This window comes from Sceloporus undulatus, chromosome 6 (genome assembly GCF_019175285.1).
Source record: "Sceloporus undulatus isolate JIND9_A2432 ecotype Alabama chromosome 6, SceUnd_v1.1, whole genome shotgun sequence".
Taxonomy (NCBI): Eukaryota; Metazoa; Chordata; class Lepidosauria; order Squamata; family Phrynosomatidae; genus Sceloporus; species Sceloporus undulatus.
The window spans coordinates 10,222,861-10,367,039 of NC_056527.1; the positions used below are offsets into that span (position 1 = coordinate 10,222,861).

Consider the following 144,179-nt stretch of genomic DNA (forward strand, 5'->3'; position numbering starts at 1 on the left):
TGAAGGAACTTGCCAAGAAACCCCCATGATCAAGTCACCTTAGGGATGCCATAAATTATTATTATTATTATTATTAAACTTTATTTCTATAGTGCTGTAATTAAATTGGCAATGACTTGAGGCACACAACAACAATTATATCCTATCCTATCCTATACTATACTATACTATTCTATACTATACTATACTATACTATACAACATTAGCTTGAATACCACCAAGGCCAGAGCCTGAGGACTGATTCACATCATGCACAAGCACTTATCCTCCAGCTGTCCGAATTCGACAGAGACAATCCTGACTAATTCTCAGTCATCCCACTTTTCCTGCTGCTTTTAAAATGTCCCGATTTCTCTCTCCTCCTCCCTCTTTCTTCACTTACAATAAACTGAGTTCAAAGTGCAAAAGTAGTTTGCACTCAACTGAGAAAATGCCCTTCCTAGTAGGTTCAGGCAAAAGCCAACTGCTGCAGCATCTCTTAGCTTGTGTCTTCTTCCTCATTAAAAGCTTTTGCCATCTTAACCACACTTTGATGTCGCTTGGCCACATGTGTCCCAGGCTGGAGCCACACTACAGAATTAATCCAATTTGGCATGCTCCATCCTGTGGAACCCTGGGATTTGTCGTTTGTTGTGGCACCAGAGCACTCTGAAAGAGAAGGCTAAACATCTCACAAAACTACAAATCCTAGAATTCCAGAGCATTAAGCCATGGCAATTAAAGCAGTGTCAAACTGCCTTATTTCTGAGGGATAGATGCAGCCCCAGTTTTCATCTGTTAAATGTTGGAGAGTATGTCTCCCATTTCAATGACTCTCTAGAAAAGTATTTTGTTTCGAAGAGTAATTTGACCACTTTAACTGCCATGGTTGCATCCTACATAATCCTGGAATGTGTAGTTTTGTGAGGACCAGAACAATTTGGCAGAGAAGGCTAAAGGCCTTGCAAAACTACAAATCCCAGGATTTCATAGGATGGTGCTACGGCACTTAAAATGGTGTGAAATTGCATTATTTCTACAGTGTGGATGCACCACAATTCTACAAAATCTGGTGCTACAGCTTCTTTCACACAGTTAAGTCTCAGGCTGCATTGCAGAAATAATGCAGTCTGACACCACTGTAACCCCCATGGCTCAGTGATATGGAATTCTGGGATCTGTAGTTTTGTGAGACATTTAGCCTTCTCTGTCAGAGAGCTCTGGTGCCACAACAAACTACAAACCCCCAAATCCGATAGCATTGAGTCATGACAGTGTGGCCCTTGCGGTCTCTTCCAACTCTATGATTCTATGATTCTATGATTCAGTTCAAGTAGTGTCACGTTGGGTTATTTCTGCAGTGTGGATGCAGCCTTAGCTCCATATTTAACTTTTCACTGATTTTCGTTTCATTTGTTTGAAAGGAAAGAACAATTGGTGTTGTTGTTTTTAACCAAAACCTTTTAAAAAAGACCAATCTGGATGAATCCCCAGTGTCTGTTTAGGAAGAAATGCAATACTCTCCTACAGGAGGCCTAGCTATTAATGTGGTAGCAAAACTGTACTGGGAACGGAAGTACTGGTTGAAACTGCAGATAGGGAAGGCACAAGATTAAATGTGCCTCCATAGGCACCATTACTGTCATCATCATCATTATCATCATCATCATCAAAATGTATCCTTGACTACTGAAAATTAACACACTCAGGAGACAGCTAAGTTAGAACTCCCAGATCTGCTGGTTTTCTGGATGAGGATCTGGTTGTTCCTGTTTATTTTGCAGAAAACTACAGAGTCATGTATGTATAGTCGCAGCTGTGCACCAAGCCAGACACAGGCTTCCTATCCAGAACAAAAACTAGGCTTCTGTTGCCTGTAGCCTAATATTACATTGTATTAGTTGACAATGGAGGCTAGTAAGAGTTGCCTTGCAGTCCAGTCCTGGGAAAAAGGTGTATAGAAATAAGGCTGAGAGGGTGTGACTTTGCCCAAGGTCACCCAGTGAAATTAAAAATAAAATACGTTTGTGAAATTCTGCCACCTCAGTTATTGCTTTGAGTTTTACAGTTGCCGGGTTCAGACTCCCAGATGATTCTTGCATGGGTGAGCTGGGAATGGAACCCTGGTCTCCAGAGGCATAGGCCCAAAACACACTGCAGAAATAATCCAGTTTGAGACTGCTTTAACTGCCCTGGCTCAGTACTAGGGAATCTTGGAAATTGCAGTTTACTGTGGCACCAGAGCTCTTTGACAAAGAAAGCTAAATGTCTCACAAAACTACAGTTCCCAGAATTCCCTAGCATTGTCCCGGTGCAGTTAACGTGTTTTCAGACTGGATTATTTCTGCAGTGTGTTTTAGATCATAGTCCAACACTCAAACCACTATGCCACACTGGCCCTATACATGCTGTCTCTCTAGCAGCCACAGTGGTAACAGTCCCAGTTTGCTGTGTGTGTGTGTGTGTGTGTGTGTTATATGCCTTGAAGTCCTTTCTGATTTATGGTGACCCTAAGATGATTCTATCATGGAGTTTTCTTGGTAAGATTTGTTCAGAGGAGGTTTGCCATTGCCTTCCCCTAAGGATGAGGGAGTCCCCAGCAATGTCCTGATGCATTGCCAGGTGTGATACTTTAATCATCAGGTAGTGGCAGCAAGTTCTTTAGATAAAAGGGAGTCTCAACGGGTCCCATCCAGCTCCAGGAGAGGAGGGGGAGCCACAGAGAACCCTCACAATCACCCAGTGGGTTTCACGGCCAAGCTGGGAATTGAACCCTGGTCTCCAGAGTCGTAATCCAACACTCTAACCACTATGCTCAGACATGAATTTTAATACACAGTGATCAGTGTATCTTCACATCTAAGCAACAGATAGCTGTCCATGTGTCCACAGAGCCTTCCAGGTGTGTCTGCAGCCACATCAAGTCTTCACTCAAGCTCTTTTCCTTCTCTTCAAGATGCTGAATGCTATCTCTGTTGAGCTGCTCCTTTATTTGAAAATTTCCTCTGGTTAGCCCAGGCTTAGGCAATTTATGTATATATGTTCTCAATGTACATTTCAATGTAATTAGTAAAGGTTTTTTTTAGCTAAGTAATTTGCATACTGACTGCTTGCTTTATTTTGCTGAAGCTAGTTCTGAAGAGACCCAAGAGATTTAGTGCTTTTGCTTGCATCCTTTGCTGTTGTTGCTGTCGTGTGCCTTCCAGTCATTTCCTATTTATGGTGACTCTAATGCATACTTATTATGGGTTTTTCTTGGCAAGTTTCTTCAGAGGGGGTTTGCCACTGCCATCCTCTGAGGCTGAGTGTGACTTGCCTTAGGTTTCATGACTGAGCCATGATTTGAACCCTGGTCTCCAGCATTGTAGTCCAATGCTCAAACCACTACACCATGAAGGAGACTGATTCTTAATTGGAACAGGCATCATCCTTCCTAGACAAAGGGCTAACACTCCAGGAATCTACCTGTAATCCAACAGCAGTGGTTTGTATGATAACCCAGTGGCAGTGTAACATCTTGGACAAAAGTTTCTTCTTCCATCTTTAAAAGTAAAGAGGTAAGTAACTGAACCTAGGGCCAACACATCTATCCCAGTTAAGTACACACTGAGCATGGACAGAGAAGCAATCCATTTCTAGCTACTTTATCCAGCTCTCGCACATCTGCATTAGGCATAAGTCTTCCGGATGTGAAAAATGCCCTTCTTAGAACTATTTAGGCACTTCTCTGTTTTTTTGCCACAAACAATCCACCGCGCAACCTCTCTGGCTGACAATTCCCCATTGCTACATATAATGCCATGTGAACAGGGAAAAACAATTTGAGACTGGCACCCTGCTTTGCTTACAGCCTCCCGACTTATCAGCGGATCCGACAGAGGTTTTCTTCTGAATGGTGCTCATGGTTTTGGCAACACATGCGCCCTCACAATGGGAACCATCATTTCCTCCGAAGCTGTTTTTGTCACTGCTTCATCTCATTCCAAGCTCAATAGCCATTTCCTTCACAGAGGCGATTTTGTTTGTCTGGATCAAGGCCATTCAATCAAGTGGGAAGGGCGGCCTGAGAGAAAGAGAGAAAGACTGCAAGCACTGTTCCCACGTATCGCCCAAGGCTGATCTTTACGCAGCTGTGGCTCTGAGGGACACCTCTGGAAATAAAGGGCAGCTTATTATTACCCATCTTCTCTAACTCCTGTCAGGGAACGAAAGATCCTGAAATCAGGAATAGCTGTTGCACAATGTTCCTTTATAGCTCTCAGTGGGCCTTCTTTCCTGGCTCCAGCTGCCTCTACATGCTGTTTTTCCTCCGTTCTTTTCTTCAATATTTTTTCCAGTTGACTTAATTATTACAGTGCATGGACCAGACTGAGGAAAATACACCGATAGTTGGAGTTGGCATTGCACGGCGAGTGGCCATTGCCATGTAATGACATCATTTGGGAGGCGATTGGTTGCGCTCCTGCTTGAAGGGCGTCTCTGGCCGGAGGCCTTTAGGCTTGCTTTGACTTCCCCGATACAGAACAGAGACAGAGCCTGTCTTTTGCCAACCGGCTTTGCTGCCAGTGCCCTGGCAAAGCCTGAGAGACGTTTACAAGAAGAGTACAGTACACAGGTTTGTGCCGAGAGGGGAGGTTACAGGGGTGTGCGTGCCTACGGGGACAGGAATACAAAGTCACTTCACAGCTCCGGCTTGGACCCAAAGTGGGGACAAGCGCACAGAAAGCACCCAACGAATGGCACCCAGGCAAGAAAATTGGCTTTTCTCCTCCCTAGAAGTACTAACACTGACTGAGAGGGCCTGCATTTGGTCTCTTGGGTTGGAGCACGGAGCATGCCAGAAAGGAAATTTAATTTAGTGGTGCACAAATACAGAGTGTCGCGCTGAGCTGTTTGGGGAGCTGTGATGAGCAGTCTCTCTGGAAGGGATTCAGCTGGATCTGTGAGGAGCACAGTTACGGGAAAGAGTTCAACTCATCTAGGAATCTACCAGGTGGCCTTAGGCAAGCAACTGTCTCAGAGTCAGCTTGGCGCAGTGGTTTGAGCATTGGATGATGACTCTGCAGACCAGGGTTAAGTGTTGATAGAGAGCCTGGTCATGTTTACCACAGTGAGCCCACTGAACAACACATCCACTGGTACATATAGGGATCACTTTGAGGCCCAAGTACCTGATCCAGAGAGGGATCTTGAGGGGAAAGTGGGCAAGGTGAGTGACAGGGGTCCAAGGGTTTGGAACATTGAAGTCAGCCTGGAGAGGGGAATCTATCTCACGTATATTTGGATCTCTCACATATAGAATCATGGAGGTGAAAGAGACCCCAAGGGCCATCCATTCCAACCCCATTCTGCCATGCTGGAAGACACAAACAAAGCACTTCCTACAGATAGCCATCCAGCCTCTGTTTAGCCTCCAAAAACAAGGAGACTCCACTACCTTCTGAAGCAGCGTATTCCATTGTTGAACAGCTCTTACTGTCAGGAAGTACCTCCTAATGTTTAGATGAAATTTCTTTCTTTCTTTCTTTCTTTCTTTTTTTTTTTTGTTTCTTTAGTCCCCACCTATTTATACCTACCAACCTACCTACCAACCTACCTACCTTCATTTATTTATTTCTCTCTCTCTCTCTCTCTCTCTCTGTTGGCAGGACTTGGAACACTGATTGCTCAAGGAGAATGGGCCTTGCAAAATGTGTTAGATTTTCTATTTGCTGTTTTCTTTTTAATAGTTTGATTACACTTTTTAAATGCTTGTGTGTTCATTTTTAGCTATGCTTGCTTTAACTGTTTTAAGCTGCCTCAAGGGAAAATAATAATAATAATAATACCCTGGATGATGTGTAGGTCACAGCATCTATGAGGGACATGACTGCAGCTTTTGAGAACTTGGTCTCTAACTTCATATCACTAATCTCTTCTGCACAGAATCACCATATGCTCACAAGCAAGAGATACATTCATTGACAGCTGCTAATCCACAGCGATTTTAACTTGTCCAGTGAAAGTTATGCTTAAGATGGTAAGTAATTCACTGATTACCCAGGAATCCAGAGATAGTTGCAAATCCAGAAACATCTGATAGCACTGGCTTTTCAAACATCTAAGGTCTTCAGAAAATTAGGGTCTTTTTCTGTGATTATAGCTGTCAAAGAAAACCAGTATATTTGTGGCACAGCACAAGTGTAAAGCAAGTTGTTAAAATCATGACTAGTGTGATAAAGTCTGAAAGCTATAATCTAATTTTCAATTTCTAGGGATCATTTTTTTACATTAAATTTCAAAGACACTGGTGTACTCTTGTCAATCATGCCTCGATCCAAATAGATATAAAGAAATAATGTAAGATTATACTATATGTAGTTATTTCCGAGCTTGTCACTTGTGATGAGGGGTACAACATATGCTTTGCATTCGAAAAGACCCAGATGCAATGCCTGGCATCTCCAGGTATCACAAAGAAAGATTCCAGGAGAGACAGAGTCAGTAGAAACAAGATAGTCCTGTTTAAATATTTGAAGGGATGCCATATTGAAGAAGGAGCAAGCTTGTTTTATCCTGCTCCAGAGAACAGGACATGGAGTAATGGATTCAAACTACAGGAAAAAAGATTCCACTCAACATTAGGAAGAACTTCCTGACAGTAAGAGCAGTAAGTGGAGGAGTCTCCTTCTTTGAAGGTTTTTAAAGAGAGGCTGGATGGCCATATGTCGGGGTGCTTTGATTCTGTGTTCCTGCATAGCAGGGGGTTGGACTGGGTGGCCCTTGAGGGTCTCTTCCCAACTCCATGATTCTAAAAATCCTGATTAAGCAACCATGTTACTCATTATAAAGCAATTGACTATGTTCCAATCTAGTGTACAGATCATGTGAACGTCACCACTATAATGTTAGGTACAATTTCTCAGGAACTGAAAGCATGATCTAGTTTTTGGTAGGGTGGGCTTTTTCCCATAAGGTGGTTAGTGCGAGATATCTGGGTGAGGGCCAGGGGAAAATAATATACTGGGGGAAAACAAAAACAAATGGAGATGAGATGCAAAAAAAAAGAAAAAAAAAAGAAAAAAGACTTTAAAAAATAAAGCAGGAACTTGGTTGTGTGCGTAGTAGGATGTAGGGCTTCATTTGACAGTGTGGAGACGTTGGCTTCAATCCATTCAGTCCACCATAAGTGAGTTTATTAATTGCACTCTTAATGAATACAACTTAATATCTGAGTCCTTTTTTTTAAAAAAAAGGCATAGTTACAATCCCCAAGCATGCAGTGAATATATTTTATGGAGTGGTCAATAAAAGTTAACATTTCTTGCTAGCACCTGGGAGCCAGGTAAGCAAATACGTTCCCAGGCCAAAACCAATGACTGAAGGTACTTCTTCCAAAAACCAGTAAAACAAGATGATACAGTCTTTCAGCATGGGTCTCTGGAGTCAGGAAAAAGCAAAACCTTAAGAGGTCAGGGCGCTGCTTTTTCTTGTGGCTACCACAGCCTCTCCTTTGGTGGTTAGTGTATTTTTTTTTCAACAAACATATCTTTTTACTGACTCTACAGCAGTGACTCCCAAAGTGGGTGGTATGCCTCCCATGGGGCCAGTGGAAGGATCTAGGGGGGTGGTGAGGTGGAAAGGGGGCAATGAGGGAAAACGGGGACAGCAGGGGGACTTCAGTCAAAGTATTGGTGTGCAAGAAAAACAAGGGGAACTAATGGCCTTTAGGATCATGGTGAGGATAAAACTTATTTTCAGGGTCCCCAAAAAACCACCACACAGCCTCACTAATCATTTTTTACGGTGGCGTCTCCTACTCTTTGCTGCTCATGTGAACTCACTCCCTTACTGGAGTCTTTCGCTATATGTGGCAATTGGGAAATCCATGAGAGACTTGGGCACAGGGCATCACTTTTGTGGCTTGAAGCGACACCATTTTGGGACAGACTGGAGCAAAGAGTTAGAGCACATGGTGGCAGGGGAGAAATGGTGGCAAAAAGCAGCTTTCAAATTTGGGAGCCTGCTTGAGCTTTGTGAGCTTTGCTGGGATTTCGCTGGCAGGTTGGAATTGTGCTGCTGCTCCTGCTTTCTTTCATCACACAGGCAGAGAAAAGAGGTAGCAGAAGCAACAATTTTTTGTGGGAGCTGTATGGGGAAGACATGTCTTTGGGGAAAGAATATCTGTGCTCGATTCTTGGAAAGAGTCCTTTGTCTTGGAGCAGCTTCTGCAGTTAAAATCTCTCCCTTTTCTGACCCACACCAGTCTCCAGTCCAGAGCATGTGGCCTCTGTAAACTCCCTACATACACACCAGCTATGCCTTTTCTTCCTCAATGAAGGACTGAGAGTCCCCTTTCTCTGGGGAGAAGCTTCTTCCTTGCACCTGGTCAGCTTGGGAACAGCAACTGAGCAGCTGGCTGAGCAGCAACCAAGAGGCCTCTTGTCTGCACTGGCCTTTGCTGCAAGGCTGTCATGGGCGAGAGGCTTCTTGGTCGCTGCTCCCAGGATGACAGGGTGCAAAGGGAGCCGTGACTGAGCAGTCAGTCGATCAGCAACTAAGGAGCCTCTCACCTGCGCCTGCCTAAGCTGCAAGGCTGGCACAAGCAAGAGCCCCTAGACTCCAGCCCAAACAACAACAGCCCAACGTCAGGCTAGAATCAGACATATTGGAGCCAAAGCAGACACCTGATAGCCAGCTGAGTCTTCCTTCAGGTCCATAGGATTCACAGTGGGAAGAGCAGTTGAATGAAAAATCTCCAAGCCCACAGGAAAGGTGAAGGCTTTGGAATTGGGCACAAAACCTCCCTCACATAGGTGGGTTACACACCGCCATTAAAGTACGCGCGGAGCTCCGCGCATAAAAAATGACAGCGCGTAAAAAATGACGGCGGACGTTCCAGACGGCCGCCGCCATGAGGACATCACGGCCGCACCGCCTCTATATGGGGCGGCACAGACGTGACGTCCTCGCTCCGCGCCAGGGTGCCTAGTGCGCTTTTAGCATGGACCAGGAAGGAGCTCCATTTTGGAGCTCCTTCCTGGTTTGCGGCGCCGCTTTGCGTCGCTGGGCGCAGCCTTCAGACAGCTGCGCCCAGCGAAGCAAGGGAGAAAGGGGCCAAGCGGCCCCTTTCTCCTCCTCCCTGCCGCCGCGGGGTGTCCTTGGGGCTTGAAGCCCCAAGGACACCCCTTTTCAGGCTGCTGGGAAGCGGCGTTTTGCCGCTTCCCCACAGCCTGAAAAGCGGCGGATCGGGGCCTCAGCGGCTGCCGTTTTGGCAGCTGAAGCCCCGATACACCGGGGAAAGGGGCGGGTACAGCCCGCCCCAAATGGGCGGTCTGTAACCCGCCATACAAAGCAAAAAGCTACATCCACACAGCTGTGAAGCATGCACTTGAAATGATGCCTAAGAGATAGGCATGGCTGAGCTGGCTGGCTTTATAAGATGGGAGCTTATTCAGTTAAATTACTGGAAGCAAACTTTCAGTTCACCTCTCAAGCTGGCTCTACTGTGAAGATTTATGACCCTTGGTCTTTTTACTGACTCTGTTCTATTCAAGGCTTGTGGCCCTGGACTGTTTGATAATAGATACTTCTTATTGCTATGACCGAAGCTAATTTTATACACAGTATTTTTAAATAATTTTGTGCATGAAACAAAGTTTGTGTACACTGAACCATCAAAAAACAAAGGTGTCATTATCTCAATTTTGAAGTATTTCGGATTTCGGAATTCCGGATAAGGGATACTCACTCAGCCTGTATAAGCAGGTAATGGAGAGAATCGAGGGTGTAATATTTCCCTAGGTTTATCACAATCTTGAATAAAGAATCAAGAATTAAATGGTTTTATTATTGTGTGGATCACTCTTAGTTTTTAACCCCTTATAGAAATCTAATGGGAAAAGTATATGAATTCTTGTTCAAGGTCTCTCTAGTAAATGACCTTATTTTGATCAAACCATGCCTTGCTGCAACAGGCAAAGATGCTGACAATAAAAACTAAATCAGAAAACTAAAGCTTCATCTTCCCATCAAAGTCATTATAGTCTTTTTGAATACTCTGTAGAGAAGGTAATTTAAATTCAAGGTTACAGTACATGCAATTCACTACACTTTTGAAAGCAATGGAATTAGCAATCAAATGCCATCATGTGGAAGACCATGGGGAAACCTTGAACTGCAAAAGGGTCCTATAGAAATGCGGAAAAAATGTATTTCAAAAGAAATATGTAAGTGAAGTGATAGTGGAGACCAGCTTTGTACACTTATTTACATATCTTGCAGTTAGATCTAATGCACTGGTAAGCAAAGAGCACACAAAAATGTAAGAGGACAAAAGGAAGAGCTAATGAGATTGAAAGCTTGTTCTGGACCGTGAATGAGCTATACAGCTTTTGTATTCTAGCCAGTTACTCATACATACAAGTAAAAGCAAGAGAATAGCACCAATACTAATCCTCCCACTTAATGGTTCACGTGCACACTTTAAGAAATGAATCCTGTTGACCCCTTGATCTTTCAGTGCTGTTGGATACCATTGACCCTGGATCCTTCCAGGATATCTTGTCTGAACTGTAAGCAAGTGGACTGTGTTGCAGCAGTTTCACTCCTATATGAATGGCCAGCTTCATAAGGTAGTACTTGGGAATAAAGCCTAGTACCATGAATTCTCCAGCATGGGATTATATAGGGACCTGCTTTGTCCCCCAAGCTATTTCACACCTCTACTGAAAATGTTGTGTAGTGTCATTCCAAGCTGTGGAATATGTAATCTTCAATATGCTAAGGACACATAGGTCAGTTTCTTCTTGATATCAAGTGAATCTGTGTATGTGCTACTTCCTGACTGCAACAATGGACTGAATAAAGGCTGATAATTGCAGCTCAAACCAAACAGAACCAAGATACTGTTAATGGGTGATTATTCTGTCTAGATTAATGATGTTCATCCAGTTATGGCTGGTGTTGCACTCCCTGTGAAGGAGCAGGTTTTTAGCTTGAGGGCTCTCTTGGATTCATTACTATTACTTTAGGTTCAAGTGGCCTCAGTGGCATGGTGCACCTTCTATTCACTTCATTTGACAGCCCCGCTGTGTCCCAATCTGGACAAGGATTCTGGCGTTAGCAATGTATTTTTCACATGTGCATTTCAAAGGACCCTATTAATTCAATGGGATTTATATCAGCATTGATTTGTTATTTAGCAAATTTTTTTTTTAGGTTTATCCTAGAATCAGTTTGATTAGCAGTTCAATTTGGGCCATAAAATATAGTTGTGGAAACTCACCCTCATGGAAATAATTTCACAGCTGGACAATATATTATGCACTGTTATCACCAGAATGGTTGCTAAGTTTTCCCAAGAGAGCATTTTATCTGCTGATGCTGTACGTACTACAAAACCACGCTGGGGTGTAGTTCCCCTAGAGGAGTCATGTTCTAGTGAAAAATTGTATTTCAATCTTGTTCCAGTTATTCAATTGGGTTCTGATACTTACCCAGGGGTAGGCAACCTGCGGCCCGCGGGCCGGATGCGGCCCGGCGAGGCCTTGGGACCGGCCCCAGCCCGGTCCTGCCGCCAATTGCCGCCGGGGCCTTTGGCATCTCGCGCGAGGGGCATGGTGGGGCAATTGTCTATAGAAGCCTCAGAAACATGCATTTATCTTAACATTTTTTAAAAAATCAGCATTTTTCGCGTGTCCTCCATTTTTTATTTAAAAAAGTGTCCTCCATTTGAAATTTTTGTCCTACATTTGTCCCGGTTTATTTATTTATTTATTTATTAAAACTATTTAATTATTTATTTTTTGGCTTCGGCCCCCCAGTTGTCTGAGGGACAGCAACCCGGCCCCCGGCTCAAAAGGGTTGCCTACCCCTGTACTTACCTATGCTTAGAACAGATCAGCTGATATCACCCTCCTGCCCCTCTTCATTCTTGGACAAGCCCAGAGGGAACTGAAACATCTAAACGTCTTCTGGTAACAGCCATCAGAATATCTCTTGGTTTGCTCACATGCACTTTCTACTATACTTAAAACCCCACATCAAACCATTGTGACCATGACTAAATTTAGTCTCTAAATCTCTAAAGAATTTGGTTACCCTAATATCTCTTGAACAGCTAACCTCTCATGTCAACTAAAGGAGAAATTCAGACATGACAAAATCACGTCCTGTTCAGCCAGAATTGCAAACAGGGGATTTTGGCCCTTCCACTTGCAATATGGGATAACAGTATTAAGTATTCTTAAGAGGTTGCTGTAATGACTGTAACAAGATAGGCAGCACATTCAAGCCATTTCCACCTGAAATTCCTATCTAAGTAGTAAGTATTGGCTGGAATTCAGCATTGTAGTAGTGGATGCATAATCTTGTGTTATGCATCTGTAACTGATCCATATTCATGAAAACTATGTAGTCGTGATCGTGTCATTATTGCCATGATGGTGAATGCCCTCCCACATTTACTTTACCGCACAGTTGCTGGATCAGGCGAAGGAGGTCTATCTAAGCTGGTGATCAGGGCAGAGGAGAATGACATTTCCAACACCTTCACACCAGGCAACGAGGACATGACAGGGATTCTGCTTCTGATCATCACAGCCTTGTTGGCTGGCAAAAGGCAACTGGAAACATTATCTTCTAGCATCTCAACTGCCAGCTGAATGGATCTCCTTCACCTGATTTGGCAGCTGTCTGGTAAGGCAGGTTTATGAGGGGCCAAGAGACACTATTTAGTTACACGTATGTAACTAAGGAGGCAATGTAGAATTCCCACCATTATCCCCAATTTATCTGGACTATAAACTTTTTTAAAAGAAGCTTATATTTTTAAAGACATGTGTCTTTAATTTGTACATAACTCAAGCACTTATTCCCCCCACCCCCCCCCCCCAAATCAATCAGCATTTGCTTTATAGAGTCAATATGGTCTCTTTCTGCCAGAGCGATTTCTCAATTGTTCAAATTGGTTTGAGTCCCCTTTGGGTCTATTTATTTATTTATGGGATCTATATCCCACCTTCCTCCCAAAACAGGATTCAAGGCAGCTTATGATAATTTAAAAAGATAAAACCATAACATTAATTACAAAAGTTAAAAAATAATTAAATAATACTTAAATAATTTAGGAGAGAAAAAGTGTGCATAAATAAATAAATATTCTGGAATTCTGACATGTTGCATGTAAATTCTTCACAAACTTGGACTATTTAGAGATCACACAAGTTGCTCTTCTCACAAGAATTTTATTTGTTTTGTTCTTGCACGGCTTTCGATATTTAGAACTCCAACAAAAACCAAAGACTAGTCTAGAGAGTGAACTCCAGTGTAACCCTAGGACTATCCCAGATGACAGTGAAATCTTACAAACTTATATACAGAAGGAACACCCATTGAATTCAAAAAGGTAAATTGATACTGGGCTGGAACCTGAGAAGGTAGACTGAAAAGAAGCTATTTAAAAGAATAGGGAGAATACAGTGCACTTTTTTCCTGCCATGTTCAAGTGTTTGTTGTGCCTAGCACCACCTAAATGTGCTAACATAATCTTATACAACAGACGGACTCAAACCTAATTGTACAGTATTCAGTCATTAAACAGCTTCTACTGCTGTAAGATGGGTATTAAAAGCAAATAATTTTTATTAGATTTGATGGCTAGCTGATTTTTCCCCATTAAGCTTCAACACTTCACTACTGTCAATTTGAATTTTTGCACAAGCAAAAAAAAGATAATCTTGTGGCTTTTAAAATAACATTTGTACCAAAATGTAAAAGTTATATACATATATATTTAAAAACAGCATATAATGTTTAAACTTGTTTGACTGCAGTGTCAACACTGTCCCCTTTAAAAATAGTCCACTGTTAAAACTGTATTCCACCTTCCATAATGCTAAACGAGCGTTTTATCACGGTGTTATTTCGTATGTGACAAGAAGTAATAGAAAATCCTTTGGTGTTGCCTGGATGGCTCTGTCTGGAAAAAAAGATTCGATGGGTTATCAGCTGTTGCCATGACTTACAGAGGTAAGGCCGATAGTCCACATCTCCATCACCGTGGTGTTTTCCACAGCTTTCACCAGCATTCAATGATTTCTGCATGATTGTCTGAGTTGTTGCAAACAAAACTAAATGGTGCTCCCTGACAAGCTTCTCAAGGAACTGAGCACATCTCCTTAAGTTTGCTTCCTGTAGGCTAAGATTCTCTCCTCCATTGACTCTATCAATCCAATAAAAAGCTGATATACTGTCAATAACCAGAAGGCAGAGGGAAGGGTGAGAGCAAAACATGTTTTCCAGAGAATAAAGGGTAAGAAGCAGCTGAGAGCTGCTGTTGCAATTAACAAGAAAAAGCCTCCCCAGACACTGCTTTATCATCTCTTCTGTGCCTTGGGATGATCTGTGTTCCAGGATAGTCACTAAACGCAGCATGTCAAAATGAAAGTCAGTATCAATAAACAGCAAACCAACTTCCAAACCGCCTCCTGATTTTGGAAGAATGCAATGGGCAATAAGATGATAGAGCATTTCTGTTTTTCCTGTTCCCTCTGGGCCATGGAACTCAACAACATCTCCTGTTCAACAATGAAGAAACAAGTGTTCAAGCTATAAAGGCATCTGCTACTCAAGAACCAGACAGAACTATTTACAGTAAATTTACAGCGCTTTATAAATAAAGGTTAATAATAATAATAATAATAATAATAATAATAATAATAATAATAATAATAATAATAATAATTTATCCTTCAGCCTAAACACATCACACATACCACGGTCTAAAGTAAAAGTCATTTTGTACATATTTAACTACTCCAACCAAGAAGCAGATTAACATTAACCATTTCCTGAATATTCATGCACTAACAGGGAAGAAATGACACTACAGACAAGGAGAAAAGAGCTTGGGGAGGGGGGGGATGTCATTGGTACCTTTCTGAGCAAAGGTTTCTCAAATCATTACCCAGTTCAAGATGTTACAGTTCAGGAGTAAACTGGACTACAGAAGGAAAAGAGGACTACTGTTAAATCCAAGGAACAGAACAATACAGCATTCTGAAAGTCAATGGAAGTCTCCCTTAGGAGTATAAAGTGGTCCCTCCACATTCACTGGGGCACAGGACCCCCCATGAATTTGGAAAAAATGCAAATAAAAAACAGTATTCTTTTTACTCGAGAGAACACCTCTCTAAGAATTTCCAGATCCTCCAGTGAAACTCTATGGTCAACATCTGACAGATGTTGATAATAGAATCATGTTGGAGGACTTACAAATGCCTAGAGAAATGTTTTTTCTAGGAACATCTAGGCCAGAGGTAGGCAACCTTTTTGAGCCGGGGGCCGGGTTGCTGTCCCTCAGACAACTGGGGGGCCGAAGCTGGGGGGTGGAGCTTCCACCCTCCAGGGGCGGGGCTGCATGCTCCGCCCCCGGAGTAGTAGTAGTAGTAATAATAATAATAATAATAATAATAATAATAATAATAATAGTTCCAAGCATGGAAACTACTACAAAGCAATTTAAAAAAAAAGGAAGAAAGCATGCACACTGTCTCAACCCAGAAAGGCACAAGGTCTGAGAGGGAATTGGCACAAAGAACACCAAGGGCAAGTAAATAATATAATAATAATAAATAATAATAATAATATAATAGTTACAAGCATGGAAACTACTAAAATGAAATTCAAAATACTGTACTGTAAAAGGCAGAAAGCATGCACACTGTCTCAACCCAGAAAGGCACAAGGTGCTGAGAGGGGATTTTGCATAGAGAACACCAAGGGCTCCTTCCCGGCTTCTGAGGGGCCTCAAGGCCCTCAGAGGCCGGGAAGGAGGAGGGGGACACCCGCGCGGGCGGCTCCGCCGGCTCCTTCCCGGCCTCTGAGGGAGCCTCAGAAGGAGAGGCCTGGGGCCGTGGTGGCCCTGGGAGGAGCCCGCAGAGGCCCAGGAGGCGGCGGTGGCGGCCCGCGGGCCAGGGGTTACCAACCCCTGATCTAGGCACTCCAACACAAATCCATGGCCAACTTCTGGCAGAGTTGCACTGGAGGACCTACAGATTCCTAGAGAGAACATATTAATCAAAACTGTAAATAATCAAAACCACAGAAGTCAAAGCTGCAAATGTGGAGGGCCAACTGTACTAAGGAAAGAAGAATTATCATTTCATTTTGATGTTTGAAAATGAAAGTTGTAATTGTTTAAAGGAATTCCTCACCAAAATGCAGTCAGAATTATCATTGTTATTTACAGGTCAAATGCATTAATCGTTCATTATTCATTTAAGGCTTCCTTAAAGTGTCCTACTAGGAGATACATTCATTAGTGTAGAACAAAATAAGGCTTCCTTAAAGTGTCACACTGGGCCAGGTGTCTCTGAATGTTTACAGCTGGGAGATGGGGATGAGAAAGACTTGCTATACATAAAATACGTACATTTGCACTTAGTTTTTATGGAACAGCCAGTGTTGTGTAGTGCTTTAAGCACTGGACTATGCCTCCAGAGAACAGGGTTCAAACCTCTGCTTGGACAAGGAAACCTACTGGGAGATCTTGGTCTCTTACCCTCAGAGGAAGGCAAAGGGTGTGAACAAATATTGCCAAGAAAATGCTGTGATATTTTTGCCTTAGGATAGCTATGATAGAAAATGACTTGATGGCATGCCGCCGCCACCACCATGTGGAAAGTTGTTGTGTGCCTTGAAGTCATTTATGACATATGGAGACCCCAAGGAAAACTTACTGCAGGGTTTTCTTGGCAAGATTTGTTCAGATGGTTGCCTTTGCTTTCCTCTGAGGCTGAGAGAGGGTGAATTGCCTAAGGTCACCCAGTGGCTTTCCATGGCCAAACCAAGACTTGAATCCTGGTCTCCAGAGTCATTGTTCAGTACTCAAACCACTACACCACACTGGCTCTCTCATGGCGAATACTCACATTTGAAAGTGTCAATATTGTTAGGTTTTGGGGACTGGGTTTTTTTTTGTCTTTACCATGAATGGGATATCCTTCTTCAGCAAACAGACAAGGTTCAAGATCTTTCAGTGAATCTCTGCCTTCAAGTCGTGCAAGAAGCTTTGAAGGAAAAAGAAAGGCATCTTGTTATTTAAAATTATTGCATCTACAACTAAAATGTACACAAGACTGAGTATAAATTCAGTGACTTACCAGAAGTTGATTTTAGATGCTTTGTTGAGCTACAAATACAGAATCTCATTTATTTTTAAAATTCTAGATACGGACCCATACTGTTGACTGAAGGAAACAATATTTTTATGAAGTTTATTTGTCTTGTTTATTTCTATGGTGTTTAAGCACAATTGCTAAGAAAAAGTGCCATATTCTGATGTAGTGCATCAGCTCCTCCTAGAGTATCTGGTAAGTTGACAGAATGCTGAGAAACCCACATAAGCCAAATCATACCTCTTTATTACCCACAACACATCCTGAAGTTAAGATCTTTTTGCACAATGTCATGTCCAAGTGTATTTTGTCAGCTCTTTTATAATAGAAGCATAGAGTAATTAAGATGGCAGATCTACACACTAAGTCGTTTTTAAATTTGCTGACTGTAACAGGGACATTAAAAAAATGGAAGGTGTCATACTTTTGAACACAATAATCAGACTCTGCTAAAAGGCTGGCTTCCATTCACATCAGATTTCCATTTGCCTATCTGTAACCTTTAACTTTTCTTTAATCTTCCTAATATCTCATCAGGAGGTCCAATGTGTTCTCTTTCATACCATGCTGTCCGCAATGAACATTGAAAATGCTCTAAAACCTGAGATCTTACACAAGAAGATGAGAGAATTACCTAAGTATATTAGCTTTACAAATTTTATTTTAAATTGTATGTGAGAGTGAATGTGCGTGTATATGAGAGAGGTAGGGAAGAGAGTGCAAGAGAGGGAAGAGATTTTTGGGTTCCCTTGTTCCTCCTATTTTCCTCTCAAATAAACGTTTCTTCCATATGAGAATCATAGAATCATAGAACCATAGAGCTGGAATAGACCACAAGGACTATCAAGTCCAACCCCCTTCTGCCACGAAGGTAGACAAAGTCAAGTATTCCCTGTGACAGATGGCCACCAGCCTCTCTTTAAAGACCTCTAAGGAAGGAGACTCCACTATACTCTGAGGAAGGAGTGTGTTCCACTGTCAAACAGCCCTTACTGTCAGGAAGTTCCTCCTAATGTCAAGGTGGAATCTCTTTTTCTGTACATTTGATTGTACAGTTTTCAAAAAGGAACTTCTTATAATAGTCTTCTTCATGTGAAGGACTGTGTGGTTGCTCAGCTACCCTTTAAGTTCTTTGTATTTTCAGGTTTTTTGGAGGGGAGGTAGTTCAACTTTTTTAAGATTGGGGCAGGAAAATCCAAACTCTAGTTATTCTTTCCATAAGAGTGGGCTGAAGAGAGGAGTCCTTGGAAATAGGACTCAGAAACTGTCCAAAACAGCTGGACAACCTAAGGTTTCAACTTGACTGGTAGCAGCCTATCATAATTCCTTCTGAGGGAACCTAAATAAAAGGTCCACTAATATGAAAAGTTATTTTCCCACCCAAACTTGAATTGGGGTGCACACACTCCCTTGCAATACTTTTGTTGTTATTCACCATCAAGTCGACTTTATAACAACCCTATGAATGAGAGACCTACGGAATCCCTGATCAATGACTGCCCTGCTCAGGTCTTCCAAATTCAAGGTGCTGGCTTCCTTGATCATGTCTATATTTTCTGCTGCCATCCATTTTGTAAAGCATCTTTTCCAGAGTTTCTAGAACTGTAGCACTTGGGCCACTACTAGAAGAAAAATGTGCATTTCTAATGAGATTAGTGCGAAGTATAGCAAGGTTGCTCCTGATCATAATAGATGGAAAAGTGATGGTTGGTGGCAGGGCAAATAAAGATATGCTGGGCCTCTAAATTACATATGTCACAGGCAACATGACCCCAAACCATCATTTAGCCATTATAATGCAAGATTTCTCCTTCCTCCTCCTCCTGAGATTGGCTGATTCTGCACCAACTGTAGCCTTCCAATAATTGGGAACACCCACACAAAGAATATTAGAGCGGTTGACCTTCAAAGTTACAGAGATATGCATGATGGTTGTTAGATTCCTCCTAGACTATAATATTTTGGGTTTTGAATTAAACAAAATTGTTAAGGCCCACTGCCTCTGCTTTATGTTAAGGGGAATACTAGGCTGAAGAGTACACCTATGAATTTAGATTCATAGTGGGCATCTTTGCTTTCCTTTAATACCCAGAATTCCTAAACAACTTCTTTCTAGCTTGTCTGGAGTTTAGTTGCAGCTTCTTAGCTTTCATCTGTTTAGACTGACAGAAAATAAAATCATTCTCAATGGTCCTCATCGTGCTAAATTTTGAGATTATCACTTCCAACATGAGAGCATTGTTAAACAAAAAGTAAGCTACAACAATCCATATTGGAGTTTGCAACAGAACTTCCTCCATTGCCACTCCTTGTTGGCCACCTACAGCAAACACTGACAACCCCTACATGGTCCCACCATATCTGACTGTGCCTTCTGTTAAAAATTTGCTGAAAGGAATAGAAGAACTAAGAGAATGGTACTGCCCCAGGACCTTTCTAGAAGATAAACATCCACAGAGAAGCTAAAGCGATCTTGTTTTCAGATGCAGGCTGGATTGAAACACAGCCATATAGGCCATGAAGAAAAGGTCAAACTATCTTTCTTCTTTATTTGCCCATTTATTTTATGTTGCAGCTTTCTAGATAGAATGGGCCATTTATTTTGGCCCCTCAGCTTCATGACATTTACCAAGAAATTCCTGGACAGTACAGTGAGAGAGCCTAATGCAATATGGATTTTTGTGTTAGATGGACAAGTCTCTCAATTTAATGGGGTGTTTTGTTTTAATACCCTAAATGTCCTGAGGTACCAGAAGACAGACACAAAACACTTTCAGATGACTCAGCATTGCAGTCTGTGTGATATTTTTGCATTTAAAAAGTTTATGTTGAGATTGTTTTCCCTAATTGTTATTAGTTGAAGTAACTGCCTTTAAAAACAAAGGACAGACCATCATCACACTTCTGACTCTCATGCTTTCTTCTAAACAAGAGTTGGTAGTGACAATCTTTTGGGTCCAGGTTATCTAAAGGACCATATTCTTCCATACAAGCTTGCTGGGCTTTCAGACTTTTGAAGAAAACACTGACAACTCCTACATGGTCCCACCATATATCTGCTTGTGTCATGTGTTAAAAATTTGCTGATATGTATAGAAAGTCTGATACCACCCCAGGACTTTTCTGGAAGATGAACATCCCCAGGGAAGGTAAAGCAATCTCGCTTCCAAATGTAGGATGGATTGAAACACAGCCAAATAAGCAAGGAAGAAAAGGCCAAATTATCCATCTCGCCACCTTATCCATTATTCACCCTCGCTGCCTTAAGAAGCATTATGATGGGAATATAGGAGAGGACATATTTAATGGCTCCTTCTAGGTTCTAAAACTCCCATCCTAGGAAGACAATGCTGGCTCCCTCCTTCTTGTTGTTCTGTTCTTCATATTAATTGACTTTTAGGGAGTGCTTATAAAGAAAAGGTTTTTAATATTAGGCTGTATTGCTTGTATTTCTTGCTTCTTTATTGATTTTAATGTTTAAAAAACCCCTGTAGTTTAATTACATTCTAACAATAGCTTTTTGCATGTTTTTACCTATACTGTATACATTTTTATACTTGTATCTGTGGAGCCCTTGGTTTCCTGAAAAGTAGTTACCTTACAATAAATTCCCACTTTCATTTTCTAGTAGAAAGAATCTAGCTCAACAGAAATGATACAGAACCTTGATCTGAAGACAAAGCGCACAAACAAAAATGTAGTAAATGCATTCTGCACAAAATATTTCTGGGAGACCAGCACTGCTTGTGGAAAGGAAATAGCTCAGTGGGAACACATACATTTTCCATCCAGAAGGTCCCTGACATTTCTTGTCAAAAATCTTTCAGGTAGCAAATGATCTGAAACACATCCTAAGCCTGAGGTGCCGGGAGAGATGCTGCCAAAGCAGAAAATACTCAGCTACTTGGATGAAGAGTCTGTCTTGGCAGAAGGCAGTTTCCTCCATCAAGTGCATCATCACACTGTAGCTGCTCTTCTAGCATTTTCCTCTCTCCTAGTGGCTCCCAAGAAGTACCACACTCATTTATTATAGGGAAAATATTAGTGTAATGGTTCAGGTGTTTATCTCACATAACAGCAGGAGCCTAACTGCATATGCAAATTATTATAATTTAAGTACTAATACACCTGTGTTCCATGTGTGTGTTTACTCTCTAGTTTTTTTAAAAGCAAAATAAGTACAGTCATTTAGCAACATGCTGTGTGTGATGGGCAACTTTACAGAGGAGCTAATGCACAGTTTTCTGGAAGAAAGAAAGAAGAAAAACTCCACAAAGACCAGGATTTATGTTAACAGCCTTAGGCCAAACTGTCACAATATTAAATACCAATAATTATAAAATGACTTTCAGGGGCAGCCCTGTTGAGCATAGAGCAAATCAAAAACCCACCAAACAATGATACCTTTTGTACTGCAAATGGATGTTTGAGAATCTCCCAGTGGACTACATGGCCAGAAAGAGGAGGTTCCAGCCTCCAAATATCCTTCCATACCATCTGAACTGAGAACAAAAAACAGCAATATGCAGGCCCATGACTAACACCTTCAATTTTTTCCCTCCTGTATGGTTTTTAACACCTTGCCTGATGAAGAAGCCAGTGGAGCTTCAAAAGCTTGCAACATGTAATTGTGCTTTTCAGTTGGCCCAATAAAGGTGTCATTGTGAAGTCAAAGGCTTTCATGGCTGGCATCCATAGTTTTTTATGGGTTTTTCAGGCTATGTGGCCATTTCTAGAAGAGTTTATTCCTGACATTTCGCCAGCATCTGTGGCTGGCATCTTCAGAGAATATTGATGTGTCATTGTTTGGTGGATATAAAATGACTATTCCAATCCAAAACAGTTCCATTCCAAACAATTTTTTCAAATTTTACTGACTTAAACCCAGTAGGGGAACACCTCCAGCAGCATTTATTTATTATACTTTAATCTCACTCTTATAGCAAGGTAATGTGCTCTTTTTCCTGCCCACCAATTTTTAGTTTTCTGCGGGTTTTTTGGGCTGTGTGGTTGCGTTCTGGAAGAATTTATTCCTGACGTTTTGCCTGCAAATATGGCTGGCATCTTCAGAGGGTCCACCATTAACTCCGTCTGTCAGGATCAGTGGACTCAGTTCCCAATAACCAAGAGAACATGTTAGTGTGATTTAAACAAAAGATGTTATTCTATGAATTGAGACAGAAGTTCCTCTGTCCAGGGTTTGTGTTGGAACTGAAAAGTTTTCCCCCTGGATCATACTTAAGAGTTCCCATCATCCAGCCGCCCTCTCTGGCTACGATCCCAAGCCTTTGACCCAGATCAAAGTGACTTTTCATGTTTCCCCTTTCCTTTCTTGAATTATCATTCAATCGCACTTAAGGAAATCCCTGGTTTACATCCCTGATCTGCTTGCATGAACAATGGGGTCATAAAGCCACAAATTTCTCTCCATTTGCCATTTGCACCCTCCTGTTGTTTCCCAAGCAGTGGTTAAATGCCTGTACTGCAGCCATTCACTCAAGACCACAAGGTTGCGAGTTCAAGACCAGCAAAAGGGCCCAAGCTCGACTCAGGCTTGCATCCTTCCAAGGAGGGAGCTAAAATGAGTACCCAGACTGTTGGGGGCAAATTAGCTTACTTGCTAATTAGCTTACTTGCTGTCCACCGCTATGATCTTTGGAATAGCAGTATATAAATAAAACAAATTATTATTATTATTATTCCACAGGATTCCTATTTCCCTCTCAATAAATCACCATCTACCATAACGCTATATCACCATGCCATCTTACCATCATATCATCTTGACAGAACCATGCATATGGTTCTGACAACCATGAACATGTAAAAAACACACTTCCTCCCAAACAAGGGTCCTGCAGGTATATGTACTCCACACACTTCCATGCCACCACCCTCTGAAGATGCCAGCCACAGTTGCAGGTGAAACGTCAGGAATAAAGTCTTCCAGAATACAGCCCCATAGCCTGAAAAACCCACAGAAAACCATTGATGATGGCCGTGAAAGCCTTCGATTTCAATCCCCCCCCATTTGTTTTCACAACTATCCAATGAGAAAGGTTAATCAAATGATAAAAAAATGCTTCAAGGTAATGTTCCTGCCCCAACATTAACCAACATACTATAATGGCACAAATGCATGACCAAAATGAAATTCTGTCATGATGTAAACAATAGTAACTAATAGTTACTAATTCTTAGCCAATAAATAACATAAGAATAGCTGTGCTGGATCAGGCCAAAGGCTCCTCTAGACCAGCATTATGTCCTGGTAGCCCAGAGGTAGGGCAGGGGTGCCAAAACATCCTCCTGTTGAAGCTTCATAGCAAACTGCAATGTACAGTACTACTACTCATACTTATGCCCCCTAAACTATTCATAGTCTCGTCTTCTTGTAAATCCATCCAAATTGAGGACCAATACGTGTTTTGATGGAAAACTACAGTTTCCCAACTCATGTGCTGCATGAAAAATTATTTCGTTTATCCATTCTGAACCTTCCATCACTCAATTTCAACGGACGGCCCTGAGTTTTAATATTATGAGATAATATTATATCAATTTCTTCCATACCATGCATAATTTTACACACCGCTGGCATGACTAGACTCATGGTCTCTCCATGAGTCTAAGGCTGCTGCCACATTGCAGACATAAAGCAGTTTGACACCACTTTAACTGCCATGACTCAATGTAGTTTGGTGGGGCATCAAAATTCTCTGACAGGGAAGGCTAAATAACTCACAAAACTGCATAACCCAAAATTCTACAGCACTGAGTCATGGCAGCAAAAGTGGTGTCAAAACGGCTTTTTTTCTGCAGTGTGGCAGCAGCCAAAGATGCTTCAAAGGTCACAAAACAATGGAGCAATGGATGCAAGCTACAGCAAAAGAGATGCCACCTCAACATTAGGAGGGAATTCCTGACAGTGAGAGCTGTTCAACAGTGGAACAAACTCCTTCCTCGGAGTGTAGTGGAGTCTCCTTCCTTAGAGGTCTTTAAAGAGAAGTTGGATGGTCATCTGTCGGGGATGCTATGATTGAGAGTTCCTGCATGGCAGAATGGGGTTGGACTGGATGGCCCTTGCGGTCTCTTCCAACTCTAGCTGATGTTCATTTTAGCTGACCCTTCCTACAATTACAGTGGTCCCGCCACATTCGCTGTGGTTAGGGTTAAAGGACTCCCATGAATGTGGAAAAACTGCAAATAACAATAACAACAATAATACCCTATTTCAACACTTTTGCCTGGTGAAGCAGCCGGCGGAGGAGCTTCGAAGGCTTGCACACTTGTTATTTTGTACAATTTTGGTTGGCCCCATAAAGGCATGCATATCACTGCTGTGTGTACTTTGTGTTATTGTACAACTGCCAGGGAGGATTAAATTCAAAGATATAGCTGTGTTAAGTCTGTAGAATCAGTATAGAACTTTTTGGGATCCAGTGAAAGAAACTGGCTTTTCCTAGACTTCAGTCTACTTCCTCAGGTGCTTTTTTTTAAAACCAGAGGTGGATTAAACTTCGTGTTTTGGGGCTGTTATGTATCAATACATAATATATATTATATATACTGTGTATCTATATATTATATTATATGTGTATGAGAACAATATATATATATATATATATATACACATACATACATACATACACACACACACACACACACACACATATATATCGCGCTGGGAAGGAGGGCACAAAATGGCCTCATGTGGGCTTCCCTCAGGCGCCCAACTGGTTTCGAATCAACGCTTTCGACGCATGAGGGGCAAATATAAGAACCAGCCCTCCCCCTCCCCAGAGGGGCGTGGCCTGGTGCTGTCAGTCACTGTCTCACCTGCGCACCCGATTCCGCCTTCCCAAACCTGTCAGTCATCGTCGCTTCAGCCACGAGCGCGCAGGGGGAGGGGGAGGGGCCGGGAGTGATGGCGAGGATGGAAACCCCCGCAGCTTAAAGCCTTAAAGGGCCATCGGGCACGTTCGGGCTCCAGCGCGCACGCGCCCTCAAACTCTTGCGCAGGCGCACTTGGGGCGAACCAACGGTCCAAAAGAAATAAGTTTCCGCGCCCTTTCTGCTCTGCGCATGCGCAATGGCCTTTTTAAAACTACTTATGGCCCTCTCTCGCTTGCCTCTGATTATGGGCTTTCCTCATACAATAATAATAATAACAACAATAAGAATAATAAAATATTAATATAATACATTATTATTATTATTACAGTATAATAATATATTTTAGAGGAACAACATAACATTAATATTAATATAATAATAAATTGTTATAGTATAATCATAGGTTTTTGTAAGAACCATATAATATTAATATAATAATATATTATTGTAGTATAATAATAGATTTTTATAAGAATACAGTATAATGTAATATAAATATAATAATAATATATTATTATAGTATAATATTTTATAGGAACAATATAATATAATAATAATATGGTATAATGTTTTATAGCATAATACATTATTATAGTACAATATTAGATTTTTATATGAATATAAGTATAATAATATAGTATATTTTATAGCAACAATATAATATAATAATATAGTATATTTTATAAGAACATAATATATATTAATAGAAATATAGTATAATATATATTGCATAATGGTATAATAATACTGTACTATAATTTTATGATATAGTATAAATATAATAATATAGTATAGTATAATATATATTTTTATAAAAATATGATATAATATTGATGTAATAATATATTAAAGTATAATTTTATTTTATAAGAATATTATAATATAATAATATTATAATTTATTATTATTATTATTATATAACGTTTAATAATGATGATAATATTTCCCACAGCACATTAAAATACGAACCAAAACCCACAAACTGTTAAATACAAACCCACAATTTTTAAAACACAAATCACAATAACAATAATAATAATAAATTATTTATTTATAGCCCACCCAATCACAAGGAATCCGGGGGGGTTACATGAATAAAAATATATACAAAATACAATTCAAAATTGAAAATTAGCCCCTTTCCTATCCCCAATCCCCCTCACTCCCTCCAGGATGGAAGATGGCGGTTGTTGCCATGGAATGAGGGCTCAGTTAATTAACACAGTTAATCCACATGTGTACAAAACTACAGTTCCCAGAATTCCCTAGCACTGAGCCATTGCAGTTAAAGTGATGTCAGATCAGATTATGTCTGTAGTGCGGATGCAGGCTGCTGTTGTCTATTCTTCCTCATCAATGACTTTTGCCTTCTTTAGTACATTCTGATGTTGCTTGATCTCAACTGTTCCAGTTTTCATCTGTAAAATATTGGTGGCAATGCACTTCTGGGGGCTAATGAGGACAGGCCATTCACCCCTTTTTTTTAGCCATAGGCAGTCAGGAGCGAGGTGAGGTGAGGGCCCTAAAAACAGCCTTGGTGAGTGGTATAAGTCCCAGAGCCTCACTTTACCTACCTAGAGTGATAGGCTTTCATTTGTAGATTGCAATGATCTATTTTCTGTCCTGGTGCATTTGTGGTGCTTTCTGTGGTGGAATACTTGAGCACTTTGCAAATGCAAGTAAATTAATCCTTTCAGTATCCCCTGGAGAAGGTGTACATGAAATTACAAAATAATTGTGGAAAGATACAATTACTTTTGTGGAACAGAGGAATTGCATGATCCAAAACAATCTTCTGATGCAGTGCTTCTTAAAATATCAGACTGGCATTTTTAAAATCCCAATTTGCCTGGTAGCAGTACCACATTTTTGCACATTGGCTACAATTATTTATTTCATGTATGATATTACCATCTGTATGATATTACATATCAACTAAGAATGTTACAGCATAGTTTTTTGTGGGTTTTTTGGGCTATATGGCCATGTTGTAGAAGAGTTTATTCCTAACGTTTCGCCAGCATCTGTGGCTGGCATTCTCTGAAGATGCCAAAGCCACAGATGCTGTTGAAACGCCAGGAATAAACTCTTCTAGAACATGGCCATAAAGCCCAAAAAACCCACAAAAAACTACAGAAGCCTTCGACTTCATAATGTTACAGCAGTTTTATGTGCTGGGAGGGAATTTATATGGAATAGCAAGTCAGTGTTAATTTCTAAACCCAGGAAGGTGAGGTAGTTACTTCTTGGCATCTGAGAAGCTTAGAGGATGTCCCTGGAGCTGGCAGCCCTGCCGGTGTTCTTATTCAGAATTATTATTCATTTAATCACCCAGTTAGTGTTCTACCATGACCTATAGGTTGCATTCACTGCAGCAAAATCCTTTCAGAAAGTACACATCCATTGCCTTTTGCGTTTGCTAGGTGTTCACATCTCCCCCCCCCCCCCCCCTCTTTTGGGAAAAAAAACCCCCAACATACAAGACAATGATTAGTACAGTATGTTTAATAGTTGAACTTAGCACCCTGCAGGCCAGCTTATGCTGCATAAGGAAGGAGCTTATATAGATCAGATTGTACTCAAGAAGGGAATGTGTACAGTTGAATTGTAGCTGGAGGGCAGAAAGAGCTGCTTGTCTGTTTCTTCTCATTTTCTAACTTGAGATTTATATGTCATTTTGCCGCAAGCTGAGCCTAAGAAGACTGGCTGTTTCCATGAGTCACACACAGCAAAATGTGGGTCATGTGCAATGAGAATGGTGGTGAAAGTGAAGCTTTGCACATCAGTGAGCAAGGATGTTTTAACACTTGTGTGTAAGAGTGCTTTCTGCATCAGGAGATAACAGAATCATAGAATGATAGAATTGGAAGACATCGCAAGGGCCATCCAGTCCAACCCCCTTCTGCCATGCAGGAAATTACAATCAAAGCATCCCCGACAGATGGTCATCCAGCCTCTGTTTAAAGACCTCTAAAGAACTGTGTGGCATGCATTGTACCTGTTTCCTAAATACTGTACATGTTGCCCAGTTCCACTTCATGTATCTCTTTTCAAAAGTGTGCATCTATGATACTTTAAGTACAGGATGAATATGAGAAATACATGTTTGCAGCTAAGTATTCGCTGTCTAGCTGTGATTGGCAGTCCTTGGAAGACTGTATACCTGCCTATGAAATTATTTTTCTTCTTTATCATGAGTGAAATGCCACCTGTTTACATGCCATAAATGAAGATTCTACTTAATTCTGGAATGTGCTAGCTAATTAATAGATCAGTTTTGTGAAGAACTGTTAACAGGAGAATGGTGGTCATGATGTAGTAGTTACAAAATGATAGAAAGTTCAGTGTGCATTATGTATATTATTTCCATCTTTTCTATAATTGCTCTAGGGCAGTATTGCTACTGTACATTGCAGACAGAAAGTATGGTCTTTCAGTTACCTAACTGAACGTGGGGTATATTTCCAAATGTGTAGATACAGCAATCCTATGTCTACTCATTTGGAAATATACCCCACTGATCTCAAGGGACTGACTTATGTGCAGGTATGCATGCTGCTGTGCTGTTCATCTAGATTTTTCCTGTTTCACAAGTAGTATTCTACCAGATAGAACAGTAGCTTTTCAGCACCTTCAATACTGTTTTTTATTCCAGGGCAAATCAGAAGATGGAGCCAGCTGACCATATCTACATTGGAGTGTTGTAGTTGGTTGAAATACTTCTACATAAACCAATGTATGGATCATACTGTTGGACTAGTTGAAAGGGATTGTTTACCACCATGGTATGAAATCCCTGATGAATAATCCAGTCCTCACTCAAATCCAGTTAGTTTTTACTGGAAGTCACTGTTTTTGGTATGGCTTTAGTCCAAAAAGCTGTGTATAGCATTTCAGCCACCATATAAAACTTGTATGCCTGTTTGCCACTACCAAACTGAGGAAAGATTTCACATGCCTTGTGAATAAATACTGTTTTTATCATAGAAGACGCAGGAGTATCCTCCTGTAAGTTTTCATTTGGTTCTAGCGGGCATTCACATATTCTTCAAGAAGTTACATTGGGATGGCATAATTCTCAAAACACTTGCATAGCCTCTTGTTTCTGAGTGGTTTAAGGATATTCAAAAGCCTTGCTCATTAGTGAGAAAATGATTTCATTTACCTTTGGAAAGCACTCATTTGTATGCCAAGATGGTAGAATATTCAGCCCCATAAGGGTGCTTATTGGTTAATTATGTATACCTATGGTCAGTTTTTATTATAAAATTGAGCATTATAGCACCTTTGCCTGAACTGAGAATGCCCTCATTAAACCTCTACATTGCCTGTAAGGATACTGTGGTCTTAAATGTTGTTTTTCAAAGATGTCCATATTTGTGTTTATATGAGAGCTAGGGTAGTTTGGTTTCTTATATTTCCTTATATGCTTAAATGATTCTCATGTCTTTGCTTTTTAAAATGCTTTCTTTATAAAGCTTCTTCTACTAGAAGTAGCTGTATAAAGAGAGCATTTTAAAAAGCATTCTTTTACTATTTTAGTAGAAGTAAGTACAGTACACCTACTTCCACATAATCTGGTTATTATTTTGAGTGGCCTAATTCTAAATCTAGCACCTTGCTCTTTGGTTATTCTAAATCTAATACCTTGCTCTTTGGTTATTCCTTCCAAATGTTGAATATTGTTCTGAGATTTCCCTCTTTGTTTTAAGGAAGGCCCAAAGATATCCTGAGCTTTTCTCTGGGTCAGACTGAGTTGGGCAAGAGGTTGTGGCAGTTTTATTTTGCAGGAGTATTGTTCTTAAATTGGCTAAAGTTGAATGGTAGATGTCTTGCACAGCTGACATTTGCTTTTCTTAAAAATGTAGCGAAAGTATGCACAGAGAAATCTGCCTGCTGTCTTTGCCTTACTAGTTGTGATATATTTTCAAGACTTCTCAGTAGGCAGAGAAATCCTTCTTTCCACTACAAAAGTTCATCTTTGCTTTCTGTACTTTGGGGAATGACCAAGCTTGTTATTTCAGGAGATGAGACAGCAGTTTGATTTTATTTTTAGACTTCTGTCATGTAAGTTATACTGAAATGGAATTCCTTCCCATGAGACACTAGGCTGGCCCTCTCTCTGATCTCTTTCTGCTGGGAGGCAAGGACTCTTGCTCAGACTGCCCTTTAGCTATTAACTGGCTGCAGTAGAAAGGCCTTTTAATGATGTGTGCTGTACTCTGCCTTTAGGCTTTTAAAACTGTTTTGAGTTTGATTATTTCTTTGGTTTTTTAAACTTTTGTACTTATACATTGTATTAGCTGTATTTTGTTTTAAGCAGTACTGCACTCTGCTTTGGGTCTTATACTGGGAGAAAGGGATACGGGTTAGATATATAAACACTATAATATACAAACACTGCAACTGACTTTGGAGTTTATCACACTGGAGTTTATCACACTAGGGGAAAAGATGGGAATCTGTCAATAAAAAGTGGTGCTATAATTCCTCCTCATTCACGGAATAATTGCGGAATAATTACGACTTTGTCATGTGATAATCTTTGCCAAAGCGCACAATATCGATGGGAGCATGCTCCTTTTTTTTCACATTGTGAAAAACATTCCAAATCTATTCCAAATCTCCAGTTGGTTTATAGGTGGTCCATCTGTTGAAATCATGTCCATAGTGTAGAAGAAAAGTGGTGACCAGATTTCTACAATGCCATCTTCCTTTATCTCCCCCTGTCCCAGCAAATTGTAGATGGGAAGTTAATTTTTCAGATAGGCCAGACACTGTTAAGCATACTTATCACATTTGCAGATGACACCAAATTAGGAGGAATAGCTAATACTCCAGAGGACAGGATCAACATTCAAAATGATCTGAATAGACTAGAAAGCTGGGCCAAAGCTAACAAAATGAAATTCAACACAGAGAAATGTAAGGTACTGCACTTAGGGCAGAAAAATGAAATGCACAGATATAGGATGGGAGAAACATTGCTGAATGAAAGTACATGTGAAAGGGATCTGGGAGTCCAAGTAGACCACAAGTTGATGAATCAACAGTGCGATGCGGCAGCTAAAAAGGCCAATGCAATTTTAGGCTGCATCAATAAAAGTATAGTGTCTAGATCAAGAGAAGTAATAGTGCCACTGTATTCTGCTCTGGTCAGGCTCCACCTAGAATATTGTGTCCAGTTTTGGGCACCACAATTCAGAAAGGACATTGAGAAACTGGAGCGTGTCCAGAGGAGGGCGACTAAAATGGTGAAAGGTCTGGAAACCTTGCCCTATGAGGAACGACTCAGGGAGCTGGGGATGTTTAGCCTGGAGAAGAGAAGGTTAAGAGGTGATATGATAGCCCTGTTTAAATATTTGAAAGGATGTCATGTTGAAGAGGGAGCAAGCTTGTTTTCTGCTGCTCCAGAGAACAGGACCCGGAACAATGGATGCAAGCTCCAGGAAAAGAGATTCCACCTCAACATTAGGAGGAACTTCCTGACAGAAAGGGCTGTTCGACAGTGGAACACATTCCTTCCTTGGAGTGTAGTGGAGTCTCCCTCCTTGGAGGTCTTCAAGCAGAGGCTGGATGACCATCTGTCGGGGTTGCTTTGATTTGGATTTCCTGCATGGCAGGGGGTTGGACTGGATGGCCCTAGTGGTCTCTTCCAACTCTACGATTCTATGATCCTTTTAATGAGAATATTTTCATGGTTTTCCAGGATTTTGTAATTTTGTAAGTTCTTCCCATGTACAAAGTATGCAATGTGTGAAGTGTCCTGGAGCGGGAAGCCTGGTCTTCCTTGAATAGAGGTTTATGTAATCCCAGAAGAATCTACAGTATTTCCCTATTTTTATTCTTAGCAGATCTGACATATTTTTCTCTCCACTTACTTATGATTTATACTTTCTAGTCTAACATATGGTGACATTTCATTTCCCAATATTCAATTGACATTTTTTGATGTTTCTTTTGGACTGCTGTCTAAGTACATTTGCAAATAGTTTAGTGCTTGTTTTAAAATGAATCCACTCCCAGAATTCCTTTTACAATCTATTATTTATGACTTACAAATGTGGAGATCAAAAAGAAAGGAATCAGATGTATATTACATTGTGACATGTGGCCCACTGGGATTACAAAACTCCAGAAACTTTAATGCTAAATTTGTGTAAAAGGAAGATTTCTTCTTCCTTCTGCAAATCCCATAGTTTGTTGCATTTCTTTGAAAGATGCTTAATCAGTTTTTCTTGTTTTATTGACAGGTTAAAAAAATGTACACTTGACTTCTATATTTTCTTTATATACTAGAAAAACAATTAGGACAAATGCTATCCTTCTATACAGTGGGATCTTGTTATCCACTGGGGTTTGGTTCCAGGATCCCCTGTGGATATCAAAATCCATGGATACCCAACTCCTATTCAATATAATGGCAGAGCAAAATGGCATCCCTTATTTAAATAGAAAATCAAGGTTCACTACTTGCAGTTTATACTTTTAAAAAAAAAAATATTTTCAAGCCGTGGATGCTTGAACTTGTGGATAAAAAAATCCTTGGATAAGGAGGGTTGACTACTGCTGTGTACTTATATAAATTTGGATGTGAAACTTTGCAGGAGAAGTACGAAAATAATCTTACATTATATATAAATAAAATTAGAAACACATTGCTTGGATTAGTTTACATGGATTCCCCTCATCTAGAAAGGTAGCTCCAGATGTAGGACTGATATAGGTATGTCCTGACCTATATTGTAATGCTAATCTATTTCTTCACTGAATTTGCTGGATGAGTTTGATGTATATCCTTCTGGCTGGGCTTCTTCTTTCTCACCTCCATCCTTTAATTTCTGTCCAGCATTTAGCTGCACACATTATTACATCCACCCACTGCTCCAACCATATCTCTCCTTTGTTGTCATCCCTTCACTGGCTCCCCTTCTCCTTCCGTATTCAGTATAAGCTCCTGTTATTGACTTTTAAAGCCCACCATGGGGTGGCCCCTCCTTATTTATCAGACCTTCTTTCTCCTCACCTTCCCGCTAGGGCCCTCATTCTGGTAGTCAAGGCCTGGAGAAGAGAAGGTTAAGAGGTGATAGCCCTGTTTAAATATTTGAAGGGATGTCATATTGAGGAGGGAGCAAGTTTGTTTTCTGCTGCTCCAGAGACTAGGACCCATTGGAGCAATGGATGCAAACTAGAGGAAAAGAGATTCCATCTCAACATTAGGAAGAACTTCCTGACAATAAAGGCTGTTCGACAGTGGAACACACTTCTTCCTCGGAGTGTAGTGGAGTCTCCTTCCTTGAAGGTCTTTAAACAGAGGCTGGATGGCCCTCTGTCGGGGATGCTTTGATTGAGAGTTCCTGCATGGCAGAATGGGGATGGACTGGATGGCCCTTGGGGTCATCCAGTCCAACTCTATGATTCTATGAGTCTCTTCTAACTCTGTGATTCTATGATTCTATGCTATCTCAGCTCAGGATTTTCTCTGCCCCGTCCCGGATTCATTCCTTTTCCCTTGCTGCCCCTCACTCCTGAAACCTCCTTCCCCCACGAGCCGCAAGGGTCATCACTTCTTTAACTAGTTTCAAAACTGAGTTGAAGACCATCCTGTTCAGAGAAGCATTCCCAGGCATTGCATGACTATTATTTGCTATTTGACATTTTTAATTTGAACCCTTTCCTGTATTGTTATGTATTATTTATATGTATTATGCTACTACTTCTTAGATTGTACGCCATGGGCAGGTTTACTCGTATCTATTTTATTGTTTGTATGTACAGCGCTATGCAGATCTACAGTGCTATATAAATAAAGCATAATAATAATAATAATAATAATAATAATAATAATAATAATAATAATGAGGATGCACATTCCCATTCAGGAACACAAATTATACGAATTATGATCAGGAGAGTTGGAGTCTGTTCTTTGTATTTTGGAGGCAGGCTGGAGAAATGGGATTAATAGGTGAAAAATCCTAACCAATTTAAGGTGCCAGTTCTCCTTCCTCAGACATATTTGCATCTTTTCATTAAACTGTCAGCAAAAAGGGACAGCATTAAGGGAAGGGAAAAAAACCTGTCTGTCCCCTCCATTCCACTGTGTTGGTGAAAAGAATGCTGGGGTGTGACAGATAATGGGAGATGTACTTTCCCTGGCCCAAGGGATCCTGCCACTGTATGAAAAAGATGGAGAAAAGAGCAAAAATGATCAGGAAGATCCTCGGTGTGGAAAAGTTGCGACGTTTAGTGCTGTTTAGCTTAAAGGTGACAAAGGAACGCAGAGAGATCTTGTAGCCCCTTTGAGACTAACTGAAAGAAATTGGCAGCATGAGCTGTCATAGGCTTCAGCCTACTTCCTCAGATGCATCTGGTGGTGACTAAGAACGTGCATGTTAGAGGTATATAAAATTAAGTGTGACTGAGGATAAATTGGAAAGGCCACTGTGCTGAAGCTTATTTTAGGGCCCAAACAGACAGGCCAAAATAAAGCTGCTTCGGGTCACTTTGGAGGTATGCTGTTTAAATGATACTCTCATCTTAAAGAGGTCAGAAGTTGCACCAAAGCTGTGCTCCAGTCCTTATGACTGGAGCAGGGCTTCGGCGTGGTTTTCGGACTCTTAGGACTCATGCGTCATTTAAACAGTATACCTCCAAAGTGACCTGAAACAGCTTTATTTTGGCCTGTCTGTACAGTATATATAACATGGTGTCAAACACTGAAGTAGAACGGTTGGAAATTCAGGACAGATGAACGGAAGTATTTCTTTGTGTAACACATAGCTCTACTGTGGGATTTTTAAGCTTAAAATCCACTCTTGCTGAACAAACATATGTGCAGCTATCATCATTCCTTTTATTTCTGATGTTCCTGCAACATGTTGTTTATGTAGCCAAAACAGTACCACCTCCACACAAGAGGCAAATACTATAAACAGGTGTGGGATCTCTGCAGAAATCCCCTTAAAGGGGAGGAGAAAAGGACAGTGAAAAACCCCAAAACAAGCCATTGAATATAGAGCATATGAGATTAGAGCAGGAATGGAATGGAGTATTGAGCTGCACGCTTTCAGCCTCAGTGGCAATGGCAAACCTCCTCTGAGCCAATCTTGCCAAGAAAACCCCACAATAGGGTCGCCTTAAGTTGGAAATGACTTGAAGACACACACTGAAGCTCTGTCCTATGGCATCCTGGGATGTGTAGTTTCACATGGGTCTTTAGCCTTCCCTGCCAAAGAGTTCTGAAGCATGGAAACATGGCAGTCAAAGTGGTGTCAAACCACATTATTTCTACAGTTGTTGTGCACCTTCAAGTTGTTTCTCACATATGGTTACTCTAAGGGTAACCTATCATGGGTTTCTCTTGGCCAGGTTTTTTCAGAGGAGGTTTGTCATGACAATGTAGATCAGTGGCTTCCAAACTCTGGTCCTCTAGGTTCTTAGACTGCAACTCCCAGAAGCCCCAGCCAAATTAGGCAAGTGCCAGGAGTTCTGGGAGCTGCAGTCTCAAACATCTGGAGGATCAAAATCTGGCTCTCGAATAGCAGTGATTCCCCAACTTTTCTCCTCCAAGTACTTAGACTTCAACTCCCAGAAGCCTCAGCTAGACTGGCCAAATGCCAGGATTTCTTGAAGCTGAAGTCCCAAAATCTGGCTCTCTAGTAGCAGTGATTCCCAAACTTTGCTCCTCCAGGATCTTAAGACTCCAACTCCCAGAGGCCCCATCCAGGTTGGCCGTGTCAGGAATTCTGGGAACTGAAGTCCCAACAATCTGCAGGAGGAGGACCAAAATTTGTCTCTAGTAGCAGCGACTCCCACACTTTTCCTCCTCCAGGTTCTTAAGACTTCAATTCCCAGAAACCCCAGCCAAGCAGGTTTTGGCCAAGTGTCGGGAATTCTGGGAGCTGTGGTCCAAAACAGTGCTTTGGGAGAGGCCTCGGGCCTAACTCCGCCCGTTGCTAGGCAACCGTGGGCGCTAAGTTGAAAAGGCTGAGCGACCCAAAATGGCCGCCGGGGGCGGGGCGTGGAGACCCGGCTGCTTGTTTTACAGTCACGTGGTGCCTGCGGGGAGGGGGAGGAGAGAGGCGTGGGTTTGGCGCAGGCGCGTTGCGGTCCTGAGTCGACTGACTTAGGCTTCTCTGGTCAGTTGGGCGGGAGGGAGGCAAAGGGACGGCAGGGCCTCGCTTCGTCTCCTCGCGTTTTCTAGGGTTCTGCAAATGGCGGCCCGCATGCCCCCCTGCGTGGTCGACGGCGGCACCGGGTGAGTGATTGACCAGTCCCTTCTCCAGGGAAAGCGCCGCCTCCTTGTTTATGGACTTACTTTATTTATATACCGCCTTTCTCCCAGGCTGGGATCCAAGGCGGCTTCCATCACTCATTGAAAGGGTTGCAATAAAAATAAAAACCGAGACAGACGTCAAAAACAAAACAAAACCCTATAAAAAGGTATAAAAACCGATTTTTAAAAAACACATACAAAAGTTAACAGTATAGAAGGCTATAAGACTGATTATTATAACACTCTGAAATAGCATTAAACGATTAAAACGCTTTCTTTGTATACCGCCTTTCTCCCAAGCCAGGACCCAAGGCAGCTCCCATCATTCATTGAAATGTGTACAATAAATAAATAAACAATCAAGACAGATGTAAAAAAAATAATCAAATGGTATAAAAATTGATTTAAAAACATACAGAAGTTAACGGTATAAAACACTATAATGCTGCTTAAAACACTATAAAACACTTTGAAAACACTATAAAACATTATAAAACTGATTAAAACACTATAAAATAGTTTAAAAATGGATTAAAAGCATACAGAAGTTAACACTATAAAATGTTATAAAACTTAAAACACTAAAATACTATAAAACTGATTTAAGAACATAGAAAAGTTTAAAAAAGCAGATAAAACACATACATTTACATTAAATGGTACTATTTTGTGTGGAAGCATTAAAAAGCTTGCTTAAATCAGAATGTTTTTGTTTGCTGAGGAGAAGAACCTAAATCCTTGAATCGTCATCATCATAAACTTTTACGAAACAAATGTCTTGATTCCTTCCAGAGCTTGGGTGCATTGCTTTTGGGGACCAGAGTTCCCAGCATCCCCAGCCCACCCAGAATATCCCTTCTCAGCTCAATGAGATGTGAGCTGGCGTGGGGCAGTTGTTTGAGCCTTGGGCTGCAACTCTTGAGACCAGGGTTCGAATCCCCGCTCAGCCATGGAAACCTATTGGGTGACCTTGGGCAGGCCACACTCTCTCAGCCTCAGGGGAAGGCCATGGCCAAACTCCTCTGCATAATTCTTGCAAAGAAACTCCCATGATCGGTTCACCTTTGGGTGACCATGAGTCAGGAACAACTTGAAGGCACACAACTCACACACGCACAAAGTGCTGCTGTTGCCCACATGCACCCATTTGTTCAGCACATTGAGTCGTCTGATATGATTCCCTCATGGTTTATTTTCAGTTACTTGGGGCCCGAATGGACAGGCCAAAATAAAGCTGCTTTGGGTCACTTTGGAGGTATGCTGTTAAATGACACACGCATCTTAAGAGGCCAGAAGCTGTGCCAAAGCTGCACTCCAATGCTTAGGACTGAATCATGACTTTGGTGCAGCTTCCGGCCTCTTAGGAAACTTGTCATTTAAACAGCATACCTCCAAAGTGACCTGAAGCAGCTTTATTTTGGCCTGTCTGTTTGGGCCCTAAGTATTATTTTTGGAGCTGTGCCCTCATAAAGTGAAGTATTAAAGGAACAAAGCAAGGTACAAGCAAACTTTGGAGCAAAATGGATTCGGATTTTGGATTTTTTTGTTTTGTTTTGGATTTTGGAATACCTGTATTTGCATATATCTACATCTTGGAGATGAGACCCAAGAATAAAATCAAAATTCACTTATGTTTCATATATAATAATAATAATAATAATAATAATAATAATAATTTGTTTTATTTATATACCGCTATTCCAAAGATCATAGCGGTGAACAGCAAGTAAGCTAATTAGCAAGTAAGCTAATTTGCCCCCAACAGTCTGGGTACTCATTTTAGCTCCCTCCTTGGAAGGATGCAAGCCTGAGTCGAGCTTGGGCCCTTTTGCTGGTCTTGAACTCGCAACCTTGTGGTTTTGAGTGAATGGCTGCAGTACAGGCATTTAACCACTGCACCACCAGGGCTCCTATATATATACACCTAAAGGTAATTTTATACAATATTTTAACAGTGTTGTGCATGAAACAAAGTTGGTATACAATGAAACATCAGAAAGCAAAGGTATTACTATCTCTGCCAGCCATGGATTTTTCTTTCTTTTTTGCTTTTTGGAGTAGTTCTGATTTTATTCCGGATAAGGGATGCTCAGCCTGTATTTAACCTTCTTCCCTGTCTGACAGAGAGAAGGACTGTACACATTTCTGTCACTCTTCTTCTACATATACTTTGCAATCAACCAGTTTAGAGTTTAGGAAATGTGTGATGGAATGAGCCGCTCAATCAGTTCTGAGTGTCTTCCTCCCTGAAGTGCTTAATGGCAAGTGCCTGCCCCACTTTATGTATTATCTCTGCTGCCTTCAGAAGCAATCCTTGTTTTCTCCTATCTTGAGAAGAAGGGGCAGAGTCTGAAATTCTCTTAACTTGGAGTGGCAACAGCTACTTAATTTTCCTTTCTTTCCATACGACTCCTTTGGGACTCATCTTTCCTCTGTAATTTCAGGGCAGACAAACTTTCATCTGAGTTGACATGAGTCAACAGTGTGATGCTGCAGCTAATGCAGCCAATGCAATTCCAGACTGCATCATTAGAAGTATAGTGTCTAGATCAAGGGAAGTAATAGTGCCACTCTATTCTGCTTTGGTCAGGCCTCACCTGACCAAAATTCAAAAAGGATGTTGACAAATTGGAGTGTGTCCAGAGGAGAGCAACCAAAATGGTGAAGGGTCTGGAAACCATGTCCTATGAGGAACGACTTAGGGAGCTGGGAATGTTTAGCCTGGAGAAGAAACGGTTAAGACAAGGTATGATAGCCCTGTTTAAATATTTGAAAAGATGTCATGTTGAGAATGGAGTAAGCTTGTTTTCTGCAGCTCCAAAGAATAGGACCCGGAACAACGGATGAAACTACAGGAAGAGAGATTCTACCTCAACATTAGGAGGAACTTCCTGACAATAAGAGCTGTTTGACAGTGTTTTGCTGTAATGTGGCTTCATGGTATTTATCTGGATTTACTTTCTCCCAGTTTTACATGCCTTCCTTTGCCTGCTATTCCCATTGTGTCACCTCTTTAAAATTATCCTCTTGATAAGCTATCAACATGGGTCTTCCCTTTTGGTCTCCTGTCATCAGTTGCCTCAAAGAGTATCCTGCATTTCTTTCTCACGGTTACCATATTTTGCTAGCCTTCCTACTAATTAATTTTTTTCCAGCCTAATGTTTCACATACTGTATTATGAAGGGACAGCATGCATAGTCAGAAAATAGGATTTGAGAGCATGGTGTTTCTGATAGTTTGTTGAAGCCGCTCCTCTTTACCCTTTGTCAGCTTTTGGGGATTTGTTCTTTTTGCCATCTGTGTATCAGGTTTGTAATAATCAAATGGAGATCATTCATTGTAAAAAGTAGGAACCGTTTTTATAACAGTTTAGTTGATGCTGTTATTTTTTCAGTGCTTGGGAAAATGAATGGGTTGATGCACAATTTCCTCTTAAAATCCATTTCTTAACCCAGAATAGAAGCCTTCTCTTAGATCTCTTCTCCACTGCCACCCACATTGTTTTGGTTATGGAGGTTAAGGAAGCTTTTGGTCATGCACATTGAAGTTCACACCAGCAACTCACTTAAAAATGTCTAGGGAAATAAGTTGGGTAGAAATGACAACAGCAAGAAAAAGTAAACAGAAAGAAGCTTATTTATAACACGTTTATTTATAGCCTGTATTTTTCTCCAAAAGCAGGACTCAGATTAAGACAAACACAATACAGTTAAAACATACAAAAGTGAATATGACAATGGAGTTAAACTATTACTTGCACTAAAACAGTTTAAGCATACAATTTAAAATAATCAAAAGCAGTTTAAAAACAGTACAATTGAAACAGTACAACACTTTAAAAATGGCTTTGTTTTAAACATTCACTTCTCAAAAATGTGTCAGAATCAGAAAATCTTTGCTTGCCAATGGAAAGACAGCACTGAAAGATTTGCCTCCAGAAATTCTGTGTTGTGCACAATTATGAAAGCTGTCTTTTCATACATGATCAACAAACAGATAGTTTACAGTCCAGGTCTTCTTGCTCCTAAGACTTCCTAAGTTATAATGTATGTTGTTGTTATTGTTGTTGTGTGCCTTCAAGTTGTTTTTGATTTTGTTATCCTATTTATTCCTAAAGTGTTCTCTCTCACATTTGTGCAATGACCATACACCATTCGTACATCTCCAAATTGCATTGGCGTGTGGCTTCTGGCCGAGACATTTAGGTAACTTCAGCTCGAGTCTTAGATGAACAAGCAGAACTGGTTCCTGGGATCATTAGTTTTATCTGCAGTCAGAAGAATGGTATTGTGAACCCTCAAAATGTTTGACCTTGACAGAGACCTCAGTATTATGGTTTCTATAAAGTGGTATCTCTTCCTCCAGCATCTTATTGACATCAGTTTATGTTTAAAATTTTCACTTTTAATGAAAAATGACCAATAAATGATTTTAAATAGTCAGTAGAAACAAAATCAAACTAAAGTTAGTGATGCAGTTCTTGAAATCCAGTCCTTTTTGTTAACTGGATATTAAGTGTAATTTATATAATCTGATTTCAGATGTTGGAATTGGTGCTTGTACATTTCTCCTTCCCCTGTAATTCAGATTTCCATAGTGCCTGATCACCCAGTTTTGTTCTTTATGTACCATGTGAAATGTGTATATACACATTTCTCATCCCAAATAAACAATTTGAATTCTTGGAGTACAGATGAGGCACAGGTCTCTTAGCTATTTCTAAGTCTACAGAAAAAGATATGCCTAAAATATTTGGTGGGTGTCAGGAGATAGGACTTAGGGGCTTCATTATGCAATCTGAAGAGAAATCTCTGCATTTTTGCATAGAGCTTTATGGGACAAAATTGATTGATTGATTGATTGAAATTTTATTTCTATACTGCCGTTCCTACGATCACGGCGATTTACAGACAATACAAATATAATACAATACAGATTAAAAGAAACAAACATCCCAATAAAACACCCCGATTAAAACCAGCATAACTATTAAAATCCATATAGAATCAATCAGAATTACTAGAGAGTTAAAAATCCAATGCAATACAAAACAACAATACTACACACAGTACACATAGGGGAAACAGTCAGGACATGTGGGAGAAAGCTTGACGGAATAAATGAGTCTTCAGGTTCTTCTGGAACGACTCCAGGGAGGGGGCTGAGCGGAGCTCTTCAGGGAGGGCGTTCCAAGATTGCGGGGCTGTCACAGAAAATGCCCTTTGCGCCGTTGATACATATTTTGTCTTGGGAACACTCAAAAGTTTTTTCACCCTGACCTGAGTGTGCGGGGCGGATTGTATGGGGAGACGCGGTCCTCCAAGTACTCTGGGCTCAAGCCATTTAGGGCTTTATAGGTAATGACCAACACCTTGTATTGGGCCCGGAAGCAGATTGGCAGCCAATGCAGGTCTTTCAGTATCGGTGTTATGTGGCTGGCCCTGGAGCTACCAGTGACCAGCCTAGCAGCCATATTTTGAACCAACTGCAGCTTCCGAGCTTGGTACAAGGGTTGCCCCATGTAGAGCGCGTTACAGAAATCAAGTCGAGAGGTTACCAGTGCATGCACCACTGTTTCAAGGTCCCCCCCGGTCGAGGTAGGGACACAGCTGGCGTATCAGCCGAAGCTGATAACAGGTGCTCCTGTCTCATCCACCTGAGCAGTCAGGTGAAGCGAGGAGTCAAGAAGCATCCCCAAGCTGCGAACTGAGTCCTTTACGGGGAGCGTGACCCCGTTCAGGACTGGTGGACAAACCTCCTTCCCAGGACCAGGAGAACCTATCACAAGTACTTCCGTTTTCTCTGGATTCAGGCTGAGTCTGTTTTCCCTCATCCAGCCCATTACCGACTCCAGACAGGCATTGAGCGGAGAGATGCCATCCCTAGTCACTGCATCAGTCGGAGACACAGAGAAGACTATTTGGGTGTCATCAGCATACTGATAACACCGCGCCCCGTGTCTCCGGATGATCTCTCCCAGCGGCTTCATGTAAATGTTAAATAGCATAGGGGACAAAATCGCTCCCTGAGGGACCCCAGATGTAAGGGCCCTCTTATCGGAGCTTACACTAAAAAAAGTTAAATTTCTAAATAACTAGGCAGCCATATGCCTAGGATTTTCCTAGTTCTGAAAATGAGTCTAGCATGTAAGGTTTGTACTTAATGTAATTGCATAGATTTGTTAACATTTGTTAGTTTCTTGAAAGGCTGAAGTAGAAAGGAAATATTTATGTCTTATTACACTATATGTAATAACCACTTGTCCATCTTACAGTGATAGCAAAAGTCTCAGGCAAGTGATAAACACTCCCAATATGTAAGCTATATTAGTTGCAGTCAGGGTCTATGTTAATAAGACATGCATGAATTTCACGAGTGAATCTAAAATAGATTTGGCAAGTGCTTCATTATGTCATTAATATTTATTTATCCTGCATCTAATTTATAGGGCACAATTAAAACATTTTTACCACAATTGCTAATATCTGCATGACCACAGTAAGCAGCCTGATTGTTTCAGCTCCATTTATGGTTGTGTAAATCTCCTCTTACAAGTTTTCCTAGTGATCACTTTACATGCTGATCCTGATTCCACGTAGGACAGAGAGATCTATTTTAAAACTGAGATGATATGCCTCTCTGATTTGAACTCTCTGAACTGTCTTATGTAGTGTTTCATATTAAATTTAATTAATTAATAATAATAAATAAATAAATAATAAAATTTTTATTTATATTTCCCCGCCTCTCCCAGGTGGAACGAGACAGTATTACAACCTAGTATAAGTATACAGTTACAGACTTTGACAATAAAATATAAAAACATATAACAATCGAACAGTTTAACAATTAAAAACACATTATCAAAAGCGACAGTGGCCTGATATTCTGAGAGTGTGGGGTGGATTATGTAGGGAGAGGCGTTCCTGTAAGTAACTCGGGCCCAAGCCATGTAGGACTTTAAAAGTAATAACCAACACCTTGTATTGCGCCAGGAAGAAAATAAGCTAATAAATTTATTTATAATAAGTTAAATAAACTGCTTAATTCAGCAAAGAGAGGTATCCTTGAGACTGTTTTGACTTCTTTTATTGTTGATGCTGTGCTGCCTTGGTGATTTGAGAGCATACATAAATTGAGAGCATATATAATTAAGCATACATAATTGGGAACAAGTTCCCTTGAATCCTGTAAGGCTTACCTTTGGCCAAATATGCCTAGGGTTGTGCTGTCAATACAATTTCTTGGAGTAAAGGTGGCATACAAGAGCCAGAGACTAGGACTCTGAAGACAAAGGTTCAAATTTCCATTCAACCACAGAACAGAAACCCACTGGGTAACCTTGGACAAGTCACACAATCTCAGTTTCGGAGGAAGAGAAGAGCAAACCTCCTTTGAATAAATCTTTCCAAAAGCCCATGGTTTGCCTTAGGGTTGCCAGAACTCAGAAATGACTTAAGGACACATAACAACAAAAGTTGAGATGTAAAACCAAAGCCCTGAACACCATAGACAGCTGATGGTATTAACTCCAGTAGCAACTCTTAAAAGAAAGAGGAAGGGATTGTTAGCATATTGTGTTAAATTAATCTAATTTAATCAAAGTCTTTAACTTACTCCTCAACTGTCCAGTTTGGCAGGTACAATCCCAGTTAATAATCTGCTGTCCTACTTTTTCGGCTGCTTTAAAAATCTAAAAATGTTTTAAAATTCAAATTTTTAAAATGTTCCAGTTTAAAAATGTTCCAGTTTCTCTCTCTTCATCCCATTTTCTCTCTTTGTCATCAGATTTAGTTACTGCAAACTGAGTACAACGTGCGACAGTACAAAGTTGAAGAGAGGAAGGGATTGTATCATGTCCTTCCCATTAGACTTGGGTAAAAGCAAACTGCTGCAGCTTTTAACCTTTGTGTTATTCCACATTAATAACATTTGTCATGTTGACCACACTGATCATAGAATCATAAAGTTGAAAGAGACCACAAGGGCCATCCAGTCTAACCCCCTGCCATGCAGGAACTCACAATCAAAGCACCCCTGACAGATGGCCATCCAGCCTCCGTTTAAAGACTCCCAAGGAGGGAGACTCCACCACTCTCCGAAGAAGTGTCTTCCACTGTCGAACAGCCATTACTGTCAGGAAGTTCCTGCTAATGTTGAAGTGAATCTCTTTTCCTGTAGCTTGCATCCATTGTTCCAGGTCCTATTCTCTGGAGCTGCAGAAAACAAGCTTGCTCCATTCTCAATATGACATCCTTTCAAATATGATATACCTTTATGATGTTGCTTGGCCATGTGTGTCTCAGTTTTTATTTGTGAAATGTTGGCCTGATACAGACAGGCCAAAATAAATCTGCTTCGAGTCACTTTGGAAGTATGCTATTTAAATGATGCATGCATCCTAAGAGTCCAGAAGCCGCACCAAAGCCATGCTCTAGTCCTAAGGACTGGAGTGCAGCTTTGGTGCAGCTTCCAGACTCTTAAGACTCATGCATCATTGAAACACCATACCTCCAAAGTGACTTGAATCAGATTTATTTTGGCCTGTCTGTATAGGGCTATTAGTGGGTGTGCTTTAAGCCTTGCATACAATATTTGCCATATGCAAATATTCTTAATAGAATTTGAAGAGAGATTCATGTTTGATGTATACATGACCGAACAATTTAAGAAAACTTCAACTTAAGTCTTGATGTGTGAAAATGCTGTATGGCTTGTTTAGGATATTTATAAAGTCTAGAGGTCTTGACAGTGTATTGAGACAGGCATTGTGGTTCCCAGGCCCTCTTCAAGAAGCAGAATGTTAGCTGCAGTGTTATGAAGTTTTGCTGTATTGAAAGCTGGTGATGCAACATTGTCTGAAGCAAAAATAAACAAACAGGGAGTGTGCTGTATTTTCAGAACAATAAATCCTGTGCTTTAAGTATTGTGGCAACAAGAAATGAGTCATCTCTCATGCACCTGATATGTCAGACTGTGCACAAGTGAAATACTACCATAAATTAATTGTAGAGAACGTGCTTTGCAATCCCTGCCGTCTCTGGTTGGAAATGTGTCTGAAAAGTCTGGTACAGATAATCATCCTGACCTTGGAGACTTGTTTCCTACCAATATAGAGAGCACTGAGCTTACAGGGGCCAGTGACTGTGTCATAGTTGTGTATGTTGTTGTGTGCCTTCAGATAGTTTCCAACTTACGACGACCCTAATACAGTGTTTCCTTGGCAAGTTTCTTCATAGGGGGTTTGCCATTGCCATCGTCTGAAGCTGAAAGAGTGTGACTTGCCCAAGGTCATCCAGTGGGTTTACATGGCTGAGCCAGGATTCAAACCCCGATCTCCAGAGTCATAGTCCAGTGCTCAAACCACTACATCACACTGGCTGTTAATATATTTCAGCATTTAAACTAGCCCTGTATATTGATTGATTTATTTAAAATCTTTATAGATAGACTTTAGAGTCAAACTCTGGGGGCAATTTTCTTCGTCCAAATCTCTTGCATGTTGTTAAATCAGTTAGAATCAATACACTAGGACAGGGGTAGGCAACCTTTTTGAGCCGGGGGCCGGGTTGCTGTCCCTCAGACAACTGGGGGGCCGAAGCCCAAAAATAAATAATTAAATATTTTCTTTAAAATAAATAAATAAATAAATAAGCCGGGACAAATGTAGGACAAAATTTTCAAATGGAGGACACACTAAAATTTGCTGATTTTTAAAAAAATGTTAATATAAATGCATGTGTCGGAGGCTTCTATAGACAATTGTCCCCCTTGCCCGCCACTTGCCCCCCCTTGCCCGCCTTCTCCTGATAGGCCAAAGGCCCCACACCCTTACGCGAGAGGCCAAAGGCTCCGGCGGCAATCGGCGGCAGGACTGGGCTGGGGCCGGTCCCAAGGCCTTGCCGGGCCGCATTCGGCCCGCAGGCCGCAGGTTGCCTACCCCTGCACTAGGAGTTGGGTTTAGATGGATTTGGTAATGCTGTAGTCCTATCCTAGGTCCAAAACGCACTGCAGAAATAGTCCAGTTTGAGACTACTTCAACTGCCCAGGCTCAGTGCTAGGGAATCTTGGGAATGGTATTTTATTGAGGCACTAGAGCTCTCTGACAGAGAAAGCTAAATGTCTCACAAAATGACAGTTCCCAGAATTCCCTAGCATTCAGCCAGGGTAGTTAAAAAGGATTACTGTACTTCTGCAGTGTGTTTTGGACCCTAGTTTCTGGAACTTTAAAAGGAAAAAGTGAACTATGCCAGAGAGTGCCAGATAAAGTAAGTCGCAAAAACTCAAATTGTTCAGATTGATACATGGTAAATCAAGAGCAATCAAGCATGTTATGCTAAAGGCAATCGGTTTAAATTAAGCTAGCCCAAGTCAAAGCAAACTAGTCTTGTGTTGTAGGTGTGCCTCCAAGTAATTTTTGACTTATGGCATCCCTAAGTGAAACCTATCATAGGGTTTTCGTGACAGGTTTCCTCAGAAGGGGTTTGCCATTGCCATCTTCAGAGGCTGAGAGATGTGACCTGCCCAAGGTCACTGGGTTTTTGTGCTCGAGCAGGGATTTGAACCTTGGTTTCCAGAGTTTGTAGTCCAACGCTCAAATCACTGTACCATGGTGCTCTCGCACTAGTCTGCTGGGAGTTCAGTTTTTGGTGATTCAGTTGAGAAAGATCAGGACTGTGGATAGCTCCTTGTGTGTTTGATTAGCTAAACTGGAGAAAAGTATTCTTTTGGCAGAGGGCTAGCTAGGTCAGTTTGTTGTTAGGCACCTTCATAATAATAATAATAATAATAATAATAATAATAATAATGGATCGATGCGGGATCACAACAAGGTTAAAATTACTGTACCATTAAAACCACAGTGAAAAAAAAATAAAAACATAAAAACATTAGAATCTAAAAACAGTAACATCAATCAATCAAGGGGTCAGCTGGTCTCATTCCATACTAGTGATCTAGTATGTTGACCTTAACGTATTGGTGACCTTATTGTATTGTTTTCTTGCAAGAATTATTCAGAAATAAAACATATTTGTTTAATATCTGTTTGCCATTTGTATTCTGGCCAGTTCTTTTTATTATCCCCAGCTTCTCAAAATGCCAGGAAGCTGACATGATTTTTTGACATTGGCTGCATAAATAATCCGGTTTGACAACACTTTTAACTGCCACAGCTCAATGCTATGGGAACTGTAGTTCTGTGAAACATTTAGCCTTCTCTATCAGAGAGCTCTGGTGCCACAGCAAACTACATTTCCCAGAATTCCATAGCATTGAGCTATGACAATTAAAGGGGTGTCAAACCAGATTATTTCTGCATTGCGGTTGCAGGCTTTGTTATGTACATTGGAAGTGATGGTACAGGTAGAATACATAGCCATATTAGTCTGGAAAGTCAGTGTGCAAAGGGATCATGTAGCACCTTTGAGTCTAACTGAAAGAAAGAAATTGGTAGGATGAGCTTCATAGACTGAATTTGTAGGTTGAAAAATATCCTACAAGTCATTTTTTTAAAATGGCCTTCCTCACTGGCCCAGCATGGATATGCAATCTGCTAGCCTCCTAAAAGCCTAGTATGAAATCAGAAGTAAAAATTGTGTTCTATCAAACATAATATGGACATGAACTTTCCCTCTCCTGCCAGTGCGCCGAGGTTTTGCATAGAGTTTCCTTCCTTTGTCGCTACTACAGAAAGGAAGCAGTCTTGCAGGCAGTGATTTTGGTCATTTCAAAACTACTCACTGATGACCATGGAAGTCACCATCAGGGAATTCTTGATAATCTGTGGTTACCAGATGAGTTGGTAAATATAAAGCTGATCTGAAAAATGTATTCAGTGAGCCTTGTTTAACATGTTATATCAGAGCGATCCTCTCTCTTTGATGCTCTAGATGTTTTTCCTTTGTCTTCCAGAGTCCCTTGGCCATACCAAGTCCAAAACATCTACAGTTGGCATTCGATATCTGTGGATTTGCCATCCACTGATTCAAGCACCTGCAAATGGCAAGCCCACATTGTCCTCAAGGGTGGCACATGCATATGGCCGTGCTGCCATTAGGGACAGCCTCCATTTTCCCCAGTGACAGCATATGCACATGGTTGTGCTGCCATTAGATACAATGAGTCCCATTGTCCCTAATGGTGCCGTCGCATGCCCATGCCGCTACTGGGGACCATGGAGGCTGTCCCTGATGGCAGCCCAACCATGTGCATGTGCTGCCATTGAAATCCTGTTGTCCCTAATGGCAGCATGGCCATGTGCATGCACCACCATTGGGAACAATGGAACTCAAGCATCTGCAGATACTGACTGTACAATGTCAATGTAGCTTTTTTCTTTTTTAAAAATGTAGCTTTGTTTTTTTTCTCTTCCTATGAAATGCATTAAATTTTTATTTTCTTGTTTTAGGTACACAAAACTGGGTTATGCAGGGAATACAGAACCACAGTTCATTATCCCATCATGTAAGTAGGTTTTGCTCTCCCTTCTAAAATTTTGTGCTCACTGATAACACTCAATGGCAAGTTTGTTTCTCAGCCATCTAGTTCTGCTTTCTTTGGAAGGAGTATGCATCTTCTTTTACTTCTGGGAACTGGTATCAACTACACTAGTGTTGCTGAAGAGAAAAGCTTGCTTCTTGCCAGGACCAACCTCCATTAAACCAGTTTCTGGTTGCCATGACAAGTTCTGTTTCCTTCCTATCTCTATTGTGTTGTTGCCAGAGATCTGCCATAGTAAACAAGTGACTTCCTTTTTATCTGACTCCATGGAGACAACTTGAATAATCTTGTGGGAGTCTTCTGGTCAATTTAAACATTGAACTGCTATTCTCACCTGGCTGTGTAAAACTGGCTAGCATTTTAGAGTTTTAAAAGAGTGCACATGTTAAGCAAGGTTGTTCCCTTTACCTTTTATTCTTTTTTCCATGTAGGTATTGCAGTAAGAGAATCAGCAAAAATAGGTGACCAAGCACAGAGGAGGCTGACACAAGGAGTTGATGATTTAGATTTTTTTATTGGTGATGAAGCCCTAGAAAAACCAACCTATTCCACAAAGGTAAGCAAAAAACGGAAGCAATCAAAGAACCTATTGCCAAGCTGACTTTTGTTTTTGCATAACAGGATGACAGCATTAGATGGATTTCAAGATGTCTTAAAAATTTTTGACTCCAAAGGATATGCCTTCAAGTGACTTGTCAACGTATGGTGACACCATGAATTTGATAGAGTTTTCTTAGGCAAGGAATACTCAAAGGTGATTTGGCATTAGCATCCTCTGAAACATAGCCCACAGCACCTGGTACTCATTGGTGGTTCCCCATCCAAGTACAAACCAGGGCTAACTACTTGGCTTCCAATGCCAGATGGGATCTGGTGCCTTTAGGGTGTTAGGCCTGTGTTCTTATGATTAGAAAGTAATTAATAGAGTGGAACACAGCCAATGCAGTCAGAGTTCCACTTGGTCACCTTCTGCTACTCAAAAAATCTTGTATCATTTCTGCTCTTCCTCCCGCGCTGATCCTTATCCTTGAACTGTTTCCTGGTCTGTGGGAACTTCTCTCTCTCTTCAAGTCTTTCCTCAATCACGTTCATATAACCCTACTCCTTAACTGACTGAAGTGGAGTCAAAGTATGTGTAAATAGTATGTTTCTTCCTTGTTAACCTTGACTTTCTTTTTACGTACTTGGTCTTGACTTTCCCATTGCTGTAATGTAGACTGCAGAATGCTTGGGGAAGGGAAACAGTGTATTTTGTTTAAGTGACTCTGTGAAGCATCATGTGCAAAGCTGTCTGCTTTCTATGTTCAAATTTAGGTAGGATGCCTCCTTGTTTCAAGGACATTCAGTGTCAGGTTCGCTTTTTCATGGGCCCTCTACAGTCTCCTGTCCCATGCCTCTTGCTACTCTTCCTTTCCAGCATGCTGACCCCTGAAGGGCTTCACATGCATATGCCTCATACATTGCGTGGAAGGGAGAGAATCAAAAGGCACCCTTTTTATCCAAAAATGTATCTGCTGAATATGGATATAGACAACCTAGAACAAAAACAAAGGAAACTTTTATTGTATACTGTATGACCACAGCTGCTAGAATACATTATGCATCAAAATGGAAAGAGAAGGAATGTCCGAATGTAAAAGATTGGATCCTGAAGTTATGTGATTATATGGAGATAGATAAATTGATGCATTTGTTAAAAAAGAAATCACTTGATAGTTTCAAGAAAGATTGGTAAATGGGTTCAAATTTTGATTTTTGGGTTGAAATGAGATGTGTGTGTGTATGATGGCAGGGGGTTGGACTGGATGGCCCTTGGGGTCTCTTCCAACTCTATGATTCTGTGATTCTATGAATGAGTGATAAATATAGTTTGTTAAAAATATAAATTTTGCGATAAAGAAACTAAAAGAAGGTAGATAAATACAGAGTCAAAATAAAAAGCAAAAATTGAAGTTTATTTAAAATAGACAAAGCAACAGTGTTTAGGAAGGAAAATGTGTGTAGATGTCTAGAAATGGTTGTGTAATATATGATAGGATAGAGATAGTGTTAATGTTAAATGCAATGTACTGTATTTCATTGTTGTCTAATTGTTGTTTAGTTGCTTGTTCTTGTTTTTTAATTTTTATCTTAAAATAAAAAAGGAATCCTCTTGATTAATTGCCAAATGGGCAATTAAGTGAATGGAAGTGTGTTCAGACGAGTATTATGAACTTTTTTTTTGGGGGGGGGGAAGACTTTTTAGTAACTTGTAGCACTTGTGTATGTATGTTGCACGTGTGTTGAATGTTGGAAGGAAAATGGAGACAGTGAAAGCAAAGGGTAGTGGCATACAGAAACTGGGGGAAAAACACTGCCTCAAAATCGCCATGCTATGTTGTTGCATGAGCATCCTGGCAGCATTTGCAATTAGAGTAGGGAAAGGGTGGGATGTTGTGGGGGGAGGCAATGGAAAACGAGGTGTGTGCGGCCCTAAGACCTCTTAGGTCTGTCACTAGCCCTTTTTTCAAAACCAGAAGTGACCAGAAATGGAACAGGCTCAGCTCATGATGTGCATCTTGTGCACAGTGTTGTCTCCTTGAATGCGCTGTTGTTTGTTGTACTGTGAGAAACAGAATACACAACTGCTGATATTATGTGACTTGTTTGTTTGGTACAGGGGTACCCCGGGTTACGAAATTAATTCGTTCCGCCGCCGCTTTCGTAACCTGGAATACTTCGTAAGGCGAAAAAGCCATAGGCGCTAATGGGGAAAAGCCGCGATTTCGTGTGAAATAGCGCCGAAAAGCACCAAAATTTTTTTCGTAACCCGAAACAACCTTTGTAACCCGGAACAGTTTTTTTGAATGGATTTTTTTCGTAACCCGGAAATTTCGTAAGGCGGCGCATTCGTATCCCGGGGTACCAGTGTAGAGTGACACGTTGCTTCCATTAATCTTTGCTTCAGTGGCCTATACGACATGGTATTATAGAAGACTGGGATCTTATGGAAAAGTTCATGGAGCAAGTTATTTTTAAATATCTTCGGGCTGAACCAGAGGACCACTACTTCTTAATGGTAAGGTAAACAGGCAGAAGGTATTCCATTCTTAACTTGGTTTCTCAACTGGGATAGAGGACTGGCTTGGTTCTGTAGGCTGGATTGTTCTCTGTGACCACTCTAATAGGCAGAATGATGCCAGGGAGCTGGCAGTGGCAGCTCATGCCCCCTGGTGCTAGTGAGGCAGTGTAGGCCAGCTATATTGAAAGCTATAGAACCAGTCTGCTATCCAGTCTCCTTTCCCTAAATACACTGGTCCTTCTGCGTTTGTGGACTTGCCTTGCACGGGTTTGATCTTTCGTGGACGGTAAACCAGGAGGGAGAAAACGGCACACATGCCCCAGTCACACAACATTATAATTATGCAGACTTGAATATTGGAGATAGCCTCCTCCTGTCTCGCCAAGGGCAGGAGTTATTCTCCCTTATTTTATAGTCTCATTTTAAGCCACAGTGCTGAACAAATCTGGGGCTGCTACAGAATTGACTAATCCAAGCTTCCTGACGTACTTGCCTAATTCATGTGACATTTTGATGCATACACTTAAAATACCTTAGTTTTCTTCTTACAAAAACCCCCAGAAGGCTTTAAATTTAAAATTTAAAGGTGTTACATTTTCATTCATTTTTATTACCAGAGGAACAATTTATAAAATCACTAAAAAACTGTATTCCAGTAAATTTCTTTAGCAGGCTGCCTGGCTTGAGAGCTTTTTAATAATAATAATACTAATAAAAAGCTTTGGGTAGCTTGATTAGATTACAGATGCTGCTTGAAATAATTGGCTGATTTTTACTTAGACAAAAGACAGCATTACAGCCTAATGGGGCAAAATGTCACTTAGCAGTATGCTGTTTTATCAGCAGTGTGCACAATTATGTGTTTCCTTCTGTGGAAGCTTTTCATTGGAGATAACATTAAATTAGTGTAATGGAAGATATTTTCTGAAGCTGCAATCAGTGATTTTTAAAATGTTTATGCAAGGAAATACTGTATAGAATATACAGTCAACTTTGTTTTGTAGTACTTATTTAGTTTTTTTTAATGTGTGTAAGTAACCAAGGCCCTAAATTAGCTCTGCTTTCACAGTTTGATAACTGGTATAATTTCATTCTGCTGCCTCCCACCCAATTTTTCATTCTTCTCTAAGTATTCCACCGTACTCTTTCCAAGGAACTAGTTTACCACATAAGTAACAGGGAGTCCAGCTGTAGATTGTCCTAAATGTTTAAGCTCTACATTTAACCACTGCGCCCTGGTGGCGCAGTGGTTAAATGCCTGTACTGCAGCCATTCACTCAAAACCACAAGGTTGCGAGTTTAAGACCAGCAAAAGGGCCCAAGCTCGACTCGGGCTTGCATCCTTCCGAGGTCGCTAAAATGAGTACCCAGACTGTTGGGGGCAAATTAGCTTACTTGCTAACTAGCTTACTTGCTGTTCACCGCTATGATCTTTGGAATAGCAGTATATAAATAAAACAAATTATTATAATTATTTACTTCACTGTAACTAGTAATAGTGATCAGGCAACAGGCATGAGTATAATTAATAACAAATATAATTTTACTGAATACAGTTTTTGATTTTAGGTATTACTCACTCTCTGCCATCTTCTAGGTCTAGGACATGAGTTTGAATGGTTACAGTTATCCGTTCCGGATCCCCCCCGCATAAAAGAATTTCCACATATGCTTGAGCCCCATTAGAAGTAATGGGGCTCATGCTCACAGCAGTGTGACAGCGCACACACGCCATAGGCGCACGTGCCATTACTCCTCCTGGCGCACGGCACCGCTTCTTCAGTTGCTTCTTTCAGCGTATGCTGAAAGTAGCATATAATGTACCCGTGTATGATGCGGGCGTACTGTATATTAATTTAGAATATCAATCTTGGTTATAAGTTTGTTGTTAACTGCTGTCAAGTCAACTTGTGGTGGCCGTATGAATGAGAGACTTCCCAGTCACTTTGTCCTCAACAGCCCTGCTCAGGTCATGCTTCCTTGACTGGGTCTATCCATCTGGAATGGGGTCTTCTTCTTTTCCTTCTGCCTTCTACCTTACCAAGCATTTTTGTCTTTTCTAGTGAGTCATGTCTTCTCATGATATAGCCAACGTATGACAGTTTCAGTTTAGTCATCTGAGCTTCTGGGTAAGGTTCAGGCTTGATTTGTTCTAGGACCCGTTTATTTTTCTGTTTAGCAGTCCACAGTATTCGTAAAACTCTTTTCCAGGACCACATTTCAAATGAGTTGATTTTCTTAACAGTTTTCTTCACTCTCCAGGTTGTAACTATATACATAACAACCCCTGTCTCTTTCTCTCCTTCCTTGTGTCAATGCCACCCATTCTCAAAAACAACAACAACAAACAAACCCCCATTCCCTATCTTTCCTCTTTCAAACCCCATTCCTAACTAGCTCTCAACCTCATTCTCAACATAACACCTCAGGTTAACGCCATCTTCTTTTCACTTCTCCAAGCAATCACTATTCAGTGTGCAGACTGAGTTGCCACCAGCCATTCAGTTTTCATACAAACTCCTAGTGTTGCTTACTATTTTACATTACAGGGACACAAACTATAATACAATAAGGTCAGAATGGATAACTATTTTTTTTTGAAGACCACAATCCCTCTGGGATTACTGGTAAAGGAATCATTTTGGTAGGGGGTGGGGCTGAAAAGATGACCCTGTTATGGCTAGGTGGATCTCCCTGGCCAGAATGTTTTGTAAGAGGAGCCAAAACTTGAATATGCCTTCCACTTCTCAACTAATTTCGTAGGTCTAATCTGCACTGCAGAAATAATGCACTTTGATACTGCTTTATCTGCCATGGCTCACTGCTTGTAGTTTGTTGTGGGACCAGAGCTCTGTGACAGAAGGCAAAATATTTTACAAAACTACAAATTCTAGAATCCCATAGTCTGGAGCCATGGCAGATAAAGCAGTGTCAAACTGCAATATTTCTGCATCGGAGATTAGACCTTGTCCTTTCTTGGGCTGGAATAGACAGGCTTTTTGTTTTTTAAAAAGAAGGTAACAGGCCAAGTCCTGAATACTGTATTGTCTTTCCATAGGAGTGAAAAGATCAGAACTTGTGGGGAAGGGGATGGTGTTCATGGGTCTTAGTACAGAAAAGTATTTTAGTGTAGAAAGGTACCATATGTTGCTTGCAAAAGACACTGTTTTGATATACCATATTTTCCGGCGTATAAGACGACTGGGTGTATAAGACGACCCCCCCAACTTTTCCAGTTAAAATATAGAGTTTGGGTTATACTCGCCATATAAGACTACCCCTCTTCCAATGCACACCAAATATAAATTAAAAAAACATCAGATTTGATTTCAATATGGTAATTTAAATTCAAATGTTTATGACATACAGGTACTTAGCAAGAAAACTTGTTGTATACAAAGCTAGCTTGGATTGGTCAGCTCTCCCTGCCTGCCCAACCCTCCCTGTCTCCAAGATTTTCTTCTACCGTACTTGTACAGTGGTGCCCTTGCTGCTTTCATATGGTTGTCACATATGGAGGGGATGTGGCCGTGGCCGTTTTTGAGCTCCCCCCACCATATGTGGCGACCGCAGATTCTCCAGTCCGGCTTGGAGGTTTCAGCACCCGCCCTATAAGTCAATACCCGGCATATAAGACGACCTCCGACTTTTGAGAAAATTTTCCTGGGTTAAAAAGTAGTATTATATGCCAGAAAATACAGTAACTGTGGTACATGTGCTGGTAACCTCACGACTTGACTTTTGCAATGCTTACTACATGGGGCTACCCTTGAGCTTAGTTCGGAAACTTCAATTAGTTCAGAACATGGCAGCCAGGGTGGTTACTGGTAAAACCAGAAGCGATTATATAACACCTATCTTAAAATCGCTGCACTGGCTGCCCATTGGTTTCCAGGCTCAGTACAAGGTGTTGGCCATCACCTTGAAAGCCCTAAATAGCTTGGGTCCAACCTATCTTCAGGACCCCCTCCTTCCATACAATCCACCTTGCACACTCAGGTCCTATGGGAGAAATTTATTGTAGCTTATAAAAACTATGGTAGGCTGACTACAACCACTGAAAGGACCTTTTCGTCAACCGCTCCCAGATTATGGAACGGCTTGCCAGAAGAGGTCTGTCATATTACCATCTTAGACAGCTTCAAAAAGACTGTCAAGACAGATCTCTTCTAGCAGGCCTTTTCTGAATAGAAAACCCGGCCACCAATCTTATCATCCCTTGAATTTGCTGTAGTCTATTTGCTTGATTTGTTATTTTAATGCATGATTTTAAATTATTAATTGCTTAATTGATGTTTTAGGGGAGGGTGGGATATTGGGACATGGCATTATATGTAATTTTTAACTTGTAAGCTGCCTCAATTGTCATTGATAGAGAGGCAGGATATAAATAAAGTTTTATTTTTTATTTTTATTATAAAAATATATGCAGCACAAGTAAAATTCTAGCAAAAATGTCCTAATACGTAAGAAATATTGCATCATAACACATATGTTCTTATTTTTTTTAAAAAACAACAACAGACAGAACCACCATTGAACACTCCTGAAAACAGAGAATATCTTGCAGAGATCATGTTTGAATCTTTTAACATACCGGGACTTTACATTGCTGTTCAGGTACATAGTGAATGTGTCATTTTTGGAACATTTTGGAGCAGTGTATCAGAGGGAATGATGGGGTTGTGCATATTTGTGCTTCATAAAAAAGATGTGAAATGGCTGTGCATCCAGGAAATATGACAGTGTATTTAACAATGTCTGTTGTTGCTGTTGTTTTCTATTTGTTTCTTGGATGCCTTTTCCCAAAGAAGAATTAGGTGTCTTAAAAAGTTTCAAACAATAAAAGCAATACATAATTTTCTATCCCTAAGGCCAATATTTAAGAATCAGCCAATCCTATCAGATTCCTGGGAGCAGAGGAATGACTGGTGCTGAAAAGATGTTCATGTTGTGGCTAGGTGGACCTCCCTGGGCAGAATGTGAAGTGTAAGTGAAAAGATAGCCACTATTTATCTCATAGACCCCCTCCTTCCATAAGTGTACTTCATTGTGTCCTTTATTGCACACAGTATTTGTTCATTTACTTAATCATTTTCTGGATTTACCCGCTCTAAAAGAAGAGAATAAGTGAAAACTGAGAGTTATACTTGGTTTATCAGTGGTCAGTAGGAAAGAAGATGGTCTCCAACTGCAGAATTATAATTTTGAAGACATAAAATGGATGGATGATGAGAAACAAAATTAGAACATGAAAGAATAGTATTTTATAGCAACAGTAGGAAATTGAGCTCCAGTATGCAATGGCCATTCCACCACTTGTGATGACCTCCCTGGACAGGCTACCTGCTGCTCCAAGAATGACTGGAAATGACGTTGCTTTATTTCTAGTATTCTGTAGCTCCCAAAGTACAATTGAATATAGATATTGGCAGAAAAAGTATTTGGGGCCAAATGCAACTCATCTTGAAAGCATGCTTACAGTTGTATGTAGCAGCTGTTCCTGTTTCACACCTATTTCACTTTGGGGGTGGGTGATCTGTATGATACACTGTAGTTATAAAAAATTAAAGCAGTTAAATTTGTTTTTAGGGAGGCCTTTATGCTAATTATGGCCACATTATATTGACTAAAAAGACCAGAAAGTCCCAGATTTTGTTCTTGTTAATTCTGATTTTATTTTGGAGATGAGTAAAATCATTTTTTATCCCAGAATATTTTCTGTTGGTTCCTAATATGACCAGAGACTTTTAATATCAATTTCCCAAGTAGGTTTACTTTAACCCAGTATAAAATCAGAAAGAACAAGAATAAATCTAGGACTTGGTGCCTTTCAGTAAAGTAAATCTAATGACACTGGGAAGTTATTCTCAGAAGTGACAACACAAGATCTTTTCAGGGCAGCCCATTAAGTGACCATTCTGCTTCACTTTACATAGCAGATGGAAGCTGTAATAGTAATATTAACAACAGCACTTTTTTTGAAATTGTTCAAATGCTTAACATATGTTCTCTCAGCCATCTTTTGAGCAATCCTTTCCAATAGGCTGGTAGTATTATTCACATAGTGCAGATAAGAGGGGACTGAGACTGAGAAGTAGTATCTTGCCTAACATCCAAACCAGAAAGCATTTAATGAATGCAGTTTGTGGACACAGTTTTGTTATGTTAATATGTTATATTATATTCCCCTACATGATGGGGACAAAATTAGCCTCTCTAACACTGCTGCTTGTGTGTCAAATGAAGCTTTGTTGCTACTATAAGATTTTTTAAAGAAATTCAAACACTAGTTTGGCTGATTAGTCATCTTCTTGGCTGACATTTATATAATAAAACATGTGTGTTAATCAAGACTGGTTTAGTTCTGAAGCTGTCTGATCTGGTTTTGAACTGAAGCCTTCCCATTTCACCATTGAAACTTAGCCACTATGTTACATAGGTCCACAGACCTTCGATCTTTGATTCTTCCTACTCTTGGAAATATGGCTGATGCTTATGGATATGCTATTTTTGTGGTTGATTTCTTTGATTTTGTCCAGGCAGTGTTAGCTTTAGCTGCATCTTGGACTTCCCGACAAGTTGGGGACCGTACCTTAACAGGAACGGTTATTGACAGTGGTGATGGAGTGACCCATGTAATTCCAGTGGTGAGTACTACATATGTTCTACCTTATTTGTATTACATGTTTTGGACTTTCCTTCCAGAAGCACAGTTTCATTATTTATAAAAGAGTAAGTGAGCTCAAAGGTATGAAGTGAATACGTTTTAACTGTAATTTCCAACTAAAGTACATCTGCTAAATTAATTCGACCTTGGTAAGTCAAATGTTTATGTAAGTTCCATTGGTTCAATAGGTCTGTTCAAAAATAAGAGTGCTAAATTACTTTGAAGAAAATAACTGAGTTGTTCAGGACCCAGGATCTGTGCATCACATCTGTGTACTCAGTAGAAACTGGAATTCTAGTTTCTTTCTGAACAGGAGTCTCCCATTTCTAGTTAGCCACATTTGTAAGTCTGTTCATTTAAAAGAAGTAGTCTATTATTTATTTATTATATTTGAAATATTTATACTCCACCTTTTAGCCCTTACAAGGGCTCCCAAGATGGCTTTTACTGAAAATTAAAAATTAACTACCAATATAATACAATGAAATTTAAGATCATAAAAAGACCAATGAATCCATTAAAACAAGGAATGAGGATACTAAACCAAAAAGGAACACAACACAGGGCTCTTTTTCAATAGCATAAACCAAATGTCTGGGCATACAAGTATCTTAAAATGCCATCCAGATATAATGAGAACTGGGGAGTAGGGCAGCTGAGCCCCTATTCCATTGTCTGTGTGCTACAGTGGAAAGCACCCTTCTTCCATCTCCACTACCAGCTCCTCCTAAGATGGCGGTACATGGTTTAGGGTCACAAATGTTGAATCCAGTGGATAGTAGCTCCATATAGAAGGGAGCAGTACTTTCAATATTGTATTTCCAAAACCATTTTGGAACTCTGTAGATGATAACCCATACTTGGAATTATGTCTGGAAATGGATAAGCAAGTGCAGAATCGTTCTACAAAGCATCTCAGGGGGTTACTCTGGCTATTGCATTTTACAGTAGCCATAGTTTCCAAAAGCTTTTCAGAGGCAGAGTGCATTGCACTAATTTGTGGTGCAGCATGGAGAGGGGGCCCTTTGATGAAAGAAAAGGCCAAAAATCCCACTGGGCTTTGCAAGCCTCTGAGTACATGAAAAGTAGATTTTTGGAACCCAGCCCGAACTGATTAAAATAGCTATTTCTCCTTTAAGGCATGTTTTCAACTCTGTTTCTGTTGCTAGTTTAATCCATTAGGGACCTTGAAGAAGCTGAAATTCTATTTGCAGGATGAAAATAGAAGTGATTTGCCCAGCTGTTTGTACTGTTGCATCTGGTCAGTCTGTCCTCCCCTCCCTCCCTCCCTCCCTCCCAGATTATACTATGCATTTGATAAAGCTTGATAGATCTATCCTGATCATTTCTCATGAGTGCAAGACAGATTTTAACACACCTGTCAATGCCCATCTAATATGCAATGGGTGACTGCAAATGTCAGAATGTGGTTTCTGGTCATGACTTGGTATCTCGGAGACAAATATGCTGTAGGCACAAAGCCAATCAGGCCAGAGGAGAAAAATCAGCCTGCAAGAGGGTTTGTATGAATTGGCCTTCACACAGCTTGTACATCTTACAGGTCATTAACAAATAATTATTTTGCGTGGGTAGCTGTAGCTGAGAGTAAATTCTCTTGATATACATGGCACTTAATTCTGACTACACATGTATGGCGTTATGATTCCTAGGGAGGCTAGTTCTTTTTTCTTTTTACTATGCTATTGACATTTTAATCGTATTGAATGTTGTCTCCTAATTTTAACATCATTCCCTATTTTTCATATTGATATTATGGAGCTGAAGGATTGTTGTTTGAGAGACTCTTTTTTGATTTGTTCAATTTATATTTTTCATCAAGACTTATCAGATAGAGGAGGAACTCATAACTGTATTAAATATATAGTAGATAAATATTAAGTTGTAGAAATGGCTTAGTTACAAATACTAAATTTGTTTTAACTGATCTGTTTTAAGCTGGTCTAAGTAAATATTTCCCCCTCTCTTCTAGGCAGAAGGCTATGTAATTGGCAGCTGCATCAAACATATTCCCATTGCAGGTAGAGATATAACATATTTCATTCAACAACTCCTAAGGGAGAGAGAGGTGGGAATTCCTCCTGAACAATCATTGGAGACAGCTAAGGCCATAAAGGTAAACATATCTGTGAAACTAACCAGGCTTTAAGAGATAGTCAGTGAATTACTGAAATAGAACTTTCTGGAAAGAATGCTTTCCCTGTTGAGTTCTGTATCCCTCCTCCAAACTCTACTCCATTTTTTCTAACAGTTTCGCAAGAGTAGCTACCTTTTGCCATTTCTGTTGACCAGCTGCAATTGGGATACAAACATAATTGGGAATGTATAGCCCTGCAGCTGATATTGGACTTCAAGGTCCATCATCCCTCACCACTGGCTACACTAGAAAGGGCTGGAGAGAATGGCAATCTGACAACAGCTGAATGGCTGATCCCTGCCACACACCAGGATAACGGAGTGCACACTTACTTTGTGTGTAGTCTTCTGGTTCCTTTTGTCCCACCAGTGGTGTGATTGATTGTAGCAATGTGCTGTGGAAGTAGACTATATTAGGTGTTTCCCTAGAAAGCAAAAAGAAGTGGAACCCACCCTGGTACTAGGTGAACAATATTATTGTATCAGTTCAGTGGCCCAAAAGCATTGCTGGCAACTTCCCATCAATCCTAGCATCCACAGGTATACAACTCTAGCTATTCAAGCAAGTGAGGGATCATATGAATTGCCCTTTGGCAACATCTGGAAGGCTGCAAGTTGCCCACACCTGCTTTAGATGTAGAGAGTGACTTACTGAATCTGGGTTCTTTTTTAGCGATAGAATGCATCTGATTAAGTTGGCTGCTTATTGTCCAACACAATGCTAGTTCACCTGGTTAGTTTTTAAGATGTCATAGAACTCTTGTTTCTTGCAGCAATAGAGTAATAGAATCCAGGATTTTGCAAGAAAGCCTTACTCTGTGCTGAATTTGAGCACCAGAAGTTTTCAGATGACTACCTCTGGCACTGGAGTTTTCCATGTCATTGTGCTGGATAGGGCTATCTCTTCTTTTTCATTCATCTGGAAGACCAGTTGAAGAAGAGAATTCTTTTCAGCTTGAGCCATGTGCCTGGGATTATATTTATGTGGAGTGGGTGTCAAAATAAAGGCATTGCCTCCTTTAGAGTTTTGCCCCCCTTCATGAAATTTTCCTTCACTGCCCAACCTTCTAGCATTGCAGTAACTTAAAAAACTTCTTTTAAGGTTATAGAAACACAGTTTAGGCATCCAGAGAATGGGGGCAGCCAAGGGAATGCAAACACAACAAATATAATAATTCTAGGAATGAATGAATTTCAGTGTCTCATTCTGCAGTGATAAAAATGTGGAGACTAAAGAGCAATTTTAGTTGGTGGTAGAATTGTTACTGGGGAGGCAATGCACTTTTCCTCTCTGCCCTTGACTGTGCTTTTGCTCAAAAGAAGCATATTTTAAAGAAGATGAGAGGCTGCTTCAAACTCTGTTGCTTCTCTTTTATTCAGTTGCATTCATATTTCTTCCTCCAAGTAAACTGGCACAGAACTGGCACTAACTGAATGTAAACTCAGTTTGCAGTTCCCCAACTATGTTGCACTATCAACTTGGGGCTGATTATTCATTTTGGCATGTTTTGTCAGTCCAACAAAATAAATATATTTCATTATATTTCTTCACAGGAAAAGTACTGTTACATTTGCCCTGACATAGTAAAAGAATTTGCCAAATATGATGTAGATCCACGAAAGTGGATAAAGCAATACACAGGCATCAATGCAATCAACAGCAATAAGTTTATTATAGACGTTGGTTATGAAAGGTTTCTTGGGCCAGAAATCTTCTTTCATCCAGAGGTAAGACACAAGGCTACTGCCTCAACTTTAATAATAACAGTAATAGTAAAAGTAGGAAGAAGAAATAAAGCAGCACTTCTTGTGATGGAGCACCACCTAGTGACCAAATCATAGCAAGATGCAATGGAAAATGTACTTCCTCAAAGTCACTTTAGTTATAACTAAACCCTACAGTTCTAACTAAAGTGATTTTGAGGAAGAACATTTTCTATTGCATCTTGCTTTGATTTGATTACTTGATGATACTCTGTCATGAAAAGTGTGGTGTAGTGGTTTGAGTGTTGGACTGTGACTCTGGAGACCAGGGTTTGAATCCTCACATGGCCATGGAAACTCACTGGGTGAACTTTGGCAAGTCACACACTCTCAGCCTCATAAAACCTCATGATAGGTTTGCCTTAAGGTCATAAATCAGAAATGACTTGACCACACAGAATAACTACAGTTCTGTTGATAAGTTCTGTGGTGCTTAAAACTAATGGTTTTGCTTGACAAGAGCTAGTTTAGGCCTGCTGATTATCTGAAGGGCAGTACTCTTAGTATAATAACAGCTTTATTGCTAATTAGATCTGTGCATTTTGAACAGAGATGGGGATCAGATAGTCTTCCAGATGTAAATGGATGTCCATTCCCAACAATCTTCCCACTGGATATGCTGGCTAGGGCTAATGTCTTACTACATCTGGAGGGCCATCTCTGGTTTTGGGGTGTGCAACTCTGGCGCTCTGGATATTGTTGACTGCAATTTCCCGTCAACCCTAGCATAATGTGGGATAATGTGAGTTGCCCTGTGGCACTATCTGGGAGGTCACAGGTTGCCCATATCTGATTTGGACATAAAACGTGATTATTACTAGAGTCAGTGAGTTCTTTTGGGGATGGAATATATCTGATGAAACTGGCTCTTAACTGTCAAAGCCGATGACAGTGCATTTTGTTAGTTTTTAAGATGCCATAGAAATCTGATAAGTTCATAAGAATGGCAGGGACGGTGTTTGGATAGAGTACTTGCCTGCTGGGAAGAAGCACAGGGAGTTCTGGCTCAACATTTTAGTTCCTGTGTTAGATATGGAGAACAGAGCTTCTCTTTTCTGCCACACCTTCTGGGTTTCTATGCCAGTCCTTCAGTCTGGTCTCTCATGCAGTTCTATTCAACTGCATCTATTAGGTGAATGCTTAATATATAAGGCAGATCTAACCTTTTCACTGCAGTGGGCCCTTAGTACCCATTGGGGTTTGATTCCAGGACACTCACAGACACACAGCCATGGATACCAAAATGTGTAGATTCTCAAGTCCCATTATATACCGTAAATAGTCGTCTATACATCTAAAAATTTATGCCCAAAAATTGACCCCAAAATCCCAGGTCGACTTATTTACAAGTAGGTATGGTAATGTGATATCAGCTTTTTCAGATTTCCTCATGTGGTCGGGAGAGAGTTTCTTTTTGTCTTGGTACCTTGGGGTAGTAAAACAGAGTCACTTATATAAAATAGCAAAAATCAAGGTTTGCTTTTTGGAATTTAAAAATATATATATTTTCAAGCTGTAGATGGTTGAATCTGTGGATACAGATGCCATCTTTCTGGGTACAATAAACTCATCATCCCTGTTTCTACCCCTCCCTCATATATATGTATGTATGTATTTTTAGTTTTCCAATCCAGACTTTATGGAATCGATTTCTGATATTGTTGATGAAGTTATACAGAACTGCCCTATTGATGTAAGGCGTCCTTTATATAAGGTATGATTTTGGAATGGTATTTATTTGTGTGATGGGGAGTTGCTAAAGTATATTTAATTGAACTGAAGACCCACACTCGAGTTACATAGATTTCTTAAATTATTCCCACCAATTTGACAAATCTATTTTAGATATAATGGAAAATTGTCCTGATTTTGAAGGCATTCGTTCTGGTGGAGTTCCATTAATTTCTGTTTTGGTTCATCATATGAATGTTTCTGAGCATTGTTGGATCTCTAATGTGGTATTAGAATTCATTATAGCACATCACACATTGCTGTGGGGAAAAATTCTTGACTTAATTTATATTTCCTGGTATACAAAAACATACACTGTTGCTTACCAAAAATTAAATGCTGTCTAGAATAAAAATATGCTCACTAGAATAAAAAAAATAATTATTGGTGGACAACACCAGTGGTAGTGGCCTGGTAGATTTCTCTTGGGAATGGGAATATAGGTGGCACCACAGAGATGACCCTAGCATACATGACAGTACACAACAGGAACAGGGTGTCATTTGAAACTTTCAAAAGGGCAAGAGAGAATAAATGGAATACTTATGAACACAGGATACTGTCTGGTACATAATAAGATCATTGTACAATCTTGAAAACATTGCCTACTCTGTCTGATTTGATATTTTTTCTGCAAGCTATTTTTATTGATTTTGTAATTTATGGGTTTCCAGCCCGCAAGTTGATATGCATGCATTATCCTGAAAGGTTTTTTTTCATAATATGTCCTATTTTGCAACATGTATTATTATTATTATTAACCTTATTATTATTATTAACCTTTATTTATAAAGCACTGTAAATTTACACAGCGCTATACATACAATCTTTTAGTCAGACGGTTCCCTGCCCTCAGGCTTACAATCTAAAAAAATCTTATGGAGATGTGTATCTTCTTCATTGACCTGAATGCCTTTTGTTTAACTCAGAACCAGTGTAGAGACTACTGACTTCCCAACATATCATTACTTTTGTCTTGCTCATTTTAAAGTGACTTGTTTGACTTTAACCGCTTTGACTGTCATGGCCCAGAGGTGTGAAATCTGGGATTTGTAGTTTTATGAGATATTTAACCTTCTTTGTCAGAGACCTGTGGTGCCACAGCAAACTACAAATCCCAGGATTCCATAGGATGGACCCATGACAGTTAAAGTGATGTCAAATTGCATTATTTCTGCAGTGCACATTAGACCTTAGTAAATAAAATATTCAAACACACACTGTCTGCATATATAAACAGTTCTGTTTAGTTACCATGGCTGATAATAGCTATTGATAGCTTTCTTTCTCTCTGCCCTCCCATCTGCCATAAATTTGTCTAATATTAATGACCCCCCCCCAAAGCTAGTAGCTAGTGTATGACAGTGAATTCTGTAAGTTAATTGTTTATTGTATGTGAGGAAGTGACCCTTAGACTTTCCTGGCCATGGATGGGTTTAAGATGTACATCTCTGGCCACTGTTTTATGTGTGTCTTAAGAAATGGAGTAAAATGGAAAGGTAGCTTGGAGGGAAAAGAACAGAAGAAAGATTGAGAGCCACCTCTTTATGTGGACTGTCTTTGAAGAAACTGATTGCTAGCATTTTAGTAATAACAAAGCTTACTGCTCCTTCCCTGCTGGTTCCTTCCTTTTTGTGTTTTAACTATTGCTTGAGTATGTTAGTCATTTAAATACTAAATGCTCTATTTGAGAGTCCCATTGCATTCTCCATAGCAGGAGGCCTATCCCAGACTGCTTTTATTAATTTCAGCCTTTCCTTTTGGTTCCATTTTTAAAATCTCTTCCACCTGGGATTAAATTACTTAGGTCTTCCCTGGTGTGCTCTGTATTCTCTCCTTATGCTGCTTTCTGAACAGCAGTCAGTGTTCTCTTATTGTGTTCAGCTGGCAAATTGTGCTCTTTTCAGCAAGGTTGGCCATGTGAGGAAGCAATCAGAGATGATAAACTGAGTTCCATATCTCAGAGTGATCCAACTCCCCCTGCCCATTTGCAGTCTGAAGGAGCTCTGATCACCTTCCTTTTAGTCACTGTCCATTTTTAAAAAAAGTAATATTTTAAATTCATCCCTAAATTCATTAGGGAGATGCTATTGTTGACTAGTCATGAATTTGTATCTGAAATTGGGGGGGAGGGATCAACCTTGGCACATGGTTGGAGGTGAAAAACAATATAAGAAGGGATGATGAGTATCAAATTTATGTATCAAAATCAAGGGCATTCATTTAAATTCTTAATTTGCTATCACCCTAACAGAGAAAACAGTGGGAAAGTCCAGAGAAGGCTGGAGAATGAAGTGCTTAAGAATAGACATTTATTCCCTGTTATCACAGCTTTCAGGCAAATCATGTTGTGAATTTTTTCTGAATGTTCAGTGTTGAGGAAGCTGTAGGCTCACAGTTAATCATCTATATGTGATGATTATGCTATTCATCTTAAAATTGTAGTAGGTTGGTTCCTTACTCCAACGTTTCACAGAGCAAAACTGGGACATATGTGGCCCAGCAGCAGTACAGTACGGTCAAAATGGCAAATGTTATTAATGAAAAACACCGACTAGGCTGCAGTTGTTTGTTTTTGCTTGCACCTATTGGGAAGGGCAAGATTCTGCCTCTTCCTTTCCTCTTACATCTACTTAGTTGAATACAAACTACTTTGACACTTTGAATGCAGTTTTCAGCAACTAGAGGAAGCTAGTTGCTTCCGCTTTGATCATCGCGGAAAAGCAGGATAAAAATAAAATTTATTATGATGATTATTATTATTATTATTATTATTATTATTATTATTATTAAGAACAATGGAGAAAAGTGGTAGTAGAAAAGAGAAACTGGGTAATTTTAAAAGCAACTGAAAAAGTGGGTTGACAGAATTAATTGGGACTGTCCCTACTGAATCAAGAAATATTTTGTATGTAGTTTTGCTCTAGTTTTGTGCCAACAAGAATAAGTAAATCTATCAAAAAGGATAATTGTCTAAGCCTTAATGCTTACTTTATTGTTTATTACTTTATGGTCATGCAACTGATTTTCTTTCAGTGCATACTCACTTTGCTGCTGCTTTCTTTTAATTTCCTGCATTGGTGTTTTATTTTTAAATTGCTTTCAGATTAATATAATTTTTGAAGGTTTTCTTGGCCGGAAAGCTGGGAAAATATGTTGATTTTCTCCCTTGTTTCCAATATGTATGTCCTGAGCCATACTCACTGGATTTAGTCTCACTAAGATTTGCAGCCATCAAATTCAGAATTATTCAGAATTATTTCAAAGGGTTCGATGAACATAAAGTAGTGCTTGCTGTTGCAGCAAATATATATGAAACATAAAAATCCAAGTCCTAAGTAGTGAAGATTGGTGATGGCAAGAAAAGTTTCCAAAATTAATTGAGTCTGCTTGAAGGGACAGTTTAAAAACCAAGCTTGATAGATAGGTGGCACTGTCTGATCATCATCATGACATACATACCTGGTTGGAATGTAATGATTTAATATTGCAATTCTTCTGGCTTCAGCTGGTAGCTTATTCGAAATACTTTCCTCACCGCTGGCCCTTGTTTGCAGTGGTACTACACCAATACTAGATAAGGAGATTGTGGAAATCTTGTGCAGCACAGAGCAAACCACAGCAATATATTGACTGCATGCTATGAATGCTAGAATGAAGATAGGATTTTCAACGAATTCTTTTGAAAATGGGCTAGCATGGGGAGGATTATAAACTGGGGCCCCATTCATACTAAACTTTTTGCGCTGGAGGGAACTGGGAAGATCCCCCCCCCCCCCCGAATCCCTCCGGAAGCAAGTGCTCACTACCTCAATCAGGGCATTTTAACCCTGAATGTCCTGCGGAGAAATCGGTTTAAAATGAAGGCACCTTTGCTGACAATCAAATGTAGTTCCACGTTAGTCATAGGTAACGTTTCCTGCACCCATTGGGCAATCGGAAGTGTGTTCCCCCCCCCCTTTTTTTTTAAAAAAAAAACCAGGTGCCAGTATGCACATATTTTGCCAAATTTAAAACCTCCTCTGTGTGTGTGTGTGTGTTGTGGGTATTTGGGTCACTACAGGTTATGGATCTTCCCTTGGCCCCGTTTTCAACCCCAAAATGCAATCTAATGCCATCTCTGCATCCTCCCTCCTTGCCACCCCAAAGTGCCTCATACACAGGTAATAATAATAATAATACAGTGGTACCCCGGGATACGAATGCGCCGCCTTACGAAATTTCCGGGTTACGAAAAAAATCCATTGAAAAAAACTGTTCCGGGTTACGAAGGTTATTTCGGGTTACGAAAAATTTTTTGGTGCTTTTCGGCGCTTTTTCGCACGAAATCGCGGCTTTCTCTATTAGCACCTATGGCTTTTTCGGCTTACGAAGATTTTCGGGTTACGAATGCGGTGGCGGAACGAATTAAATTCGTAACCCGGGGTACCACTGTAAATTCCTCACCTCGAAATGCCATTCTTTGCTTTCCCTCAGCTACTCCTGAATTCCTTAGAGACAGTAGCAAAAGCATTCTGTATCAATTTGCCAAATTGGAAACAGAAATGTTTGTAACATTTGCATTGTAGCATTCCATAGAAAAAAAGCCTTTTGCAAAGTGCCTTGCTGCTGGAAGCGAAGCAAGGAAATGAAAGGGAAAGTGAACAGGCAGGCAGGCACATTCTATATCTATCTGCCTGTAGCAAAAAACATGCGCATAGTCTGTCAAAAATAATTTTAAAAAAATAAAAAGAGGGAAAGCTGCCTGGTGCGAGAGGGAAGTTTGTTCCGTTCTGTGCTTTCCCTCTGACCTAATTCCCTCCCCTGAATTTGACCCTTCGTTCTGCTCCTTCCTTCTCCTCCTCCTGCTCTGTTACCCAGATTGCCCTCCATGGCCCCAATCTTCCCCCAAGCTCCTTCATCCTCCTCCTGCTCCTCCTCCTCCTCTGTCCCCAATTCTCTTGGCACTCTTTGGCTCCTTCCTTCTCCTCCTGCTCCGTTAACCCAATTGCCCTCCATGCCCCCCTTCTTCCCCCCCGGCTTCTCCATCCTCCTCCTCCTCCGTCACTCTTGGCACCCTTTCTACAGTTATGCCCTCTGCCCTCCCTCTGACCTAAATCCCTCCCCTGAACTTGCCCTGATCATGATCGGGGGCAAGTTCATATTTGCCGAACCCAGGTTTTTTCAAAAGATACAGCTTTTACCCTGATTCCAAATGACCTGCACTAAGGGGCATTTGCCCCGAAATGGTTGTCCAAACCTCGGATTCGCTTGTGGGAGATGTGGGGCGAATATGAACTTCACGTGCATAATTCGGTTCCTGATCCGGGGTAAAAGGTAGTCTGAATGGCCCCTGGATGAAGTTAGACTGTTATTATTGGATCACTTTGCAACTACGCTGGAGCATTAGGGAGAAATTCTGAAGCTTGTTAGATCAGAGCTTGGAGATTTTTTGGAGGTTCCCAGGACCTGTCCTGCCTGCATGGCTGTTGGGGACCATGTTGGCTGTGGGGAATCCTGAGAACTGTATTTAAAACAAAAAGTCGTATTTCCAACCTGTGCCATAAACCATTCTGTGCTTTATAGAGCACTCTGTTAAAATATTCTTTTTGCATAGTAATCAAATTTGGGGTCTTCTCTAAGAAGATACAGGCTGTTGCTATGGGAGACATAGATCCTTTTTCAACATTCTTCCTTCATGTTTTTTAAAAAAGATTTATCATTTTTTTTAAAAAAAAAGGCTGAAATAAAATACAAGAACTGAAACAATAAACATCTCTGCATATATAACAGAATGGGTCATTGGCAGGGCTGCTTGGCCACATGGCCAGGTTTAACATGCCTGATCACACTTGTGTCTTGCTCCTTCCCCAGTGTATGTGGAGTGTACACATTGATTTCATTAGTCCTGTTCTTCGTTTGGCCACATAGCCAAAGAAATAAGCTTTTCTTTATCCTATAGAATGTGGTTCTTTCGGGAGGCTCCACGATGTTCAGGGATTTTGGACGTCGGTTACAGAGAGACTTGAAAAGAGTAGTTGATGCTCGACTGAGAATCAGTGAAGAGCTCAGTGGTGGCCGGATAAAGGTAGGTTTTACCATCTATTAAAGGTTCGAGTGAGCAAAACAAGTGCACATACTTAATAACTATGCCTGAAAATCAAATAATGCTTTAACAAGTATACTACAAGCATCCATGCAAGGAAAAAAACCTAGTTCTGAGACACCGTGGTAACGACAAAATGATTTATATTTCCTCTACAGACACACATGAGGAGATGATGAGATGATCAGTGCATTTGACTGCCTTTTGATTTTTCCCAATTCGAAGGGATTCCAGCACTCAGAGCTGATTGTGGCATGTTGTGACAAAAACATTCATGATGTTTTTGCCATGATAGCACCCTCCCCAGAAGCCATGATGCTTATTGACAGTTGGAGATGCTTTTTAGAAAAGAGTGTCACTATTGCCAGTCTGAAAATGATATCAACAAAGATAATTCTGGTTTTCCTACTTATTTCTCTGGACTGTAGAGGGCAATGCTGTGATTCTAGCTGACAGACCTTGGAAAAGTTCTTTTTTCACTGCAGTTCCCTTGAATCCCTTGACTGTAACAGCTGGGAAGATTCTGAGATGATGCTCCTATAAAATAATATTTCCAAGCTCTCTTGTAGCAACAGATTTTGTTTTAGATGCTTGAATTTGAGATGTGTTATTATACTCCTTTCTTGCAATAGGGTGTGTGTGGGTTTGTAACAGATTCTGGGACTCAGGGGAACCAAGATCTTGGAGGTGGGCAAAGAAACTGTGAAATCTGAACAGGAAAACTGTACCAACTTGGTTACAATTGGATATTCACATGCCTTCTTTGCTAGCAGTGGCTTCAAATGTACAGTGCTGTTACATTGGCTCTTCTGACTAGCAAGCAGGTCAGGACAGTCAAGGCTTGCGCTGTGTTTGATAATATGGTGAACTGAAAGTTGTGTTTTGCTCTGCAGCCCAAACCTGTTGAAGTTCAAGTGATCAGTCATCCCATGCAGCGCTATGCAGTCTGGTTTGGAGGTTCTATGCTCGCGTCAACAGTATGTTTCTTTATAAAATCACTTTGCTACAGAATAGTTGTGCTGGAAGATACTTGGGGATCATCTTCTGCTCTGACATTTTGTCAAGAGACAGGTGTCTCCCCAGAAGATTGGCTTTAGCTGAGCATTCTTTCTATTGTTGAGCATGCTTTTAGTTTTGCATGAACAGCTTAGTGTTCATGCATGCAGAAGCACCTACTGTATTATGCATGCACAGGTTCCAACTGTATCTTGCTTTTAAAACTTGTCTCTTACATTTGAACAAGCCTTAGAACAAACTGATGAAGTGCCTTGATCTTAGGCCCCCTTCACACAACACAATTATAGCACTTTGACTCTGATTTAACTACCATACTTGCATCCGATGGAATGCTGGGATTTGTAGTTTGACAATGCATTAGAGCTCCTTGGCACAGAATACCTCATAAAACAAACTATGAATTTCACGATTCCATAGGCTGGAACCATGGCAGTTAAAATGGAATCAAAGTGCTTATAACTGTGTAGTGTGAAAGGGCCCTTTGATCTTTCAAGAAGAAAAATAACACTTTGTAATGCTAAGTTCCTGTGTGTACATTATGACTGTTCCTGCTGAAGTTTCCAAAAGGGTTGATGTGGAAATGTGATGCTAGAGCAATCTATCTTGTTCCGCTAGTGCATGTTGCTTTCTAATTTCTTTGCACTATGTGTTATGGAAATTATTGTGTTACCTGAATTCTAAAACAAAGTAGTTTTGCCTTGTAAAAGTAGGGAGCTCTGGTGGTGCAGTGGTTAAATGCCAGTACTGCAGCCACAAGGTTGGGAGTTTGATGCCACGGCTTCACAGTTGACCCAGCCTTCCATCCTTTCACAGGTCGGTAAAATGAGTACCCAGCTTGTTGGGGGCAGTTGGCTTAAATATTGTACGCTGATAAGCAGTATAGAAATGTAAATGCTATTGCTATTGCTATTTTGCCCTTATCTTGACTTGTGTACTTTTTCAAATGCTGCTTCTTCTTTTTCTTTTTTTCTTCAGCCAGAATTCTTTGAAGTATGCAACACCAAGAAAGATTATGAGGAATATGGTCCTAATATTTGTCGCCATAATCCTGTTTTTGGAATTATGTCTTAATCCTCATTGCATGGTGATATCTGCTGTTGTGTTTGGTGGAGATCCTTGTGGTTACGAGGAGAAGGGAGTTCTTGAAGTTGTAACTACCGAAACATGGTGTGTTGTGGAGATCCAGTGGACTCCAGGAAGAATACTACAGTCCCACCGAATGTACTGAAATCAGGCATAGCAGTGCATTGAGCAACCCAGAACCATTTCTTGACTGCTTCTTAACTGGTTCTCTCCCTTCCTCTGGTTGTGAGCAGAAGTCCGGATTTGCAGAGACCCTGGAAACAGGGATTTCAGGTCTAAACAGAGGCCAAAAGAATTAAATGAGCCAAAATATTGTCACTGTCAAGCTTTTCTGGAACAGGGAAGAGCATTCATTGGTTTCCTGTATTGTTCTCTGGCCTGTAATCCAGTCTGCAAGGACGAGACTTCTTTTGCAAATCAGTGCATTAGTCTTCGTGGAATTTCTTGCCTCGAGAGTCTTCCTTGAACAGATTAGATTTCAGAAACAGGAGCTTTAGTTTATAGAAAATTGAAGTACTGTAATCTTGCAATACAAATATTTTATGCTGATAATTTTGTACTTCATGACCCTTTGTTGAGGCAGGCTGCCTGAATTGAGCCCAAGCTGCTAGTGGACATCATGGAGGTTGGTGGAAGAGGTCTGAATTTCCCCTTGAGGCATGTGTTGGTTAAACATAAGACGAATGAAGGGTTTTCTTGGATTATGTATGTGCTTTTTTAAAAAAATGTACTGATTTTATTTTAATGATGTTTATAAGGCTATGGGAAAATAGAACATGAGATTTATTGTTTACTTATTTATTTTTTATTTTTTAAAAGAAATGGGAATGGATGACTAGTAAATGAAAAGCCATTGATTACTGGTGAAATAAAACTTGTTAACATGTTCACACAGGTTAATCTCCAGTGTTGCAGTCTGTTCTGTATTGTGGAAGATATTCTTTTATTTAAAATTCCACATTTGAGTCTCAGTATTTGTTTTTAAAAGGGCAAGTCCATTGGTTGCAGAAATGGCCTCTGATGATAGCTGCAAAATTAAGTGAAGATATGTGACAGACAAGCAGATGCGAACCAATCCTGACTGTCAGGAAAAAGATTAATTGGTTGGCACTGCTATCTTGATAATCAGTCTGCATAAACTCATTATGGTACTTTGACCTGTCAAATGGTGTTGGTTTTAATTGGATTGTACTGAATTTATTTTAAAAAACACCACATTGCATTGTATGAGTTGTGGGATATTTTAAAACCCCATTTAGTATTCCAGTACGTTACTGGTTAGGATTAAGACTGGAGCAAAACACACAGTTCTTGCATTAAGGTGTGTTTCTTTCCTCCAATAAGAATTCCACTTTCTCCTCAGTTTGATGCCTTTCCAAATGAGGCCAGCCAATTTGACAACCACATTACATCATTTTTGCTTCGCTTTATCATGATTTGCCAAACCCTAGCCTGGATTATTTTAAAAATCCCAACATGTTTACGTAGCTGAGACAAAAAGTACCTCAATGGTAAAAAATCAATTAAAAATATTTTTGTACTAGGAGGGTGTTTTATTTGTCACAATAACAATGTAAATGGTAAGTAGCTAAAATGTGGGGATTTCCCCCCAGCTGTTCAGTCTCAATGCAGCAGAACATCTGCATTATATAGGTATAACTCTTTGCTATAAAACATATTAGGAATTGTAACGTCCCTACAGGGATTGCTGTAGATATAGCATATCTTGATTTTAGTAAGGCCTTTGACAAGGTCCCCCACAATATTCTTGCAAACAACCTAGTAAAATGTGGGCTAGACAATGCAACTGTTAAATGGATTTGTAATTGGTTGATTGGCTGGACCTAAAGGGTGCTCAGCAATGGCTCCTCTTCATCCTGGAGGGAAGTAACCAATGGGGTGCCACAGAGTTCTGTCTTGGGCCCAGTTCTATTCAACATCTTTATCTATGACTTGGATGAAAGAATAGATGGCATGCTTATCAAATTTGCAGATGACACCAAATTAGGAGGAGTAGCTAATACCCCAGAGGACAGGATCAAAGTTCAAAAATACTTTTAATTGATTAGAAATTTGGGCCAGAACTAACAAAATGAACTTCAACAGGGAAATATGTAAGGTACTGCACTTAGGCAGAAAAAATGAAATGCCTAGATAATAGGATGGGGGACATGTGGCTTAACAAGACAACGTGAAAGTGATCTAGGAGTCCTAGTAGACCATATGTAGAATATGAGTCAACAATGTGAAGAGGCAGCTAAAAAGGCCAATGCGATTCAAGGATGTATCAATAGAAGTATAGCTCAAGGGAAGTAATAGTGCCATTGAATTCTACTTTGGTCAGGCCTCACTTGGAATACTGTGTTTATTTCTGGGCACCAAAATTCAAAAAGGATATTGAGAAGCTGGAGCTCATCTAGATGAGGGTGACCAAAATGGTGAAGGTTCTGGAAACCATGCCTTATGAGGAGAGACCTAAGGAGCTGGGTATGTTTAGATTGGAGATGGTTAAGAGGTGATATAATAGCACTGTTTAAGTATTGGAACAGGTGTCATATTGAGGATGGAGTAAGCTTGTTTTCTGCTGCTCCAGAGAACATGATCTGGAACAATGGATGCAAGCTAGAGGGAAAGAGATTCCACCTAAACATTAGAAGGAACTTCCTGTTCAAAAGTGGAACACATTCCTTCGAAGTGTGGCGGAGTCTTCTCCTTTGGAGGTTTTTAAACAGGCTGGAATGCCATGGCAGGGGGTTGGACTGGATGACCCTTGGTGTTTCTTCCAAATCTATGATTCTGTGATTCCTTGTGCATGAGGGATAACACTTACTCTACTCACCCCCATTGCCTTTGCTTGTCTGTTATGAATTTCAGAAACAAGTGTGAGGCAATATACTTTTAGAACTCCACTGCAGTTCTTTCCATGTCATATGGGGGTAGCAGGAAAATACGACTTACACAATTCCTTCAACATGATTCCTTTATTAAACATTAATGATTAATATGTTAGAACAGACAGCATACATTTGCTTATCCATTGTGAGCTGGATTAATGTATCCAACAACATATACATAGTAGGTGGAATCCAGATTAAATTGCTTTTAGTTAATCATGTTGATTGGTGAAATCAGTATGTTAAGTCAGTCATGACCTAAACCCTAGAGATTTTAATGGGAATCCATTGCAATGTATTTAATTGGGACCTACTCAATTGTGTCTAATGCACAATCCTGAAAGAATGTATGCTTTGAACCATCAGATAGTTAATAGAATATTTTTATGTCTCTTTAGTTTCACTCTACAAATTTATCTGAATATTGGTTCCAGTACTACAGTACATGAAAAAAGTTCTTGGATATTGGGCAAATATAAGTTTGAGTAATACCTCACAGAAAAGTGAGTTGCAGTAATACATTTAGTATTGCTTACCCTCCGGTCACTTCTTATTCCGCCACTAAAGCTTTTTGAACATAGATTCAAAGTCTAGACGCTGCTACTACCCACTGTCAGACTTCGACATAAGATGGACTAGAAATCCATAGTTATGGTGCTCAGATCTTTTGTCATCCAATGGCAGAGGTTTTCTGAACGGCTTGTTAGATATAGGTTATTTTGGCCTATAACCTTGAAGCTATAGATTAAGAAGAAAGTCAACTAAAGGAAGCTTTCTCTAATTTTATCTTGAGTTAAATTTTTAAAAACTATTCTGAGGTCCCTTGCTTTCCATCCCATAACCGTATTTTAAACATTTTAACAACAATTTGGTTTCCATATTATAAATCTGAAGAACTCTGTGCATATGTCTCACTGCGGAACATTCAATTAAATATAATTAGCAAAGCCTTGACATGATTTGAAGTGCTGATCTTCCTGTAAATAATTCATTCTTTATGATCATGCTGTTTTCTCTCATCTGGAAAAATAACACAGTTGTGCCAAATTAGTTGTCTGAAGATGCCAGAGTGAAAAGCTTGCTCAAAACCACCAGGGAAAGAGAGAAACAGGAATATATAATCTCCTGCTTAATTGAAAAGTATTACATAACATCAGAGTTGCTGTGAAAAGAAGCTATGAAGTAACAATAACCTGAAAGAACATAAACTGCAAACCACCATATACCGTAGTTAATGAAATGTCTTGTGAGTTAAAATTTATTAATGGCGTTTCCCTAGTTGTGCTCTGTGAAACAGTTATGGTTTTTTCTCTTGAACAGAATTTGTTTAAATCCTTTTTTATTAAAACTGTGTGAAAGAACAAGAAAACACAAGATTTGCAGGAGTCAGATTGCAAACATTTTAGAAGAAAGGCTAAAATTCAAAATGTTCCTCAACAGAACAGCTAAGAGCAAAAAGAAGGATAAGCAGCACACATGGAGAAGTGTTTCTTATAGCAAAGAGGAACCAAACAGGCAAAAACAAGGTGTGGAAAAATAGGCTAAAATTAACATACACGCAGCTTACTACCCTAACCACTTATAGGGATCTTTTAACTGTACAATGCTGCAAGTCACTTGAAAATGTGCACCAGGGTGGTAGAATGTTGGGAAGGATATATGAAAGCTTCAAAGGCATGTGTCCTTTACTTTAAAAAAGGAGTTTATTTTCAAAGTGTTAAAAGAAGAAATAGCACTTGAAGGTTTAACAATAGCTTAAGACTACCATAGATGTTGGAGATTCTAGCAATGGCAGGAACATAGACTGGAACAGAAAGGGGAAAAATATGAGGGTAAAGTGAAAGGAATTTGTGAATGGAGGAAGGAAGATGTGCAACAGAAAAGCAGGAAACAGGAGACAAAAGACTTTCTAGGCATATCCTATTCATACATGCTTCATATATTTCTGTGAGCTTCACACTCTCAAGATATCAAGATGAGAGGTGTCACACTATTTCAAAAGGGTGGAAGAGAAGGTGCTTCCTCAAGCAGCAGAAAAGAATGTGTTGAAAAAATGCTCAAGAATATATATGTCCTACTAATGCCTCCCTAGGGTCAATGAAACCTGGTAAGAAAGATAAAAGGTTTTAGTAGTTGAAGTGATCAGCTATGGAGAAGAGTTGCAAAAGGTTTAAGAGGAATTTTTCTTTGTCTGCAGAGCTGGGGTTCCATGCATGGGAGCTAGCCATGGATGCCTGAACTTGGCAGGCAGGGGTGCTTCAAGCCCTCCAAGACTTGCCTGGAGGGACTGAGCCACCTTCCCCAAAATGATAATGACTCTTAGGTAATTAGCCTCCTCAGGAATTATCAATCAGAAGAGTACTAAATGATCGAGCACACACAGTCTCTCCTCCCTATATAAAAGAACAGTACTGTATTGTTGAATCTTCTCAAGTCTTATAAGGGCTGCCTGCAACCCACTCTGGGCACACCTACTTGGGAGTAAGCTGTGCTGAAAACACAGAAGGTGCTTCTAAGTACACAATGTGCTTGCTAACAGTCTTCATGTTTAAGGAGATTAAGGATGGGAAAAATGATTTGCCCTCCCTCGGCTTCTAAATAGGCAAAATTAATGTCGAGCACCCTGGTCTTTAAAACAGTTCTTGGATTCCTGGAGCTAATGGGGCTTTCCAGGAGGAAAAGAATGAAGCTAGAACAGGTGTTCCTTTCTGAGACTCTTTCAGAGGGAAACATTTGCTAGAGATTTATGGATAAAGCTCCCAAATATAAAAGCTGGCTCTAGTATACTGGTCACATATTTTTTTAATCCTAGTCATCACCTGTCTTCAATTCTTGCAGGGAATACAGGAGAGCAGACCAGCTAGATCAAGGTGCTTAGTTCAGTCCAATCCAGCACCCTGTATCCAGCTGTGAGGATCAGGGAGCCTATAAGAAACATAAAAAATCAATAGTGTCCCTCGGTTCTATGTCCCTAGATCTAGTATTCAGTCTATTTAGAGTAGGAGTTATGTGGCTCTCTCAATATTGTTGGACTGTATGCTTGTGATCTCTCTTCCCATTTCTCTCTTCCCTTCCTCCCCTCTATTTTTCTGCCATCCATTGATATTGGTTGCATTCAGTGGTGTGAATGCACTGAATTGGTGCCAGTGGAAAGTGCAAGGCCAAAGCTGTATTTTCAGGATGGAGAAAAACTTTCTGGAACCATATAAAATATATTACAGTAGGACAATAATGAAAACTGTATGCCTTGCTAGGCAGTCCTAATAACAATAACAATAACTATTTATATCCCACCCCATCTGCACTCAGGCAATCGAGGCAGCTTACAGCATTAAAAATTTACATATATTCCCCAACCCTCCCTCCCTTAAAATAGAATTAAACACTTTACAATTAAAACATGTTTAAAAAGATCAATAACAATTTAAACAATAAATAAAAACAAACAACAATGGACAGGCAAACAGCAGCAGGATCGGTCCATTACTTTCTCTCTTTGGTGGCCAGGCATCTATTCAGGAAGGGCCTGCCGGAAGAGATCCATCTTAATGGATGCTTTCCTCCCAATGCAAATAGCATCTACAGAGGAGCAATGTTAAACTGGGACAGGAGCAAGGAGGAAAGGGTTGCATTCACCTCCTTATCTTCTGTGATACTGATTGTCATTCCATCCCCACCTCTGCAGCTGATATTAACTGTTTAATTTCATGTCTACATTGACCCCCTTTCTCTCTCTTTCTTTTTTCCCAACAGGCAAGTAATTCAGCTTTGCTGCCTGTACTGTTTAATGCCTTGGGGTCTGCTAAATTTTCCCTTTCCCTACATTTATCCTATGGTATCGTCTATAATACATCAAATGCTAGTGGCAATTAAAGGATTAGGGACAGGCTATAATTACAACCCTGTGGAATAAAGTTCTTAAATGAGTCTGCAGCTGCCTATACTGTAATTATTCTGCCTATGCCCTGATGTGTTCGGATTAATTGTGGGGGATTACAAACACTTTGTGCTGCACACACACTTCACAGCTACACAGTTGGTGGTTTTGGTGGCATTAAAGAAGCACCCTATGCTGTTTTTGGAGAAAGGTGTCTTTTAATCACAAGGATGCTGTGTTGAAACCAGTGCTGACAGTGCTTTGCTAAGCTGTCTCTAATCTATATCAGCATAGCAAAGGTTCGTGCCAAAATACACGATGGAAATAATGTCATTAAAGCTTGTTAAAAAAACTTTTTAATGCTTTGATCTCTTAAAGACTTCTTGAGGATGCATCAACACTGTTACTACACATCCTCTGTGTTAATCATTACAATATTTTGACAGTTCTGTTCCAGTCCTTTGCTGTGCAGATCAAATACATGAAGCTGTTGTGCTGGCGTCAAATCAGTGGTCTATTTAGAGGAGAGGGAACCAGCATTATTTGTTTATTTATTTGTTTACGGTATTTATTCCCCGCCCTTCAGCCCTAAAGGCTCCCAGAGCGGCTAGTACTGGGGTGGGGGCCAATGGTTGCTTCTAGACACCTGTTTGGTTGGCTGCAAAGGTGCATTTGGGGTCTTCAGTTCACTTTTACCATTTTTCCAGTGAGTTTTCTTTAGTAGAAGGGATGTAAAATGACACATTTAGGCCCATTTTGTGATTTATTTTATTTTACAATTTTCAGGTTAAAAAAGAACACCTGAAATTTATTTTCATTTTTCTTGTTTTGGGGGCTTTGTGAGTGATCTCAGGGTTGGAGAAACTGAAAAAGGGGTGTCTCCCTTTTGGTCTAGAACAGTCTGATGGGCTATTCTGAATGATTGTCGGTCTCCAAAGTTGTGCCACTGACAAGGAGGCCTCTGACCATCTCAGTGAGATCATGGCTGCAGTTGGTTATTGATATGAAAGAGACACGTTACCTATGCCCATAGACATAATCTTTAATATATCATCTGTAGCCTACATGTGCCCTGCCATGAGGCAGTTGGCTTGTAAAATCCTTTTCATGGCCAAATGCTAGAAGTAGTCCAGTGACAGAAAAAGATTTAATTTTTATTTAGCAGATTGATGTTTAGCTTGACAGTTCAAGGTTAGGAAAAAGTCAGTTACTCTCCAACTGTCCTGAATTGGCAGGGACAGTCCTGATTAATCCTCTGTCATCTCACTTTCACAGTTGTTTCTCAAATGTACCAGTTTCTCTCTCTGCTTCCCACTTTCTCCGTTTGTTCTCAGCTTTCTTCAGTTGTTGCAAACTGATTTCAAACTCTAAAAATAGTTTGCACTCAGTTAACTCAATAGTGGAAAGTGTGAAAGCTTGCCCTTCCCAGTAGGCTCAGGTGAAAGCAACCCATTGCAGTCTTCCATAGTATGGTTGTTTTCCTCATTTATAACTTTAGCCATCTTGACCACACTCTGATTTTGCTTGCCTACATGTGCCCCAGTTTTCATTTGTGAAACAATGGAGGAAATGAGATCAGCACTGGGAACAGATTGGGGGAACAAACCTTCCAGTTACCAACTTACTTACAATGTTCTCATTGCTATTTGGAGAGCTTCTAGGAAGATGAGTCACACCTGTGCACTTTGATTTACTGCCAATAAGGCTTATTTTTATGTTGTGGTGTGTGTTGAGTTTTGATACCAAACAGCATCTTGGGGAGGCCTGGAACTACAATCCCTGCTCAAAACATATACAGTACAAGCCTTACTATTGAAATATGCTTCTGGTTTGGAGCTCTAGGTCAAATGTAAGTCCCAGAGTCTGGTATGACTGATGTTTGAATTGCCACAAACTGGCAGAAAGGTGATATTCCAAATATTTGAAAATTTGGATTTTTTTTTAAAAAAAAGTTTCTTAGATTTTTGTTTTCAGTGTAATAAGATCTAATGCAGAAGAACAACTACTTAATTAAGTCTCAAACACAATATTAAAAGTCAGAATCATATTTCAGCAATGGGAAACTAGGCTGAATGTATGTAAAAGTACTGCATGGATGGTTAAAAAGTAGGGCTGTAGCTTTCCCTATAGGAGGTCTTATTAACCCAGTTTCTGTTAGCTGAGGCCAGTTCTGTTGTGCTTGCCTGTCCTTGTACAAAATTATTTATGTACACCTTTGGAGATAGAACACACTGAACTCAATGCCCTCTTCAAATCCCTATTGTCTCTTAGTTCATGATGTATCACTTAAGATCAAGCTCATTTATTCATACTAATAATTGCCCAGTGAACCTTTTCAAACATCTTTGAGGACATGGAAGCTTTCTCATCTAGCAGAATGATTCTTTCAATAAAGTTCAGGCTAGATATGATGCATTTAGCATATGTTGTTTTATTTCTAAATAACACCCAACCCGGGGGGAGGGGAGTTTAATCAGCTGGGGTCTTGGAGTTTGATAATAGAGATTCCAAGGAAATATGGGTCCCAATAATCCCCTGTTGTAGTCCCAACAAAAATCTCCCCCACACCTACTAGTTTTCTACAGTTGGCTCTCCACATTTGCGGTGTTGACTTTTGTGGATTTGATTATTCATGGATTTGATTGATACGTTATGTCTAGGAATCTCTCGGTCCTCCACCGTGACTCTGTTGTTAATTTCTGCCAACAGTCATGCTGGAGGACATCCTAGAGATTCCAAGAGAGAACACTTCTCCAGGCATTTGTAGGTCCTCCAGGGCAGTTTTATGGCCAAACTCTGGCGGATCTTGACCATAGAATTGCCCCAGAGGAACTCCTAGAAGGTGTTCTTTCAGATTTTTAAAATGAAGTGGGTTTTTTTATTTGCAGGGTTTTTTCCCCACTTTCAAGGGGTCCTGTGCCTCCAGCCCCAGCGAATGTGGAAGGTCCACTGTAATTGCTAGTCTCAGTAAGAGGTCACTCATTAAAGCAATTGCTGAATGGTAAGTCAATTTTTATGTTTTTATTCAGGCAGGCTTTATAACATAATAATAATAACAGAGTGGTTTTTATATGGGATGTATATTTTAGTTATGTTTTAACTTTTTGTATGTTTTTATCTTATTTTTATACTGTTTTAATTAGATTATTTAAACTGTTTTTAAAATCCTTACCATAAAAATTTTAAAATCTTTTTGTCTTGTGAGCCGCCTTGGGTCTCCTTCTAGGCGAAAGGTGGCATAAAAATGAAATAAATTAAATAAATAAATATGGAAATCCTGTACATTTAATGCTTCTACTCTGATTCAAATTAGCAGTTGGAGTTAGGCTATTTGCTCCAAAGGCCAGTCTTTTGTAACATAAGACATTCATATTAAAAAAAAAATAATAATCAAAGAGCAGCAAAGAAAAGTGCTTCTATGGAAGATTATGAGCCTTGGTTCATGCTTGTACAGCTTTCACTTAATGGTGGTAGCAACAAATTTGTTGTTATGGGCCTTCAAGTTGAGTTTGACTTATGGTGACTCCATCTATAGGGTTTTCATGGCAAGATTTAGTCAGAGGAAGTCTGCCATTGTCTTCCTCTTAGACTTAGCATGACTTGCCCAAAGTTACCCAGTAGATTTTAATGGCCAAGCAAGGCATTTGAACCTTGGCTTCCCAAAATCCTAGTGTGGAATGTAGCTATGAGGATATTGCCCCTAAATCAGAATTCTGCTACCCAAGTGAATTTTTTTCAGTCCCTACATTTCTAGCATTGCAATAACTTTAAACTTTAGCTGAGTATTTAGAAATAAAGTCTATACATCCAGAGGAAAGGACAGGCAAAAATACCAAGGGTAAGATGGCACATATAATAGTTCTAGGTGTAGATGATTTCCATTGTCTCATTCTCTACAGTGCTAGAAATTTGGATGTTAAATGAAAGTACCATTTACAGGGGCAGAATTCTTATTTCACCCAGTTTGCCTCATCCCATGCAACACATCTGATCCCTATTCCAATACTCATACCAAACAGTATGTTGGCTCTTGTAGAAACAAAAATCCACCAGTGATACTTTTACTGCCCAGTTGAAATGCACAATATACTTGTTGCAAGCTTTTGAAGCTCCATGGGCTTCTTCATCAGGCAAGCTGTTAAAAACCAAACGGGAGGAAAAAACAATCAGAGATGTTAGATGCCTGCATGTTGTTTCAGTCCTTAGTAAAGATGTTATGATGGCAAGGGTATCTTTTGCAGGCAGGCTCCTCCTCCTCCTGGCCATGTGGCAATAGGTAGATTTGTGAAATATTTCACAGAACCACAATGAATCTGCTGGTTTTTCATGCAAGGATAGTAAATAAAATGGATCAGAATGATTAGAAAGAGAAATCCATTTCCATAATGGCCCTGTTGAGATTTTTTAAAAGTTAGATAAAGCTATTGGGATCTTACTTATACTGTTTGTGTACATCCTAAGCCACAGGAAGCCAATTAGCTTTCTTATTGCATTCATTCATTACCTCCTATAGAGGGCAAAAGTGATAGAAGATGATTCTCTATATCAATGGCTGCCTTTTGGCCGTAATAGAAAACCAGTTCGTGACAGTTGATGAGACTATGATGAAGTCCATAGGATACCAAAACTTTTATCTTCACAAGCAAGAAGTGGATGCTAGACCATAATGGTTTCTAAAACACTTTTGCACTCTGCACATAATTCCTTTGCAAGCCTTAGATCCTGATAAGAATGCACACTAATTAAAATGTAGATAAATGAAATGTCTTTGCAATTAATCTGTAAAATCCAACTGCAGCATGAGGCACACATTTTTCAAGGCTCTCTTTTGATATCACTAAGTACTTCAGTAGGATTTAGTATTTACAACTTTGTGTGAATTTATGCTTCATAGATGTGCTCTTTAGCTGTGTTCACATGGACAAAACTAGAGTATCATTCAGTGTTTGGGTAGAGTTGGGGAGGTCAACTTTGCTGGGTCTGGGACCCACTTTCACCCCTCCCATAGAGCTGGAGTTGCCATTTTTCACTTCCTCAAATCAAGGCACTCTAATTATGCAAATTACTCTAATATGCATCCTGATTGTGCAAATTCAGCACATTAATTGTTCCATTTTTCTTCCATTTTGTTTCAACTTTCATTCATATATATATATATATATGAAAGTTGAAACATAATGGAAGAGAAATATATATTACAGTCACAACTTGTCTGAGAACACTAGTAGAGACCCCCCCACCCCGATTTTGTAATGACTTGCTCCATAAAGCCATGAGATTTGTCCATGCATTTTCAGTTAATGTTTCATCGAAGTTCTCCCTCTGTCACTTTCTGTGATGCACTGTACGGTCATGCAAAATAATGCATGGTGCCAGTTGGACTGTGGAGGAAGTGGGTCCCAGACCCAGCAAAGCTGACCTCCCCAACTCTACCCAAACATTGAATAATACTCTAGTTTTGTCCATGTGAACACAGCTAAAGAGCACATCCATGAAGCATAAATATGAATATAAATCAACAAATATTGAATGCTAAAGAGCAATCTATCCCAGAATACAGTGGGCTCAAGGTGTCCACTTGGATTTGGTTCCAGGACTCCCAAAATCCATGGATGCTCAAGTCTCACTAAACATGCCCCTTATATAAAATGGCAAAAAAAAAAAAAAAAAAAGGTTTGCCTTTGGGATTTATATTATTTTTGAATATTTTCAAAGTGGTGGATGATTGAATCCAGGGATAAAAGATTGGTGGATAAAGAGGGCTGACTGTACTCTGGATTCCATGAAGAATAGCTCATAACTATTGTAGGGAAATTCATTCATTTCCTCTCAGAACAAGAAGAGGTGTGTTAATATGTGTGTAAATTAAAATGAAAAGAAATATGAGAAGGCAAAAGGAGTAGTAGACAAAAGGAGCTAGCATGAATCAAAACGTATCTGCAACTTTTTGTGGGTCTTTAATCTACAGTATTTAAGTTTATTTTTCCCCATGTAGGGCTAACACCTCTGGCAAAAGGTGATGACAGGAGATAACATTGCATATATATTGACAGCTGGTCTCAAGGGCTGCTTAGAAAATAGGCTCTGGGATGTAATTTTAATGAGTAATATCACAGACTTATTCACGTTCAAAACCATTATTCCTTGGTGGTTTTTCAGAATGTCTATCTTTTCCTTTTTGACAAGACATTTAGAGAAGGCTAGAGGGAGCTCTTTCATTGTGTAAAGGGCCAAAGCAGCATCTGTTAACACTACTAGTCATAGATATACTTGGAGTGCAGTCTTCTGAAATGTATTTACTCAGTAATACCCCACATTTTGATCAATTGAACTTATTACCAATTTAAATATACATAAGACTTCAACCTGAGTGCATTAAAATCACTCTGTAGGTTGCTGCTCCATCTTGGCAAATTTTAAATTGCTTTTAGGTTGTAGCAGAGCTTGGAGAAGTTGGCTTTTGGACTCAGTACTGGCCATGCTAGCTAAGGGATCCTGGGAGCTGTAGTCCAGAAAGTACTATTTCCAATTTCTGGTTAATTGTAAAGGGAAAAAAGAGACAATTTCTGAATTTCTTACTCAACCACATCTGTGGCTTAAAATTAACACTAGATTCAGGGAATCCCCAGTTTTTAAGCAGCAGTTCAATCAAAGCACAGGAAGGATTAATACTGTCCCCCAAAACTGCACTCTTAGTGACGATCCCCTTCCCAGTCCAAACAATAAGCCAATAAAGATTCCATTGGCACTGGGTTAAAATTCAGTTTTCTTTCAGTACATGGACAGGGGATATTTAATACCTTTTTCCTAAACTGCAATCATGGGATAAAAATTGGCATGCTTTCACCTAATATTACATTAAATAGCAAGATATAGTTGTCAGCAATGCAACTATAGGTCCAAAACACACTGCAGAAATAAATCAGTTTGGGACCGCTTAAACTTCCCTGGCTCAGTGCTAAGGAATTCCGGGAACTGTAGTTTTGTGAGATATTTAGCCTTCGCTGTCAGAGAGCTCTGGTGCTACAGTAAACTACAATGCTTTGATTTATGATTTTTTAAAAAAAGGAAATAATAAACATTGATCATTGTAATTTTAAAAAGCAACTTCTTACTATTAGTAGATGTGGGCTGAGATCTTGCATAACGTTTGTAGTTACACAACATAGCTACGAATGACCTAAGGAAGCAATTCCCCCAAACTCACCTTAAACTCCAGGGGTCCCTTCCACGCAAAGGAGATCTGTGGCTTTGCTGACTGGAGCATGTCAGGATGACTATAACTCCAATGCAGAATGCCCTGATTTTTTTTAAAAAAATGTGATTTTTGAAAAAAATAACCTGTTTTATTTTATTTATTTATTACTTTTCATTATTTTAAAAAATCGCCTAAAATTTAAAGCTCCCTCCAAAAACACATCCTTAAAATGTCTCCATAGCAATCTGAATTAATCTTCTCTCTAATTTTCCCTCTGCTCTGATCTCTTGCACTACTAATGTAAGGTCCCATCCTTCTATCTCAATCCTATTTATCATACCTTTATTTTGTTAGCTCTTGTATGAGTGTGCGGGTGTGTGCCTTTGTGTGAATATTGCAACCCCCTTGCTCTCCCAGTAAAACTACATTTGGACCTTTGCATTCTGGAGTTGTAGTTTTTTGGAAGTGGTATACAAAGGCAAAAGATCCCTGCTTTTTAACGTTACTGAAAAACTTCTCACTGCTCCCTTGTGCTAATCAATTAATTCCTCTATCAAAGTAAATATGGAGCACTTTAGGTAACAACGGGACTTGAGCATCCATGGATTTTGGTATCTATACAGGTTCCTGGAACCCAACCCCAGCAGATACAAAGGGATCACTGTATAAAGGTCTGTTCCTAGGCACTTCACTCCATGCATCTGATGAAGTAGATGTAGTCTATGAAAGTTTGTGCTACCAACTTCTTTCTCTCAGTCTTAAAGATACTATAAGATCCCTTTACCTACTGAAAGCCAGTGGAATGTTTTAATCCTAGAAAACAATCCCACATATCCAGTTCCGGTTAATAACTGATACTAGATGAAATTCCCACACAGATCACAGGGCAATATCTGACCTGGATGTTAATATAGCATACCCTTCAATTGTCCTGGTTTGTCAAGGAAAGTCCTGATCAATTACCTGTCATCTCACTTTTCCACCTGTTATTAAAATGTTCCAATTTCTCTCTCCTTCAATTTCCCCACTTTGTCCTTCAATTGCTGCAGACTGAGGGGCTGTGCAGGCTGCCCCTTTTACAGCCAGACTAGGGCTGCAGCAACTACACGCCATGGCCCCGATCTGGCTTTTGCAGGGTGTGATAGCCACGGCTTTACAGTGCTCCTTTGGTGCTGCATCATGCAGACACAGCACCAGAGGAGCACTGTGATGCCGTGCACCATGTGGTGCAGCATGTGGCATCATGCCACCCTGGGGCGAAGCCGGGGTGTGCTTCATATGGACGCCATGCTTCGACTCTGTCCCCAACCCGGCCTGTCCTGCCGGTGTGCACAGGCCCTGAGTTGAAATTGCAAAAGTCATATGAACTCAATGGGGGTCGAGGAGAAGTTGGGTGGAATCTTACTCTTCTCAGGAAGGTAAGGGAAAAACAAACTGCTGCAGCCTCTCCTAGCTTGTGTGTTATTCCTCATTAATAACCTTGACCTACTTGACCACACTCTGATGTTACTGGCCATGTTTGTCTTGGTTTTGATCAATGAAATGTTGGAGGGTATGCTATTAGGACTAGCTGCAGGTTTGCGGGATGTCCTCTAGAGACCTTCCCCAGCAACACTCTGGTGATAATCTGCAAATTTATTAGGAGACACCAGAGGGGTAGAGGTGGATAGTTACAGTATTTCTTGTTTTTCTGTGCTTCCAAGTCATTTCTGACTCATGGCGATCCTAAGACGACACTATTATATGGGTTTTTCTTGGCCAGCTTTGTTCAGAGGAGGTTTGCCATTATCTTCCACTGAGGCTGCATCCGCACTGCAGAAATAATCCACTTTGACAGCACTTTAACTGCCAGCAGAGCTCTGGTGCCACAACAAACTATGGGGGTGTTCCCACTTGGCAGATAAAACGGATTATTATGATTCCCAGAATTCATAGCATTGAGCCTTGGCAGTGAAAGTGGTGTCAAACTGCATTATCTCTGCAGTCCAGATGCAGCCTCAGAGAATGTGACTTGTCCAAGATCACCTGATGTGTTTCCATGGCTAAGCAATGATTTGAACCTAGTCCTAGTCCAACACTCACACTATACATCATACTGACTCTTATAGGTATGGTTAGTGGTCCTTAACTGTGTACTGTCAAGAGAAACACTTAAGGCAAGTAGATGGAGCAGTCTCTATCACCTTCATTTTGCCAGAATCATTTGAGGATGTGCTGTGTTGAGGCATTCTGGGGAAAGAAAATGGTGGTGTCTGCTTGGATCACTTCCTTTGGTGATTCTTTTCACAGTGCTAAGTCCTGCTGCCTAAAAATGTTTTTAAAGCATATTTTAATTTGATGGAGGGGGAATCTCAACAAGTTCACTTGGCCATGTGAGTTGTGTAGACCACAGTATTCATTCCACCATGGCAATATGCTGAGACCAGGCCTAATGTACCAAAGCTAAAGGGATTCAGTCTTGAAGCAAGAACCTTTAGCCTTACAAGCAAGTTTAATGGACCAATACATGTGTGCATGTGAGAGAGACAGTCCTATTTGCGCTACTTCTTAATCTGGGTCAGACAAGCAAATCTGAACTGAATTTTAGAAGATAATTTTTTTCGGCCTAAATTGGAATCTTGCTACTTCATGAATCTTAATCATGGCCTGTGTTGCATGACAAAGTCTCTGATATGTAAGGATAAGTCTTCAAAGTCCTCATACAAAATGCTCCGACATTTTATTATTATTTTTTCCCCTAGAGAAGACATGGAAAAATGAAAACCTCAGATATATTTTGACACGAAAGTCATTTTCAGCTTTGTAATCTGCTGACATAGCATGTTTGGTTAGAGTAATTGTGGTAAAGATCAGGCAATATATTTTGGTGTCTGGGTTATCTCTGACAAGATTGAACACATTCCTGCCAGCTAGGATTTTCCAATAAAGATTTCATTGTCTCTTCCCTATGTGGGAAGTGATAAGTGACCCTGATATTTCTCCACTCAGTTTTTTTATCAATAAAAATAGTTCCAGATGGATTATTCCTGGTTGATTCTTAATGAAGTGCCATTTTATGGGTTGTCAGTAAGTCTTGAAATTGAGAGGTGCTATATATTAAGCAGAAGGCAATTCTGACACACTGCAATGGGATTCACAGTATAAGGGACTGAATCCACTTCCTTTTCTCAAGTACATAAATCACTCTCCTTACAAATAAATACATGGAGAAAAGAACATTGATTGTCTCTTGCCCCAAATACATGGCTTAACTCAGATTTGTGCTTGTTGAACCGAGTGTGTTGCTTAATGAATCCATCATAGACTTTTCCTGGTGAAAGTGATTGGATACCATGGACTTCCATTCACCTAGACCTGGATTCTCATCTTTTATTTATGTATCACACTTGTATTCCAATTTCTTCCAAGGAACTCAGGGCAACTTAAGTAGGATCGTCTCCATGATTTTAGTTTATGAAGCAGGCATTGCAATTCTCGCAATAGGTAAATTCCAGAATCCATATGAAAATCTCTGCAACAGTAAAAGTGAATCTTATAGCACTTATATTGGGCATACTTTTTTGTAGAAATTCAACATGGAGAAATGTAAGGTACTGCACTTAGGGCAGAAAAATGAAATGCACAGATATCGGATGAGGAACACCTGGCTGAATGAGACTACGTGTGAAAGGGATCTAGGAGTCCAAGTAGACCACAAGTTGAACATGAGTCACCAGTGCAATGTGGCAGCTAACAAGGCCAATGTGATTTTAGGCTACATCAATAAAAGTATAGTGTCTAGATCAAGGGAAGTAATAGTGCCACTCGATTCTGCTTTGGTCAGGCCCCACCTGGAATACTGTGTCCAGTTTTGGGCACCACAATTGAAAAAGGATGTTGAGAAACTGGAGCGTGTCCAAAGGAGGGAGACTAAAATGGTGAAGGGCCTAGAAAACATGTCCTATGAGGAATGACTCAGGGAGCTGGGGATGTTTAGCCTGGGGAAGAGAAGGTTAAGAGGTGATATGATAGCCCTGTTTAAATACTTGAAGCGATGTCGTATTGAGGAGGGAACAAGATTGTTTTCTGCTGCTCCAGAGACTGGAACGCGGAACAATGGATGCAAACTACAGGAAAAGAGATCCCACCTCAACATTAGGAGGAACTTCTTGACAGTAAGGGCTGTTTGACAGTGGAACAAACTCCCTTGGAGTGTTAGTGGAGTCTCCTTCCTTAGAGACCTTTAAACAGAAGCTGGATAGCCATCTGTTGGGGTTGCTTTGATTCAGACTTCCTGCATGGCAGGGGGTTGGACTGGATGGCCCTTGTGGTCTCTTACAGCTCTTTGATTCTATGAGTCTATGATTCTATGTAGAGGAAAAACTAGCTCCAGATGGGGCAAATGTGTGCAGGAATTGTGCTATTTGTTGCTGTCGTAATTAGATTTTTAAAAATATCCAAACAACAGTTCTGTTGTTTTCAAGCCATTTCCCTCCACTGTCCTCCAGATACAAATGGCTGGAGGTAGAGGTCTGGAACTGCTATGCTATACTGAGCCATGCAGGATTGCAGCTCCTGTCTAAATGTCCCTGAGTGCTGTGTAGAGGGAAAAACAGCTGTACATCTTAGAGTGCTGCCAGATAAGTGTGAGCTGGGTCTAACATGCTGGTTAGGAAAAATGAAAGAAATTCTCCTGATCCCCAGAAGTGGCCACTTTGTTACTTTTGAATGCTGGTCCCAGCATGCTAAACTGATTTCATGATATATCATCTATGAGGAAATCCAACACTTAGAATTTGGCTACCATTAGGACTCATTCAGGGCTGGGCAAAGAGTGGGTCTCCATATTGTAGCTCCCAGCTTTCCTTACCATTCTGCCTGGGGCTGATGGGAATGGGAGTTGAACAACATATGGAGGATAATGGTTAACTCACTCCTGGACAAAACCTACCATTACTCCTACCCAGCATAGGGCATGGGACTTGAGTTAACTGTGAGTGAAAAGTCTCAATGGGTCTCCTCCAGGTAGGATTAATATTGGATCAAGGGTGCATCTACACTGTCGAAAGGAGGCAGTTTGACACCCCTTTAACTGCCATCGCTCAATCATACAAAATCCCGAGAGTTGTAGTTTTGTGAGGCACCAGCACTCTTTGGCAGCAGTCTTTGGCAGAGAATGCTAAAGACCTTATAAAACTACAAATCCCAGGATCCCATAAACTGGAACGACAACACTTAAAGTGCTGCTAAACTGCATTATTTCTACCGTGTAGATGTACCCCTAGCCCTAAAAGTCACCCAGTGCTCAGTCAGTGGCAAAGAGTTAGTGTAAGTTTCCTGCTAATTTAACTGACACTCCTTTCTTAGCTGTCTGGGATTAATGTTAGTGGCTGCATCTTTAAAAGAATCAGTAGGCCTTGTTTCTGTTTTAATTTTAATTGCACTGCTTTTTTCTCTGGTTGCTCTTGTAAGTTTATTCTGTTCCATCAAAGTAGACATCTATTCTGGCACAGTGTTTCCCCCCTCTTTCAATTGATTTCTTGTCAGCAATAGCAAGATCAATCAAAACATACGGCTAATAAAATGGATATAGGAGCCATAAAAGTCAGAGAAACATACCATCTGGCAGGCTGCAAATGAGCAACAAGAGAAGGTGAAGCCACTGTAAAAATCCAAACCCCTTTTCTTGCATTGGAAGCTCATTCATGCTTATCAATAGTGTTAATATTTCCTCTCTCATCCAATTACATTAATGTCAAGGAATTCATAATGGTGTGGCATAATTCTGAGGGCCTTAGGCTTTGTTTTAAAGGTCCTGCATTTCTAGCTGGTGGAGAAAGTGGTCTTATTATAGGGAAGGACAGCTGTTCTGCTTTGCACATGTCCATATAGCTTCACTGAAAGGCAGCCTAACAAACACTGGAAAAACAGATGCCAGAGTTGTAACCCTTTTAACTCCCATTCTGTTGAGATCAGTGGCAGTGGGTGGCTTCTGTGCTAGTTCATCAGGGAATCTACCCTAAGTTTTAATCTAAACCAGGAGTGGGCAACTGCAGATGGAGCAGGGGTCAGTTTTCATCTTTGCACTTCTGGGTGGGCCACATCAGTGCACCAGACCCTCTAAATATATAATAAACACACACACACACACACACACACAGAGAGAGAATAGTTTAGTTGACCCTGACTCATGGTGACCCTGTGGATGAGACATGAAGAACCATCTTGCCCTTTGGACACAGATTAAAAACTACAGGTTACAGACAGATTAGATCATTTCAGCCAAATTAGGAAAAGTAACCACAAAAGCCCTGATGCAAGTAGGTAATACATTGTTCTATTCTACTCACAGATCCGATGGGATTTGTAGTCCTTGATGTTCAGGGAGTAGTTGGGAGCCTGTAATCCTTTGTCCAGCCTTGATCAGCTGTTCTGGGTGGTGGACAGCAGTGTCCATCACCCAAGCTCGCTTTGTTAGAGATCACCTCTTGGTCTTTAGAGTCTGCCTTGTGGTGATTTTTCAGGCTTTTTTAAACTTCTGCTGAGAAGCATCTCAGAGGTTCCTGTTCTTGCTCAACTGTCCACCTCATTGGGCAGTTACTATTATATCACCTCTGTGATGCAGAGCCTCATTATACTACTACTGCACTACTACTACTATTTCTACTTTTCCTTCTCCTTTACTTTATATGCCACCTTTCTCCAAGGCTGGGACCAAAGGCAGCTTCCATAACATTTAACCCTTTCTTTCAGGTAGTCTCAAAAGTGCTACAAGATCTCTCTATATACATTTAACCCTTTGTTACCCAGGAAGAAGGTTATCTGCTGCTCAGATAATGGGCTAACTCTCATTATCACAGCTCCATCCTATGGCATCCTGGGATTTGTAGTTTGTTGTGGCACCAGAGTTCTCTGACAGAGAAGGCTAAATATCTCACAAAACTACGAATTGCAGAATTCCATAGTGCTGAGCCAGGACAGTTAAAGTGGTGTCAAACTGCCTTAATTCTGCAGTGTATGCAAACACGACAGCTTTAAGCTGGTTTCACACTCCTTTGCTCTTAACAGGAATTTTGGGTGCTGTTGTTCTGTTTAGAGGGCAAAAAATACTCTTCACCAAAAGCCCATTACCTGGAATTCTTTGGGGGGAGCCACAACAGCTAAGCTGCAACTGGTATGGAGTCCTACTATTGACAAACCCTTAGTGTCCTTGAATTTTCCTCTCATGTCTGATGTACACCACATTGGTGCTAATGAACCAGTCTCCTCCTCCCCTTTCTACTACTTTTCCTTTGAGATCCCATTTCTTCATTCTTCCAAACTTCAAATTCTGAATATTAGAAAAGGTATGAATAATGCAAAAGAAGAATTATGCACACATATTTTGGCTAATGCATTCTGAAGGTAGAACATGGAGTTCTTTCTTTCTTTTTTTTTTAGGTAAGATGGGGCAAAAAAAAACAACACATAGAGAAGACAGATAGCCTGGGTATGGATTGGTTACATGATGAAACCATTAAGAGATACAAAAAGGTCCATCAAAGGGACTGAGTAGCTGAAAGTGCTTTGATGGACAAGGAGTAAAATATATGAAGTACAGACAAATGCAATTTTCACAGTGAGACGTGAAGTTTTATCAGGAGTTATTACCTGGTACTAAAGAATCTCAGGAAGGAGGAGATAGCCAATAAAGCAAGAAGATAGTAGTTTATTATTTTTAAGAGGTGGAAGTTTAGGATCCGATTTGGCAATAGCTTCTTGATTGCTGGCGGAGACTGAAACATCTTTTCTTGGCTGGATAACCTTCACTTCCGTTTTATATCTACTGCTTCTTTTAACACATTGAAGAAGAAATGGTTATTGGTTATGGGAAAGCTTGCTATCAGTTGTTATTTTATAGGTTGTTGATATTCAGGGATAAGAGAATTGAATCCTTGTTGATGCACTTACACTGGTGGTTGTACTTTTCCCAGAGTTACACAATAGTGGTGAGGGAAAGCAGATCAAATCTTCTGCTTCTGGGCAACCTATTTCTCTAAGGTATCCTCCAATATTCACAGATGAAAAATGGGACATGGACAGTTTCTTTAAGTGCCTCAGTCTATGAGCCAGTGGTGGCAAGTAGTCCAGAGCCTTTCTCTTCAGTAACAGCCTGATCTACTCCCGAGGGACAGCTCCAAACCTGGGGGTGACACCAACACTAGTAACTCCAATGAGCCCTGAGCAAAATATACAGTGATGGACCTGTAGGGAGCTGCAGTCCAGTGTGTAAAGATGCACACAAGTACATCTCTGACCTAAGGCAAGTTCAGGAGTATAAAACTGTGAGACTGGGGAATCCACACAACATAATACATGCCTTTCAATTGTTCTGATTTGGCAGAGCCGGTCTCAGTTAATCCTCTGTCATTCTACATTTTCAGCTGATTAAAAATGTCCCAGTTTCTCTCTCCTTCTTTCACTTTCCCCACTTGCCCTTGGCTTAATTCAGTTCCTGCAAACTAAATTCAAAGTGCAAAAGTAGTTTTTACTGAGTTAGCTCATTGAGGAGGATCTTGCCCTTCCCAGTAAGCTCAGGCAAAAGCAAAGTGCTGCAGCCTTTCCTTGGCTCCTTCCTCATTAATAATTTTTGCCATCTTGACCATACTCTGGTGTTGCTTATCTGTACCTGTCCAGGTTTTCAAGTGTGAAATATTGGCAGGAAGGCAATTGCTAGTTGGGGTATAATTTTTTGATAAATTATTTCATATTTTTACTTTAAATTTTAACACACATTTCTAAATGTATAGGTTTTTTTGTGGGTTTTCCGGGCTATGTGGCCACGTTCTAGAATGGTTTATTCCTGACGTTCACCAGCATCTGTGGCTGGCATCTCCAGACAATTTCTAAATTTGTATCAGTAAATTATTATATGAAGATGTTATGCAAATCCCCAAAGCTTATTTATTCTTTTTGTTGATGCATTTTCTCTTTTTTTTGGACCTGTATCCGAATAGGTAGGATATAAATCTCAGCACTAATGCAAATACATTTGTTTCTGCACATTTTTTTTCTTAGGTATCTTGTGTGTGTGTGTGCATTTATATATATGGCTAAATCCAGTTCCTTGTCCCAAGCAGAACAATTGGGTAAATCAACATTTATGTTGACTGAATTGCTCTGTTTTGTTTGGGATTTGGTTCTTAGATTATCTTTAGCTGGATTTAGCTCTTATATGTTATACCACTAATGGCTCTTATATCTTATACCACTAATAAAATTTGGTGGTTTGTGTGTTGAAATCACATAAAGTACACTAAGGAGTTTATTGCACAGACTTTTAACCCAACTGCACCCTAATGGAATGTGGGATGCAGGTGCGAATTATCACACTTAACTCACATTTAATTTCTCTGACCAAGAACAGCCTGGCTGCATCCTGGGTCCTGCTTAGCAAGCCGCTTTTCAAAGCCAGGAGCTGTCCAACTTTGAAAAGCAGTGCCTGGGACCTGGGATGCAGCTGGGCTGTATTCAGCCAGTGAAATTAAATGGGCATTAAGTGCGATAATTCCTGCCTGCATCCCGCATCCCAGCTGCATCCGGTTATGGTGCAGTCAGGTTAAAAGGCAGTGTGATAAACTCCTAATTGTGCATTGTCCCTTAAAGATGAACCAGCTTCTGTTGCAGGCCTTTGTTAAGAAGGGAGCAGTATATAGTCTTAACATATGTTATCAATGTTCATATTTAAGGCCGAATGGAGAACACAGTGCAGTTTGGGACTGGGGCAATGTTCTCTGTGAATTTTGTTTTGATGTGAATAAGTAGTTCAGAATGCAGCCTGTAGATTTTTTGCAGTGGCAGAAATGGCATCATAAGCGTGTCTTCCAGCTTCAACAGCATAGGACACTTGTCTACAGTCTGCTACCTAGCAACAGCAGGAATCATTGCCGTCTTCCACTTGGGAGGCCTTTAGCAGTTAAAATTAAATAGATACAATTAAACACTAAATAGGAATTACAGGCACGTTGGGAGTTGGGAGATATTGATTTGAATTCTACAAGAATAAACAGAAGTCCTGTTTGACTTAGCCAAGATTATATTTCACCACTAATTAAAGTTCAATGGCCTAGCGTTTCCTTGAATATAAAGAGAACTCAGCCTCTGCGGACTGATCTGCTAACAGCAAGGAGACACAGACCTTGCAAATACAATAGCTTGCTTGCAATTTCCTTGATAATGAAACAGATGCACACTAAATCACATGCAAAGTTGGCGGTTCTTTATACATCTCCAAATTCCTCAGATGTAATAAATCTGAGTTGTTCCAACCTAGAGGAATTTTGGCCAGTGACAATTTGATCTTTGCTTCATTACTGATTTAAAGCCAAAAGCAAACTTTCTACTGGCATTACTGCTGACCTTAGCCATATTAAAAATGGTAAATACAATAGACACGACTATCAATTGTGTCAGTGAGAGGATTTAGGATGGGATGAATTTGTGACCCAACTAAGACCATAGTATTACCTGTATTGTTGAACCATCTTGGGTGGGGAATGCTAAATAAGGATTGGTTATGATGGAAATGTTAAAATAATAAATGTTTTATTTTGTGGCCTCATAAGTTAAGAACATCTTATTTGAATTTAGTGAAGTCAAATGGGGAGTGGGGAAGAAAAAGGCTAAATCCAGCTATTACTTCTATCTAGATTAGGCCCATTGAAGCATTAAATATCAAAGTCAAACTCATCCATGCCATACTATTTTCATTTTGTATGTATGTATTTATTTTTATTTTATTTTATTTTATTTATTTCCAGGATTTATATCCTGCCTTTCTCCACAATAGGATTCAAGACAGGTAAGGCCATGAAAGCTGGACAGTGAAGAAAGCTGACAGAAAGAGAATAAATTCATTTGAAATTTGGTGCTGGAAGAGACTTATGTGGATACCATGGACTTTCAAAAAGATAAATCCATGAATCCATAAGCATGAACTCTCCCTTGAAGTCAACATTATTAAACAGAGTAAAACAAGTACTTTGGACATATCACAAGAGAATATGGCTTACTAGAAAAGACAATGATGCTTGATAAAGTGGAAAGCACTAGGCAAAGAGACTTGTCACAATCCAAGTAGATTCAATCAATGCAGCCATGGTCCTGAATTTGGAAGTCCTGAGCAGAGCAGTTGATGATCAGGGATCTTGGAGGACTCTCACTCCTTGGGTCACCCTAAGTTGAAGTTGATTTGACAGCAAATAATAACAACAAATAACTAGGAATTTAAGGTGGTGAAGATGGTATATGTAAATAACTCCTACTGAGATTGCCCACGTCCACACAACTGTTGAGAGGAAGAGCTCTGTCCTCTTTGTGTCTAGTCACTCTATTAACACACTGAAGCATAGGGTTATTGATCATCATCCAGGAAGATCGTCATCATCATCATCCAGAATGTATATGTTGCTCCTTTCATGGAATACTACTGACATACAGGTTAGAAACCCTAAGTAAAATCTATAATGGAGTTTTCTTTTCAAGGTTTGTTTGGGGATGGGGGACTTTGCTTTCCTCTGAGGCTAAGACTGACATGCCCAAGATCACCCAATGAGTTTCCATGGCTCAGCGGGAATTTGAATCCTGCTCTCCAGTGATGTAGTCTAGTGCTCAAACCACTATGCCATGCTGGCCCTTTCAGGTCAGCTTACAACATATAAAGCCAACATAACTAAACATTCACCTCATATAAACTCTCTGATGCAATATATCCCACTGTTGAACAACTCCTCCAGTCAAGAAGTTCTTCCTAATGTTTAGGTGGAATCTCTTTCCCTGTAGTTTGAATCCGTTGCTCTGTTTCCTAGTCTTTGGAGCTGCAGAAAACAAGCTTGCTCTATCCTCAGTATAGCACCCTTTCTAATATTTAAGCACAGCTATCATGTCATGTCTTAACCTTCTCTTCTCTAAGCTAAACATACTCAGCTCCCCAAGCTGCTGCTCATGGCTTCCAGACCTCTCACCATTTTGGCCACTCTCCTCTGGACATGCTCCAGTTTGTCAACATCCTGAAGTTGGATAGACATAATACTTGAGCAATCAGTCTTCAAAGGCCTGCTAAACAAAAGGTCTTCACCTCCATATGGAAAGATAGCAAGGAGTGTGCCAGTCCAGCCCCTCTGGGAAGGGAGTTCTAGAACCAGGGAGCAGCCACCAAGAAGGCCTTGTATCCCATATTTCCACCAGGTGTACATGTGAGGATGATGGGACAGAAAGAAGGGCTTCCCCGGAAGACCTCAAAATGTCAACAAGATCTCAAAATACCAATAAGCTCATGCAGCTCATATAATGTACTAATGTCTTAGAATTAAAAGGAAGCCCACCTGAGGGCAGGAATAAAATGTTTCAGCTCATGCTGAAAAATGCCAGAAAATAGTCCTGCACAACACAAATGGCATTTGGGTATTTAAAAAAAAATACTGCAGCCTCCTCACACATTTGCCCCATATGGAGGAACCCTGATTGAATTTTAACAGGACCTCCTGTTTGGGAAGTGGGGAGCGCATGGGGACATGGTTGCTAAAGCCTCAGGTGAAAGAACCAAAGCAAATCCCAAAGGAACTCCTTTTCCTACAAACTTTGTCAGGCTTGTACATGTTCAGCTAAGAGGCTGCAGTGCTACTACCTCTCTCACAAATGTGTAAGAGCCTCTTTCTCTAAAGTGCTGAGTTTTCAAAACAAACAAATAGAACAATCTTCTAGCAGCATGAATGAATGCACCAAGAAACTCCGATTTCCCTTCTGTTTTCTGGCACTCTCTGCTAATTACTGAGAGGCAGGCTGCACCCTCTTCCTATACCCATCAAAGCAATGGCAGGCTTTAGACTCTGTTCAATACATTCAGATCCCTCTCAAAACAGCAGGAATCCATGGGACAGACCTGTCATGTTATTTTAACACAAGGAACATGGGGGTGTCCTCTATACTCAAGACTAGCTAAGAGGACTCAGGTCAGTTCATCTGGTGCACACACTGGTGCCTTCTAATGTCCTCCTCCTGCTGCTCCCTGTACTCCAGGAGCTGCAACTTGAGGCAGCTGCTTCACTCTGCCCTGTGATAGACATGGCTTTGTTTGTTGTTAATGTGTTCATATTTTCTATGGTATTTTGAATGGTTGGTTCACAGTTTGTGTAGTTTATGCAGTTTGTGTAGTGGAGACCAGGTTTTGAATCCCTGCTCAGCCATGGAAATGTACTGGATGACCTTGTGCATATCACACTCTCTCAGCCATAGAGGAAGGCAATGGCAAACCCCCTCTGAACAAATCTTGCCAAGAAAATGCCATGACAGAGTTACCCCTTAGGGTTGCCATAAGTCAGAAACAACTCAAAGGCACACATCAACAATACAATGAGCTGCTACTACAACAGTCGGGGCTGAAACTTAAGAACTATTCAAGGTGCTAAACCTGTTTCAGGACAAAGTTCAAGGCTTGTGGTAACTCTTTAAAAGTCCAAGTTAAAACCTAGAGTGGATTCAATGCCCCTCTGACATGGAAGCCAGCAGCCACTACAAATTGTAGTAAGATCAGAAGATGAGAGAAAGTTAGTTACACAATAGATGGCTACCCTGAGAACTTTTGAGGCAAGTTGGGGTTGAAGAAATGTAACAAATGAAGATATAACATCTTTCAGATGGTCTTTGCTTGCTGAGGCCAGGATAATTCACAATCCCTCATGGCATGGAATCAATTTGCCCCACAATTTCAGTGAAATTGCTCTTGGAGTGTGATACCTCCACATACTGTGAAGTAAAATGTTGATATTGTTACATCAAAACATTTAACTGCAAGCTGGTAACTCAGTGAGCAATCTGATGTGTATGTGTAAATCCAGATTTTTCATACAACAAACAAAACAGTCTCATTCAGAGCCTGGGGAGTTAGTATTTTGGATTGTAACTTCCACATCCACCAGCCCCAGTGGTTGGGGTAGATTTGGGAGTTGCAGCCCCCAAAAAGTAACTTTCCCAGATTCTAGATTCAACTAGATAAGCTGAATTACAACCCAGAGTTGGCCACTGGGTGGAGAGATGTCAAAAGTTGGCTGATGAAGCACTTGGTTGTTCAGTAGCCATCTATTATGTCAGAAAAGCAATTGCCTTTTAAAGGGGTCTATTTTCTTTGCTTTATCTTCTGAGCAGGAATTTGTGGCTGCTAAATTTAAACAGATAAAACGCAAGCAGGTGATTTCTGAGGAGGCATTAGCCTCAGTCATAAAAACCCTTCCCAGGAAATAGAGGGCTTTTATTAAATGTTATATAAAGCATCCAAGGTGGCCTTCTGATGGCAGAGGAGGCCTTGTAGAGCTGGTTGGTTCTCCCACACCTTACATGACTAATCCTTTCTTGTTGTTGTTGTAGAAGTTGTGCTGCACTTAAGACTAACAAAAGCTCTCCTTCCATGCCTTTTGCTCTTCACAGGTCTCTTCCATCTTGGCTTTATAGCAGTTCCACTAACAAGCAGCAAAGGCACACACTTCTTAAAAATACAGGACTTCTGCCTCTCTACAAGAAGCTTTTTGCTCACTTTGGCTCTGGACTGCCTCTGCCTTACATGGTGATCTTCCATAGGCTTGTCTCAGAGGCAGCGATGTAGTACAGGAGCTTAGAAATAGAGGATTCTGATATTCCCCATTAACCAATGGTGGCTGATGAGTTCAGTGTCAGTGGGATAATACATGATGCAAGTTTTTGAAGCTCCATTGGCTTCTTCATCAGATAAAGGTGTTAAAAATCAAACAGGAGAAAAAAAAAAACGACTATCTTGGAGTCACAGGCCTATGTTTTGAAAATATGTTGTTACAGTTCTTCTCAGTTAAGATGGTATGGAGGGCTGTCCATAGACACGGAGGCCATTCCTTCTTTTGGGCCATATGAGCTCTGGGGGAAGAAGAGTTGTAAAGGAGGAATGGCCTTTGCCTACATGGATATCTCTCTGATGGAGCTTTGAAACCTTGTAACATCTATTTTGTGCATTGGTTGTCCCAATAAAGGTATCACTGTTTTGACGATTTTGGATGTTGTACTTTGCTGATATGACCAACATGACTATTCCTGAATATGCTTAGTGTATTTTTTTATTATATTATTGTATTTTATTTTTATTGTGTTTGTAAGCCACTTCGATTCTACCGGAAAAGGTGGGATATAAATAACATTCATTATTATTATTATTATTGTTATTGTTATTGTTATTGGAATAGTGGACTCTCAGGGAACTATCCAAGGTCCTGAAGCTTACTCTCCTCAATATGTCTAGCACCTTGGATAGCTCTTGTAAATGGAGTCCATACTGAAAATCCAAGTGGATTCAGCACCTCACTGATGTGACCCACCAGGGGCCACTACTGTAGACTACATTCCAGAAGCAGACCTCCTTTTAGAGTGCAGGAATGACCCCAAAAGAGGTGTACGGGTACATTTTGAATTCATTATTAAAGCTACACCCCCAAAGCAAATCCAAAAATACAGGTGGCTATGTTGATCTATATATTTTTTAAAAAAATCCATTTTAAATCCCTACCAGAAGAAGAACTTCTGTAAAACTAATGGTTCTTGTTTACTCAAGAAAACTATCTCCCCAATATTGTGACTGACAAGAGGCACCATTCACAACACGATCTCACTGCTGACAACCTAGTGGATTTCAATGGCTGAGTAGGGATTAAAACCATGGTCTCTTAGAATAGAGTCCAAAACTCAAACCATTACACCATACTGTCTCTCTCCGGGGATGTATTTACTCTCTTTTAGCCATGTCTATCTCAGTGGGCTCCATAATCTTTCTGTCTCTGATGTCTCTGAATAAGCTGGGATGTAATACTGACCATCCCTATAAGTTTGTCTCCTTCATTAAAACATTATTGCTTTTGTTTTGGTATCTAAACTAGGCACTCATGCTTTATAAAACCCTTAATTGGGTGGGAAGCCTAATAACACAGGACTGGAGGCAATCCACGCCTTGCCCTTTCTCCTTGTAACAGACTTCCACTAAAATAAAATAAGGCTGAATAAAACTTCCACTTGAAAAACTCATTTGTTTGGGCTATTGATTTAATTAGAATGAATCTATACACGTTTATCACCAGTCCTGGAGTTTAAGATGCTAAATGTGGAAGTTCCAGAAAAGTGCACTTTCAAGAGTTGCTACGGCTTCGTCCAACATTCCCAGTCTTCTCTGGGTGGGGGATGCTATACATTGGGTCCTCATTTTCAACCCCAAACCCGATGGAATCCCACATTCATTAGACCATGAACACATGACTGAACCTCAAGTTTGCCTTCCAAGGACAAGTAGCCCCACATTCCCTGGGGTTGCTCCTGATCATTGGAATGCTCACCTTTTAAACTTAATCTCAAATACAAAAGGGTCCATTTGACTGTCCCTATTGCCTATGCTTCCAACAAATGCAGAACTGACCAACTGCTATAACTTTTTTTGCATCTGTTAACCAGCTAATTTCATGGCTCAAGCAAATGATGAATGATTACCTCCTACAAATAAGTGGCTCCTTTTAAAAAAACACACCACATTAATTAAAATTGTGGTAGGATTTTACATTAATCTTGGTCAGTGCATTCCTCAAACACTTTGCTGTACAACATTGCAGGTTTAGTCTTAGACTTACCTCAAAGACGAAATACCTTGGAGGCCTGCAGTAGTCTTAATTCTGTTGCTACCAGCAGCTGAGGAGCAGCTAACATTACCAATGAAATCTGCCACCCATGGGAGGTTTGATCCCCTCTTATGTAGGTTTCCTCCTCCTGCTGCACTACTTTGCTAGCTAGAGCAAAGCCCTAGAGTTACCAGGCTCTGAAATTTGGAGGGGGGGGAGACCTTGGTGATTTAATTAAGCATGGTACACCAAGCTATAACCACAATCACCCAAAACATTTCATTAGAACAATACAAACCAAGGACACCTATGAAAGAACTGGAAAAGATCCAAAAGTGCAAAAATATAAAGCTAAACACTAAATTTAGGACAGTCCAAGCCATTGTTTGCTCCATCACCATGTACAGACGTGAGAGCTAGGCAGTGAAGAAAGCAGGTAGAAAGAAAATCAACTCATTTGAGATATGGTGCTGGAGAAGAGTGGTGAGGATACCATAGATGGCCAAAATAGTCAGACAAAGGGGGACTAGAACAGATTAAGCCTGAACTCTCATGGGAAGCCAAGAGAACTAAGTTGAGTCTGTTCTACATCAGCCACACAACACACTAGAGAAGACATTAATGATAGGAAAGGTGGAGGGTAGAAGAAAGGGAGGAAGACTATATACTAGACTCGGTCAAGGAGACTATGGCCTTGAGCCTACAGGACCTGAACAGAGTGGTTGTGGACAGGAGAGCTTGGAGGTGTTTCACTCACGGGGTCGCCCTGAGTCAGAATTGACCTGAAGGCAGTTAACAACACCACCAAACTTCCTAACAAGGGAAGTAATAGTGCCACTCTGTTCAGACCTTACCTTGAATTATGTGTTTAGTTCTGGACACCATAGTTCAAGAAGGATATTGACAAACTGGATCGGGTATAAAGGAAGGTGACCAAGTTTATCAAAGGTTTGGAAACCAAGCCTTATGAGGAACAACTTAAGCAGCTGGGTATGTGTAACTTGAAGGGGACAAGCTGAGGACAAAGGGAGAAAGTGGGAGGAGGAGGAGGAAAACTGGGGCAGCTGAAAGCAGCTGAAAAAATGGTCCAACAGAGGATTAATTGGGACTGTCCCTGTCAAATCAGGATAGTTGGAGGATAAGGAATCAAACAGTTGTCCAGTCCAGCCCATGTCAGGGCAGTTGTCTATCACTAAAGCATGCTAAAGCGCTGCTATAAGACTTGTCCAAAAAAGTAACATTTCCAAATTCTGCTGTTTCATTTCTAACTTTGATTAACACTGGTAGTTTGTTTGTGCAAGAGGACTTACTTGAGAGCACACCGGAGTTAAAAGAAAAACAGGAGTTAAAAGAAAAAAGCCAGAGGCTGTTGTACGCATTTATTGCTTGTTCTTCAGTGCAAGCCCATTGACTTTAATAAGAACAGCACTCACTGCATACTTGGATGCACACTTAAAAAGAATGCCCAAAAGTACTCTGCTACTTTTGATTGCAACATATAATTGTTGGCAAACAATGTAATTTATGTTACGGTAAGCCCAATCATAGAATCATAGAATCATAGAGTTGGAAGAGACCGCATTGGCCATCCAGTCCAACCCCTTGCCATGCAGGAAATCCAAATCAAAGCATTCCGGACAATCCTTTCTGCTGTGCAGTTGTTTTTGGTATGGGATGATGAAATTAACCAGGTATGATTCCCCACCCCTATCTCTTAGACCAGTGATTCCCAAACTCAGGTCCCTCAAGTGTTTTGGGCTTCAGTACCCAGAAGCCACAGTTATCTTGGCCAGTTGTCTGGGATTCTGGGAGCTAAAATACCTGGAAGGTCAGAGTTTGTCAGCTAATTCTGGGTTCTGTCTGGAGTCACGTTTATCAACCTCTAGTCACCTGAGAGTTCACCTCATGATGGTGTTTAAACCAGACAGGCCTGGTTAACATCAACACTCCATTTAAACATTTTCAGGTATGCAAAGTACAATAACATCCAAAATCCAAAAAATAGTGATACATGAACATGTTGCAAGCTTTTGTGCATTTTGGTTGACTCAAAAAGGCTGTCACTGTTTTGTGGATTCCGGATATTATTGTTAGTTTAGTATAAGGTTTTGTAGACCACATCCCTCCCATTGCTAAATGGCGCCCTGGCTTTCTAGGTGGGAAGGATGCCAGACAGAACCTGACAGCACCAAGTGCAGACAATGAGCCTGGGTTTGGGTGTGCCCTAAGGCTTACATTATATTCAAGAGCCTGTGTTGTTTTTGCTGCTGTAGAGTAGCAGATCTCTCTCTCTCTCTCTCTGGTAATGGAACTACCTCAGCCAGCACTTGGGTTTCTGAGTTTGCAACAGGCATTGGCAATACTCTTTTGAGTATATTTTCACAACCATGAAAATATGAAAGAAAGAAAATATCAAAGAAAAGCGAGGTTCTCAAAGAGTTAAATTTGCACCCTGACCCCATTCTGCAGATTATTTTTTGAAGACTTGTAGAACTGGAGCCCTGTTTATAAAGCCTAATCAAGAAGGGGAAATTACTGCAATATTACAATGCCAACCATCTGTTGGTTCATTTATTAAAATTTGTAAGGTCAGAGAAGCCTTGCTGATTCAGCTTTTATTTATTTATTTTTTTTGGACCAATATCATTCTTTAAAAAGGACATGGGAATGAAAGCCAAACTTCTAAGCTGAGGAATTCATTCAACAAATTCTTCCTTTAATCACAATCAAGCTAGATTCCTATTAAATTCCACTCTACACTTGACTGCTCCTGCTCTAGTGGCTGCTTCCAACAATTATGTCAAAAACTGTCTTTTCTTCCCTTCCTCGTGTCCCTCAGCCCTCTTTGCGATGACCCTTCTAATCAGTACAATATCCACTGGATATAACTAACTGCAATCCCCACACTTAATCTTAAAATGTAATTAAAACAAAGGAGTGTGAAATGAAAGCCCATCAGACAGAAAATCACAGCCTTCTTTCAAAGAGCGCATGCCGTTTGCTCAGAGAATTTAAATAGGAACGGTGACAGAGCAACTTGTTAGATGGCTGGCAGCAAAACTTCTAGCAAGCTGTTTGAAAGTTAGAGTAGTTTAGGATACACAAAATGGCTCTTATTTTGGTAACTACAGGGAACTACAGGTTTACACCTTCAAGAAATACATGCATCCCACTGATGTTTCACTGGCATCTGTCACTCCCTCTAAAGTCAGAAATGAGGCACCCAGCATCAGTGATGTAACTAGCTAAGGTGTCACCTGGTGTGGAGAGTGTCATGTGGGAAGGGTGGGTGCTGGCCCCTCCTGCTGCTCCATCATTGCAACTGAGCAGCTGGGAAGGGTGTGTGTTTGTCCCTTCTGCGCCAAAGGGAGAGGAGGGCCCAACCAGGTGTCACCCCTCCTCTGGGGTGTCACCCAGTGTGGTCTGAACATCCTGCACATCCCTCCCATGACACCACTGCCCCTCATTGGGGCAAATCGCAGCACTGGTGCCAGGTACATAGCAAGATGTGTGTGTAACAGTTGCCCAGTGTCATTCTGCAGAGAAGCTAATTTCAACTTGCATATTCTCTCTCTCTCTTTTTAAAAATAGAGTGATTATGAGACACTAATCTTGCACCTCATGTGAAGCACTGAAAGTTAGATAAGCATGTACACAGTGTTGTCTCTTCTTGCTTTCCAGTTGTATTTCCCAGCTATTCTAGATTCATTTTTTAAAAGTAGAGTTGCCGGAGAGTACTTGAATCTGTGGCTTGTACATGCAAAACATATACTATACATTGTCATAATTTAATTCTATTTTGATGCATCACTTTTGTATGTTTTTAACTGTACTCTTCTTTTAAGTTGTAAGAGGCTCCGAATCCTAGTTTTGGGGAAAAAGTGGGATACTACTGCTAGTACTACTACTAGTACAGGAGCCCTGGTGGCATAGTGGTTAAATGCTGGTATTGCAGCCACTCAGAGCTCGATATCAGCCAGGGTTTCCAGGGTCCACTCAGCCTTGCATCCTTCTGAGGTTGCTAAAATGAGTACCCAGCTTGTTGGGGGCAATTAGCTTACAGTTTGTAAACTGCTTAGGGAGTGCTTACGTGCACTAATCAGCAGTATAGAAATATACTTGCTATTGCTAGTACTGCTATTACTACTTCTACTAATACTTCTCTTCAGAGTGGTCAGAGTGTTGGACTGACAGTTGGGAGGCCCAAGTTCAAGCCATGAACAGTCACTTTCTTTCTGACCCTTGCGTAGCTTGTGGAGTTGTTTTTTGTGATGATAACAGCTATATGCCACCTTGAACCCCCTGGAGAAAAAGCAGGACATGAACATAGCTAATATTAAATAGTCATCATGGAGCTGAAACCAGTTGCCTTGGTATTACAGATGTTAGCACCAATACACTCTGACCAGCCTAGCAAGTTGTTTCTCATGGTGTAAGCTGTCATTGTAAATGATGTCCAATTAAAAACTCAGGGTAGAAGAAGCTGACTGTAGAATTTTTTTGTTCTGAAGACTTTCAATGAATGAAAGATTAGACAAGGACCATTTGGGCATGTGGTCACTGTAGCTCTTAAGAGTGAAAAGTTGTATACTCCCCAAATTTTCACAAATATGAACTGGGGCATGTATGGCTAAGCAATATCAGAGTGTGGTCAAGATGGCAAAATTTATTAATGAGAAAGAGTGCACAAGCTAGGAGATACTGCAGGAGTTTGCTTTTGCCTGAGCCTACTGGGAAGGGCAAGCTTCTGCCCCTCTCACTGAGTTAAATCAGTGCAAACTTCTTTTTCAATTTGAACTCATTTGCAGCAATTGAAGTAAGCTGAGGCCAAAGGGGGAAATTGGGAGAAGAAGAAAGAAACTGCGACCTACTAAAAGCATCAGAAAACATTGGACAATAGAGGACAACAGAGTATTAACTGGCACTGTCCCTGCCAAAGTAGTACAGTGGGAGGATAGAAGGTTGAATAAGATCATTCACTGGTTTTTCTCCAGATTTAGGTGTCTTAAGTCGAAATGATCGATTGGTGACCACACCTCCCAATTTTGCTTTACCTTTACCAAGCAGGGTTTTCTCTTTAAAACTTAAATTGCTATTATGGCTTCTCTTAAACTTCCCTGCTTCCTTTTCTTCTTCCAGGCCAAAGAATAGAAGACCTGCCTTGTAATCCTCACACGTGTAACACCTTTTCACCTCTCGCCCTGCCTCTGGGCTTTCCCCCCTTTCAAAGCAATCTTGTAGCTGTAATTTGGGTAGCCTTGCTTCACGTTTCCAATTCTTTTCCTGCCAGCCTTCTCTTGGAGTCCAGGTCATTCTCTTTAATGGTGATTCACCTTTTGTCACCTGGCAGAATAAGGTTTACTGCTTTCATAAATCCAGAGCTGGCTCAGAACACCACCTTCTGTTCTTGGTGTTTCCGAATGATGTGGAAACCACATCAAACAAGATTGGCTATTGAACTTTAGTCTACAGGCTTCTCTTCAAACTTGTTGGAACATTTTGCTGCTTAGGGACTCTTTAGGCACAGCTGTCCATCTTCTGCATTGCTATAAGTGCTGAATTATTTATGGAAACTGGCTCAGAACTGATTGCAGAACTTTAAAGTTTCGAGCTGATTATTTTCACTTTGGAAGAGGTTAAAGGGACATATCATGCCTTGAGCCTATTGGGTAAATGACATGATGTATATTCTTTTATTTATGGACAAAAATATTTACACTCCACCCTATATATGATATGATCTCAGGGTAGTATAAAGTAAAATCAGTTTAACCATTTTAATAAATTAAAGAAATAATTTAAACAGATCACAACCATTTGCCTCAGAGGAAGGCAAAAGCAAATCCTCTGAACAAATCTTGCCAAGAAAACCACGATTGGTTTGCCTTAGGGTTGCCATAAATCAGAAACAACTTGAAATCACACAACTACAATAAGGTTTATTATGGAATAAAGTTTGATCAGTAACACACACACACACACACACCTTTTCCACAACATTTCCTTGATAATAAAGGAGCTACAGTGAAACTAAGCCAATTAATATTCTGTCATTAGCATTTGATTCACAGGGTACAGAATTGTAAAAGCAGAGCTAAATTGAAACTGAAAGTGGCATTAATTCACCACTCTGCGTAAAATGCTATGTAGCCTGAATGGCTTCGTCTCATGGTTCTCTAAATTACAAAATCTTCTTTTCAGCATTTACAGCCACCTTTCCTTGCAGATGTGGAGGCTTTAATTGCACACCCTCCTCCTCCAGCAGAAAAATCTCTGAACATGCTTGTATGGTTCTTTCCCCATCCATGAATTAACAAAGAGCTGCAACACCTGACAGATATGAATAAAGATGTGTGTATGTCATTCATAATGTGAGCACCTAGAGAAGTTTCTAAATGGTCCCCAGATTTGTAATTTGTTAATTGCATGGCAGCTGCATGGCATTCATGTTGAAACAGATATAACTGACTCAAACTTGGAGTTGCTTTTGGGAATTTTGTATAAGGAATGGGATATATGGAAGGGTTTCAGAGAGTTCAAACTGTATATTCAGAGAGAAAAGGGGAAGGAATTATATTTAGCTTTGGAAGAAGAATAATGAATTTTTTCTATTTTTTTGTGAATTGTTGTAATGGTCTAGAAATGTTGAAATGTTTGAATATAGTTGAATATAGTTAATATAAGTAATGTATGTATTATATAGCTTTATAAGGTAGATAAATACAGTATCAATTTATTATTCGGGCTTATAAGCTTTTGTTTATTAATATAATGAATTCAATGGACAAAATAATGAGAGACAAGAGTTCAGTTAAATGAAAATGAGTTTATTTTGAGAGATCCAGGAAGTCTACATAAAGAAGAGGAAAGGTTTAGTTTATTGGATATTGTTTAATGTGAATTTTGAATTTTGAACTTTAAATGTTTAGAGCTGTGTTTGTAACTGTAAGCTTGTTTTAATTTTCAATAAAAAATTAAACAAACAAACAAATTTTGCTCAGCTGAGCTCAGAGCAAAGTTATTCTGTCAGGAGGAGTGATGCTTGCTTGCCACCACTTAACAAAACCTGATTAACCACTTTATCAGTTATTTGAAGGGCAGAACATGACCAGCCGAATGGAGTTGTACCTCGGGAAATAAGGGCAAATAAGGAACTCACAGCCAGGCTGGTGTAACACAGCTTGGAAAAGTTCCTTTTTCTTTTTGGATTTCCACAATCAGATTTTTCCAGTCATACTGGTTTGAGGACTTTTTAGTTCCCTGCCCCCCAAAACTTTTCTGCATTATTGTGATCTACATCAATATCATGATGTGGTCAAGATGGCAAACATTATTAATGAGAAAACTAGGAGAGCATGCAGTAGTTTGCTTTAGCTTGAGCCTGCTAGGAAGAGCAAGCGTGACCCACTCTTCCTCTCCTCTCCCGCTGCAGAGTTGATTGCAAACTGCTTTTTCACTTTCATTTTTGTTTGCAGCAGAGGGGAAAGTGGGGAGAGAAAAAGGAAATTGAGACATTTATTAACTAGAAAGCCATTGTGGTGTAGTGGTTTCAGTGTTGGACTATGACTCTGGAGACCAGAGTTCGATTCCTAGCTTGGACATGGGCAAGTCACATGCTCTCAGCCTCAGATGAAGGCAAAGGCAAAACCTCCTCTGAACAAATCTTGTCAAGAAAATGTCATGACAGGTTTGCCTTAGGTAGGATCTCTATGAGTCCTTCCACACTGGGGAAATAATCTGGTTTGAGACCAAGTTAACTGCCATGATTCCCTGCTATGCAATTCTGGGAAGGGTAGTTTGTTGTGGCACCAGAGTACCACTCTTCTCTGGTGCCACAACAAATTACTCTTCCCAAAATTCCATAGCATGGAGCTGTGGCAGATAAAGCGGTCCCAAACCAGACTATTTCTCCAGTGTGTATGCAGCCCATAAATTGGAAACCACTTGAAGACACACAACAATAATTACAAAACTCAGCAAGGGGAAGAGGAGAGAAGAGGAGTGAAATCTTGTCCTTTCCAGGAGGCTCAGGCAAAAGCAAACTGCTGTTGCCTTTCCTAGCTTGTGCGCTCTTCCTCATTAATAACTTCCCATCTTGATCATATACCTATTTTGTTTGGCCACATGTGCCCAGATTTTTATCGGTGAAGTGTGGAAAAGTATGAGATTCTGTGTTAAAGTCACCTACCTACTCACCCAATCCTAAAATTTAGCACCATGACTCAAGATTTATTTTATTATTAAAATAAATTACTATTACCTGACTATTAGCCATCTTGCTAATATTAATTCTCAATGGCTTCTCAGGGACATCAGTTTGGCTTTGCTTCCATTACTTAACTCTCCACTTAACTCTCCACCGTTTTCTCCATTTTTTTTTGTTTGTTTTGCTTCTATCAGTACAAGCGATTTCCATAAGCAGATGCTAAGTACTTCTTTGTTTATGGAAGGTTTGCTGGGATAAATATTTTAATGTCATTACATAGCAGCTCTTTTTTCTTAAAAAAAACAAGGCCACTAAATATTGTCAATAGGATGCTAAATATAGCTTCAAAACACATCAGGGAGCAGTTGCAAAGTTAGCTTTTTAAAAAGGTTGCATAAAGGCAGAAATATATGCTAATAATTAATCTGCTAGAGAAAATGGGGCAGGCGAACAATGTCCTGAAGAATTTGCCATTTTAAATAAGGACATCCACTCCTTGCCAATTACTTTCCTCACCAGCCCCAGGCAAGACTGTACTCTCACCTATGCAGATAGGACTTACAGAAAAGGCCTTGCTAACCTTGACTTGTATGGTCGCATACTTGGAGAATACATCCATATAAGTTGGAAAACTGAATTTTTCAATATTTCAATAAATAAAATAAAATAACATAAAATAAACAATTCTTAGTCCATGTGATTGCTAGAGATGTCAGAGAATGAGGCATGTTTATATCTGTTAAGAGATTTTTGTTTTGGGGGATGATAGCTTTAATCCTCCAGCCATCATGAACATATTCCCAAGATGTAATGTCACTTGGAGAGAAGATAGGTTTTTGGACAAAGAAAGGCTGGCTTTGAATTGCAACAACCAAAATAACAAAAAGTAGATAGGATGTCATAAGAGTTAATAATTCATTAATCAGATTATTTAGACTTGACTGTTGTTTGCCACTGACCCATATGCAATAACATAGCAGGTGTAAAAGTAATGCAGGCTACTTACAAGGAAGCCATGTTAGAACATCTTTCTTTAGCTTCAGTTCCATCTCACTTTAAATTCAGCTCCTTTTCTTTTATTGAGTAGGAGAATTCAAGGATGTTGTAAGTCACCTTGGGTCCTACACTGGGAGTAAAATAACTAAATTTATTTATGCCTTTGTTTTGAATATCACACCATGGTCTTTGCATAGTTACTAGTTTCTTCTAGGCTCCATTCATACTACAAAATATCCCAGTTTGGAAACTGTGGGGTGGTACACACAGGCGCTTTGTGACACCCTGATGCCAAAATTAAGGCTCGCTACGGCACAGCATCTATACGTACCGAGCCCTAATATTGGCCCCATTACATCACAAGGCTGCGGCTCCATCCACACAGGGCACAGCCTTGTGACATAAGGGTGGCGGAGCGCCAACATGCCTTTGGGTGGAAGCAGCATTATAAGGGTTGCGATGCAGTGCTTATCGCGCCTCAAAAAGCAGCCGCTCCATTTTTGCTGAGGCAACATGGTGCAGCAAAGAGGGGCAGCATTTTGCGATCCGTGTGTACCACCCCTATGTTATTTACCTGTAGTTCAGACTTGCACTGATTCTACTCGGTGCAGTTTGCGGGGTGGGGGTGGGCAACCAAAAAGCCCATTAATACCAGTGCATTTGGCATTGGATCGCTTAGCTGTCCTTTTTTTAAGAACTGCAATGATCTGCATCTCTGATAGTGTGAGTAAGCTATTGGAACAATTTCAGATCGCACAGCCACTGTTCAGGAAATGGAGGTGCCTCCATTTTGATCCAGAATGGTGGCAAATGGCAACTTCAGACTGGATTTAAATGCCATTGAGAGATTCACTGCCTTAAAGCATAGTTGGAATGGTGAATCGATTTTGAATCGATTCATAGATGAGAATCTCTCCGTACAAAAAATGTGAGTGTGATTGGCCCCCTAGTCTAGTTGTGTGTCCCTAAATCTGGATCCAACTTAGTGGCTTCAGGAAGATCTGTCTGTATATAGTAGAAGTGAGGAACCTTAGGCCTCACAGCTGAATCCGGCCCTTCTAGGTGCCAAACCCAGCTCTCCAAGCTTCTCCAGATGGCTATGGCCCTGGACAGATTGGCAAAAAGCACCAGCCTGTGGGCAGAGTCAGGGCTGAGTGTCCCACACTCAATGCCCTAATGCCACCACTAGGGCATCATTTTGGTGTGCACTGGTCCACACAGTACACACTCTGATGGTGCACCTCTGATGGTGCAGTGCCAAAGGGGTGTCATCACACCGCATGGCGGTAGCTATGGTGCCCCTTCGAGGGCACAAAAAGGACCCGGTTTTCCCAGCTCCTTTTTGGAGGCCAGATTGGTGCCATAGCATGCAATTGCTGCAACACCGATTTGGCCAGGAAAGGGGCGGTCTGTATAGCCCCTATATTCCCTTTCATTGGACAGCATTATTTCTCAGATTTTATATGTTTTCCTTGTTCTAAAAGTTGAAATGCCTTTGAAATGGCATCTTTAAGCTAAAATATGCTGATAATTTGGTCCCACACTTTTGCTTTTGTCCCACCCACCTCTAGTATGTGGCTCCTCAAAAACATTTCACCCTTGGGCTGAAAGTGGCGTCTCACCTTTGATAAAGCGGATGGGGCTGTAAAGAGCCAGAGTGAAACTTCTCTCATTGATCATAGTGATTAACAGATGAAATTAATTCTTTCACTGTGTTGGAGGATCAGATTTTGGAATTATGTGCACTTTGCCAGTATCCACTGTGAACCCTTGAAGAAGGTGAAGTATTAAAAAATGGGATTTTGTCCATGTAATGTTCACATTAATGCGACTTAATTAATTTTTATGGTACATTATTTAACCTCACGTATGTTTAAGTCATAAGTAAAGTAGGAAGACATTCACAGGAGATATTTAAAATATTTCACCCATCTTTCCCCAATTATTAGAAGACTGGCTGCTCATAATTCATGTCTTTAATCCACCATCACACTCACTAATTCTCTGGTAAGCCATTATAATTGCTCTAATAGCTATTGAATGCATACAGTTTCATTCTTTCTACTTCTGTGCTTTTAATTAGTTTTGCCATGCCACTATCCTGCTTTCCTTTAGATTAGTTATTTTGCAATGATGCAACTTCATATAAACAAAGACCTAGGCCCAGCATGCACACTGCTAGAGAGTTACATCTCTTACAACATATGTAGACCATTGGTAGGATGGTGGAAGAGCATCTCTTGTCTTTCAATTTGTAAAGGAAAAATTCAGGCACAATTTTCTGAAAATTTCAATTTCAGATTTTTTTTCCTGAAAAAAAAATCCAATTCTCCTCCCACATGGTTTTTGAAATATCTGGAGATTTTACATCTTTAGCCATGCTTAGAAACCCATGGTGTATTCTAGTGAATTGAGAGTGACAACACTGTACTGGAAACTATAGGGTAGCCCCTTGCACAATATTACTTAAAGTACATATTCAAAGGGTGTCTCTCCAATAGGATCCTGGATTCCTGGACATTAGCTACATATGGAGTGATTTGGGATTGTGGGGAGAAGAGGTGTTGATAACAGTCCCTCCTCCCAAAAAAACCCCCATAAAGGCTTGCAATTTCCTTTTTAATTTTTAATACTTGGGGCTCATGGCAAGAGGCAGATTCCATATTGGATAAATAATAATTAATCTTGTAAATGCAGTGCAGAAATAATTTGACTTTGTTCTGTCTACATAAAGCCACAGTACTAGGTTTATTCAACTGGGAACTGAACCAGGCAGTATGTGTTGCAAGTAGTGTGGAGAGACACATTCTTCTTCACATGCCTCTGAGTGTCCTCTCTTTGAAGGGCTGTCCAGGCTCAGTTGTCCATTAGCAGTTAACAGATGAGTAAACTGAATAGGGCTGCTGGTTGTCAGTTCTCAACCTTTCTCATTGTAGTGAGACATATTGTTACTTAAAGCATAGTTACTGTCTTGTAAATTTACATCTAGAAATTCAAGTTAGCTTTCTGCATGTTTTATGCAAACATGTGTCTCTTTTGTCCTCTTTTTTGGTGATGCTTAAAGCAGCTACCTTAGCTGCAAAGGCCATGTTATCATATTGTTTCTGCACAAAAGTGCATGTTCTTAGTAATAACCAGTGTAATTTTGCAGTTTTCATGTGCAGCAGATGGTACAAAACACTTATTACAAAAGGGTCTTTTAAAAGGAGAAGACTGGGTGGATAGTAAAGGAAATATGAGCAGATGTGTTTTTAACAATAGAATTACAGCTATATCACTCTCATTTTATTTTAATGGTGGCATGATAGCCTGGTAAGGAGAAAATATTATTCAAATACTGAAATTCTGTCTGCTTCTAAGCTACTTTAGCATGCAGGAAGCTGTTCTAATCCCTCCCAACATCTTTTGTTGCTAGAACAAACATATATGTATGTGTTTTTTTTCTCACCAATGTAATGGACTTTTCACATCATAATTTAGGACCAAGTGCTGGCTAAAAATATTAAAGAATAATTAAATTATATTTGAGGGGTTTTTTTTTTTGGTCATATGCCTTCAAGTCATTTTGGACTTATGGAGAGCCTAAGGTGACCCTATCACAGGGTTTTCTTGCCAAATTTCTTCAGATGGGGATGGTTGCCATTGCCGTTCTCTGAGGCTGAGAGACTGTGACTTGCCCAGTGGGTTTACATGGCTGACCAGAATTTGAACCTGGTTTCTGAAGTAATAGTCTAACACTCAAACTACTATACCGTATTGCCTCATATATATTTGAGGTTTACTATTACGAATAACTATAGATACAAATACTGGAGTCTAGTTATATGAAAGTTGCATGTAAATCTCACTGAATCAATAGTTAACGGTTTACCATCAGGGCTGGCAAGAATGGGGGTGGGGAAGCTGATATATATTGCTGGGGTTGGAAAGGGCCGTGGGACCCAACTGCATTGCATCTTTTTCTCTTTCTTTGTAGTATCATTACTTTTAAAGTGTTTGGAACAGCCATTGTAAAACTGGGGGAATGTGACAGAAAAAAATAAGGACATAACATTTGTAATTCTGCATAAAGAGTTTTAGTCAGTTCACCAGGGGTTCAAAAATGCCGCCAGGTAGTCCAGGAAGGGAGGCAGACTCCTTAGAAGTTGCTCCTGCAGTTATCAAGTGAAGCAACATGACTGTGGGAGCTAGCTAAGCCAAGGTCCAGGCTACTCAAGGACCTTGTCACATTAACTGGCCACTTTGCTCACCTACTTTCTCATCTGCACACTTTCTCTATTGCCAAGAATGATACAGACATGTTGACTAGGAGGCTGTCCAGGCAGCTGGTCCTTGGAGTCTCTATCTGGCTCACAGGAAGTCAGGGAGGGAGGCAGGGGGGTGGGAGAAGAGTCTTGGAGATCTCAGAGGTTTCTCAGTCATAGGACTGCCTTAGGTTGAAGTCAACATGACAGCAAATAATAACATCAAAAAGCATGTGTGCTTAAATACCAGCTGCCGGGCAATATGAACTATCATATAAAATAATAATAAATAAAATTTTTATTTTTATACCGCCCTTCCCATGATCAGGGCGGTGTACAACATAAAACCAGTACAGTACAATAAAAACAGTAACAATAACCACAATAGACATTAAAATTACATTAAAAACCAATTTCTGGCCAGCCGACCACTGCTGCCAGAGGAGGAAGCTAACCAGGACCAGTGTCCGGGAATGCTAATAAAAATAAGAAGGTTTTTAGCTCCTTCTTAAACTGGGCCAGGGAGGTGGCCGAGCGGAGCTCTATGGGCAGCGTGTTCCAGAGGGTTGGGGCGGAGATGGAAAAGGTCCTCCTTGAGGTGGAGGCTAAGCTTGCCCCCGGGACCCTCAATAGCTGCTGCCCAGATGTTCTGAGTGTGCGGGGCGGATTGTATGGAGAGAGGCGGTCCTTAAGGTATCCTGGGCCCAAGCTATCATGAGATGGCGCGACTCATTGGAAACCCCCCCAATAATTCTAGGAAAGGTGGAAGGAAGTAGCAAAAGAGTAAGGTGGTATGCTAGATGGATGGACTCTATTAGGGAGCTCACAGGCATGGATTTGCAGGAACTAAGCAGAGCAGTGGTGGACAGGGAGTCTTGGAGATGTCTCATCCACAGGGTCGCCCTTGGTCAAGATTGACTTGAGGCTAGTTAACAACAACAAAACTTGACCCATGAAACTGGACACTCAGGGCCAGGCCCTGAAGTCTGGCAACCTCACTGCAGATTTCACAGGTGTTCATCTGTTTAGCCTTACTTAGAGTTTGGTTTGCTGGAGCACTGAAAATCTGACTAATGTTTTCCATTCAGATTTGCCCAGCATCTCTGGTACTATTGCACTCCTGTCCTTTTTGTGGGAAGTTGGCCACTGGGGAGAACAGGATGTCTGACTAGAAAGGCCTTTGATCTGAACTAGTATGACACTTCCTAAGTTCTTGTTACTGGGTTAAATATGTCCTCATCCCTTCAACATTTCCTTTCTTTAAAATGAGCTCTTTTTTCCTAGTTGCTTAACAGCAAAATGCACACTAATGTCCATTACCTTAATTAGCATGAAGGCTGGTAAAGGACAGTAATGAAGAAGAAGAGAGCTTGAATGAGAAACATACACTGGCCCATCATTTTTGTCAAGATTAAATTAAAAGTGAGATTGAAATCAATAAACTGTATTTCTTTTTAGAATATTATGTTACCCATTATCCTGTAATAGAGCAATATATACTGATGCAAATGCTTCTGTATTGGCAGAACAATGACCATTTGATTATGGAATTATCTGACTTTTAATTCAGTCCAGGTGTTAAATGGTGTTGTTTTTGCTTTATGTGCAGTGGTGTCGAATGTCAGCAATTCTACCACACAATGGATAATAATAAATGGCTCCCATTGGATGACTGTGTTATCACCGCTGGTTTATTTGGTCCCTGTGAGCTCTTGTTTCACAAAGGTTTTCCAATCAAGAAGCGGTTTATAAGCAGTTACAGCTTCTAAATGAAAGTCAGAGCAAGTGCACCTATAAATGTAAGTGAATCGTGCTAATGAATGACTGACAGCATGACCGCATTATAAGACTCTGAATTTATTTAAGTACAAGACCAAAGTAATAAAATAGTCCATTTCTTTCTTGCATCTGTTCATGCATAAAAACAGGCATAGGGAATAGAAAGAGTGAGGGAGCCCATAAAGGGATCTGTCTCACTATATATTTATTTTGGTTCAACAGGGATATCCAGGAAAAAAATTATAGCAGTTATCCCAAAGTTGAGGGAGTGGAAAGGCTATTTTATAAATTAAAAAGCTGCAGTCACATTTTACATTTATACTGGATAGGTTTTCATGGAGGTTAAAGCTCCCATTGATGGTCATCAATATGGACAGTTTTAAAAGGGGATTAGACAAATTCATGAAAGGAATCAGTGCATATGAATCATGATGGATAAAACATACCTCCAGTATTTGAGTTAGTCTGGCATTGAGTAACAGTTGCTGGGGAACATGAGTAACAGTTGTACTTTTGTTCTGACTGTGGGCTTTCCACTGGAGCAACTGGTTGTCTACTGGGGGAACAGAATGCTGGACAAACTAGGCCTTTGGCATGATCCAACATGGTTCTTTTCTTCCTCTTCACCTTTTTAAAATTGCTATCTCATCTCTCCCCGCTCCCCAAAACTGAGACAGAAAGGCAGTTTGCAAAATAAAAATACTATGCAGATAAAAACATATAAAATATTGTTATTAAAATATAATTAAATGATCTATAATATCAGGAACAATTTAAAGCATTCAGCAGCACAGTATGTGAGAGCCAGCATGGTATAGTAGTTTGAGTGTTGGACTAGGACATTGGGAGACCAGAGTCTCAATCCCTGCTTAGCCAAAGAAACCTACTGGGTGACCTGAGCCAAGTCACACTCTCAGCCTCAGATGAAAGCAAAGGCAAAGAGAAATCTCTGTGATAGATTTGCCTCAGGGTCACCATACACCAAAAATGATTTGGAAAGCACACAAGAACAACAACAACAATATGTGAAGATGACCAAACTGAGGCTGCCATACTTTGGTCATATCATAAGATGACTATGGAAAAGATTTTTTTAAAAAAAATTTAAAACATTGAATATCAGGGCTGCAGAACTGCACAAGAAAAGTTGAAAATGAATAATGATGATAATAATAATGATAATAATAAATACTAAGGCATGCTGGGGAGGGAGGGCAGAGTTATGAGAGGACAGGAAGGGAGCACGATTGGGGAAGTAGCTCCCAGTCGTGTGAAAGAAAATCAATGCAATGATGGCTGCAATAAAATCAGTGCATTGCCATTTTAATTTTTTGTCATGATTACAGTGAGAAAGTGTCCTGGACTGCAGCCAGCACACACAGACACACACCGATAAGAATGGCTTAGCCCAGCAAGTGGAAGCAGCACACAGACCTTGCAAGGAGTAAGCGTGAGAGCAGTCCGAAAAGCCAAGCCAAAGTCAGGATACCAGAAGTCAGAGCAGTCCAAAAAGCCAAGCCAAAGTCAGGATACCAGAAGTCAGAGTCGTCAAATCAGTCCAGGGTCAAAGCAGCAGGAAGATAACAAAGGTCCAGTCCGTTCCGAGGTCAAGGCAACAGGGAGTCAAGATACAAGGAGCCAGTGCCGGCAGCAATCACACCAAAGGATCATGCAATAAACTCTAGCACTGAGTTGAGGCCTCTCTACAGCTTAAGTAAGGGAAACTCTCCCCCGTGCCACCTGAGGCTGGTTGGCTAATTGCCTCTCTGCAATCCTCCTGGATCTGCACCTGCAAGCACTCTCAGCCCTTCTCTGTTTGTAAGTAGGCACATCCAGGCAAGCTTCCTCCCCAGAGTCACCACTAGGCTGTTGCTCCACAGGAGGCATCTCACTAGCACTAGGACCTGGCTGAACCTCCTCCTCTGGGTCTAGGAGAGCACAGCTGGGGCCTGGCAGAGCAGGATTATCACCTGGTGTAGCCTCAATTAGCTCTTGCTCTGGAGGAGGCTTGTCCTCCTCCTCATCCTCCGAGAGCTGTTCTTGGCTGGCCATTATAAAGCCCATATGCCAAAACAGGTTGGACTAATAATAATAATAATAATATAAAGATTTATTTATAGCCCGCCCAATCACGAAGAATCCGGGCGGGTTACAACAATAAAATATATCAATTACAATGAAGTTAAAAATCAAACCCTAGACCTACCGCCCCCCATACCCAGTACTAAAACAGAATTAAACAATAATAGTATAAAAAACATTAAAAACATTAAAAGCATTTAAAAAGGCAGAAACATAGGCGGGGAAGAATAGACAAATGAGGGGACAATATCTCTATATCTGGGGAGGGTAACTAAGTTGGAAAGGCCTGCCGGAAGAGATCCGTCTTGAGTGCTTTCTTAAAAGCTGTCAGAGTGGAAATGTGACGGATCTCCTCCGGCAGGTCGTTCCATAGTTTAGAGAAGGCCCTCTGGGAAACTGATGTTAATCTAGATTTTTTTGGCTGTAGTAGATTTCTTCCAGAGGACCTTAGTGTGCGGGGCGGACAATAGGGTAGAAGGCGTTCCCTCAAGTACTCTGGCTCATGCCATGTAGGGCTTTAAAGGTGATCACCAACACCTTGTACTTTGCCCGGAAACTAATAGGCAGCCAGTGCAGGGACTTCAAGACTGGTGTTATATGGTCATTCCTAGAAGCTCCCGTAATCAATCTGGCTGCCATATTTTGTACCAACTGAAGTTTCCGAACTTGGCACAAGGGTAGCCCCAAGTACAGCGCATTACAGAAGTCCAATCGAGAGGTTACCAGTGCATGTACTACTGTTTCCAGGTCCTTCGGCTCCAGGAAGGGGCACAGTTGGCGTATCAGATGGAGCTGATAGCAGGCGCTCTTGACTGTCGCATCCACCTGAGCTGTCAGTTGGAGTGACGAGTCAAGGAGCACCCCCAAGCTGCGAACAGAATCCTTCAGAGGAAGTGTGACCCCACCCAGAACTGGCTGACACAATTCCATTCCTATAGCGAGTACCTCCGTCTTACCTGGATTCAGCTTGAGTCGGTTTTCCCTCATCCAGTCCATTACCACCCCAAGACAGACATTCAGAGGAGAGATGCCATCCTTAGTCACTGCTTCAATCCGAGACATAGAGAAATATATTTGGGTGTCATCAGCGTTCTGATAACACCCCGCCCCATGTCTCCGGATGATCTCACCCAGTGGCTTCATGTAAATGTTAAACAGCATTGGGGACAGAATCGCGCCTTGAGGGATGCCCGAGTTGAGCTCTCTCTTGGCTGAACAACTGTCCCCAAGCAACACCATCTGGAACCTCTCTGAGAGGTAGGACCGGAACCACTGCAATGCAGTGCCTCCAATACCCAACTCCCTCAGGCGTTCCAGAAGGATACCGTGGTCAATGGTATCGAAGGCTGCTGAGAGGTCCAAGAGCACCAACAGGGTCACACTTCCCCTGTCGATGCCCAGACGGAGATCATCGACTAAGGCGACCATGGCAGTCTCAACTCCGTATCCCATCCTGAATCTAGTTTGAAATAGATCCAGAAAATCCGTTTCCTCCAAGACTACTTGTAGCTGATTGGCGACGGCTCTCTTGATCACCTTGCTCAAAAATAGTAGTAACGAAACTGGTCTGTAGTTATTTCTATCCAGGGGGTCCAGGGAGGGCTTTTTTAAGAGTGGTCTAACTACTGCCTCCTTGAGATAGGGAGGCCGGGAGCCTTCCCTGAAGGATGCATTAATTATGTTTTTCAGCATCACCGTGATTTTTTCTCCCCCCTGGATAGCCAGCCAGGTTGGGCAAGAGTTGAGAGGGCAAGTCGTCTTTTTCAAACTACTAAGAAGCTTGTCCACATCCTCAGTACTTACTGACTCAAATTGATCTAGTCTAACAGTAATGGCGGAGGCACTGGATGCCTCTCTAGTTGTCTCTGTGCTCAAATTGGCATCCAAATCAGCTCTTATCCGAGAAATTTTATCTGCAAAATGATCATTAAAAGGGTTGCAGCAAGCTTCAGAAGAATCTAATAAAGGGTTCTGGGTAGGAGGTAGTTGGGTTAGGTTTAAAAAAACAGTCGACCATCTCAGAGCACATGGAGTTTGTCTCCTTACTGTTTTCCACAGTCCATTCCAGCAAGGCTGCCCAGAGGAATGCTATGATAATGAGGTACAGGAGATCTGCCCCATCCAGTTTCTGGTGTAGATCATTTACCAAGGCAAGCAAAGCCATTACTATCCCATAACCAGGCCTGAAGCCAATTGAAATGAATCTAGACAGTTTATTTCACCCAAGAACCTTAGGAACCGGGAAACCACCCCAGTAAAATATTGGAAATTAGTTGGTAATTATCTAGCACAATAGGATTCGGGAGAGATTTTTCAACAACGGTCTTATAACTGTCTTCTAATGGTATAATGGAACTCTGCCTTTCTGTAAAGAGACAATGAACCACATACACAGTGGATCTCACACCTCCATGGATCCTGTCCACATTCTCTGGTTGTACAAACTGGGAAATATCTAATAGACAAGCAGGAGTCCCCTGGGATTGTTTCAGCAATAGTGTCCAAGTCAGAACAGATCTAAGATAGCTGTAAAGTTATATTCTTATATACTTAGTGATGATATTTGTCTGGCATCTCTTGCCACCACCAAGAAATTGCTGGTGTAGTTCCCCAACAGAATTCAGCCCCACAGCTGTATTTTTATAATGTGATTTCCCCTAGTTTGGGATTTTATTTTATTGCGTTTATTGTTGTGAAAAAGATATTTTCCAGAAAATGTATATATTATCAGATGATGAACAAAGGTTAAATTAGTCTTGGAACATCTTGCTAGGTTGCAGTTCATAGAGATCTTTGAGGGAAACATGATTGCAAACATGTAATAAAACTGACATACATTTGAAATCTTTTTACATTGAGAAACTGGAGCCATGTGTCCAAAGGAGGGCAACTAAAATGGTGAAGGGTCTGGAAACCATGCCCTATGAAGAACGACTTAGGGAGCTGGGGATGTTTAGTCTGGAGAAAAGAAGGTTAAGAGGTGATATGATAGCCCTGTTTACATATTTGAAGGGATGTCATATTGAGGAGGGAGCAAGTTTTTTTCTGCTGCTCCAGAGAACAGGACACGGAGCAATGGATACAAACAGCAGGAAAAGAGATTCCACCTCAACATTAGGAGCAACTTCCTGACAGTAAGGGCTGTTTGAAAGTGGAACACACTCCCTTGGAGATTAGTAGAGTCTCCTTCTTTGGAGGTCTTCAAACAGAGGCTGGATGGCCATCTGTCGGGGATGCTTTGATTGAGAGTTCCTGCATGGCAGAATGTGGTTGGACTGGATGGCCCTTGTGGTCTCTTCCAACTCTATGATTCTATAATTCTAATAAATCCATTGTTCTGGTGTGATTTAGAAAAGACTTCACCAATAACGAGTAAGTGAGATGTGTTTAAATTGGGTCACCACTGGCACTCCATTGGCCAATAAATAGACTCTCCTTCATTATAGAATCTTATTGTTACAACAAAAACCTGAGCCTTCAAAAGTAATGAGTTTAACTGGCACAGCCGAAGAAAAGAGCAAAGTAAATAGAGAACTATGGTATTTCATGGAAAGTCTCAGGCTACTGTATCTGAAAGCACTGAATTAGGAAATAGGATTTTCTGAAAGCCATTTTAAACTAATGAGCCATAACAACATTATAAAAGTTACGCTTTTGTATAACAGACAAATGTCTTAACAACAGCAAGGTGGAACAGTATCTTTTGATTAACGTAACTGATCCTAGCTGCCTGAATTCAGAAAAAAGAACTGAAAAAGACATTTTTTTAATCTACCTGCTGCTAAAGATGAATTGATGTGGTCTCCATTTTCAGGAGAAAACTTCACTAAGTGGAGATAGTTTCTTCCGATTATACAGTATATATAAGCTCCACTCCTCTTATGGTAGCCAGAATGGGAAAGATAACCTTTGGACATTTTCATTACATTTTCTATGCTGATGTCTCTGTTTTGTAATGTGAGGGGAGAGACTTCTAAGAAAGTAATTTGTCCAGTAGAAACAAGGGTATGCATGCAATATATTGCCCAGTTTGATGCCTTCCAGCTCTACAGGGCTATAACTACCATCATCTATAGTGAACATGGACATTAGGTATGATGGAATGATTAGCACATTTGACCTAATGGGGTTCATTTATCCTAATGGATAAAACTAATGGCTTGTTAGCGGTCTAATATTGTCCACGTAAATATATGATACATAGAAGAGTCTCTCTGTGTTTATCTTACAACCTTTATTCTACCCTATAACCTAGATTTGATCTGCTAGATAATGGGCATTATGTCTGCCTCAAGACCTGTCTTAGAAATAGGATGCCAAGCTACCCTTCTAAACATCCAAGATATTAATTAATTAAAATTTGTCAAACCAAGGAGTGTCTTCTGTTGTCTTAAAGATCACTTACAAGGAATCATAACCTCTAGAAGGTATGCAATGAGAAGAATACCAAATGTTAATAGGTACAACTAGTGGGTATCATAGAAGATCTCATTAACATCTTAACATCTTTATCTGGATTTGTATGCCGCTTTGATCTGAATTGGAAAAGCGAGATAGAAATAAACCATCATCATCATCATCATCATCATCATCATCATCATCATCATCATCAGGTGGCATTGGGGATCAATAAACCTAAAAACTAAAGTGGACCAAGAGCCCAATGGTTCTGCCAGTCCATTCCAGAGATAACCACATTAATATATAAAGTCATGGCAAATTGCTGTAAGGCATATCACTTTCCTAGCTTTAAAATGTGGCAGGCACATTCATGCTGAGAGAAATCAGGGGAAAGGAGATTAAACTTGGTATTTTTGGGGATGGTGGTGGTAATGCTTTGTGTATTTTTATGTATACTTATTTTAGATATCAAACTTGTATACAAATGGGTTTATATTTTGAATTACAAGTTATATTCTAATAAGCAGGGACAGATATAGGCTTTTATGAAGACTCTTGTTCAATATTAATTTCTATACAACTGTACTTAGGTGAGCGTTGTGCTCTATCATAGTGTTAATATGAGGGTAATTTGGGTTTTGCATAGCTGATAGATATCCTAAGGCTGGTAAAAGCAGTGGGGGTATACCTTGAAAGAGGTCCTGAACTGAGATGTGTTTGCCACAATTGGCAAGGAGAAAAACATCTTCCTTAATCCTGTAATGAACATTAATTATAAAACACCATTCTTCTCTTTAGGTGCATGTACTGCATCTGCTTTCCAGCTAATTGTGCCACTTATTGTTACCCTGAAATATTTTGTTAATTATAATGATGTTTACATTAGTTTTAGGCCACACGATTTTGCTTTATTCTAGATTTTTTGCCCCATACGGAAATTGATTTTAGTAGATAATGGCACCTGGGAAGCACAAACGCAAGCCTAGAGGGAGCTCATTATCCTTCTTCCAATTTATGATCATTTCACAAGTCATTAATTCTATTTATGCTCCGTGCTGCTACAGTGTTCTTTGAGTCTAGTTTTATGTTTCTATTGTTGATAACATTTTTTCCTCTCCCAGAGTCTATGCTACCTTTCTTTTGCCTTTATTTCATCTTAGCCCTGGAGTGTCAACAAAGTGGCAAACTCAAACTTTGCCATGTACAGTACTCAAAATCACAATGGCAATTAATTGCTCTAGAATAGGCTACACTATTTGTGATTCACAAAGCTCAACATATCTTCAAATTCAGGGAAATGGAGAGATTTGTTTGCTGGCCTGGATCTACTTTTGTCAAATGAGGACTCCTTTAGATCAGGCCCACATAAACTGACACCAAAAGACACATGTAACTGACTGGCAATGTCTGTCAGTAGCAGCCCACCCGGGGGGCTTAATAAACATTGTTCATTTGCTGACTGAAACAAGGGGACTGGGACAGAACAGATCTGATAATTGGAGAATGTGAAGCTGTGGATTCATGAGGAATATGTAAGCAGATAGACCCCTAAGCTAGTTCTTAGTACTTTAGTATGACAAAGTTTGCTATCCCATTCTAGTTTTATAGTAATATTCAACTCCCAGTCTGTTTGGCTTCTTGAATTGAGGCAGCATCTTATCCTTTGTCTGATTCAGTAAAATGTCTTCGGTTGACCCCAATCCTGAGAGCATTTGATTTTGATGTGATTAATATTATTATATTAATATGTCTTAGGCACCTTTAAAGCTTGGGCTGAAAGACAGACTAGTAGTATTTGACACTTTTTGCAGTTCCTTTTAAAATGTCCCAGTTTCTCTTTTTCCTATCACTCTCCCCCCTTTTTGCCAGCTTACTTCAGCCACTGCAAACTGACATCAAAGTGCATGAGGAGTTTGTCGTTATGTGCCTTCGAGTTGTTTCTGACTTTTCATGGCTCTATCACAGGATTTTCTGGGGCTCATAGTGTGTGACTCACCCAAGGTTATCTAGTGGCTTTCCAGGCCCAAGTGGGGAATCAAACCCTGATCTCCAGAGATGTAGTCCAATGTTCAAACCTCTACACCGTGCTGAATTTACACTCAGTTAATTCAATGGTGGCGAGGAGAGAGGTGAGGAACAAGTGGACTCTTGCCCTTCCCAGTAGGCCTAAGCAAAAGCAAACTGCTACAACCTCTCCTAATTTGTATGTTCTTTCCTGTTAGCTTTTAACATTCTGACAACACTGTGATGTTGCTTGGCCACATGTGTCCTGTGAAACATTGGAGAGCATGCAGTAGGTGTTTGCTGTTGTTGTTGTTAGTCCACTGTGTCCTCACCATGGATGTATACAAATAAGCAAGGTGTGGGAGGTGGGGAGGAGTAAGCAGAGGGGGGCAGCAATGATGATGATATGTCAGCAGTAGCAGTTTTTCTTTTCTTGCCTAAAACATTTGAAGAACCCGGGCCACCCCTGTACACATCTGTCCAGAAGTAAATTCCACTGAATTCAGTGGGGTGTATTCTCAGGTAAGTAGGCACAGGGTTGCAGTCTGAGAGTTGCACAAGAATATTAGTCTTGAGAACCATTTTTTTTACTAACTTTTTTTTTGATGATGCAAAAGGTTTGGCTTATAGGGACTATAAAAATTAAAGACAAAATATTAAAAGTTATGGTCGTATTAAAAGGTTTTCACTCCACAATTAGCATGATATTTCTAGTGAGCTGCACAGCTATCAAAAACTGACATCTTGAATGGCTGTTAGCAGTAGAAGTATATTTAAAGCCACAGAGATGAAATTTTATTTAGAAATATTTGTATAGACGTTGTAGATGGCAACATGAGCCAAAATGTACAATAGTTAAAGAGCCAATTGGTTTTAAAAAGAGGTACATGTATATGGACATATCTTATATTAAAACAATCCACTGAAAGTCTAAACTAGCAAATAACATCTGCTTGGTAGGATAACGCACCCTAAAATGCAGTATTCACAAACCAGAAGATGGGTTAGTTGTTGTTACTGCTATCGTTATTGGTGTTATTGTTGTTAACCAGGGTTCTCGGCGTGTCTTACAAAATAAAACAATAAAACCATAATTTAAATGAAATGTCACAATCCCATCCAGAGCATAGCAGAGGGTAATGGCACATTGTATAGTTCCATTCTTCCCTCCTGTTTTTGCTACCTAAGATATGTGATTAACAGATTGTATTCCTTATTGCAGCATTTAAGGACCTAGGAACATTGCCCCAGTGCCTTGTTCTTCCTAGCCTGTTTCCTCCATGTTTCTACCAGTAACCTTTCTCTCAAAGACCTTGAGTTGTGCAACTTCATAATTGCTTCTGCCTCAAGAAAATCATCTAAAGGGCTGCTCCCAGCCGAGGTACAAGTTTTTTTCCTCTCACCTTCTCCATCTGCACCTGTGGGCTTGAGCTTTGACTTGGTTGGTGGTTGCTTTGACTGTTACATCTCCAAATGTTGTCCTCATCTTGTTTCCTTTCTACCATCTGCTCCTTTCCTGCCTTGCTGCCACACTCACATTAGTGTTTTTTAAAAAGAGAAGCAGCTTGCTGGATGGTTTGAGCCTTAGACTAAGACTCCAGTAGACAGAGTTCCAATCCCAGTTTAGCCATGGAAACTCACTGGGGGACTTTGGGCAAGTCTCAGTATTAGAGGAATACAGTGACAAACATCCTCTGAAGAAATCTTGCCGATAAAACCCTATGATAGGGTCACTATAAACCAGAATCAACTTGAAGGCACATGACAAGAATATTAAAAAGAAAAAAAAAACAGCATGCCTTTCCTTACATACCTATCTGCCTGAGCCTTGAGGTCTACTGTAGGGCCTCCCCTCTCTACCAGTGAAAGTGTGAGCTTCTAAACCAAAGTGTTTCCATTTTGTCTTCCTTAACCCATTTCCTTTTTATCCTGTCTTCCAAAAACCCCCAAACAAACCCCAAACAGCTTTGTCTGCAGAACTTAGATGGGTGGTGGAGGAGGTCTGACTTTAGCTGGTTTTTGAAGATTTAGATGTAAGAAGATGTAAGAAGTAAAAATAAGCATGCACAATAGGCTCTTCTGGAACTTTCCCATCCCTGTTTGCCACAAAATATTTAAGGCTTGTGTTTGCTCAATAAATCTAGCTTGCTTGCTCTCTTGCTGCATAGCTTGACTGGTGTGGGTGGGTCCAACCCTTTTGATCAAAAGCTTTGTTGGGTGTCATTCTTTTCTGAGTAGATTCAGAATCTATGTTACAGCTCTGCACTGACTTGGAAGCATAGCAAGACTGAGTGTTTAGCTTCTGCCCAACAAGTTCAATACATTGTGGAAAGACAAAGGAGAAGACCATCTTTGCTGTGGCTCCTTGTTGGGGTAAACCCCTCCTTGAGGCTCATATGGCAGCAAGGCTGGTTTCTATCCCATTACTGAGTGAAGACCTGGCTTTTTATTGAAGCCTTTAGGGCCTAAGGAGATCATTCAGATCGGTACACAAATGTGGTTTCAAACTTCTTTAATTTTTGTTTGAAATCTTTCAATTGCTTAATATGTTTTTGTAATGTTCCATTTATTTTATTACTTTAAATTATTTAAATTGATTCTCTTGTGAGCTTCCCAGAGATCTCACAGGGCAGGATTTAAATATGAAACAAATCATAAAATAAATAAATGGTTATTGACCATCTGGTGTGGCAGTCCTCCTCTAGGGAGCTCAGTATGTAACATCCCAAGCGAGGCTGACAACGTTCAGAAGGTTTCTTTTAGTTCAGCTTCCCTAGGGAATTAGAAGCTGATCCAGAAGACAGAGGGAATCTAAAGCAGGGCCTCAGTAGCCTATTTTAGTACCCTGAAAATATCCTGGTACCAAATCAGTTATGATTACAAGGCATAATCTAAACACTCTAAAATCCCATTGATTTCGGTGGAAGAAGCTTATGGAAGGTATGGGCCATCACTATCTCTGCTGTGGATTCTGCTTGGTGTTGAAGTTTCAGCATGGAAAAAAAAGCAGAGATTGGAATCACTCTTCATTGCACAGGCGATGTGGCATCCTATTTTGGAACCACTTTTAGCTGCATAGGTGATATGATGTTTCATCCCTTTTAATATATTCCTTCCAAGATTGCAGTTGTACATTGTTGTCACTTCTTACACTGGCCTTAATTCAGTATGAGTCTGTAATGACATTTTCCTATTACCACAATAGCCTTGGCTTGGTTGATATTTATGCATCAGACAGCATTTCAATACACTGGATTCAGCCATTGCAAAGCAAGTGAGAAAAGGTGGGAATCAATTTTCTAAGACCCCAGGTACCTGTTCGGGTAATCGGAAATCGGCACTGGCTCTTCCTCTACAGTCATTATTTTGAAGATTATCCCAGGTTATTAGGTTTGATTAAAGGATTTTACAACTGGCTTGTTCAAGAGCTGGGGATTTATGCAATAAGGAGCTTTTTCCTTCAGTGAGTCTCTAGGTTTATCAGTTCTGTACTGCAAAGCTTTGATTGCTTACCCATCTTTGTAAAACATACCAATTTCATTCATTCATTTACAGCTTTCAGATCAGTCAGAATTATTAAGCCTGCTGGGCGACATAATTATTAGACAATTTTACCCATGCAGAGTTTTGCTGTTACATCTCAGGGAGATCAAAGCAGAAACTTCACCTGACATATTATTTTCGATGGAAACCACTGTGGTATCCATTCAGTAAATAATTGGGCAGATTAATTGCAAGCATATTACTTAAAGAAAAATGACTTTAAAAGAAATGTACAATTTTGGCTGAAGGGGATTTTGACATTTACTCCTACGGTGTATTCTATTTCACCCTGCTTTTAGAGCTGCTTTGGTTTTTGGACACCAACTACCAGGAGGATTAGAATCACTTTCTATCACTGGTTTGAACTTCAGCACTTCCAAGTGGAGAATGGAAAATCTTCTACTCCAAAATGGATCGTGGTGTCACTCACCATGCAATACTGAATTACGTGAACTAATATTCTGATGCACCGCAGGACAGGTTCCTTGTGTCATCTAAGATTCATATCGCCAGGCGTGGAACCCAGTCACAACACACAATTATAGTATTATATTCCATTTTAACTGTCATGGCAATATCCCTAGGATAGACAATTTAGGGAAAGGCATTCAGAATTTTAAACCCGAGAGTTCTGGTTTAAAATTGTGCAGTGTGAACTGGCCTTGGAGCTTGAAAAAAAAAAGACTTTCTGGACTACAATTCCCAGAATTCCTCAGTCAATATGGCCAGTGGCTCCCAGTTATCCACTCCAGGTGAACAATATGTTGATTACCTTTCATGGCTCTTCAGGATATGATGTTTGACAACATTTTTCTATCTTCATAGGCCTGTTACAGACTGCCAAAATAAAGCTGCTTCGGGTCTCTTTGGAGGTATGCTGTTTAAATGATGCATGCACCCCAAGAATCTGGAAGCTGCACCAAAGCTGCACTCCAGTGCTTAGGAATGGAGTGTGGCTTTGGCGTGACCTCCGGACTCATAGGACCCATTCATCATTTAAACACCATACCTCCAAAGAGACCCAAAGCAGCTTTATTTTGACAGTCTGTAACAGGCCATTGTTTCTCAACATTTGCATCCATTCACTGACTGCAAATAAGAAAAATCTGATAAATTTTGGGATGTGCCATTTCAACATTGTCAAAAGATGCTTTTCACTTATCTAAAAGCCTGAGTTTCATAGCTATTCAACTCTTTGAGCATGAGCTTCCCACTGAGCCACATCATCTTTCTCCACCAAACATAGAGGTGTCTGGTTGGCATCATGGCCACTTGTGCTCTTTTAAGGATTCAAGGTTCACATAATCATGGAGTATCCATCTTTCAGGACTAGAGGTAGCTAGGAGCTCTATTGCTGGAGAATGGCCAAACTATACTGGGTTCTATGAGAATATTTTACATAAGATGTCCAAAGTACTGTACTGAATTCTCTTCTACAAAGCAATTGAACAGTTGACCATCTCTGGTCAGGACCTTGCATTGTCCTGGATCATACATATAGGACACTTTGACTACTTAGATGTCCACGCAAAAATGAACACTGAAAATGTGATGGTGCCAGTATCTTGTCAGTATTGTCTATATGCTCCCTTGCATACAAGTGAAAAGTACAGATCTGCACTAAAATTTATGACTAAAACTTTGCTACCACTAAGAAATGAATGTTTTTGTTTTTTACTATTTCCTTTGACATTATGGTTCTTCTGCTTTAGGTCTCCTGGCTTTTGAGTACCCCTGGCCCCTCCTCTCCCCCTGTTCCTTTTTAAATATCAAAGCATTAAAAACCAGACAGCTCTTCTCTTCATCCCATATTCTTTTTTATTCTCTGAGGTCAGTTTATAATTCATGCAGCCTATTAATTTTGTGTTGTATCATGCTTGGCTTATCTCCCTTCAAACAACTCATTTGCCGTTGCTGCAGTCAAAGCCTGCTATTAAACTTCCTGGTGCTGCCTCTAATTTAAAAAGGCTTAGAGACAGATTCAGCAGAAAAATGCCTCTGTAGCAAAGAACCCATGGGAGTTGTGTGGGTCTCTTTGGTTCCATAGCCAAAGGCTACTTACTATTCCAAAAGCTGTGTGGTATGTAAGGTTGCTTGAATCTTTCTCTTTCTCTGCACACACAGCAAGTCACAATGGCAAAAGCATTCCAGCAAACACCTGTTTGCACTTGGAAGTTATTTATTTAAAATATTTATACACTCATCCCTCCACATTTGCTGGGGTTAGGGGCACAGGACTGTGGAAAAACCGCAAATAACGAAAACATGGTTTTTACCTGAGAGAGCACCTCTCTAGGAATCTCTAGGTCCTCCAGTGCAACTCTGTGGTCAATATCTGTCAGACATTGACCATAGAAATGCCCTGGAGGAGTTATAAATGCGTAGTGGAGTGTTCTCTCTAGGAATCTCTAGGTCCTTCAGCATGACTTTTGGTTAAAGTTGACCATAGAGTTGCACTAGAGGACATAGATATTACTAGGGAGAACATATTAATAAAATCTGTGAATAATCAAAGCCGCAAACGCCAAAGCTGCAAATGCGGAGGGACAAGTGTATACTGTATGTACTCATGTATAAGTCTAGAAGTGTTAGTCAAAAAATCAACTCAAACAACCTGAGTCAACTTATCCATGGGTCAATGTAAGTACTGTACTTTAACTTATCAAATAAGGAACCATCCTCTTATCTGGGTTGAGTGGGTAAAGCAAGAGCTCAGTCCATCCTGGGAGAATCTAAAGGCATGAAATATATGGTGTTACAATCATGTTTGAAGATATGTATTAATAAGCATCATTGTTTCTTGCCAATTCTTTATTCTTCTTGCTATCTCTCCATCCATGAACTCATACAAATCAAAATGGCATTTTGCACTTTTTCTGTAAGTATTCTGCCTTGCAAATTAGTTTTTTCTTTGATAATATAAATTAACTCTCTATCCTACAATAACTGTCCATTCTAAAGTATATTCGGTTAACTAAAAAACAACAACAACCCACCAGTGATACTTAGATTAATACCAACACAAATTGGATACTTTCCAATTTTGCACATGTGTTTACATTTTTTAAAACTGGTTTTAAATTATCTTGTTTTTAAGGGTTACATGCTTTAATATGCTTTTCTCTTTCTAAAACCTAAACTATTCTAAATTGATTTTGTTTTAAACTATCCCGAGATCCTCAGATATAGAGTGGGATATAAATATTTTAGTAAGTAATCAGTCTATAAGTTGTGCATACATTTGCATTGTGCATGGAGGTGCACACACAAGTGGATTGTCTTGCACATTTGGCTGCACATTCTGTTGTGCAACTGCCATTCAAAGCAAGAGTTGTATGGTACTATCATACTTAACAACACATGTAAAAGTTTAGCTTATTTACGCATATACTAGCTGATCATAGGTGAAGGTATGACATGAAACATTCTGTTTGCAAGCTTACTGTTTCTACATTAGATTCCTAGGGGAGTGGCCAGCACCCTAAAATCCAGCACAGAGCCAACTTTGAGATGTTTATTGTCAATCTGCCTTTGTCTAGAGAGCAATTTCATAGACATATTCCACTTGATCGTACATTGTCCCCATTCAGTCAGTTATTAACATCCATTCCAAATCAATTATTGATTGCCTGAAAACAATATTATCATTATGTAGAAAATAATGTTGTGAAATTGAATACAGATATTGTTAACAGTATTTAGAAAATATTATAAATTATCAGAAAACAGCATGAGAAAATGATCAATAGGACAACAAAGCAATACAGCCTAGGAACTGCAGTATTGAAATAGTATTGATAAAGCAATCAGAGCAATTGAAATGGTAATCAGAGGCCTGAATTACATCCCTAAAACTCTTTCCAGCTGAGGCCATTAGCCTCTTGGTAGTTTTAGATTATTAAGATGTACAAAATTCATGACTACTCATTGCAGTGGATCACCGGTCCTTCCTCTCCAAGCCAGTCAATGCTGTGGGGCAAAGGAGCCAGCTTTCTTCAGTTGTTCTGCTGCATGGGGCAGTGATAGTGATGGAAAACATCCAAAAATACCGTGGGGAAGAAGAACTGAGAAATAATAGCTACAGAGTGTATGTCAGAATATACACAGATGGACAGATTCTGCCTTCACCACAGTCTGTTACGTCTCATCATTCCCTGTGAAGCTACTCAAGGCATATTTAGGGAAGTATAACTAGGCCCTGGCTTTTCTGCTTATTTTTGCAGAAGACATTTTAGCAAATTTGAGCATATTCTTCCAAAAAGTCTAGTGATATTTATGATTTGGTGTTCTTTGTAAGTTCATTGTAGGACTTGTTTTCCTGTTGTTAAGAGATCAGTTGAAGTAAGTGATCAGATCTTCACTATCAACCAAAATGCTAAGGTTTAATTTAAGCTATTGTGAACCTCCTGCCTTTCCACTTGGATTGAGAGAGCTGGACAGCCAAAATTGGCCTAAGTGGCTACTATCTGAGAATCTATAACCTATGCCAATCCACAGGCTGGCTATAGATATTACTGCTCCAGAGACCAAACTAAACCATTAAACTGTGAGGTGCCTTTGGACACTAACCCGTTTTATTTAAACACAAGACAGCTTTCACTAGATTAGTTTTAGTATTCATAATAACTTCCAGTGACATATACTGTACTGATGGTAAATCGTAAACACACACACACACACACACACACACACACACACACACACACTTCTCTAAAAATTAAATCTGTGGCACAGTATATTCAACTGTTTTATGGCTATTACATTGCACCCCTTTGGGATGTTCTCATAAAAGGTGCTCCATAAATTTTATACAGTCTTGTATGGTATTATATTTTATTGCCATAATTCAGGATATTTTTTTAAAAAGAAGTTCTAATAGAAGTTTTCCTGCTTCCAAAGATGGGAGCAAGGGGAGAACTCAGAGACACAATTCTATTAAAAATATGTATTCTTGACAATTGCCACATTGCTCCAGTGGTATGTGCTCAATAGCACTGATTTTCATTAAAAAACAAAAGAAAAGAAAACCTCTGAGATTTAAATATGAAAAAGCATATCTTGCAGTAGTTTTAGTAGCCTAGAGTTAATTTCACTCCTCTGTATCTTTTCCTCTCATAAAAAAAATTAACTGCAATTAAAAATGTAAACCCTTCCTTGCTTCATCTGAATCTGTATGCAGAGTAGATCATCATGAACTTCACTTTTGGAAAGATTTAGGATCCTGTGAAATAGTTACACTTATAGAATTCTGCAGAACTTAATATGTCACTTGCAGATCAGCCCCAAAAGTACAGCCACATGTATAAGTGAACATACATGTGTTTGATACCGGCAAGAATCTAGGGTATACATTTATTGTTCAGTGGTTGTACCCATATCTCATCTTTCCTACAAAGCATTCAGAATAGCTTCTTGCTCTGCATTATTGTCCCCCAACAATCTAGTAATGTAGGCCAGGTAGAGAAGCTGTAATGGGCCCAGATTGACCAGGAAGCTTCATAGCTATGTAGAAATTCAATTTCAGGTCCTTCCGGGCAACACTGATCACCTCATATGAGCTCTACCCATAGAAATATTATGATTTGGCTTGTGTTTAGATATCTTTGAGCAATGTAAGTTACTATAGTGGGGAAGGGCCCTTGAAAACTGGAGAAGGCTCTTGGACCTTTAATGGTTGTTTAGAAGAGGGGATTTCAGCAGATGTTGCTTCTTGCTTGGTTGCATGACAAGCAACATCTGCTGAAGTTCCCTCTTCTACACAGCCATTAAAGGTACAGGAGCCATCTTGAGTTTTCAATGTGGCAACCCAACCCTCATCTGAACAAAGGAGTCTTGTTTGCACACAATTGGCCACTTTGCTAAAGAGACAAAATAGATCAATATTTGTTCATACGCCTTGAATTTCAATCCAGCTTGTTTCCTGTGGCTTAATTTGAAACTTGAAACCCCCCTCTTCTTGTAGGGAATTTTGTGCAATCCTATAATTACAGAATATTTTGAGACAGACAGGAATCCTTCCCGTAGCATCAGCCCCCACCCATACACACACAGCCTGTATAATCCACAGTTGTTAGTGGCATTTATATTCTCACTGCTTCTGATCTCCACGCTGTTTATCATGAGTTTCTATCGTTGTCAGCAGTTTTAATCAGAGTGATGAAACTGGATTAACTCTTCTTAAATATGCTAATATTCTGACAGGCCACAAAATGGCTCCTAATAAATGATTCAGCACCCAAGGTAGCCCTCCTCAGTCTCACACAGCTGCACCTGATTAGTTTTGATATGCCGACTTGTCAAATACATTAGATCTCCACTTATTTTGCTTGCTATCCAACGTATCCTTTTGATTATGGCAGATTTATTTCATATCCTTTGCAAATTGCATTGCTGTCCTTCTGGCCTCATGAAGGTGCCTTTTGAAATACTGCATTGCAAATTGTGCCTAATTGCATTTTGCTTACATTGTGTTCCCATCAGAAAACCAGGTGAAAAGCTGGGGAAAAGATGCATGGTCCTGTGCATGGAGTATAGATAGGCCTTGGCAAAGGAGGTAGATGTGTTTCTGAGCATTATGTCTTTAATGGAAAATTTGGCATCATGGGCAGAAATACGATGGAAAGAATGGGGATAAGTTCTTACACCACAAAAGAGGAGAGCAGCTTAACATGTTTCACCAAACTTTTTATTCAAAACTGACAATGTGTACATGTGTAATGAAACAACCAGGTCAAGTAAGCGTGGGGTGTCACTTGCGGTGTGTGGAGGGGTGCGGACTGCACTGGATGGCACCCTAAGATGGGGTGACACTACTGCTTTCTAAATGTTTGCCTTTTGGCAGAAATGGGCTGTAGCATTTGCTAAATCCCTTTAAAATGCTGAGAAGATGGTATGAGAAGGGTGAAGCTCAGTGGGAAGAGAAAGGAAAGGCTCCAGGATTTAAAAAAAACATTCAATTTTTTTAAAAAGTTCTTTTAAAATCTTCTTCAGAAATGTCGTATGTTACCAAATTTTGACTTAAACCACATGAAACAATGTACATGTAAATACATTTAGGCTGTGTGTATGATATTGTAATGTAAAGGTATAATTTTAATTTTGCTAGTTGTTTATGTCACAATTATTGCCATTACAATCAGTGATATGCAGAAATTACGATTTATGAGTAACCTGAATAGAAAAAACATTACTAAGGCTTCCATATGGGAGGAGGCCAAGCAGGGGGTGACACCAAGAGTTACTGCACTGGGTGACGCCAACCTTAGTGATGCTGTTGGGTAAGCCTTGCATAAGTAAACTTAAAAAAAATATTTTAGAGACAATTTGAAAGCTCCTTCCAGAATGTATCTAAGGCACGGGACAGATGGTCCCGAAGCGCTGTGCTGCCACTGATTCTAGGATTAGGGACCACGCACCAACCGCACAGTCCCTAACCCTAGCACGGCATGGAGGCAGCCTAATGGTGGCATCCCATCTACATGGTTGCTGCCATCTTGGTCTAAGCGACACACAAGCATATACACGTTACTGTGTGTCATTTGCATCATGAGTGCACCATTGGCGCACTTGTGACATCTGCCCAGCGGCTCAAAAAGAACCTGTTTTTTCTGGGTTCTTTCTGGTCTGGAAGGACACCATGCCATTTTGCTACTGCAACATCCCTCTGGAGTGAAACAGGCCACCACCAGCCTGCCCCTCTGGAGTGGTCTGTCCCGGGCCACGGGATGTCTTTTTGTTTTATCAGCTTCCATGGTTCTTATGATTTCCATTTCAGTGCCCAAACGTATAGGTCTATGGGGTAGCTGTGAGACAAATTTATCTTCTCATTTTCTCTCTGTTTTGCTGTTCATGCATGTTCAGTGAGGGATTTCAAAGGCAACTGCTGTTTACATTGCCTGTTGGAGGCAGGCAGACATAGCAACAGTAGGATTGGCTAGAGCAGAATCCCACTCTTTTCCAGCTCAAGCTTTATTGCTTGGTTTACTGCAGCTGCAACTCAATACTGAAAACCTGTGTTTCTCCAGCCCTTCTTCAGCAACTACCAATGCCAATGCTGTCAGAACATTTCCAGATATACAGAGGACAAGAAGGAAAAGTAGGGCTGAGAAGGCGTAAAAATACTTTGTGAAAAGAAGCTTTGTCAGAGGAGTCGAAGACTTTCATGGCCAGCATCCATAGTTTTTTGTAGGGTTTTCGGGCTATGTGGCCATGTTCTAGAAAGGAAAGAAACTCTTCCAGAACATGGCCACATAGCCCAAAAACCCCACAAAAAACTTTGTGTGAGATTTTGTTAACTGATGTATGCCTTATATATATGCAAGTGAATGGGTATTAGCAATTTATATAATGCTTTTGCTGGCAATTATGCTGAGAGTTACTGGTGAAAAGGGGAGGCATTTAAAGTGATCCTGTAAAGTTGGCTTATTTAGTTCCTACATGCAAGAATAAATTACTTCAGCATTTTTTCCCTCCACATCATCCAAGAATATAAAGTACACGGTGTTGGTACATTATAGATACAGGGCTCAGCTTGAGATAGGAAAATTGTGTAAAATTATTTAGGGTTAGTCATTAGTCATTTGGTCATGCAAAATCCAAAATCCACAAATCAATATTATCTTTATTGGGCCAACTATGATGCACAAAATACATTATGTAAGTTTTTGAAGCTTCAGCAGACAAAGATGTTTAAAATCATGTTGTTGCTGTTGTTAACTGCCCTCGGGTTGAGTCCCCTCAAGTTTAAAATAGTGAAAACAGTGTTTTGTGTGGCGGTTCATTAATGTTATTCTTTTGAGTGTTTAAAACCAATGTTTGTTTTTTTAATCGCTTATTCAGACTAGTTTTCATTTTACTGCTATTGTACTTACTTTTTTCACAATAGGGAGAATAAGGCTTCACTTGATCCTCCATAATCCCAACGCCTCTTTGAAAATGCTAATATGATTATATAAATGACTTAATTCAACAAATGAAAGTCTCCCAATGTGGGAAAGCTGACAAAAGAAAATGTTGACTCCATTTTTTCTTTTAAAGAAAAATAAAATGCACCACTGGAATGGAAAGCTGTTATAACATTGATAGAAGAAAATAACCCCAACACAAACATCATCTGTAAATGTATCAGAAAACTGGTTTATGGAACAACAATTGGTCCAGTCAGCTAGCAAGAACCAGGTACCATAAAGATCTGAGCTACTTACTCTAATTCTCAGGACTTTCTATGCATACATTTATGCCTGTTTAACATAGCAGAGAACAGGCTTAACAGCTGTTCAGCCATTAAGTTCACCCTTATCCATTCAGTGTCTGTCTCCCAGTGATGTACTTCAGTAGTTTTGAACATTGGGTATGGAGCCATAGAAGAACCACATCTCCTTTACTCTAAATCCTGCTCCTCCAACTATAATGCAGATAGGAGGCATGTGTCAGATGTTGCTTGGTTGCAATTCCCACAATCCCTCACAACTGGGTTTGCCAGCTAGGGATGATGAAGTGCTTTAACTGCAGATTCTTGCATGACAGGAGTTGGGTTAAATGGCCCTAGAGTAGGGCTGTCAAAAGTGAAAACCAGACAGGCCTCCTGTACTGCTAGGAGTTGTGCAAAAGAGGACATTTCAACAGCTATTGCTTATTACCTGGAGCCCAGTTGCACTGCAAAGTTATAGTGCTATTGTTCCACTTTAATTGTTCCATGGCTGCATCCCATAAAACCCTGGGGTTTTAATTTGGAGAAACACTGGAGCACTCTGTTTGAAAATCCTAAATATCCCTAAATAAACTGCTAATCCCAGGATTCCATAGGATAGAACCATGGCAGCTAAAACTGAATAATAGCACAATAATTATGTAGTGTGAATGGGTCCTTTGTTGCATGATAGCAACTTCTGTTGAAATTCCCTCTTTGACACCACCATTAAAGGTATAGGATCTCGGTCCAGTCTTCAGTCTAGAAACTCTAATCCTTGAAGTTCCTTCCAACAACACCTGAAGGGACACACAATTCTCACTTCAGAAGTGGAATAGGAGGAAAATCATATTGACCTAATGTCATTGCATGTTTTGAGATTTGACAGATTGGTGACAATAGTTCTTAAGGCAATTAATTTATCAGAACATTAGACCCAAAGCCCATTCAGTCCAGCACAGACTGAACCTTTTCACTGAGTGAAGACACTCAGTGGTAACAGCAGTGCTTTGCAACGCTTGGTGTTTCGATGGGAACATGGGAAGAGACTTACAGGATCAGATCACGGGTTGACCCCCAAAAGCTTCTGTTTATAGATATGTCTTTCAAAGTGGAATCATAATGTTATAATTGTATAGTACACAAGGCCCCCCCCCATGTGTAAACCAGATAGGGCAAATCCTGTACTGCTAATTGTTGTGCAGGAGAAAGAATATCACCAGGGGTAGCTTGCACAGGAGCATAAAGCTGAGGTAGAATCATAAAGATGATAAAAAGAGATAAGAACATGATATATATTTTTTTGAGAACCCTGTGCTGGCTCTTTGAATCAGAGCCTTCCAGACGGATTGTTTAATGGTCTTTTAAAAGAGATTTTCCTGGCATTGACGTCAAGCTGACTGGCTGGTATTTACCCAGGTCATCCTTTTTTGAAAATCTTGCCAAGAAAACCCCATGATAGGTTCACTTTGGGGGGCGCCATAAGTTGGAAATGACTTGAAGGCACCCAACAACACCAAACCTGTTGAAATTTCTTCTTCTATACAACTATTAAAGGTACAGGAGCCATATCCAGTTTTCCATCTGGCAGATTGGTGGTATGGATGACTACACAGATAATTAGTATATACTCATACGTTCTCCCAGGTACAGTATATATCCATACGTTCTCCTGGGTCCTAAGCCAGCTTCTGTTTATACTCATATGTTCTCCTGGGTCCTAAGTCAGTGCAATAACATATTATGTTGGAAATTATCTGTGTCCATAAACAAAGCAGGCAAAATGGGTTTCCCTGACTTTTTTGCTTGCACATCCCTAACCATGTCAACACACGTTCTCCTGTGTTGATGAAATTTGTTTAAAGCAAGCCCAACCCAGGGCCTAAGAAGGTGGCAGAGCAAACACAGCAATTTAAAATGATAGTCAATTAGCAGCAATCAGCAGCAGCTGCACCCAATCAATCAAGTGCCCGCCCCTCTTTTCCTGCATAATTGGTGCCAGCTGTAACCAAATGCCACAATAAAGGCTAATTGGGGAGAAAGAAGGCAAACATTTTGGAATTGTCTATTCTCCTGCTCTTAAGGTTTGCTGCCTTTATATTGAAGGACAGTGAACAAGTATCACCTTCTGCTCCGCTCTTGGAAAAGAAAGAACAATGTTCCCCTGCTTTTTGCATTCACCTCCCTTGATCCTTCAACACTTGGTCTTTGACAGCTGAAGGGGTGAGCTCATTCCCTTTGTTTAAAGCAGATGCTCCCAAGATGTTGCCTGCCAGATGTGCTAGACTGTACTGTCTATCATGTCTATGCTGGCTGGGTATGGTGAATGTAATAGTCTAGTACATCTAGACAGCTGCATGTTGGGGGAAAGCTGATTTAAAAAAATGGTGTGCCACTCTGCAGATGAAAAAGTCCCAAACAAAAGAAAGATAAGGAGGACAGAAAAGGAATGTAACAGTAGTAACATATTGCAAAAAACAAAACAAAAAAGTGGTAATATTAGGTCAATAAACCCATAGTTTAAATCTAACAGATGTTTCATCAAAATAAGTTAAATTAAGTTGAATAAACTAGAGAGACTTGAAAACAAACTTTCATCATTTAAATCTGAAGTCAGGATGGTAACAGTAAAAATACCCTTTTCTCATATAATAGATTTCAGAAGGAGAAGTTAAGTTTGAAAGTAATAGAAACATTAATGTAAGTAAAGGATAATTAAAAACATTGAAGTTCCTTGAAATAATTTTATATTTTTTGACAAAATTTGTTCTATTGTTTGTATCTCCCATTGTGTTTTACATAAGATGGTAACAATATGGTTCCTGCATGCAGGCTTGAAATCTTTAAGACATGACATGCAAGGATAAAGGGATGGGGACAGCAGAGGAAAAATGATTAAAAGCATTGTCTCTCGGGTAACTTGTTCCAAAGAACAACTTGTTGCTCAGATTTGCAGTCAAGTTATTAACATACATGTGTGGATCTGCCTTGTCTCATATTTTTCTAGTGACCCAAGTCTATTCACCTTTCGCATAAAAGCAAAAGATGCTGGTCTTATTCATCCTTGGTTTTTCATGTCTTGGAATGAGCTATAGATTAATAGACTATAAGAGAATTGGGGACTGCTTTGAGGAAATTGTAAATCCCTGACTGAAAAAAGTCAACATAATTATTAAAACAGGTCAGCAGATGGACATCATTAAATGGTATCTCAGTATGCAGAGTTTTTTCCTCAAGAAAAGGCTTGAGTAAGTGTTGGTATTCTTTATATAATCAATAGCCTTTTGGGGAAGGATTTGGTCTTCCAGTTTCAAAAGCCCACAGGCTACAAGTTTGTATCTCCAGCAAGAGTAATATTTCCTCTTCCTTGGCAGTGAATTGAAAAGGAAGAAAAGGTAAGTGGGACAAAAGAAATAGAGGGGAAAAAGGGGTGCTTGTGCCCACCACTGGCTTGGAGCCATTGGCAAATTACCCCTGGAGAAATGCAGTGTGCAGAATTAAAAAATATGTCTCCAATCCTTGGTCAAAATGAACAGATGTGCCTCTTTGATTACATGATGGATTTGTACCTGTAAATCAAGAAAGATTTGGTATAGGACATTAAAATATTATCCTGATATTCTTCAGCAGACACCTCTTCACAAGGGTTGCCATGCGTCCTCCTCGTTTGAGACGTAAACTCTGTTTCAGAAATTCTGTTTCAGTCTGAATGTATTTTTAAAATATTTGGGGATTTTAAAAATGTTCACTGCTGCTTTGCCTCCTGCACTGTTTCTCTGCCTCCTCTTTGCCATCTCTCCCTTCAAGAGCTTTACTTAGAGAAAGGACAGAGGCCATCCCAACAGGGTGCTTAGAGAGAGAGAGACACAGTGGTTGCATCCACACTGCAGAAACAATCCATTTTGACATGACTCAATGCTATGGAATTCTGGGAACTGTAATTTGTTGTGGCACCAGAGCTCTCTGACAGAGAGGGCTAAATGTCTTGCAAAACTACAATTCCCAGAATTCTGTAGCATTGATTTAACTGCCATGGAAATTAAAGTGCTATCAACCTGGATTATTTCTGCATTGTGGATGTAGCCGGAGAGGGAGAGGGAGAGATAGATCCCAGTGCAGGAATGTGAACTGGCCAAGCAAGGTGGCTTTGGTGAAGTGGGTGAGCTAGGTGTTGTTAGAGTCAGGGAACGGGGAAACAGAAGACAATGTTATTTAAATATTGTATAATGAAGGTTAGGAATATTAACAATTACCCCAGTTTATACAGTAAGAGTATTTAAAGTGAGAGTCGTCATAGGAATTGATGGATCAAAGTGATCAGTTGGTAAACATGCCCTTTTTTGCTTTTCAAAATTGGGGGCCCTTGGTATCCACTGGGATTTGGTTCCAGGATCTCCATGGAAACCAAAATCCACACCGGTTCAAATGCCATTATATATAATGGTGGAGTAAAACACCAACCTTATTTAAAATGGTGAACAATTCCTAGGTTTGCGTGTGGGAACTTTTTCCCCCAACCTGTGGATGGTTGAATCTGTGGATGCAGAATCCATGGACACAGAGGGCTGACTGTATGGTGACCCCCTACCATCACACTATCATTTCAGACTAGTGAAATTTCATTTTGTAGCCCCAGCAGTAATTCTGCATTGGGGGGGAAATAGCCTGCATTTTGGAGAATAAACTAATAAATTGATTAGGATTCATAGTGTGTGTGTTTAGAAGGACTCTCATCATCTGAAATGAATCCAATAG

At 40.3% G+C, this 144,179-nt stretch overlaps 2 protein-coding genes across 6 annotated transcripts; one reads left to right on the forward strand and one right to left on the reverse strand.

Annotated features, from left to right (window-relative positions):
* Window positions 1–13,191: 13,191 nt before the first annotated feature.
* XRCC2 (X-ray repair cross complementing 2) lies at window positions 13,192–25,130 on the reverse strand. Its single transcript, XM_042477538.1, has 3 exons — window positions 24,978–25,130; window positions 16,949–17,030; window positions 13,192–14,537 (listed from the first exon to the last, which is right to left on the reverse strand). The coding sequence occupies exons 1-3, from the start codon at window positions 25,014–25,016 to the stop codon at window positions 13,828–13,830; spliced, it is 831 nt and encodes a 276-aa protein (XP_042333472.1). The 5' UTR covers window positions 25,017–25,130; the 3' UTR covers window positions 13,192–13,827.
* An 11,033-nt stretch (window positions 25,131–36,163) lies between these two features.
* Window positions 36,164–73,188, forward strand: ACTR3B (actin related protein 3B). Of its 5 annotated transcripts, none has more exons than XM_042475854.1 (12): window positions 36,164–36,294; window positions 48,723–48,778; window positions 49,246–49,370; window positions 51,762–51,872; window positions 56,400–56,495; window positions 58,418–58,525; window positions 60,536–60,679; window positions 62,254–62,427; window positions 64,085–64,177; window positions 70,136–70,261; window positions 71,173–71,256; window positions 72,276–73,188. In XM_042475854.1, the coding sequence occupies exons 1-12, from the start codon at window positions 36,251–36,253 to the stop codon at window positions 72,522–72,524; spliced, it is 1,410 nt and encodes a 469-aa protein (XP_042331788.1). In that variant the 5' UTR covers window positions 36,164–36,250; the 3' UTR covers window positions 72,525–73,188. The 5 variants fall into 5 exon arrangements, with proteins under 5 accessions (XP_042331788.1, XP_042331789.1, XP_042331790.1 ...); XM_042475855.1 differs by having other exon boundaries at window positions 72,272–72,512; XM_042475858.1 differs by lacking the exon at window positions 36,164–36,294 and adding an exon at window positions 44,125–44,190.
* Window positions 73,189–144,179: the final 70,991 nt, after the last annotated feature.

Excerpts from the sequence above, each read along its gene's own strand:
- ACTR3B (XM_042475854.1), top strand. The coding sequence starts at position 36,251 with ATGGCGGCCCGCATGCCCCCCTGCGTGGTCGACGGCGGCACCGG. Across the intron at positions 70,262-71,172 it reads TCAGTGGTGGCCGGATAAAG|CCCAAACCTGTTGAAGTTCA; the intron begins GTAGGTTTTACC and ends TTTGCTCTGCAG. Across the intron at positions 71,257-72,275 it reads GTTCTATGCTCGCGTCAACA|AATTCTTTGAAGTATGCAAC; the intron begins GTATGTTTCTTT and ends TTCTTCAGCCAG.
- XRCC2 (XM_042477538.1), bottom strand. The coding sequence starts at position 25,016 with ATGACTGACAGGTTTGGGAAGGCGGAATCGGGTGCGCAG. Across the intron at positions 17,031-24,977 it reads AGGCGGAATCGGGTGCGCAG|CTTCTTGCACGACTTGAAGG; the intron begins GTGAGACAGTGA and ends TTTCCTTCAAAG. Across the intron at positions 14,538-16,948 it reads AGAAGGATATCCCATTCATG|GAGATGTTGTTGAGTTCCAT; the intron begins GTAAAGACAAAA and ends ATTGTTGAACAG.